This window comes from Sciurus vulgaris, assembly GCF_902686455.1.
Source record: "Sciurus vulgaris genome assembly, chromosome: 6".
Taxonomy (NCBI): Eukaryota; Metazoa; Chordata; class Mammalia; order Rodentia; family Sciuridae; genus Sciurus; species Sciurus vulgaris.
In genome coordinates this window covers 62,485,127-62,600,281 of record NC_136466.1, presented here as the reverse complement: position 1 = coordinate 62,600,281, position 115,155 = coordinate 62,485,127, and the positions used below count along the sequence as shown (strand labels likewise).

The window sequence follows — 115,155 nt, the reverse complement described above, 5'->3', positions numbered from 1 at the left end:
GCGTGCCCACCACCGGCCACTGAGCGGAGCAGTGCAGTGCCCTGTCCCCCAGCCTGAGGTGCAGTGCTGCATCTCTGGTCAGTTGGGAGTCTGAGATGAAGCACTGTAGCTCGGGAAGGGAGAAGTTGTTCTGCAGCCATCGGCCTGGAAGCGGTAAGTGAAGTACCAGGAAGAACGGGCGTTCACAGACTGCAGACCCTCAGCAGCTTGCAGAGGTGGGGAGGTCCTACCAGTATCACTATGGGCTTTATAATTCCAAGCAGGCCCTGCCTCAGTGAACCCAAATGTCCGTTTGTTGCATGAGGTGCTGGGCCACTCAGTGGAGAGTGTGTCTAGTAATCTGCCTCACATCCTCTTTCTGAGCCCACAGCAGACTGCTAATTCGCCAAGGCAGCCATTCTTGAAGTGTTTGGATACAGCTTCAGAAGCCTGCTCAGCTGAGCCATTCTTAATGATTTGGAGCTGAAACCCATTCATCATGTGTAGATCAGACAATTCCTAAAAACCTTTTCAGCCCTGGAGACCAGAAGTCCTGGGCTTTGAGTCAAGGTCTTTACTCTCTGAGCTCCTAATCTTGGCTCTGGGCTGTTGCCTAAACCATGAAGGCATCTCATAAATGTATGCACTCTCCCAGAGGCTTTGGACAAACAATGAGCAGCAGAGGAGAGCCACTGGGCTGGCACAAGTTTATTTAACCTTCCCAAAAGGCGTGGGAGATGGACAGTGTCACTGGACCACTTTACAGAGGAAAAAACTAAGGCTCCATTAAGTGACTTGCCCAAGTGCACACAGCTTGTGCTGAGCTGAGGTTGTACCCTAATCTGTCTGCCTCCAGATCCACCTTCTTACCCATCAGTGTAATTATGGAATCAGGACAGGGGAGCAGGAGAAGCCCACTTGTGTCGCCTTGGGTCACTTTAGCAAAAACAGACCAGAACACTTTCATTAATCCCATGGATTCCTTTCCCCTGCTCTCTGATCTCATTTATCTCCCAACTAGACCCACTTTATAATGAAGGAAACCCAGGGCTCAGGGGTTAAGTGATTTGCCAGAGGCCATCAGTGAGGAAATTACCAGAGACTGGGAACTCAATCTGCCCGATTGGTTTAGATTCACCCCTCTGACTGGAGCCTCAGCAATACATGAGACCCATGGACATCACAGAGGTGGAGGAAGGGGGTTAAGGCTGGGATCTGGGTTGCCAAATGGTTCTGATGGACATCATCAGTCTGGGCTTTGAGACAGGGAAGGTACTTTCCAGGGCACTTGAAGTTCCAGTCACTACTCTTCCCAGAGCAATGAGCTGCATCCTGCGAGACGTGGCACCCCACGCTGGCCGCTGCAGCTGTGGCTGAATGCAGACGTAACTCCAGCTGGTCCGTAGGGATGTGGCAGCCTTGGTACTGAAGGCTACTCTCTCCCACCTTGTCCTCACGGTCCAGTTTTCCCAGGAATCCCTTGGATGCTAAGATGGGGATTCCTGGAAATACTGTTCTTGAGGTCACGGTTTAGCAGCTGGATTCGCCTCCTTCCCACCCCAGCAGTGCCCCATGGGATGAGGGTCAAGGAGAAGGTCATGCACTGGAGGTAAGAGGGCTTGTGAACCACGTTCTTGACCTTTAAGTTGCTTTTCTTTCCACTGTGTCCATTTCGTAACATCCCTGTGAGGCTGGATGTGGGAACTTCAGCACTGTCGCACTCTGGAGAAGCTTGTCCCAAGTCACACAGCTGAGCAGTGGTTGAACCAGGACATCAGGGGGCACTAGCTCCTTCCTGTCCCTCCCCACTCTCACCCCCTTCCCTGCAGGCTTTGTGATAGGAACAAGAGTATCGTATCCATGTTACTGAGAAACTAATACATGCATGTAAATTTATTTTAAAAGTTTATTAATTGGGTAAACTACAAACCATAAGGCTTAGTTTGATTTGAAAAGCAGCCTCAGAAAAAAAGGAAATATTTTCATAAAAAAAAAAAAAAAAAAAAAAGACTCAGGACGCCCTCTAGTGGTGCTTCTACTCACTGCAGAGCCCTGTGGCCATACCATACAAAATCCCTAACCTTGCTACAAGAGGCAGGATTCATATATTGGTCTTCCATTACAGACACACACACACACACACACACACACACACACACACACACATACACACACACACAGATGCCTTCTATCCCAATCACTTCCTTTACCTTTTTGCAGTACTGGGGATTGAACTAAGGGCCTCACACATGCTAGGCGCTCTACCTACTTTACACTCTACCGCTGAGGCTACATCCTCAGCCCTTTCTTTCTAAAATTTTATTTGCAAGAGTTTTGCTAATCTGCAGAGGCTGGCCTAGAGCTTGTGCCTCATCCTCCTGAGTAGCTGGGATTACAGGCTGCACCACCATACTCAGATCCAATCAATTAAGACACTGACCCACTTAAGCCTCATCCACTGCTTTGTTCCCCACAAAGCAGCAATAATTTCCTGTTTGTTTTTCATTCCAATGCCTAGTGTCATCCTCAAAGTTCTACTAAGGTTAGTAGAGTTAGTGAGGTTCAGAGGTAAGGTGACCAGTTTAAGGTCACCCAGACAGCAAAAGGCAGAGAAAGCATGGATTTCAAGTTCAGTGGCCACTGTCACTGTCTTAGCCAAAAAGCAAAACCTAAAAAATAATTTGCCTTCCTGACTATGTATAGGGAATGCTAACAAAATAAATGCCAAAAACCCTGAAGTGGTCCAGATACAAAACTAGAACTTTCCCCAAACTCTTCCTGGTGTTTTTCATGGATTTGGTAGAGATAACTGACATGCCCCAGAATCTTCATTTTGGAGTCTGATGCCACACTCCCAGGGACGAGGTAGTTTCCACAAATGTCCCAGGCTGTGTTCCTAACAGGCCATGTTGGATATCATTAGGAAATAAGACTCATACACAGAGACCGGGGAGGCCTGACCATAGGAATATCAGATTTGTGAATAACTACAATAATGGCTTCCACTTGTTGACTATTCATAACTCGCCTGGGACTGTGCTAAACACATGAACCAGCATTGTCTAAGTTCTCTGGACAGCCCACTGAAGTCAGTTCTACTATTTACTTCATAGACAAGAACTCCAAGGCTGAGAGAGGTAGAGACTTAGCTGAGGCCACACAGCTAAGGCAGGGCAAAGCTGGCATCAAATCAAGTCTGTGTTTCTGCTTTTAACCATGACATTGTGCTCCTCCATCTCCTGGATGGTGGCTCTGTCTGCTGGGAAGGCTTCCCCTTTGCTGAAACTCAAGTGGTCTCTCCTGTGCTATGTGACTGTAATAAAATGCTGGACTCTGGGCTCATGTCCTGTTTCTTCCTGGGAACATGACGGGGAGGCAGGGAAAGAACCTCCTAACAACCCCAGATAAGGTATCCCCCCAGTTCTTCCACATATCCAAACACTTCCAGAGGTGGCACAGATAGCAATCAGGGGCCACATCCAGGCAATCAGATGTCTCAGAAAGATGCCACCACGTCTAGGAACACTCTGACATGGAGGGTTGGGGGAGGGAGAGCATCCCTTGGGGCTCAGCAAGGGCCATGGAGCACTGGTGGGCTGGTCATATGGCAGACCCTGTCCTTCACAGTCTCAAAAGTGTGACTCAGCTGGTCAAATAGGAGACACAGTCTGAATCTGAGGCCAGGTCACACCCCACACCTCATTTGGATTCTTAGTCCCCCAGCCATTAGCCAGGTTGCACAAAGAAGTTGGACTTCAGCTGTACCATAGGTGGCAGGGCCAGCAAGGACACTGTTGGCATGGGGATCCCTCCTCAGCATGGTCCTCCAAACTGCTACATTTTGAGAACAAAGATTCTTACACGATGATTCCCAGATGCCAAGGACCTACCTAAATCTGTCCTTGTACCCCAGAATAAGCTGAAGGAAAAACCAGATGTCTGTACTTCCTCCCTGGAAGCCTGGGGTTCAGAAGGGCTGGGCACTCTTAGGAACCAAGGAGCAGAAGCCCCAGGCAGCAGGTGCTCCTCCCACCATGCTCTGTTCTTTTTTTTTTTTTGTTAACCAAGGATTGAACCCAGGGGCTCTTAAACACTAAGTCACATCCCCAGCCCTTATTATTTTTAATTTTTTTTATTTTGAGACAGGGTCTTGCTGAGTTGCATAGGGCGTCACTAAGTGGCCGAGGCTGGCCTTGAACTTGTGATCCTCCTGCCCCAGTCCCTGGAGTTGCTGGGATTACAGGCACGGGCCACCATGCTCGGTTCATGCACCCAATGGTTTTCGGCTCTGACACAGGGCCTAGGGAGAGCCTGGGCCTTCTGGAGGCTTGCGGCCCTTATCCTTGCTGCAGTTTCTTCTAGAATTTATGCCACACCCTAGGGAATGTATCACCAGCTATGTTGGGGCTTCTTGACTTCTGCACACTGTGATCTGAGATCTGCAAGGGTCTCACAGTAGAAGGGTGGACAGGAATAGCAGCAAATTGCCACCTAAAGTAGCTTCCTGCTTGTCACCACTCAGCAAGCATTTTCTGGGTGCATACATGTGCCTGGAGCTGCATAGACAGTGCTTAAGACACCAAAGGATCCCCCTGTGCAGACTCTCCAGCACACACATGCAGACAGAGATCCTGTATTCCACTTGCAGAAACCAGTGCTGAGACCACTGCCCAACACAACCCGAGACGTACTAAGGGTCTCAAAACCATCCCTAAAGGCCACACCATGTGCCTCTGTCCTGTGGAGGAAAGCAATTCGTACTCCCGGTGACAAGTCTGGTGAGAAGTCCCCAGGTCCAGGCTCTTCCCAAAGGGTCTACACTGGTTTTTACTTAGCAGAAGGCCTGGACAAGCCCCTCTGGGAGGAGTGGGTGAGGGGGCAGGACAGGGCACAGGAGAGAGGCTGCCCTCTTGTGGCCTAACATGAAAAGATGGGCTGCCTAACGATAAGGACTTGCCATTCTATTTATGTCACCAGTGACCATTATCTAACACATTTGGGTAGGATTTTGCATTTCAAAATGCACTTTCCATCCTGTGACCTCATTTGATCCTTAGATGCACACTTTCATCACACGTTTACAGAAGCTCAAAGAGGTTAAATTATATTCTTTTTGGGGGCGGGGGAAGGACTAGAGATTGAACCAGGGGCACTTAATCACTAAGCCACATTCCCAGCCCTTTTCTATATTTTATTTACAGACAGGGTCCCTCTAAGTTGCTTTAGGGACTCAGGAATTTGCTGAGGCTGGCTTTGAACTTGCAATCCTCCTGCCTCAGCCTCCCAAGCAGCTAAGATTACAGGTGTGCACTACCGCACCTGGCCAGGATAACTTAGTTTAAAAGGGCTGGGCATGCGGCCCAATGGCAAAGTGTTTGCCTAGCATGCACAGTGCCCTGAGTTCCATCCTCAGTGCCACCAGAAAAGAAAAGGGGGGTGGGAAGACTCCCAGGTGGTCTACCAGATCCACTACTACCCAAACCAACTTGGGGAGAAGAGTGTCCAGTGTGGTTCCCCAGCTCCTGGGAAGTCCCCAGCCACCTCCTGGCTGGGAAGAAGACCTCCGGAGTCCTTCTCCACTAGGTCTGACTCAAGCAGCCAACAAGATCCCAAGACACAGTTGGCTTGGGAGCCCACGGTGTTTCTGGAGGCACTCACTGTCTTCTGCCTTCCCCGGTGCCCAGAAGGAACTGGAGGACCGGCTCAGTAGAGAAGTGTGTTTTACTTTTTCTTTGGTTAGCCTTTTGTTTCCTTTGCTTTTTCTTCTTCAAGGAAAAAAGGTTTCCTGGGCTCTCCAAGAGCTGCCTCTCTCAGAAGGGGACAGCAAGAAGACCCCCCTGGGATTGTTACAGGGTGGGGCTGAATGGCCCAGACAAAGAAGGTGAAATGGGATGCTACTTCTGAAAGGATGGGCTTGGAAGAAAAACTGCCAGGTCTCTAGCAGTCCCAGAGCCTGTGGGCAGCCCATGCCATCCAAGTCCTTTGCTACAAGAGGGCAATGACCTGAAGACCCAGGCCCAGCCCTGCGTTGCACGCCCAGCCTCTCTTGAAGCGGTGGGATCAGGCAAGGTCGCCTGCAGAAACCACTCCAGCAATGAGGAGGCAGGTCTGGACTTGACCTTTTTATGGAGCATCTGGTGACAGCCCTAAACTGACCTCACTCAAGACAGAGGTAGATCCATTGCACAACCTATAGGAGGCTGGGGGAATCCCGGCTCCATTCATTTAGAGGCTGTCCCCTCTGACGCCAAGAGACCTATGTGCTACTCCTATATCCTGGAACTGCTTGTGTCCTTGGCCTGCCTGGCCCAGACAATTTCTGACAGAGGGTTGTATACATCTGCTTGCATACCTCCAGTGAGCAGGATCTCCCCACCTCATGAGTCAGTCCTTATGTCCTTGGTCAGCTTTGCCTGCTAGGAGGTCCTTCCCCTATTGAAGTCCAATCCCTGGTCCCATTTCCTCTGGCTCCTTTGCTCCGAGCGGGGCGACCTGCAGCAACTAGCAGGCGATAGCCTGTCTTCTGACTCTACTCCTCCAGGCTAAGCCCCAGGGGCCTCAGTGGGCCTTGGTGAACCTGTTGAGTTTGCTCTTCTTCCAGCACAATCAGGCTCTGATTTTAAAGCCCCTTCACATCTGTGGGGTAAGACCCCTTTGAGAATCTGATAAAAGCTGTTGGGCAGTTCCATGGAAAACAACACATGTACACACAATGCTGCAGACAAATTTAGAGGCCCAAGGGCTCTCAGAATCCTTTCTTGTGTGTCTGTCACAGTTTCTAGAAAATGCTTGACCCTCAGTATTCATCTATGTACTTGACATATGTTCATAGAGGGCTTATGAGGGGCCACGCCTAGCGTTTGGAGAAGGTATGAACAAAACAGATTCCAGATCCAGAGATGTACATTCTAGAGCAGGGAGACCGACACAAAGACCCAGACACAGTAGCATGACAATTTTCATTGTGATACTTTTGATGAAGTGCAGGAACTTCACACATGGTAAGCAGGGTGGGAAGATAAGAAGAGGGGTTGGGGTCATAGCTCAGTGGTAGAGCGCTTGCCTGGCATGTGTGAGGCACTGGGTTCAATTCTCAGCACCACATATAAATAAATAAAGATTCATCGGCACCTAAAACAATATTTTTTTAAAAAGGGGAACTTTTTCAACTTGGGAGGTCAGGGAAGTTTTCTCAAGGGAGGTGACATTTGAGTAGAGATCATGGGATGGGGTCTGCCAGGGGGCCACTTGAGAAGTTTGAATTTCATCTAAAGACAGTGAGTGCTGGGCATGGTGGCACATGCCTGAAATCCCAGCGGTTTAGGAGGCTAAGGCATGTGGCTCAAGAGTTCAAAGCCAGCCTCAGAAAAAGTGAGGCCCTATGCAATTCAGGGAGACCCTGTGGCTAAATAAAAGATAAAAAGGACTGAGGATGTAACTTAGTGGTTACTTAGTGGGCTCAATCCCTGGTACAAAAAAAAAAAAAAAAAAAAGATTAAAACAATAAATAGAAAAATACAGTGAGTGACATAGTCACATACACATTTTAAAAGATTACTCCTAAACATGGCAGAGAAAGCAAAATGTATTCCTCTTTCATATTTTATTGTCTTTATGTAAAGAAACACTGTGGGGGGGGAGGGGCTTATACCCCTGTAATCCCACAAACTCACAAGCCTGAGACAGAAGGACTGCAAGTCCTGAGAGCACCCTGGGCAACTTAGTGAGCTCTTGTCTCAAAATAAAATTAGAGAGACAGACAGACAGACACTGAGGGCATAACTCAGTGGTGGAGTGCTTGCCCTGCACATACAGGCCCCAGGTTCAATCCCCAGTACTGAAAAGGGCGGAGGACGGGGGATAAAGAAACCCTGGAAAAATACAAAAGAACCTTAAAAAAAGTGGTTATCTATAAAAACAAGACTTCTTAATATATACATTTTATATCATCTGGCTTATTTTTTTCCTACTTTTTTTGGTGGGGAGGGAGTAGGGGGCATTGGGGATTGAACCCAGGAGTACTTTACCACTGAGCTACATCCCCAGTTCTTTTTATTGTTAATTTTGAGACTCCTACTTTGAGGGCTCCTGAGTTGCTGGGATTACAGGCATATGCCATCACACCTGGCACACCTGGCTCCTTCTGGCATTTTAATATATATATATATATATATCACTGGTATTCCTCTCTTGTGGCTGCCATAACAAATTATCACAAACTGAGTGACTTAAAACCACATAAGGGGGACAGAGAGTAGAATGAAACAGAGTAAGTATTACCCTATGTCTATGTATGATTACATGAATGGTGTGAATCTACATTGTTTTCAACACTAAAAACGAAAAGTTGTACACCATTTGTGTACAATGAATCAAAATGCAGTCTGTAAAAATAAAAAAGGTTTTAATTAAAAAAAAAAAAAAGAAAAGAAAAGAAAAAAACATAAATTCACCCTCACACAGTTCTGGAGGCCAGAATTCTGACATCCAGGTGTGGCCCAGTCCTTCTGTAGGCTCCTTTGGTCCCTCACCCCTTCGTCTTATGGTGGCTCTGAACATTCCTGACAGCAGGGTCAAGGGGGTCATGGTCTGCCTCCATAGCTATACTGCCTCCTCCTCCTGTCTCTGTCAAATTTCCCCAGGGTGTCTCTTCTAAGTACAGTTGTCATTGAATTAGGGACTGTCCAGATCACCCAGGACAATCTCTTCATCTCAAGGTCCTTAATAACATCTGCAAAGACCCTTTTCCCAACTAAGGTCACATTTGCAGACTTCAGGAATAGGGATATGAGCAGCTCTTTGGGGATTTCCCTATTTAATCCGTCCCATTACCTGTTCAGAAGGCCTGAGTTAACTTTAAGCTTGTGTCCTCACTGCGGGGCTGCAAATGACCTGCAGGTGGCGGGTGGGCGGGGGGAGAGGCCCAAGGGATGTGCCTCAAGTGAACTGACCCGACCAGTTTTCAGAAACCCCATGCCTTCCCCTGAGGTGATAGCTCCCCATTGATGCAAGCCAGGCTTCAGCTCCATCAGAGGTGGCTGTGATTCACCAGGGAAACCTAGGCTCCTCCCAGCCCACGCTTGTGCAACCAATTCTTTGAACCTAAATGCATGACTTCTCATCTCCTGTGTAAATTTCAGGATCCCTGTGACTAATATTTCCACATAATTCTGCCTCCAAACCTAACAAGATAATATGCATAATATAATCCCATTTGTGTGTGTGTGCATGTGTGTGTGTGACTATGTGTCTATAACAACAGCTAATCCTCAATGAGCCAGACATTATGCTAAACTTGGCACACTTTATTTCACTTCTTACAAACCCCACTTTGAAGAGGTGTTGTTGTGATTTCCATTTTCCAGAAGAAAATGAGGTTCAGAGAGGTTAAGTAACTTGCCCACATACACCCAGCTGGTAATCACTGGAGCTGAAACTTGAACGATGGTAGTCTTGGCCTTTGTGTCAGTCATCATGCCACCCCCTCCTTTAGGCCACTTGTGGATGCATATAAAAAGCTCAAACATGTTCCTGCAGAGCTGTGAATAGTGATAACTTCTGAGAGGCGTGGTGGGAAGAATTACACATTATACAGTTCTGCTTTGCCTTGTATTATCTTCAAGGGCTGGGTGTGGTGGTGCACGCCTGTAATCCTAGCAACTCAGGAGGCTGGGGTAGGAGAATCACAAGTTCAAGGCCAGCCCTGGTACCTCAGTGAGGCTCTGTTTCAAAAATAAAAAATAAAAAGATTTGGGGATGTAGCTCAGTGGTACAGTACCCCAGGTTCTATCCACAGAACCATAAATTTAAAAAAATAAATCTTCAAGGAACATACTTATCTCATTAGTAAATAGACATCTGTTCTTGAAAAGAAAAATCTGGACGAACATACTCCAAAATGTCAATAGCAGCTCCATCTGGGGAACATAAACGGGAAACTGTTCACCTTCCACACTGTACTACAGGGTTGTCTGAACTTTCTGCAGTAAGCAGGTACTGCTTTGATAAACAGAAAGAAGTAATTAAGACTTTTTTCCCCTGGTGTTTAAGATTTAACCCAGGGACGTTTTACAGCTGAGTTATGTACATCCCGGCCCCCACTTTTTTTTTTTTTTTTTTTTTTTCACTTTGAGACAGGGCCTTGCTGAGTTGCTTAGGGTCTCACTAAGCTGCTGAGGTTAGCCTGGAACTTACAATCCTCCTGCCTCAGGTTCCCTGAGTTGCCAGGATTCCAGGCAAGTGCACTGCATCCAATGCCTAATTAAGACTTCTTTCGAAAAAGAAGAGCCAAGTAAGGTGTCACAGGCCTGTAATCCCAGAGACTCAGTTGGATGAGGCAGGAAGCTCACACATTTGAAGCTGGCCCCAGCAAGTCAGAAAGATCCTGTCTCAAAATAAAAAATAAAAAGGATTGGTGGTGCAGCTCACTGATATAGCACTTGCCTAAAACATGCTACACCTTGGGTTTGAAGGAAGGGAAAGGGGGGTGACTGGGCAGTTTCTATGGCTGGGGAACCTGCCGTTTCTACAGAGCCCCACCACACGCCCTACTCCTTTCCATCTCTCCCCGGACCCCCTTCCGCATACACCCTAACCAGAAAAACCTGTACCGGGGCCAGGTGCTTCATTACGCCCTTTTCCTCCCAGCCTCTGGAGCAGGACATTGTCCATCCCATAATACCTCCTCCCCCTCTACGAGCGACTTGGTAGTTCATGGGATGTTCATGTCACTGGTGTTTAATCTTGCCAATGACGCCGTGGAGCAGATATTCTTGTCCCCATTGTACAGATGTGGAAGCGGAGGCTCAGCTTGCCTCAGCTCCTGGTCCAAGGTCACATAATGAGTCTGTGCTTGTTCCTGGGACCAAATTCTCAGGCCAAGTGTCTCCAGAATCAGTTTGGTTCAAGCTCATTTTAGGAACTTGAGGTTTGGGAACTAAAATTGACCTGTTGAATCTTGTTTAGCCGCATGAAAGAGCAGAGGTGTGTCTGTGCTCTAGGAAACCCATCCCCTGCAGCCTCCCAGGCATGCAGGCACCTGATACTTGGAGGAAACTTGTCTGCACTACACTGGCCCTGGGCTGAGCCTGAAGTGAGAACAGAGTGGAAGAGTCTTTGGGTCCAGAGAGAGGCAGACATGGGCAGACACCAGCATGTACACAGGGTGGGGGCGGGGGACAACAAGTCCAAGACCAGGGTGTGGGCTGGGCTAGAATCCAGGGTAAGACTTTGATCATATCACTTAGTATCTCTGGATCTTGGTTCCCTCATCTGGAAAATGGGCGTTAAGCTAGCCCATCTTTTAAGCAGTCTGCGGACTAAGCAAGACTCCTCCTAATGCATTTAGCACAATATTGAATAGAATACATGCCGAGCAAATGCTTCTTGTTATTATCATTATTGTAAGTAGTAGTAGTAGTAGTAGTAGTAGTAGTACCAGAGGCACTTAATCACTGAGCCACCTCCCCAGCCTTTTTTAAAAATTATTTTTATTTTGAGACAATGTATCACTAAATTGCTTAGGGCCTTGCTAAGTGATGGGGCTGACCTCAAACTTGCAATCCTCCTACCTCAGCCTCCCGACTTGCTGGGATTATAGGCACACACCACTGCACAGGGAGCTTCTTGTTATTCATGGGAGTAAATTGGTTCAATCACACCAGCTCATCTCCTTTTGGTGGACATTTACCAAGAGCCCACCACATATCGGGCCCTTGCTGAGAACTGAGGACATAAAATGGATGAAGCGCCTGTCACGTAGCTCAAGAACTTTCTGGGGAGGCAGAGGATGCTGGACATTTCTGTAGGCCCCCATGCAGAGGAACAGGGCTGGGCTGGCACTGGGGTCGCATGACATGGCAATCACAGAGGATCTTAGTGGTCATTGTCCAAGTCATTTCATTTAGAGATGGTATTGTGGTTCCTGCGCTATCACTGAGGCAGGCATGATGCAGGGAGTGGCAGGTAGGAGCTCAGGGCACTGGCCTATGGGGCCAGGGATGGGACATGTTGGCTCAAGCCAAGATTGAAGGTGGACTGGGAGACCACACAGAGAGGTGAGGGAGGGACTCAGTCCTAGAAGCAGCAGCTGGGGAAGAAGTAGTACACACTTAGGCAAGTGCGGAATGAACAGTCTGCCTGGGAGTGAGGCCGGGGGCTGGCGTGGTATCCCAGGTGACTTCTCTTTCTTTCCACTCATCTATGTTTCCCCTTTCCTATACACTAAAAAAGAGGGGCAGGCTGTTGTATAGGAGCCCTGCTTTCTCCCTGAAGATCTAGAGAGAGCCACAGGACTGATGGGCAGGTTCCAGGATCCAGTAGTGATAGAGGCTCTGAGGCACACACCACGCTGGGCCGTGGGCAGCTCCAGTCTCTGACCCTTTGTTCTCCTCTGTCTGGGGTTAATGATGCTGTGGCAGAGGCATCAGGGACACCCACAGCACCCTCCGGCGCCAGGCGTGTCTGTGTTCGTGTCATCTCCCGCCCAGGCGTGGGCCAACTCAGCACAATCTGGAAGGACGAGCCTGGGCACCCAGCAGAGGCAGACTAGACTCCAGCCCTCACTGTCTGCTCAGCTTGACCCAATTGCCCTGATGCAGGGACAGCAATTTCTCCTGACACAGCCCAGTCAGCTGGGACAGTCAGCTTGCGGTGAGCAGGAAAAAGCCAGGACCCATGCCCTAACGAAGTCACAGCAGAGCCTTGCTCATTTTCTGTCCTCTCTGTGCAACACACTAATTCTTTTCTGGGACTCAGTTTCTCCCCTGATTATGTCCCGAACCAATGTGTGCATTCATTTGCCCTTTTTCGGGCATCTATCAAGTGTCAGGCCTGCAGTGAGCATCACGGAGTCGGCGAATCTTGGTCCCCACGCTTGGGAAATGCTCCGCCTAGCCGGAAGTGGCCCGTCCCGCCTGCCCGCAGCCCTGTGTGAACTCAATCTAGAGGAAGCTGCTCTGCTGGGGCGGGTGGGCTTAGCATCACTCCGCATCTGCGAGGCAGCCAATTCCCAGAAGAGGGCAGCAGAGAGCACACTGCCAGTCTCCAGGACCGCGGCCAGCAAGAGCGAGCCCATGACCTTGGCAGTCCCGGAACCGAGGCTTGGGAATTTTCAGCCTCTCAGTCTTCAGGAAAAAATTCAACAAGTGTCTCTGTCACATCAGCATTTTGTCGGTGCTGGGCCCCCAGGCGGCCCCCTCCCAGCCCACCCCCGGCACTCCAGTCCTTGCGGACTGGCCTGTGCAATGCCCTGGTGGGAGGAGCCGTCCCTGGGCAGTGCCAGGCGGACCAAAGGCAGTCACAACCAGCTGGCAACCAGGGCAGCGCGGGAGAGACCGCAGGGCCCCTTCCCCTTGGAAGTCATCAGTCAGGGCAGTGCACCCTAACCTGAGGCATGGATTCACACACACACACACACTCGTATTCTTGCACTAGCAGTTGTACCCACACTTAACATGCTCACTTTCACGCTAACACAGCAATGCACAATTTCCACACAACTTGGTGCTTGCACTCTCATTATGTACGCGCTACTCATCTGCGTTCATGCTCTCAAAAATACACTAACACGCCCACTTTATTAACACACTCATACATGCACACAGTCACACACCCACTCATGCACACATTCACGCGCATGAGGGCTCCCCAGAGGTGAGCAGGTGGGGCCCGTGGGTGGGCGCAGTTGGCTCTGCTTCCTCCTACTGGGTTCCAGAGATAATCCCAGCTCTCAGGATCTGTGATGTTCCTCCCACCCATTTCCAAAAAGGATTTAAGATGGTTTAGAAGGTTAAATCATAAATAAAGCAGGATGATTAAAAAAAAAAAAAAAAAAAAAAAAAAAGCAGAAGAGGGTAGAGACATGAAAAATATAAGCCTGCTTTCTGCAGGACTGAGAAATGAGGCCTTCTTAGCTGGTAAGGACTCAGTGGTCTGTGATTTCAGAACCCTGGTCCCAGGCTGCCTTTTCCTGACTATTTACTGAACTGTGGCCCTTGGGCACCCCCCACCCATGCTCTGCTTGTCCCAAGGGGAGCTGCGAGAGGGCTGCTTTCCTGCTGACCTACCAGCTCTGCCTGGGGGGTCAGGGCAGCCAGACTCTGCTCTCCCTCAGCTCCCAAAGGTGGCTGGGCTGCTGGATCCTTCAACAACTACCCACACCCCATCAGCCAGGCTACTGAGCTAAAACCTGGACTCTGGCCTCTCTGATCCCTCAAAGTGAGTTCTGGGTCAACCAGCCCCTCTGTGCTGAAGCTGAAGCAGAGTTCCTCTCCTTATTGTTCTGGAGTCTAGTCTCATCTGACCTTCAGTTCCTACACTTGCCACCACCATTTCTCAATGAGAATCTCATTGGAATAAGACACCCAGTGACACATCCTGATATTCCAGAGTTGCTTGTATGAATTTGTCAGTTGGCTATTACAGCCCAACAAATTAATGCAACACTTAGTCAACTAAAGCAGCAACATTATTTCTCATGATTTTGTGGACTGGTTGAGCTCATCTGTGCAGTTCTTCTGCCCAGTGTCAGCTGGGACCACTCAGGCAAATGTCCTTAGCTGGAAGCTTGGCTGGAGCTAGAATGTCCTCGATGGCCTTCACATGTCTAGTCCCTCCACTGTGGTGACTGGAGCACCTGGGGCTGCCCATCCTCCTCTCTCACATGGTCTCCCCAGCAGGATAGCCAGATTTCTTTACCTGGCAACCCTGGGCTCTGGGAGAGCAAAAGAAGAACCTGCTAAGTCTCAACCTGGCACTGGCACAGCATTGCTTCAGCCACATTCTACGGGTCAAAGCAACTTATAAAGCAAGCCTCAATTCATGAGTTAAGGAGACACCGCACACGCGCACAGGGATGAGAGGAATCATTTGGTGACTCTTCTGCAGGCCTTCCAACATAGCGGGCATGCTCATTAGACTCAGTGTGCTTTCTGTGGGAAGCAGGCAGGCATATCAGGCACCTGGGATGACAGCACTCTTAATCACAAAATTCTTTTCTCCTCTTCCAGGCAGAATTGCATCTTGGTTAGTGTATTATTGGGAACTTTTTTATTTGCAAGTGATGAAAACCCAACTCAAACTGAGTTAAGCAAAAAAAGAGAATTATTGACTCATACAATGGAAATTCAGGGATATTCCCACTTCAGGCATGGCTGGATCCAGAGACTTAAGTGATGTCATTAAGAATGTGTCACAGTCTTCATTCTTTGCACTGCTGTCTTTTTTGTTGGCCCTGGTCCCGCATTCTCAAGCAAGTTGTCTCTACAAAATGCAAAGATGGCCACCAGCATCTCTAAATTTGCTCATCAGCTTAGTCCCCCACCCCATGCCAATGGAAAGTATTTGTTTCTCCCAAATAATTTCAGCAAAAGTCCAAAGGCTCTCTCCTAATGACCCACACTGGACCATGATCCAGTTCTGGGTTCAATCACTATGACTGGATATTATGCCCACCACCTGGGGAAGAAAGAGTTGGGTCAGCCCACCAGAACTACATACGCTAAAAGTTCAGGTGGGAAAGGGGAAGTTCCTCAGAAGAAAAGTAGGTGATGTTACCAAGTCCAGATGGCACTCAGTCAGCATGGAGAATGGAGCAGGCATCTATTTGAGCCTTCCCTGCTTTCTCTCCTCAATCTTACCTGGTTACCTGGCCCTTTCTAGTCAGATATAGGTTTAGGGTCAAAGGCAAGCATTTAGAGTGCCCTACAGTTATAATAGTTTGAGAATGCCAAACTCATGGAATAGTAGAGCTGAAAAAGTTTGAAAATATTATCTATGGACGATACCACTGATTAGCCCTCAATATCAATTCTCCCTTTCTACAAAGTTGGAACCATGGTACCCAGAATAAAGACTACATTTCCCATCCTCCTTTGCCACTAGACATAGCCATGTGACTAATTCTGGCCATTTAAATGAGAGCATTAACATTCTTAGACAGCTCCTCAGAATCTTTTGCCCTTTCTGTCTTTGTCCCTCCATCCTTCCAACTCTGTCCCTTTTTCTATCTTGCATCCTGGAATATGGATCTGATAGCTACTGTTCTGGACCATGAGGATGAGGACCATATCAAAGGCAAGGTGGATGCAAAATGCAAGGAGACTGGACCCCTGAGGATCAGACGTAGCACAGCTGCCATGCCAGCTCTGGACCACTTATCTTTACATTTTATGGAAGAAAGAAGTAAGTGTTTATGTTATGGAGCCACTAGTATTTTAGACTTCTACTTCTGCACTCGAATCTGATCCTAGGGTCTGGGGATATAACTCAGTGGTAGAGCACTTGCCTTGCTTGTGGAAGGCCCTGGGTTCAAATTCCCAGTCCCCCTCCCCCGCAACAAATCTGAAGCTAATTAATGATACATGATCTTCTGTAGCTTTCTGATATCCTTCAACTCTCCCCACCCCAAGTACACACATCTACCCCCCAAAGCTTGATTCCTCTCCAAACCATTGTATAAATTGCAGTTGTGTAGTTTACACAACTCAAGTGACAGGTGTTTACCATTCCCAAGGTTATTTCATTTTGGGGATAGATTTGTTATTAAAGCATTTCAAAATACTTCCTCATGCTCGTTCATTCAGACTGCACACAAGCCATGTTCTCTCACTCAGGAGGTCAAACAGCCTTGCAGACGGTGCTCTGGTTTTCAAGTGGGAAAAAAAAGGCCCACTGTTCACAGCTCCTTGGCAAGTGAGGCTGCAGGTTTGCCAGGTTTTAATCCTGTGATGCATGTATTATGTATCAATGCAACTCAAAGACACCTTTTGAGAAGAGTCCCTCACATTTGTGTATCAGTTCACACACTTGAAAGCATTTTCTCACACTTTTATATTTCATTTATAGGATGGACTCATAACCCTGGTGTGGTGGCACAGGCCTGTGAGTCCAGTGACTTGGGGGGCTGAGGCAGGAGGATCACAAGTTCAAGCCCAGTCTGGGTAACTTGGCAGATTAGTAGATATAGATAATATATGCATAGAACATACCTAGACAATTTGCAGCCATATTTTCCTTTTTTTCTTTTTGTTGATGGTACCGAGGATTGAACTCAGGGGCACTTGACCACTGAGCCACATCCCCAGCCCTATTTTGTATTTTATTTTAGAGACAGGGTCTCACTGAGTTGCTTAGCACCTGGCTTTTGCCAAGGCTGGCTTTGAACTCACAATCCTCCTGCCTCAGCTTCCCGAGCCACTGGGATTTCAGGAGTGTACCACCATGCCCAGCACCTTTTGCTGCCTAGTTTGTTTCTTTGTTTGTTTTAATTTTGCCATGCTGGGGATGGAACCAGGGCCTCATGCATGCTGGGCAAGTGCTCTACCACTGAGCCACAACCCTGGCTCTACTGCCATTTATTGAGTGCTTATTCTTCATAAGACCTTGAAATGAGAAGGGAACACTATAGAATTGAATCCTTGTGAGCATCTTGCAAGTGAGATGTTATGGCTGATTTATAAACCTTGCAAATGAGACTGGGGAGGAGAAGGCCCTGTCTAAGATACCCCCGGTCTAACTGGTGGAATCAATGTCTTGCCCACCACCACTGCCCAGCCAAGTCTTTGGCCCTCATTTCTTCAGACTAACTAACCTCTTAGGTTGGAATGTTCTTCCCTGCCCCTTTCTTGACGCTGGTGTCTCCTTCATATTTCGACTTAAATAGTCGGCTCCTGTGCGAGCTTTTCCCTGAACCCCATGTAGGATGGGCTCTTCCCTCTCTCGTAACTCATTCCCTCTCTCTCCTAACAAGCCTTCTCTCTTTAGCACAGTTGATGCTCAGGTGCTGTGTTTGGTGTTTGCTTGCTGCTGGCCTCCCTCTGCAGACCGGGACTCACCTGTCTTGGTTGCCACTTTATTGACAACACCAGGAGAAGAGCTGGCCACATCCACGTGCTGAGACTGGCAAGTGAGCAAACTGTGCTCACAGACCTGCCTTCCCAGGTGGCCTCTCCAAGGCTCAGATCCTACAAGCAGTGTCCAGTGGCACACACGTGTAATCCCCACTACAGGAAGACTGAGGCAGAAGGATTACAAGTTCAAGGCCAACCTGAGCAACTTAGCGCGATCCAACTCAAAATAAAATAATAAGGGCTAGGAATGTAGCTCAGTGCTTGCCTAGCATATGCAAGCGCTGGGTTCAATTGGGGGCTGGGGGGCTAAAGGGCTCCTACAACAATGTCAGCTTTGGGGAGGAGATGGAGACGCCTGCTGCCTGGCTTGAAAGGAATCCGGCCTTGCTGATTCCAGGGGAGTAAGCACATTCCTCCTGGTTGTGCAGGCATTCCCTCCTCCAGCCACCCACTGGCTTCCAGAGCCTCAGTGTCCAGGGAAGTGGCCTGCTGCCTTACAGAGAGGAGGGCCAGGGAGGGTGCATGACTCACCCAGGGTCACAGGGCACACTTCTCCACTACCTGTGTGCCTTTTGTCCCAGAACAGAGAGGAGAGAAGAACTTTTTATGTCCAAGTTGGCCTGTGCAGAGACCCGGAGAGGCCTGGGCTAGCTTGCAGCCACGAGGGGCTTCTCTGAGGACCAGTACCAGGGTCTCTTCCACCAATGAGAAGAGTGAGGAAGAAGGCACTAGGAATGGAACCCAGGCTTTGTACATACTAGGCAGGTGCTCTACCACTGAGCTACACCCCAGCCCTTTTATTTTATTTTTATTTACTTTTATTTTATTTTGAGACAGAGTTTCACTAAGTTGCTGAGGCTAGCCTTGATCTTGTGACCCTCCTGCCTCAGCCTCCAGAGTCACTGGGATTATAGGTGTACACCAGGACACCCAGCTTCCTCCTTGAACTTTCTTGCCTAGACAAACTCTTACTCGTAGAGTACATTTTTTCCCTTCTTATTATTCTCTAAACAATATAGTGTAATAACTTTCCATAGCACTGACCATGTCTTAGGTATTATAAATATTCTAGAGATGATTTCAAGTATATAGCAGATTGTTCATAGGTTAGGTACAAATACTCCGCCATTGTGCATCCAGGGATTTTGATATCCTTGGGGGTCCTGGAACCAATCACCTGTGGATGCAGAAAGGGATAACTGTGCTTTTCAAAACCATTTTGAGTTGGGCATGCTGGCACCCACCTATAATTCCAACTATTCTGGAGGCTGAACCAGGAGAATCACAAATGAGAGGCTAGTCTGGGCAACTTAGCAAGACCATCTCAAAATTTAAAAAATATTAAAAGGGCTGGGGGTATAGCTTAGTAGTACAGCACCTCTGGGTTCAATCCCCAGCACCACAAAAAGAAAAAAATCTTTGAGTGTCCCCATCATGAAGACAGTACAGGCCAGGGGTGGGCGGGCCCTGCAGCACCAGCAGCTGTCCTCAGATGCCAGCCTCAGATGCCAGGCCTGCAGTCTCAACAGCTGCTAAACCTGGTTGTTGGCAGCAACCAGGAATGATTCACAGGAAGTGGGAGCCAGGTAGGTTTGGGTGTCACCCCTGTGTAAAAATTGTCAGCGTCATGAAAAAGTGCCTGGGACCAAGACTGGGAGACCTGGCCCAACCTGCCTCTCTCCTCTGGGCCATTGTATGCTGGGAGATATAATCAAGGCTCAAAACCCTGACTGGGGCAATTTTTAACCCTGTGCCAGCTCCAGTTGATGTTACTATCTGGGGAACAGTGTTGAGAATGATACTGAGGTGTCCTCTGACAGTAGACTGGTCATTTATTCAATGCTCCAGGTCTAGGCTGTGTCTTAGGGTTCCCTTTGCCCTGAATATACCCCTGAGGTCTGAATCAGCAGCTGCTGGCTTGACTATGTCCTCTGGCTAGGCGATAGGGCTGGGCCCTTCTGTGTCACTATGCACAAGAGAACCAAGCCTCTGGGAGGAGATAAAGGTCCTTTCCAGGCAGGCAACTGTGCCTCTGGCTGCAGGTTCCAGCCCTCTCCCCTCTGCATGGCCCCAGATAAGAATTCTTTCCAGCTTGTTTTCCTCCTGGGCTGCTGTGGCACTGGTGGCTCATTCTGGCCAGGTCAGTTCAGAGCAGGCCAGGGCAGACCATCGGGCTGAGCTGCTTCCTGCAGACTGCTGGGAAGGCCAGTGGGTGAGAGAGCTGGAGAAACAGGAGGGAGGCTGGGAGGCCAAAGTCCAGTCCTCAAGCTGTTAAGCAGCCCTGGACGTCGCCCTGACAGGGAGTTTCCTTTTGCTCCGTCCTTCCTCCTCCAGCGCCACACTGTCTGGCCCATGCCCTTCGTAGGGCAGAAAGCTGGATTTGAAGCCCAACTTGCTGTGTGACTTTGGGCTATCCAGTACCTTAGTTTTCTGATTTCACTTAATTCATTCTGAATGAAGTGATGGCTGAGGGATTTGGGGAGAATAGGGTGTCCCCAAAATTCATGTCCACCAGAACCTGTAAGACTTTATTTGGAAAAAAGTCCTTGCAGATATAACTAAGTTGATTCCAGATCGGATTAGGGTGGGCTGAAAATCCAGCATATGTGATGTTCTTATAAGAAAATGAAGCCTGAGTCATTCATGGTGATGCCCACATTGTAATCGTAGTGACTCAGGAGACTGAGGCAGGAGGGTCACGAGTTTGAAGCCAGGCTGGGCAACTTAGCAAGACCCTGTCTTAAAATAAAAAATGACTGAGGATGTAGCTCAGCAATAGAGAGCCCCTGGGTTCAATCCCCAGGACGGAAGGATGGAAGGAAGGAAGAAAGGAAGGAAGGGAGGGAGGGAGGGAGGGAGAAATGTTGACACAGACAAAACACAGGCAGATGTAGTCCATCTGCAGATGGAGGTAGAGATTGGAGGCATGTGCCCCAAGGAACACCAGGAGGCACCAGAAGCTGAAAGAGTGGAGAAAGGAATGCCCTGGAGCCTTTGGAGGAAGCATGGCCCTGGTGACACCTAGGTCTCAAACTCCTGGCCTCTGGAGTTGTGAGATAGATTTCTATGGGGGATTGTGTGGTAGTGGTTGTTTTGTTCGGTGGGGAGGTACTGGGGATTGAACCCAGATGTGCTCCCCCACTGAGCTACACCTCTAGCCCTTTTTATTTGAGGATCTTAAAGTTGCTGAGGCTGGTCTCGAACTTGCAGTCCTCCTGCCTCATCCTCCTGAATCACAGTGATTCCAGGGGTTTGCCACAGTGCCTGGCTACCGCTGTGTTTTAAACCACCGCGTATGAGGTGCTCTGTCACAGCAGCCCTAGGAAACAAGTACAGGATGTTTGTAAGGTCGCCTGACACCCAGTGGCCCTCTGCAGAGGCGAGGGGCTGCTGCTCCCAGTGTGCCGTCCCCACCCTCAGACACCAGCTGTCCTGACTCACAGCCCTCAATGCCTCCTGGGCTCGGCTCTACCGCCCCACCTGGCTGATGCATGCCTGCTACGGAACCAGATGCAGGACCAGACTTGTCGGGGGCAGATGGCAGTCTCACAAAGGTAGGCTGAGAGCAGATCCGGAGGGACCAGCTTTCCCACAGTGTGAACATCAAAGGTAGACAGGACCCTCGGCCACTTCTGAATTCCTGACAGGAAACTTTATGAGGGCAGAGCTGAGTCTGCTTTGTTCCTCTGCACCTATGCAGGCCTGACATTTACTAGGACAAACTGTGTGCCGTTCCAAGCACTTAAATTTATCCCTCCCAACCACACTGAGGAGCCATTCTTACCCCTGGTTGCAGTTGAAGAAACTGAGGCATAACTCACAGGAGTAATAAATGGCAATCAGGATTCAAGACCGGGTGGTCAGGCCCTGAGCTCAGGTTTCATCTATTCACTATCAATACATGTGTTTTTGTGGTGCTGGGGATGGCCTTACATGTGTGAGGCAAGTGCCTTTCCACTGAGCTATGTCCCCTGCCCGTTTTAAAATGTTTATTTTGAGATAAGTTAACTAGGCTGGCCTCAAACTGGCCTGGAACTCTTTTTCTTTTGGAGGAGGGGGAGTGTATCCGGGTTTGAACTCAGGGGCACTCGACCACTGAGCCACATCCCCAGCCCTATTTTGTGTCTGATTTAGAGACAGGGTCTCATTGAGTTGCTTAGTGCCTGGCTTTTGCTGAGGCTGGCCTGGAACTTTCAATCCTCCTGCTTCAGCCTCCCAGGGTGCTGGGGTTACAGGCAGTGCTGCCACACCGGGCCTCACTATCAGTAAGTTGTAGTCAAAGGGCAAACCAGACAGCAGCTGTGGTAATTCACATGCTCTCTTTAGATGAATCACCACACTAAGACCAAAACCTGCAACTACTAGACCTGGCAAGTGGAGTCAGGGAGGACAGACATCCCGGGGAGGACATCACACTACCCCCAGCCACTGGCCTCAGCTTCCACAGACCAAGATGTGCACAGAGCCCAGTTCTCTCACTTAACTTCATTATCATCATCATCATCATTATCAAAGTACTGGGGACTGAACCTAGGGGTGCTCTACCACTAAGCCACATCCTCAGTCCTTTTTATTTTTTATTTTGAATCAGGGACTCACTAAGTTGCTGAAGTCTCACTCAGTTGTTGAGGCTGTCCTCAAATTTGCAATCCTCAGCCTCAGCCTCCTGAATCACTGGGATTACAGACGTGAGTCACTGTACCCAGCTCAGAACTCTGGTTCTAACTGAAGTGGTTGTCACCAGGGAGCCCACATGGACCTGACCTTGGCACTAGGCAGCTGAGATCAGAGCTGGCCTACAGGGCTGCCCTCAGTCCTCAGCCCAGGAAAAACTCCTTTGGCCAGAAATAGATTTGGTGGCTAATGGGGACCCCATCACTGTTAACGCAGCATGCATTCTTTCTTGTCCCCGACTACACCCAGGGGACTCTGGGGAGCTGTCACACTCCAGCTTCACTCCAGGAGGTATCACTGTCCCCACACTGCTTGTCTCCTGTCTCTTCTCCACTCGGACATCCTTGTCCATCTTCTAGCCTGCTGTTGCTTCCAAGTGTTCTACTTTTGGCCTTCAATGAACATTTCCCAAAAGAGGATCTGCTGGGTCCGGTTGTTTCCTCACTAGGCTGCCTCAAAGGCTTGTGAATCGACATAGGTTGGTTCCCAACTCTGTTCTGAGCGCTGAAGCCGGGGGCTAGGGTCACAGGCACCAGCCTGGCTGCTCTTGAAGAGGCTGTGGGAGCGGCCTGCCAGGGCTGGGCAAGCTGAAGGCTACACCTTCAACCGTCACCCTCTGCTTCAACTTCCTTTACAAACAGTAAAGCCCCTTCTCTGACATGGGTCCCCTCCACCCCATGAGGGGCCTTTGTCCCAAGGACAGGTTGTCAGTTGGGGCGAGGGCCACCACTCCTTACCCCGCCCGTGGCAGTCATGGCCAATGGATCATATCCCTCTCTCCCCCCAGCTGAGCACAGACGAAGGCTGATTTTCAATAGTTCTCACCAGGAAGCCACAGACAATTGATTCCAGTGACATGAAAGAACTGGATAGGATGGGATGATCTCTAAATCGCCCTGAGCTCTGGCAGATGGGAGTGAGTCAGCTTCTCACCTGAGCAATCACACTGCAGGGGAGGGGCCGGAACAGTGGTCAGTGTCCCATGAGAGAGGTTCTGGTTACTGAGGAGCCCGAGGCTACTGGCATGAGCAGTTTGGGAGGGGAGGCCTGGACCCAGGACAAGGCTGGGGGTGTGGTGCTGACTCACTGGCTCTGGGTCTGAAGTTCATCACCCAGTCTCCTCTGTCTCTGTCTTTGTCTAAGTCAAACGGGCAGCCTTCCCCCACAGAGGAGCTCCTCAGTCACCTAACAGACTGCCCAGTACTTTGAGAGATACTAAAGCATCGACCCCAAACAGGGGCCAGTGTGTCTGTCTGGGGAGGCACCCACTCATAAGGATCAAACGAGATCCTTATGCTTTGGGAAAGAGCGGCACTTCTCAGAGCTTTGATATATCCATTTGGGCTGTGAATCAACAGAGTGTACAGCGTCCTTAAATGACTTGACATTTTGACATATAAACAACAAAGGAGTAACAACAACAACAAATTCACTCTTCTGTTGAAAGAGGTGGTGAGATAACCCAAATGAGGGAAGGGGACTGTGGTTTAAAAGATCCTGAAGGGCCAGGTACGGTGGTGCATGAAGATCACACATTCAAAGCCAGCCTTGGAGCAATTTATCAAGGCCCTAAGCAACTCGAGAGACCTCATTGCAAAACAAAAAATAAAAGGGTGGGGAATGTAGCTCAGTGATAAATCACCCCTGGGTGAAATTCTCAGTACCAAAGAGCAAAAAATTTCAGATTATTTCATGTGAAATATTTTCACTTTTAATATATAGTAACAGATTTGGAATATCCATTTTCACTTGAGACATTTTATCTGTACATATATGTTTTGGGGAAGAATCCCAGGCTCTTGTGTTTTCCAAGAGCAAGGCCTGAGAGTGACAGAGTGACAGTCAGGTCACCCACACTCACACCAGGCTCTTTTTTTTTTTTTTTTTTTTTGGTACTGGGGATTGAACCCAGGGACCCCTGAGCTACATCCACAGCCATTTTTATTTTTTGTTTTAAGACAGGGTCTCAATAACTTACTTGGGGTCTTGCTAAATTGTTAAGGCTGGCTTTGAACTTGCGATCCTCCTGCCTCAGTCTCCCGAGCCACTGGGATTACCGGCATGCACCCCTATGCCCAGATACACCAGGCTCTTAACACCATCTTTAAAAATTAGTTGAATAGACCGGATGCAGTAGCACATTCCTGTAATCCCAGTGGCTCAGGAGACTGTTTGAGGTCATCCTCAGGAATTTAGCGAGGCCCTAAGCAAGCTAGCGAGATCCTATCTTAAAAAATACTACCAGATTTAAGAAATCCAAGATGGCGGACTGGAGGGAGGCTGCGTTCCTTGTTGCTCCGTAACTCCGGTTTCAAGCAGAGGATATCTGTTTCTTGGTGAGGCAGTTTTTGCTGCTTATCGATCCCCTGCTGTTTACCCCATTTGTCTTCTGTGACCACCTGCAGTCTGCCAGCATATCGACACCTTTTTTGAGTACAGATTGCTCACTGTCAGGCACCTATCATCCGCCATTTGCCTGCCTCTCGCCTGTCCATCACCTGTCTTACACCTATCCATCACCCAACGCACAAGGTTCACCTCCCGATCATCCGACAATAGTCAGCAAACTGATCGCCGACCACCAGTGGAGTGCCAGGGGCCTGCCATTGCCTGGAAGTTCACTGTTACAGTACCTGCAGGTTTGATTACACGTGGCTGCCGCCATTTTGAGACAACAGCCAGGCCCCGTAGGACTCCTGGCCAGACTGACTGAGCCCCATCTCCAGGATCCCTCAGCCCAACTGATCACTCCCTGCGTCTGGGACCCTCACATCGACTGACTGCTCCCTGTTGCCAGGACCCCCAGACCAACTAACTGCACCCAATCACCAGGACCCCAGACCGACTGCACCCAGCCTCCAGGATCCCGCAACCACACCAAACAAACCCGAACTCCAGGACCCCTGCCTAACCAACCGCACCCCGCCTCCAGGACCTCCAGTTGACCATGGCCACACCCTGAGCTGCAGCTCCCCAATTGCCAAAACATTTGGAAGCCAGAGCAGCCATCTTCAATAATCCTGGAAGCTGGAGTTCCGATCTTTAGATGGGGCAAATTCCATCCTGAGATGCCTGCTGGAGACTTGAAGCTCAATGTCAGATACCTCCCATGCATCGGCTACTGAACACTGGGAGGTTTCATTACTATATGACTGTTATACTGTAGATTTTCTTTTTTCTCCTTATTGAAAAATTTTAAGCTTTTATTTCTTTACTTTTCTTGCTCTCTTTTCCTTTTGTTTACCTGTTCCCTCAGAGTCTCTTACTCCCTTTTTGCATGCTAACATCCAATTTCTTTTGATTACACTCTCACCCTTTCTATTATCTAGAACTTCTGTATATTCTTTTCTTATCCCATTAATAGCCACATTCTACATTCCTCTGCATCCTCTTTGTCCTCCATTTGAAACTGCACACCTTATTGCAAATCTGTTTGTTTTACTGAAGATAATATTTGAACTCATTCTGTTTATTATGACAATTTTGTTATTGTCCTCATAGGGGCTATTTGGTCTAGGATTGCATAGTGTCTGAATTGGGCACTGCTAATATTGATCTCCCCTTAAAGAAAGGGTTTTGGAAACATATAGGGCCACTATAAGCCTATAGGGGGGAATCTACAATACCCCAGATCTGCACTACTAGAGGGGAAGATAAATGAACAACATGAAAAAACAAGGGAATAAAACGATCCAAACAAATCTAGATTCTATACTAATAGAATCCAATGACAGTATGTTAAGTATGTTAGAAGAAATGTCAGAAAAGGACTTCAGATTATACATGATTAAGATGATTCGTGAAGCAAAGGATGAGATAAGAGAGCAAATGCAGGCAATGAATGATAATACCAATAAACTGAAAGAGCAAGTGCAGGAAGCATAAGATCATTTCAACAAAGAGATAGAGATTCTAAAAAAAAAAAAAAAAAAACGGAAATCCTTGAAATGAAGGAAACAATAAACCAAATAAAAAACTCAATGGAAAGCATCACCAAAAGACTAGACCACTTGGAAGACAGAACCTCAGACAATGAAGACAAAATACTTAATCTTGAAAATAAAGTTGCCCAGAGAAGATGGTAAGAAATCATGAACAGAATCTCCAAGAACTATGGGACATCGTGAAAAGACCAAAATTAAGAATTATTGGGATTGAGGAAGGCACAGAGATACAAACCAAAGGAATGAACAACCTATTCAATGAAATAATATCAGAAAATTTCCCAAACCTGAAGAATGAAATGGAAAATCAAATACAAGAGGCTTACAGAACATCAAATGCACAAAAACACAACAGGTCCACACCAAGGCACATTATAATGAAAATGACTAACATTCAAAATAAAGATAGGATTTTGAAGGCCGTGAGAGAAAAGCATCAGATTACATATAGGGGGAGACCAATACGGATAGCAGCAGACTTCTCAACCCAGACTCCAAAAGCTAGAAGGGCCTGGAACAACATATTTCAAGCTCTGAAAGAACATGGTTGCCAACCAAGAATCCTATACCCAGCAAAACTAACCTTCAGATTTGAAGATGAAATAAAATCCTTCCATGATAAACAAAAGTTAAAAGAATTTACAAATAGAAAGCCTGTGCTACAGAATGTTCTCAACAAAATATTCCATGAGGAGGAAATGAAAAACAACAATGGAGGTCAGCAAAGGGAGGAACTACCCTAAAGAAAAACCACTCAAAGGAGAAACCAAGCCAACTTAAAAACCAAAAATAAGCCAAATGACTAGGAAATCAAATCATATCTCAATAATAACCCTGAACGTTAATGGCCTAAACTCATCATTCAAAAACATAGACTGGCAGAATGGATTAAAAAGAAAGACCCAACAATATGCTGCCTGCAAGAGACTCATCTCATAGAAAAAGACATCCACAGACTAAAGGTGAAAGGATGGGAAAAAACCTACCACGCACATTGACTCAGTAAAAAAGCGAGGGTTTCCATCCTTATATCAGAGAAAGTGAACTTCAAGCCAAAGTTAGTCAGAAGGGATAAAGAAGGACATTTCATACTGCTTAAGGGAACCATAAATCAGGAAGCCATAACAATAGTAAATATTTATGCCCCAAACAATGGTGCATCCCTGTACATCAAAGAAATCCTTCTCAATTTCAAGAATCACATAGACAACAACACAATAATTCTGGGTGACTTTAACGCACCGCTGTCACCACTAGATAGATCTTCCAAACAAAAACCAAACAAAGAAACCATAGAACCCAACAACACAATCAATAACCTAGACTTAATAGACATATATAGAATATTCCATCCATCAACGAGCGGATTCACTTTCTTCTCAGCGCACATGGAACCTTCTCAAAAATAGACCATATGTTATGCCACAAAGCAGCCCTTAGGAAATGCAAAAAAATAGAGATACTGCCTTGTGTTCTATCAGATCATAATGGACTGAGAGTGGAAATCAATGACAAAATAAAAAATAGAAATTACTCCAACACCTGGAGACTAAATAATATGCTATTGAATGAAACATGGATAACAAAAAACATCAGGGAGGAGATAAAAAAATTCTTAGAAGTCAATGAGAATGACAATACAACATATCAAAATCTCTGGGACACTATGAAAGTGGTTCTAAGAGGAAAATTCATTGCATGGAGCGCATTCCAGAAAAGAATGAAAAGTTGACAACTAAATGACCTAACATTACAGCTCAAAGCCCTAGAAAAAGAAGAACAGCATAACAGCAAAAGTAGTAGAAGACAGGAAATAATTAAAATCAGAGCTGAAATCAATGAAATTGAAACAAAAGAAACTATTAAAAAATTGACAAAACAAAAAGTCGGTTCTTTGAGAAAGTAAACAAAATAGACAAAATCTTAGCCACACTAACAAAGAGAAGGAGAGAGAAAACTCAAATTACTAAAATTTGTGATGAAAAAGGAAGTATCATGACAGACACCACTGAGATACAGAACATAATGAGAAGCTACTTTAAAATCTGTATTTCAACAAAATAGAAACTACTGAAGACATTGACAAATTTCAAGAGACATATGCTCCTCCCAAACTGAACCAGGAGGACATACACAATTTAAACAGATCAATATCGAGCAATGAAATAGAAGCCATTAAAAATCTACCATCCAAGAAAAGCCCAGGACCAGACGGATTCTCAGCCGAGTTCTACAAGACCTTCAAAGAGGAACACATTTCAATACTTCTCAAAGTATTCCAGGGAATAGAAAAGGAGGCTACCCTACCAAACTCATTCTATGAAGCTAATATCACCCTCATACCCAAACCAGGAAAAAGACACATGAAGGAAAGAAAATTTTAGACCAATATCCTTGATGAATATAGATGCAAAGATCCTTAACAAAATATTAGCAAACCGTATCCAAAAACATAATAAGAAAATTGTGCACCACGATCAAGTGGGGTTCATTCCTGGAATGCAAGGATGGTTTAACATCCGTAAATCAATAAACGTAATCCATCATGTCAATAAACTTAAGGATAAGAATCATATGGTTATTTCAATTGATGCAGAAAAAGCATTTGAGAAAATAACAACACCGCTTCATGCTCAAAACACTAGAAAAAATAGGGATGGTAGGAACATACCTGAACATTGTAAAGGCTATTTATGCTAAGCCCATGGCCAATATCATTCTTAATGGAGAAAAACTGAAACCATTCCCTTTAAAAACAGGAACAAGACAGGGATGTCCTCTTTCACCACTTCTATTCAACATTGTCCTCAAAACTCTAGCCAGAGCAATTAGGCAGGCTAAAGAAATTAAAGGGATATGAATAGGAAAAGTGGAACTTAGCTGTCACTATTTGCTGATGACATGATTCTATATTTAGAGGATCCAAAAACCTCCTCCAGAAAACTTCTAGACCTCATCAATGAATTCAGCAAAATAGCAGATTATAAAATCAACACACATAAATCTAAAGCATTTTTATACGCAAGCAATGAAACAGCTGAAAGGGAAATAAGGAAAACAACTTCATTTGCAATAGCCTCAAAAAAATAAAATAAAATACTTGGGAATCAATCTAACCAAAGAGGTAAAAGATCTCTACAATGAAAACTACAAAACATTGAAGAAAGAAATTGAGGAAGACCTTAGAAGATAGAAAGATCTCCCATGTTCTTGGATAGGCAGAATTAATATTGTCAAAATGGCCATACTACCAAAAGTGCTATACAGATTCAATGCAATTCCAATTAAAATCTCAATGATGTACCTTACAGAAATAGAGCAAGCAATCATGAAATTCATCTGAAAGAATAAGAAACCCAGAATAGTTAAAGCAATCTTTAGCAGGAAGAATTAAACAGGGGGTATCACAATACCAGACCTTCAACTATACAACAAAGCAATAGTAACAAAAATGGCATGGTAGTGGCACCAAAATAGACAGGCAGATCAATGGTACAGAATAGAGGACACGGACACAAACCCAAATAAATACAATTCTCTCATACTAGACAAAGGTGCCAAAAATATGCAATGGAGAAAAGATAGCCTCTTCAACAAATGTTGCTGGGAAAACTGGAAATCCATATGCAACAGAATGAAACTAAACCCCTATCTCTCACCCTGCACAAAAATCAACTCACAATGGATCAAGGACCTCGAAATCAGACCAGAGACCCTGCATCTTATAGAAGAAAAAATAGGTCCAAATCTTCAACTTGTTGGCTTAGGATCAGACTTCCTTAACAGGACTCCCATAGCACAAGAAATAAAAGCAAGAGTCAATAACTGGGACAGATTCAAACTAAAAAGCTTTCTCTCAGCAAAGGAAACTATCAGCAATGCGAAGAGAGAGCCTACAGAGTGGGCGAATATCTTTGCCACTCATACTTCAGATAGAGCACTAATTTCCAGAATATATAAAGAACTCAAAAAACTCTACACGAAGAATACAAATAACCCAATCAACAAATGGGCTAAGGATATGAACAGATGCTTCACAGAAGAAGATCTACAAGCAATCAACAAACATATGAAAAAATGTTCAACATCTTTAGTAATAAGAGAAATGCAAATCAAAACTACACTAAGATTCCATCTCACCCCAATTAGAATGGTGATTATCAAGAATACAAGCAACAATAGGTGTTGGCAAGGATGCGGGGAAAAAGGCACACTCATACATTGCTGGTGGGGCTGCAAATTAGTGCAGCCACTCTGGAAAGCAGTGTGGAGATTCCTTAGAAAACTTGGAATGGAACCACCATTTGACCCAGCTATCCCACTCCTCAGCCTATACCCAAAGGACTTAAAATCAGCATACTACAGAGATACAGCCACATCAATGTTCATAGCTGCTCAATTCACAATAGCCAGATTGTGGAACCAACCTAGATGTCCTTCAATTGATGAATGGATAAAGAAACTGTGATATATATATATATATATATATATATATATATATATATATATATATATAATGGAATATTACTCAGTCATAAAGAATAATAAAATTATGGCATTTGCAGGCAAATGGATGAAATTGGAGAATATCATGCTAAGTGAGATAAGCCAATCTCAAAAAAGCAAAGGACGAACGATCTCACTGATAAACAGATGATGACACATAATGGGGGATGGGAGGGGGGCTAGAATGGAGGAAGGAGGGACTGTATAGAGGGAAAAGAGGGGTGTGGGAGGGGTGGGGGTAAGGAAACAATAACAGAATGAAAAATAAATAAATAAAAAATAAAAAGATCTGGGGATGTAACTTGGTGACAAAGTACCCCTGGGTTTAAACCCCTGGTACCCTCCCCCTCCCCACCACCACAGAAAACAATAGTTAAATAGGAGGCACTTCTCAAGAACATGCTCAGGGGGCTGGGGTTGTTGGTCAGTGTAGAGCACTTGCCTAGCATTTGTGAGGCACTGGGTTTGATTCTCACCACTGCATACAAATAAATAAATAAAGGTTCATCAACAACTAAAAAAAAAAAAAAAAAAAAAAAAGAACATGCTCAGGGGTGAAGGATCAAGCCAAGTCATTTTTGGGGGTGTTCTGAACAGGCGAGAGCAGTGGGGTGGGGCCTACAAAAGCATAAATTCGACCTCTATCAGTGATTGGCACTTTGCTATGTGAATGGGGAATCTTGCCTCTAGCACTTACCTCCTAGAGGTTCGAGATAAAGGGTAAGGAGGCCTTAACCCCCAAACACACTCCATTCCCAATAACCAAGCAACATACACTCCTTGCCATTTCAAGTAGGAAAGAGAACCCAGAGTTTTATCACTGGACAGGAATAATCTCTTCATTTACCTGTGGAGAGACCAAGGCCCAGAGAAGCACAGGGTCCCAGTGGAAGTGGACCAGGATAAACCAAGAGCAGGGCCCAGATCTCCTGGAAGTCCAGCCCCTCCCACCACACCCCATCTGGGAAACTAGCCAGGACTCAGATTGAACCCTGACCTTTCTGGTACCCAGAGGACCTGTGCCTGACATCCATTGGGCAGCCATGAAGCTATCCAGTCTGGTGCCTGCAGGTCCCCAACGTGAGGATGCACCTTTGAGAAGACAGTGCCCTGCCCTCCTACAGATGAGCTATTGTCTCCAGCGTGTCATCAGGAGCAGGGCTGGAGTTGAGCTCGCGTGCCGCTCCTCCATCCTCAAGCCAGACCCTCAGGCCTCCTCTGAGGTGGTGGTGGGGAGGGGACAGCCCTCCCCTTTCCCTGGAGACTCCTGGCCTCATCAGCATCTGCCTCTAGCCTCCCTCGCACCCCTCCTACTGCTCCAAGCAGTTTCACCCAGGGCCATGATCTCCCTGCTCCTCACCCCGCCTCTCAGCTGCAAATGGAGGCCGGACACAAGCCTGAAGCCACCAGGACAGCCAGGATCTGTGCCTGTTAGAGATGCGAGGGCTCAGGAGCTGGTGGAGACAACTTGTTCACTCCCTGAAGAACCAACCTATCCCACAGGAAGGAGGACTCCAGTGGGGTCAAAGGTCTCCCCAGGGGGCTGGGGTGTGGCTCAGTGGTAGAAAACTTGCCTGGCATTTGCAAGACCTTGGGTTCTATCCTCAGCACTGCAAAAACAAAAAGCAAAATGAATGGGAAGCTGGGCACAGAGGCCCACGCCTCTAATCCCAGCAGATCGGGAGGCTGAGGCAGGAGGATAACAAATTCAAACCCAGCCTCAGCAACTTAATGAGGCCCTAAGCAACTCAGTGAGACCCTGTCTCTAAATAAAACACAAAAAAGGGCATGGAGATGGGGCTCAGAGTTTAAGTGCCCCTGGGCTCAATCCCCAGTACTTAAAAAAAAAAAAATGGGGAGACTGAGACCAAGAGAGGGCAAACCAAGTTCACCCAGCCAGTGAGGGCCAATGTGAGCCCAGTGCATGGGATGGAGTCTGCTCTCTGGTCACCGAGTCTCTGCCTCTCTGCCAATGCTACCCTTTCCTGCTGTTTCACTCTGTGGCCTTGGCAAGGGGCAGGGTCCTCACCTCCAGCAGAGGTCCATTCAGGACTGTGAGATGAAGTGTGTGAGAGGGAAGGTGGCACCCTTCCTGGGCCTCGCGTGCCGCTCCTCCATCCTCAAGCCAGACCCTCACCCCAATGCGGTCACCTTCCCACCCGGCTTCCCTAGCGACCCGACCTGCAGCCTGTGCCTGGCTTTGCTTAGGGACCCTTTCCCCAACCATTGACTCAGTCTTTCCTTCTTTGGGCCTTCAAGGACTGGAGGGGACAGGGAAGAGCCACCAGGCTGAACTTGGGGCTGCAAATCTCACCGCTGAACAGGAAGGAACTGGTGGGCAAAAAGCCCCTGGAGAGCTTCCTGACCCCACTTCAGCTCCATCTGCCAACTGTTTTTTTTTGGTGGGGGGATACTAGGTATTGAACTTGGGACTCTTTCACTGAGCTACATTCCCAGCACACACACCCCTTTTGGAAAAAAAAAACTTGAGCCAGATCTTGTTAAGTTACTTAGAGTCTAAGTTGCTTCAAATTTGAGATCCTCCTGCCTCAGCCTCCAAAATTGCTGGGATGATAGGCATGTGCACCCAGCCATCAACCTCCTCCCAAAAGCCAGGGGGAGTTAAGCCTCCATTTCCTTGTCTGCAGAGTGTGAATAAAAATAGTATACATTTTGTCTGCTCCGACTATTGAAGTCAAGGGTCACAACTGGGGGATTTAAATAACAAAAATGCATTGACCCATCCCCATTTCTGAAGATGGAAGTCTGAGATGAAGCCATCTCCAGGGCTGGCTCCTTCTGAGGACGGTGAGGGAGAATCTGTCTACTCTTCCCTAGCTGCTGGGGGTTTGCAGCAGTCTTTGGTGGTCCTTGGCTGGCAGACATCAGCACCCCGGCTTCATGCTGGCATGTGCACCATTGTGTCCAGATTCCCTTTTTCATGAGGACAGCAGTGGTATTGGATAGGACCCACCCTAATGACTTCAACCTAACTACATCATCTACACAGACCCTGTTCCCAAATAAAGTCACACTCACCAGCACTGGGGATTAGGACTTCGGCATCTTTGAGGGGAAGGGAGGGGCTGCAGTCCATCCCAGAATATCTCATAGAATGCTTGAGTGGTTAAATGAACAAATGAACTTGGTTTCTGACACAGCAAAGTCACTCCATGAACGTTCCTCTCCGTAGTGTTATTTCACTGCATGGTGCTGCCAGGCGCTGGGGTGAGTCACTCGGTGGCTGCCCCAGGGAAGTGCAAGTACATCTCTGGTATGTGGCCTGTGATGGCTCCCAAATTTCACAGTGAGGAGGAACTGGTGGGGTGGGGGGAGGGTAGATGAGGGTGGAGGGGCTCACTGATGACTCTGAGGTCTCATGTCATATACCAATATATATATACTTGTCCATCATCTCCATGCCTGACTAGATCTTTTTTTTTTAACTCAGAGACGGCAAGCGTCACGGAAGATGCCCTGGGTCCCACGTAATATGTGATAGAGAAACCACCATTTGCCCACCTGTGCCAAATACTGCTGCATTACTCTTTAGTGATGGCTCTCAGAAGTGACGGTTGGTAGTGGTGGTGGATAGGGTAACCAAAGTGCTCCCCAGGAACCGCTTGACTGGGCGCAGCCTGAGCCTCCTGGCAAGGCTGGGTCACGGGGTGACACTGCGATCCCGAGGCAGGAGGATCTGCATGGTGCCTCCGTGGGTCTGCGTTCCACGTGCAGACAGACTCAGTTTCCTGTCAGTGGCGCAGCAGCTTCTCAGTGGCGGGGACAGACCATCATGAGTGGGTGTGAGGCGACTCAGATGTCTCAACTGGGAGACCAAATTGAATCTCAAATTGCTTCCTGCCTCTGCACTTAAGCTACTTCCTCACTCAGCACTTTGTGAAGCTCAAGTTCAAAGTCCTGAATTAAAGATCTGATAATGATTCTGACCCAAGGAGGATACAAAGCTTTAATTATGGTGCTTGTAAAATGATCCTGATATATGTGTGCTTGTGTGCTTTGTTGTATTTTTATTTTTCCGGGTTTCAGTTGCTTCCCTGTGCCATTTATAAAAGTGCTTTGAAAGTTGCAGAAATGGAGGGCTAAGCAGGCAGCCTGGCAGAGGTAGGGAAGAGGAGAGCTATGGATCAGCCTGCTGGGCAGAGACCTGTGACTGGTTGTAGAAGGATGCCTGGTGGTCTAAGCCATAATAAAAAGAACTAGCACTTGTCCATCATCTCCATGCCTGACTACCAGACTCAGATCCGCCCCCCCTTTTGTTTTAAACTCAGGGCCTCAAACACTCACGTGTAGCACTCTGCCACTGAGCTATATTCTCAGCCCTTCATATCACTAAGTTGTCCAGGCTGGCCTTGATACTGTGATCCTCCTGCCTCAGCCTCTCAAGTAGCTGGAATTATAGGCGTGGTCCACTGCGCCTAGCTCATAGATCATTTTGTGGAATCTTCACAGCAGTGCCACAAGGTCAGTGGTATAATTACCTCCACATTTTACAGATGAAGGAAAGAATGAAGGCTTAGTGACTTTCCCAGGTCACCTGGCAAGGAAATAGCAGATGAGCAATTTTAACACAAGTCTCTTGACTATGGGCCCTGAACCCTTGCCCACGATGCTGGTCTGCCTTCTGTGGACTGTGGTGAGGTCCCCAAGACTGGAGCAGAGCAAGCGGGTATCTCTCTAGCTTCTGGGTCTCTGGTTCAGAGACCTGAGAGAGCCGGGAAATTGTGGGGCCTACTGTGTCCTCTAGAAGGCCCGATGAAAGAACTGGTCCAGATCCTATGACTCCACACTCCAGATGGGAGTAGAGAAATATTATTCAGCAATAAACAGGAGCATACAGGACAATACAGCTACACCTCACAGGCACGATTCTGGACAAGACAGCCAGACACAAAGGAGCACACAAAGCCCATGACGATCAAGTCAGGAGGTTCCTGTGGGGAACCTCTTAGGTTGACAAGAACTGGCTGGCAACTTGAACTGGGTGATGAGTTACCCAGGGGACAGATATGAAAACAACCGTCAACCTGTGTGCTTTAGTTATGTGTCCTTTGTCATATCTTATTTCTATCTCGGTTACACTAAAAAGATGTGAAGAGCCGGGTGTGGTAGCACATGTCTGTGATCAAAGGGGCTTGGGAGGCTGAGGCAGGAGGATCACAAGTTCAAAGTCAGCCTCAGCAAATTAGTGAGGCACTTAGCAACTCAGGGATCCTGTCACTAAATAAAATATAAAAAAGAGCTGGGGATGTAGCTCAATGGCCGAGCCCCTGCGTTCAATCCCCGATACCAAAAAAAAAAAAAAAAAAAAAAAAAGTGAAGAAACTGGAGAAGATTCAATGAAGAGGGAAGCTTAGGATGGAAGAGGTAGACTGAGGTTAGACTGAGGTCTGTATCAATAAGAAAGTCTGGGGGTGTGCAGTGGAGGTGGTAATCATTCTGGCTAGTTTTTTTTTTTTTTTTTTTTGTGGTACTAGGGGGTTTAAACTAGGGGCACTCTAACTCTGAGCTACATCTCCAGCTGTTTTTTCTTTAATTTTACAACAGGGTCTCACTAAGTTGCTGAGGCTGGCCTTGAACTTGCCCACCTTCTGCCTCGGCCTCCAGAGTAGCCAGGAGGGAGGCACAGCAGGGTGAGGTGAGGTGTCTGGAGGGAGTGACAGGGCTGGAGATTATGGGGCCTTGCCTTGCTTGAACTGAGGTGGGGTTTGACGAAGGACAAACATGACCTGGATCAACAGGCTGCTGGAGCTCTGGGAAGAGAGGGCAGGAGAACAGAAGTGAGAGGAGGTCTCCCAGGCCGACTCACTGCCCTGAGCCCTCCTCTCCCATTCTTCCTTCTCTGATCCTGTGAGTGGTCTGGACCTTGGCCCACCAGGGCAGGGGAGAAAAGAGGTGGCATTATGGAGGCCAACAGGAGAGGCAGAAGGGGCTGAGGAGGAGCAGTCTCTCTGGACATGGCATTGGAAAGTCTGCAGAGTGTGGCTTGTGGAATGCACTCTGCTTCCTTGTGTTTCTTCTGGGGGCTTCAAAGGGAGGCAAAAGTGGTCTAGCAAATTAGTGAGGCACTTAGCAACTCAGAGATCTTGTCATTAACTGCAGCCAGGGTGGAAGGTGAGGTGGGGACTGTCTTGGTAGGGCAGACCCCTGCCCTACTTCAGGCTCCTGCAACTGCTGACCCCACTCCTCTTCCAGAGCGGAGAGACTCCAAAGAAGGGCTCTTGGACCTGGGATGGGTCTGGAGGGTCCTGTTTTGGCAGAACAGGCTGCTCCCAGCTGCAGCAAGGTCTTTCCTCAGGGGGCTGGTGTGGGGGAATGTGTGTTTAGAGGGGGTAGCCTGGAATGCAGGGGGTCTCTGTACTTACAGACCTAGCTTTCCGGCTGCCTGTTACGTGGCATGTACCCACAAGCTCAGCTCTGGACTTCTCCCTTCTTTGAAGCCTAGGACTGGGCTGCAGGCTTCAACCTTTCCTTCTATCCTACAGCTGTATCCAGAAAGCTCACAGCATGCCTGATCTCTAATCTGGCGCCTTTTCTTCAAGAAGCTCAGTCCAGTCAGGTGCAAGAGAGCACATCTGTAATTCTAGCCACTTGGGAGGCTGAGGCAGGAAGATCACAATTTCTCAAAGCCAGTCTCAGCAATTTAGCAAGGCCCAAAGCAACTTAACAAGACCCTATTTAAAAATAAAAAATAAAAAGGGCTGAATGAGGCTTAGTGGTTAAACACCACTGGGTTCAATCCCTAGCACCAAAAAAAAAAAAAAAAAAAAAAGCGCTCAGTCTGGAGGTCTCCCGTAGTCAACTGTAGAGTTGCCTGTGGGCTTCATATTTCCCCCAGGGGTGAGGTTTGAGGCTGTTACATCCCAGGTTGGTTGATGTTTTGCTTTGTCCATGTCACCTTTTCAAGGAACCATGCCAAGCCTTACATTTGAGTACAGAACCCAGGAGTCCCTCTACCCCCTGCAGTACCTTCCCAGGCTCCCTGTCTCTGTGTCTGGCATCCACCACTCCCACAGTCTAGGTACTTCCTCCTGCTGGCCCAGCCCTGTGGGTTACTCTGTGACTTGGCAACACTCCTGAGGACATCCTTTTCAAGCTTCAACTCCACCTGATAGATATTTGCATAGTCCTTTATATTTACCTGGATTCTACATAACTCTGACTTTTTAGGTTCACACAGGCCTGGAATCCCTACTTAGGAGGCTGATGTGGGAGAATCCCAAGTTTGAGGTCAGCCTAGGAAACTTAGTCAGCCTGGGAAACTTAACAAGACCCTGTCTCAAAATAAAAAATTAAAAGGGCTGGTGATGAAATTCAGTGGTAGAGAGTCCCCTGAATCCCCAGCATGGGAAAGCACAACAAAACCAAAAACATCCAATTCTCCAAAACCATGTCTGATGGATCTCCTCTTTTAGAGCTGAGAAGTTCCATCTGCCTCAAGTCTCACAGTTCAGACATGGACAGAATGTCCTTCCTTAGACCTTAGCGCAGAGCTCTCCCACACCCGCTGACTCTCCTGCCTTTGATCAGATGTGGAGTCTCTGTCTGGATGGACCGCAGTTGTCTGAGGGTGAGCTGGGCCTCCCTACCCCCAGTGTGGGCCACTATTGTCCAGGGCCTGCTCTTTTCTTTGCTTCACTGGACTTGGCCCCATCATCCACCTCAGGGCTTGGGAGAGGCTCTTCCCAGCAGTCACCCTGGCACAGGCCTGGCTCTCCCGGGTGGCCCTGCATTTCCTGTGCTAGGCAAATAGGGCTACGTGTGGGGACGTGCAGCTAAAGTGACTCACCACAACCTGCACTGCACACCTGCCCCTCTGAAAGCTGTGGAAACCAGAGGTAGGCTTCGAGCTGGCAAAGCAGCTGGTCCACCCACTGTCCCTGCCAGCCCAGGCCTCAGCAACGTGGCCCTTGCTTTTCTCACTTGGACAAAGGACTTAGGAGATAAAGCTTCAACCCTGTAGGTCTCACGCTAGTCAGAGCTGTATTCCTTCATCAAAATCCTACTGCCCCATGCTCCCTGAGACATTGAGTTAGATTTCCCTGTGAACCAGGCTCAAATTCTGGGGAATACCTTCCACTTGAATGTGAATCATGGCCCCTCACATCAGGCATGGTGACACATGCCTATAATCCCAGGCTGAGGCAGGAGGATGGAAAGTTTGAGGTCAGTTTGAGAAACTTAGCAAGGCCCTAAGCAACTTAGTGAGACCCTGCCTCAAAACAAAAATAAAGAAAGGGCTAGGATAGGAGGAGCTCAGTGGCAAAAGTATCCCTGGGTTCAATCTCCCATGACAAAATAATAACAGTAACAATATTAGCCCCTCATTGTCAACAGCTGTGAGCTTGGCACCATTCTAAACCCAACAAACCCTTTGCCTTGAACCTTGAGGAAGCTCAAATGTCTGTTTTTCTGTTTTTGTTTTTTTGTGTGTGCTGGGAGCGAACCCAAGGCCTTGCACATGTTAGGCAAGGGATCTACAGTTGAGTTATGGCCTTAGCTCAGTGTGAAATTTGTTTTCAATTGTTTAGACATAAGAACTGGGTGTTAGGAGCCCTGTGTTGCAGCAAACGCCTGTGATCCCAGTGACTCGGAAGCTGAGGCAGAATATCAAGGTCAATGCCAGCCTCAGCAATTCAGCAAGACCCTGCGTCAAAATAAAAAAATAAAAAGGGCTGGAGATGTAGCTCAGTGGTAGAACATGCCTGGGTTCAATCCCCAGTACCAAACAACACAAACTAAAGACAGCTGCGTCTCAGGTAGAGAAGGGAGTTAACCTAAATCAGTCTCAGAGAGGGGGCTGGGGCTGGGGCTGGGGCTGGGGCTGGGGCTGGGGCTTGGTGGTTAGAGTGCCTGCTTAGGCCCCACATTGTCGTCGTGTCCCCCCCCCCCGCCAAAAGAGCCTAGTCTAGTAACTGGGTTGTTTTTTTGTTGTTGTTGTTGTTTTTGGGTGCTGGGGATCAAACCCAGGGCCTTGTGCTTACAAAGGAAGCACTCTACCAACTGAGCTATCTCCCCAGCCCCAGTAACTGGGTTTTTTGTCCCCACCAGCCTCAATGCGGCTTCCAAGAGACAGAGCTGCCTCCTAGGAGCAGAGAATACTGCTTCTGTTTCACAGCAAAGGTTAATCAAGAGAAAGTTACCAAATGTACACAGCTTTGATGTTGTGGTTTCGCCTTTTATTAGAAATGGGAACAAGCCAAGCAGAGTCCTGATGAAACCTGAGATAATTAATGTGGTCAAAAAGAGGCAAGAATCCAAGTAGATCCAGATACAAAAGCGAAGTTAATGGCCTGAGCAAACATGCTAACGCGGCATGTTAGGGGCCAGCCAGCTTCACACAATTCCCAACGGTTCAGTGGACTGGCAGAGGCTGCTGGTTTCCTGCATTGTGCAGGAGCTGACTGTAAATGGCTCAAACAGCTGACACTGAAAGCTTTCAGCAAACTGGTCTTTGAAAAGCACATCATTTTGGAGGGGAGGTGAATATAGTAGGCTAGGCCCTCCTCTGTTGGTGTTGCTTTTAGACAAACATTTGAGATCACTGGATTAATTTGTTATACAGTGTGAGTCTTTGTCTGGCAGAGAGAATTCACTATGAGAAGGGATTGTTAGGGTGGGAGACAGGAAACAATCCTGATGTTCAGCTCAAAGGAGTTTTAGGAGCCAGATCCAGAGTTTCAAACCTGGAGTGGGAAAGGAGAGGCAGAGCTGGAGGTAAACTACTACAGCACCTTACTTGGGATCTGTGGCCTGAGGGTAGCCCAGCTGAAGAGCAGTACTCTCCTAGACCTACAGTGGGCACATTGCAAACCCACTGTCCTATTCTAGAAGCTTCTCCAGGGTTGGGCACCATAACTCACACTGGCAAGTCCAGCAATGAGGGAGGCTAAGGCAGGAGAACTGCAAGTTCAGGGCCAGTTTAGGAACTAAGAGAGAGACCCTGTCTCAAAAACAAAAACAAAAACAGAAAACCAAAGGGCTGGAGATGTGGATCAGTGGTAAAGCACCTCTGGCTTCAATCTCAGTACCAAAAAAGAAAACCAAAACCACTCCTTCAAGGGAACAGTTTTAAGGAAAAGAGGTTGCCATGGCACAGCAGGAAGGAGGAGCTGATATAACTCTACATTGATTTGTGTGTGTGTGTGGGGGGGGGGTCTACTGGAGATTGAACCCTGGGCTTCTTTACCACTGAGATACAGCCCTGGCCCTTTTAATTTTTCATTTTGAGACAGGGTCTTGCTAAGTTGCTGAGTCTGGCCTTGAACTTGAGAGCCTCCTGCCTCAGCCTCCTGAGTTGCACCACCACACTTGGCTTGTACACTGATTTCAGTGATTTTTGGAACATGCTAATAAGCCAAAACACTAGAAAACCAAGGGTCCTCTGCAATAAAAAGGGTTTATTGAACCCTTGCAATGCTGGCCAGAAATAGAAAGGGCCAGGTCCTACCTAGAACAAGTTTCCACAACTACCAGCAGTAGAGCGAGGTGGTAGTTGGAAGATGTTAGCAGGACAAATCCAAGAGCACTTTTTTTTTTTTTCAAATTCAGCGAAGTCACTGGAAACTTCGCTGCCTATTCAAAGGGTAAGGTGAAGTGAGGAATCTCTGGACAGGAGGACAGGCCTTCAGAAGGAACTGTTGCTTCTGGACTGGTAGGGCCTAACAGTCCTGAAAGTTTTGATGTAAACAGGTCCCTAGTGATCTTGGTGGTGGCTCTGATGAGATTATAGTCCAAGTTTCAACATATTCTTTTTGTTAGTTTCATCAGTTGCGTTTAATTAACTTCCCTATCTTCTCCTTCATCCTCTGGCCTTTGTTATCATGTTTAAGACATCTCAGAATTTTTTCTTTTATCACAGTTACCCTGGGAAGAATCCAAAGAACAGAGAGACTGCAATAGTAAAACTCCTTTCATTTCCATATAATCTTGTGAACAATGCTCCTATTCACATGTTGATAGAAATAAAAAGTAGGAGCTGGGCAGTGGCACAAGTCTGTAATCCCAGAGACTCAGGAGGCTGAGGCAGGAGGATCACAAGTTTGAGGCCAGCATAGGAATTGTGCGAGACCCTGTCTCAAAATAAAATAAGAAGGGCTGGGGACCTAGTTCAATGGTAAAGGGCTGCTGGGTTCAATCCCCAGTGCGAGAGGGATAAAAAAGTAAAAAACACTTCGGTGACAGTGGTCCTGAGATTAGTTTTACTTGGAATTCAAGTGCATATTTTTGCTACAAAAAATATATTATGATTATTAAGACAGTAAGGAATCTGGGCACACACCTGTAATACTCTTAACTCAAGAGGCTGAGGCAGGAGGATTTGAAGTTCAATGCCCATCTGAGCAAATTAGTGACTCTGTCTCAAAATGAAAAATAAAAAGGGCTGAGGATATGGCTCAGTGGTAGAGCACCTGGGGTTCAATCCCCAAATTCCAAAAAAATAAAGGGGGGGCGGGGTAGGAAGAGAGACCTTGTGTCCAATGGATTTGGAGTTCTTTCTGGCTTGAAGTCATCTCATCCTCACCCCAAGACTGCCATATAGTGAGACCATCACTGAGGAAATGCTCACCTGTGCGCCTTCCCTCAAGCATTAGGGATACAGCTGCAGGTGAGTTTGGCCCTTTAGGAGTCTCAATCTGGCGAGGGAGAAATGTGTATCTGAACAAGTGCAGAAATGTAATTGTAGATAGAGTTAGGAAAGTACTACAGTGAGGGAAGAGGAGGGAGAACTCAGAGTTCCTGGTGGGTATGGGGAAGCTTCTTAGAGATGGTTGAATTATGTGTGGATTTTTATACTGGAGACTGAACCCAAAGGCACTTTACATTAAGTTACTTTCCCCATCCTTTTTTATTTTTTGAGACAGGGTCTCCCTAAGTTGCTGAGGTTAGCCTCACACTTGCCTAGCATCCCAAGGAACTGAGTTCAATCCCCAGCACTGGGGAAAAGAAAAAAAAAAAAAAAAGCCCTGAAGTCCTGGATCAAGTGTTTGTTAAAATTCCTTCTACCATTAGGGAGAGGACTGCAGTTCTCTTTTCAGGGAGATGAATCTGGGGGGCTTTTGCTGATTCACTGTTGCATAGTGTGGCACCAGCAGGTCCACTTTTGAATCTAAAATTAGCATGCAGATGAAACAAGATAATACTTTTTTTTTTCCCCCCATAGGTCCAAGATAGATGTGCACTGGCAACAGATCTCGAGTAAAATAATGCAGTTATAGTTAAACACAAACCCAATAAGTCAACAGCATAAAACTGCTGAAAGTCGCACCAATTGTATCTACATTAATATTCAACAACAGCTTTACTAGTCACCTTCCTGTGCTAGACTCTGAATACAATGAGCTTCTCACTCCACAATATGCCTGTCCTAGCATTTATACATACTCTCCTTTTGTCTTTGCCACCAACACAGAGATATAGCACCCCAAAGGTCAAACAGCTGTTGGTCATTTACGGGAAAGTTGCAATGCTAAACCCTCAGCAGATCAGTGTATTATTGCTTGCTGTGTTTATACATCTCCTAGCAACAGCCTGGGGGATGGGGGAGACGGTGGCTGCCTGGCTTGTCTTCCTGTGACAAGCCGTGAAAGGAAGACCAGGAACCATTATATGAGGCCCAGGCTCTGCCTTCCTGAAGATTCAGCCTGGATTTTGAGGATTCAAACAGCTAGAGACTGCTTCTCTGACACATCCAACTGTCTCTACATGAGTACAAAACAAAAACAAACAAAAAAGCAACAATAAAATCCTCCACATGTGAAGAGTCTGTAACGAAAAGCATTAAAAATAACAGAACACCCATCCATGCTGAGTATGATAGCACATGCCTGTAAATCTGCAGAGGCAGAAGAATCACAAGTTTAAGGCCAGTCTGGGCAATTTAGTGAGACTATTTCAAAAAATAAAAAAGACTGAGATGTAGTTAAGTGGTAGAGCTCCCCTGAGTTCAATCCCTAGTACCGCAAAAAAACCCCAAACCTATCTATTCTCTTCCCTACTTTTCTTTTTGTGGTACTGGGGATTTAACCCAGGGACACTTGACTATTGAGCTCCATTCCCAGCCTGTTTTTCTTTTGAGACAGGGTCTCGCTGAATTGCTGACACTGCATTCTAACGAAATCCTCCTTTCTCCACCTTACTAGAGTGCCCCTCCACCCCCAGTTCTTCCCTACATTTTAAAGTTTCTATTGCAAATGGGCCAACTACTGGCTACCGGCCTATGGAGAAGTGTTATCACTATCCAGGTGACATGATTTGTTGCTGGTGTGCCATCATCACTTTTTCCCTCTGCAACAATCTGGGTGGCTCAAGATTCAGATGATGCAGTCATAAAATGGAAGGCACACTACTTGGCTTACATTAAGGAGAAACGTTTTGCAAAGATTTAAGTTTGTCCCTTGTGATAATTAGCATTAAATATCCTAATTAAACAATACAACTTGCTCTTGTCCCTCTCCACATGGCAATGCTAACTTGCTGGATTTCTTCCTTTGTGATCACTTCCCTTTCCTGATTTATCTTTTTTTTTTTTTTGGCACCAGGGATTGAACTCAGGGGCACTCGACTACTGAGCCACATCCCCAGTCTTATTTTGTATTTTATTTAGAGACAGGGTCTCACTGAGTTGCTTAGCACCTCACTTTTCTGAGGCTGGCTTTGAACCCTCGATCCTTCTGCGCCACAAGGATTATAGGTGTGTGCCACTGTGCTCAGCTGATTCATCACTCTTTATCCTTGTATCCCCTTGAGTTACTTTCAATCCTCTTCCTTTGCAAATCAAAATTATCAGTATGAAAGAATGTACCTAGCTCTAGAGCTTCAACTATCTTCTTAATCATGACAACTCCCAAACCTATATCTCTGGCTTGGGACACTTGTCTTCTGACCCCACGCCTTGAAGTCATTTGGAATGTGGGGCTCTACAGATTTATGTGCACCAGATATGGTGGCATATACCTGTAATCCAGTAATCCCAGGATCACAAATTGGAGACAAGTCTGGGCAATTTAGCAAGACCCTGCCTCAAAATAAAAAATTTAAACAGCTGGGTGTGGTGGCACATGCCTGTAATTACAGCAGCTTGGGAGGTTGAGACAGGAGGATCCAAGAATTCAAGGCCAGTCTCAGCAATTTATCAAGGCCCTAAGCAACTCAGTGAGACCCTGTCTCTAAATAAAATACAAAAAAAAGGCTGGGGATGTGGCTCAGTGGTTATGTGCCGCTGGGTTCAATCCAAACCTCCCCCCAAAAATTAAAAAATTAAAAATTAAAGGACTGGAGATGTAGCTTAGTGGCCAAGGGCCCTGAGTTCAATTCCCAGTACAAAAAACCCAAAAAGATAAAAAGTATTTAAAATGAGAACACTAGCTAGAAAGAAAAAAAAGAGAAATGAAGGGGCTCTCTTGAAAATAGAAGGGAGACCAGTGGCATAGAGGAGCATCGGCCTCCCAAACCGCTGGGATTACAGGTCATGTGTGCCACCAGGCTCAGTAGGCCTCTTTTTCTTTTTTGGGGGTACAGGTTTGAACCTCATGAAGAGTACTCTACCTCTGGGCTAATCCCCAGACCTTTTATTTGTGACAGAGTCTTGCTGAATTGCAGAGGCTGGCCTTGAATTTGCAATCTTTCTGCCTCATCCTCCCCTGCTGCTGGGATTATAAGGCATACACCACCACACTTGCCCTTATTCCCCTTTGCCAGTCATTTACAAACTTTATTGTGTTTGAGAATCAGCTGGGCATGAGGCAGAGCATGAGAATATGCTTTTCCAACAAATTCCCAGATAATGCTGATGCTGCTAGTCTTGGAACTTTACTCAATAAAACCACTGCTCTGTGCACAGAGTAGCAGTTTAGTGGCAAAAGGGTGTCAGGGGTTTCTTTCTAGCTCTGCCACTAATCAGCTCTGTGCCACTTAACAGGATATTGTTCAAAGAAACATCGGAGATTCAAGATTCAATGGTTTTAGAGAGGCATGGTGGTGCATGCCTGTAATCCCAGCGACTCAGGAGGCTTACGATGGAGAATCTTAAATTTGAGATCCTCAGCAACTTAGTGGGAACCTGTCTCAAAAAAAAAAAAAAAAAAAAAAAAGGTTCAGTGGTCTTATTGTTTACTCTCTTCATACATTACTACTTTTTTCTCAGATCACTCTCAGCCTGTTGCCAACTCATACCTGGAGACAAGCACAGAGTAGGGTATCTCTAGACCTTGCCAACAGCAAGAATCACCCTATTAGGCTTACTGTTCTCCTGGTGACAATGCATATTTGAATGTGGCTTTGTAAAAAGCTCTGGCATTCACTCAATAGTAAATTAATGTGGGCTGGAGTTACAACTCAGTGGTACAGAGCTTGCCTAGCATGCATGAGGCACTGGGTTGGATTCTCAGTACCACATATAACTAATCAAGGTTCACTGACAACTAAAAATTATTGTTAAAAAAAGTGTAGAATAAATAAATAAAAATATGTAAAAATACATAAAATATGTAGAAGTAAAAAAATACTTTAGTAAAGTTAATGTAAGGCAATCTCCTTTGTGAAATCATATAAATACAGCATTTTCCTCTAAGGATAGAAAAGTGGCATTTTAAAAGACATTAAGTGATATAATTCCCATAGAGACAGATTATCAGCCCTAAAATCCAAAACTTTTAATATGTGATTGAACCCAATGAATCACTACCATTTTTTTTGAGGTTTTTGAGGTTGTTAGTACCATACATCAGACTTGGAGAGGATAAGAAAGAACCCCACATCTTTTATTTTTTTGGTACCAGTGATTGAACCCATCGGCACTTAACTACTCAGTCACATTCCAGTCCTTTTTTTCTTTTTGAGACGGGGTCTCACTGACTTGCTAAAGGCCCAAGATGCTGAGGCTGGTCTCGAACTTGTGGTCCTTCTGCCTCAGCCTCTTGAGTTGCTGGGATTACAGGTGTGCACCACCATGCCAGGCATCCCATCTATTTTCTACCTGAGACTGTTAACCTGTTCTGAAAACCATACCATTTTCCTAGTGCTGGGTTTACACTTGCTGTTTGCCCTTAACACTTTTGGTCACTTATGATCTATTCTCCTTCCATCTCCTCGAGTGATATAAAAACTTACAGGTCAGTGAAACTTATTGAATAGGGAACATGACTGGTTGACGTTTTCCCTCATTCTAAGTACTTCCACATTTCAACTTTTGGTAAAAATTATGTATGACTGAGAGTATCTAACAACCTCCAGTACTTAAAACTTCCATGCTCTCACTTGGCTCTTTGCTATAGGAATGGACACTCTGCTGGGGGAAATTATCCATGGGAGTGTATTTTGCTACCATTTCTCCAAGGTTAGTTTCCTTAAGATGAGTACAAAATCTCCATTGCCTAATAAAATCTTACTCATTCTCTCTGATGCAATTCAGAAAACTTCTCTGGTCTCCATCTGTTCCACTAGTGTTAAGACACATTTTGGTAACACTCCATATTGCAAACAGACCAATATGAAATGCCACCTCTGAAGCTATGCATGGGAGCATACATTTGTAATCCCAGTGACTCGGGAGGCTGAGGCAGGAAGATTGCAGGTTTGATATCAGCCCCAGCTACTTTAGTGAAGCTCTCAGCAACTTAGCGAGATCTTGTTTCAAAAATAAAAAAGGGCTGAAGATATACTTCAGTGGTAAAGCAACCCCCGGGTTCAATTCCAGTATCCCCCCCAATCATACACATAAATATACATGTATCTATGTGTGTATAATACTGTATACACACACAAATACATATACTTTAAGTGAAATGTCACCTCCAAATTCTCTGAATTCCCAGGGAAAACTGAAACTGAGACTAAATAAATCCTCTTTAATTGCTCATCTGAGTAAAATCAATCCCTATTACTGTTTGTGTGGAATTTACTTTTGTACATAAGATAAAATAAGCCAGATGTAGTAGCGCACAGCTGTAGTCCTAGTTACTTGAAAGGGTTAGGCTGGATTGCTTGAATGTAGGAAATGGAAAACTTGAGTAACATAATGCAACTCTGTCTTGAGCTGGGCACAGTGGTGCGTGTCTACAAGTTCAGAAACTTGAGAGGCTAAGCCAGGAAGACAGCAAGTTCAAGACTAGCCTGGACCACTTATTGAGATATTGTTTCAAAATAAAATAAAAATGGCTGGGAGTGAGAGAGGGTGTCTGGTTCAATACCTAGTCAGGGGAAAATGAATGAATAAAATCATACATGTAATAATAAAAAATTTAAGTAAGCAACAGCTTATGTATTCTTTACCATGTTATACGGGATATATTGGTTGGTCAATGATACTAAAATTGTCCAGAATATTTCAATTTTTCTGGTAACACACCCACAGAAGGCTAATTTGTTTTACCATCTAAATCTAGACCAAAATATTACACTTTTAACAGAGTCACATGTTAGCAGAGTCCAAGTAAGTTTTTGATAAATATTTACCTAGCAACTGTTAGTGAGCAGTTTCTAAAAATACCCATGTCCTTCCTCCCTTTCTTCCAATTCTAAATATTTAACACAGCATTTTATCACCAAGATTTGTGCCACTATTCATTGGCACACAGAACCAATGGCTGGCTGCCCGAAATTCAAGAAGTAGTTTATGACAGTTATTCAAACTATTTTCCCTCTCTGAATCAGTAATATTGCAGACTTAATATGGTAATGTTGAGAAAAGGCTATTTTTTTAACCAAGATATTCTGCTCCATAAATTACAGATTAGAAGTGTATCATACTCTAAGAGATAAGGGTGTAGTTCAGTGGTACAGCATGTGTTTATCATGCTTGAAGCCCTGGGTTTCATCCCCAGCACCAAAAGAAGACATTATACTCTACAACTTAAAACTAAGGGGAAGAAAATCTTTGTGTATGCACTTTAGGCAAAAAACACTTTATCAAATTCTGTTTCATATATCTGAATGCAAATCCTATGCATTCCATTCCTGATCACCAGATAAGGATAATGTACCTCAAATCTGTCCAATACTAACTTGGTCAATAGTTTTAAGCTGATTCAAAACAAACACATTTTGCCAGACGTGGTGCCGCACACCTGTAATCCCAGAGACTCAGAAGGCTGAGAAATACATAAAATTGCTCTGGCTGCCAATAATGGCAGTACAAGTCTGTAATTCCAGCTACTCAGGAGACTGAGGCAGAATTTTGAGTTTCAGACCAGCTTGGACAACTTAGGAAAATGCTGTCTACAAATAAAAAGGGCTCGGATACATATGCTCACTGGTAGAACGCTCAAGTTCAAACCTAGAAAAAACAAAAAACATTGTTTTGGCTTAATGGTGCCACTAGGAGGTACTTAAAATTATTGATGCTGGTCTCAAACTTGTAACCTTCCTGCCTCAGCCTTCAGTCACTGGGTTTACAGACATTTGTCAACACAATTGGCCTCAATTGTAGTCTTGGTTGGGAAACTTGAGCACCTGTGTACATCGTTATGGGTTTCACATGAATAGATCTGTGAGACTTAATGAACTCATATTTGGTTCTAAATTATATTAATGAGACTTGAAATGACTGAACAGGTCAGTGAGTAAATTAACAGAAAGCTTGACTTGTTCCTCTAATAGATCCTAGGTCTTCTGTGGATGCCAAGTGCTTAATTTAGTAGGGAAGATGAAGGGGAGACTCAGAACAGCAAACCTTTGTTGTTTGAAGACCAAAGAACCAAGTCACTACATGATCTTGCAGAATATGCACAACTACTTCCACAGTATACACATGGCATGTCATGCCTCTGCAACTCCTGAAGCCAGTCCCTCAGTGGCCCACACCCTTCTTCCTCCAATTATTCCAACCATTCATATTCCTTTCTCTACCCACTTCAATCCCCAGCACAGCAGCTTTTTGCATGAGACTATTTCCATCTCATGAATATATTGAATAATTCATGACTACACAGTAAAGTTACAATAAGCAAATTTATATTCTCTAAGCAGACATACATCAAATGCTATAAAGAAACAACTAAGTCACTTCAAATCTGCTACCTAAGCCCCTTTAAGACTGCTTTTTATTTTCTGGTGTGGGTAGAGGGCATCAACCAATTGCCCTTGACAATTTAAAGTGTCTGGATCATACAGATTAAAAAATGCTCAATATTTAATTGTTTATGTAAAGTCCAGCCATTTGCTTGTTACAATTTAACTGGGTGGTGCGTGTGTGAACAGTCACACATTTTCCTAATCCTCAAACTTTTGGACCTGAATGAAGCAGGCCCCGTGTACAACCTAAATAATCTGTGTTGGGGAGTGCACATGCTTGCATGTGCTAAACACACACTCTAATTGCTAATATCCCCAGTTCTCAATTTAGGTATTGAGGACTACACAATACATCTATGATGAAAATAACTACATTGAGTCGAATCTTAGTTGTTTTCCAGTATTTAAAAAAACAAAAAACTCTCCAATTCCATCATTTTAGATTTTGAGTTGGGCTGCCATCCTATTTGACACATACTTATATTTGATGCACAGTATAAACTATTTTAAAAAGGGAGACAAATGCAGTGGCACACACCTGTAATCTCAGTGATTTGGGAGGCCGAGACAAGAGGATAACAAGTTTGAGGCCAGTCTCAACAATTTTGTGGAAATGTTTCAAGACAAAAAAATCAGAAGAGATAGGGATGCACCTCAGTAGTAATGTACCTTTTCCCCAGAAAATACATACACAAATGGGAAAAGATAAGATCTTAGGAATTTGAGTATAACTACCTCTTCCAATTTCATACCTTGGTATCCTCATATATAAAATTGGGGAGAGGGTCTATTTTATGGAAAACATCAATATATAATAAAGAACTTAGATTAGTGCCTGGCTCAAAGTACTCAAGAAATGATTGCTAATACTACCCACCTTGGTTTAAAAGGGCAATAAAAGAACAGGATAACTTAACACTAATGAAAGCTAAAAGGACTCAGATTGAAGCCATGTCTCTACAAAGCTTACAAAGATGCTTCACCTTGGGTACCCCATACTTTTTTAAAATACTGTTCATGGAAATAAGTTTCATATGACTGCTAGGAAAATTAAAGAGATGGTATACAAGAGAACTCTGAAAACTTCAGTTGGCAAACTGATTTTGCAACTTTGTTTACATTCTTGTTCAAGAAGTTTTCTCTCTGGAGGCAGAGGCAGGATAATGGCAAGCTGATGGCCAGCCTGGACAACTGAGTGAAACTGTGTCTCAAAACATGAAAAAGGGGTAGGATACAGCTCAGGGTTAAGTACCCCCTCAATCCCTGGTACAGGAGGGAAATTTTTTTTCTGTCCATTTTATTTTTTTCAGGTGCTGGGAATCAAACCCAGGTCCTTGTACATTCTTGGCAAGTGTTCTACCACTAAGACACATTTCCAGCCCCTTTTTCTCTCCACTTTTGTAACAATATGGAATCATGGACTCTTAAATGCTATTCATTTTGATAATGTAATTAACACAAATTTGGCCACTATGAATCCTTCAAGTGGTTCCTATATCCTTTAAACATGTATCTACCAAATTTTGGGATTTCTTTTCTGGCAGTTTCAGGTTCACCTTTTATCTGTATCTCTTGTCTAAGCCCTGAAATCAGCTACTTCTCCAGGAACCAGTTTCCCTTAATACTTAGCAATCTTGGACAGCTAGTCACTCTAACAGCTTGAGCATTGCTGGATATTTTCATACTTCCCCACCCGCAGCCCCAGGCCTGAATGGAGGATTTAACCCAAGGGCACTTAACCACTGAAGTTATATCCCCAGCCCATTTTGAGACAAGATCTCACTGAGTTGCTTAGTACTCCACTGAATTGCTGAGGCTGGCAAACTTACAATCCTCCTGCTTCAGCTTCTGAAGCCACGGAGATTAGAGGCGTGTACAACAGTGCCTGGTTTGTCTGTTTACATTTCTTCATCATACTTTGCATAGAACTGTATATTGGTCATAGGGTCATCCCTGTTTATAAATGGGCAAAGAGAATAATAAAAATATTACTAAACACCAGTTTGGCTCAGAAACAATTGAACTGGCCTGGCATGGTGGCAAACCTCTGTAAACCCAGTGATTAGGGAGGCTGGTCAGCCTGGACAACTTAAGAAGGAGACCCTCTCAAAAAATAAAAAGGGCTGGGATGTAACCAAGTGGTTGAGAGCCTCTAAGTTCAATCCCTAGTACTGCAAACAACTCCCACTCTGCCAAACTAAACTGTTTTAGATTAGTTAGCAAAAGATGTATCACAGATTGAGCTACTAGGCTGCTGCTGAGCTAATGTTGTTAGGTCAGATCTTCTTAGTATACCTGTGGCTCATTCTAGTAAGGAGATACAAAAAAACTAATTTTTCCACATGCAGTACTGTGGATTGAACCCAGGGGTGCTTGAACACAGAGTTACAATGTCCCTAGCCTGCCTGTTTGGAGAGAGGGCCTTCTAAAATTTTCCAGGTTGGCCTGAAACTTGTGTCTTCCTGCCTCAGCCACTCATGAGAGGCAGGGAATACCAAGCCCAATTAAACTTGATGTTCAAGATATCAATGTTCCTGATATCTCAGCAAACTAGGGAAACTAGTTCATTGGCTTGGATTCTAAAATCTATCTGAGAATTTTATAATGGAATTAAGTTATAGTATTTACAGTATGCTCTGCTCAAAATACTTAACATTTAATTCTACTAGTATTGTAAGAACTAGTAGAAGTAGGAAAATCTCCTAAGAATTGTTGATGGGAAATTATAATTGAAACCTGAAAATATAGGCCATAAGAGCATAAGCACAACCATATGGGAGGAGATAACCAGTCTCTCCCTTCATATATATTTTTTATTTTCTTGTTATACCTTCCCAAAACAGACATTCAACAGTAGTTAGAATGGCCATCTCCCAACATTAAAAAAACAAAAACAAAAAAACAAAACAAAACAAAAAAACTACACCCCCCAATGGGTGAACAAAGTAAAGAGGAATAACCTAGAGTTCAGCTGAGTAAGCCACTGTGCAGCCTTAAGTGGTGAGGTCTTCCAATTTCAGAGTGATGTGTCTTCAACTTGTATCATCATTTAGTGGAAAAACCATAATTTAATTTTGGTGACATGAATTTCATCTCGCGACAGGATTAGTAACAGCATTCAACTGAATCACATTCTTCTTTTGTGAACTGTGAAGAAAATGAATGGCAGCTAGAAGATCAATGGGATTCCAGCTCCAGCTGCAGATGGAATGACAATATACCAGGACAAAACACCTATATTTTGATTTACAAAGCTAACAGCAGTTTTAAATCTGCAACTTAATTACAGACCAACTACACCACAACCTTTTCAAATGGCAAAAATACAAAAAAGTGTTACAAAAATATTTCAGAAAAAGTGCATAGTCTAAGTGCATAGTAAATAAAAGCACTGAAAAATATCTTGCTAGAGGGAGTTCAGCTTGGAAAATTTATTACCAAAGCTAAACAGTTTTATTTTACACAAACTATACTCAAAAATAGCTTTATGAGACTGATTTCTGGCTAAAAGTATCAAAGGGTTTATTAGTCAAGAAACAAATAACCTTAACTGACAGGGTGCTTAGAAAAGGAACAAAGAAGCTGCCTACCCCAAAACTTCAGACTTACTAAGATTTCTTCAATATTATGGAACTAACATATCCCTTAATGGCAGAATGTGGCAATCATGGAATTAATTATTGCTAAAGTATTTTCAAATAAAAAAAGGAAAAAACCCAAAAACAAACTTGACACAACCTGACCACACACGTGTTGATTTACAATTTCAAGGTTATTTCACAAAACACCTACATGTACACAATAGGCTCCCGGCAGCATTTTTTTCAGACAAATGTACTTTTAATTTATCCTGACATGCTATAAATGAATAAATTACACTAAAGAATTATCGTCGGTAAGTTTCCTTTCTCTTGGGTCAGAGAAAAACAGCGCGCAAATAAGACTGAAAGCCCACACACACAAGTAACCTATAGAAGCAGGTGGGGGCTAGATAGAGAGGTCAACAAGCACTTGAACTTCACATAGTCTGACTCTGTTCCAAGGTTTAGAGTCAAACGCTTATAGCCATTTCACAAGTATTTTAAATAAAAACATCTTGTAGTCAAACCCTTTTACGCTTTCATTCTTACTCAAAATCAGTCTAGCTGTTAGTGGCAGCAAGAGTTACAATGCCAAGTTGTGGCAGCTGCAGTACTAGGTATTGTGCCTGCAAGTCATTAAAAAAACAAAATGTGAAAGAATGCCTTTCCCTTCAGACCAAAAGGGGGGGAAAAATTAAATTAAAAAAAAAATCAAGAATTTATAACACTAAATCTTAATAGACTTGCAAAGGAGTATCATGTAACAAATGGCTTAAAGTAGTCTATCAAAAAATTGGGGAGATTTTTATTTCATAGTCAGCAAGGCATTGTGTTGTTAAAAAAAAAACCTCATTTCCTTACAGAAACAATTTTTAGTTTTTAATGAACTTGTAAACAAAAAAGCTCCCATTTCAAAATAAAAACAAAATCCCAGATCGTATAGATGTTTACAGTGATTACATTTATCTAAGCAACATACATACATGTTCAGTTGTAAGATGTTAACTAAATTTCTGTGACAAATATGCTTTTTTTTTTTTAATACCAAGAACATTATAGTTAATGCAGAGTCCTAAGGATAATCTAGTAGTCACTAAGTTTTTCTTAAGTCTTCACTTTAGATGCTGTTATTTCTAGCACAGTAAGCAGGCAGAGTCTTTCATATGCTCAAACACTGGAATCTTTGGTTGCTACCATATCAGCTGGCTTGCAGACAAGAAGCCAACCATTTAAAGAATGTTTTAAGTGAACAACTTGCAAACCCCAGGGGTGGAAAAACCCTAAGAATGCACAATTGTGAGCATTTACAACCATCACAACTGTGGCTGAAGACTGTTCATGCCGTTCTGAAATGAGATCTCAAAGCAGTATAGTTCAAAATGAAAAGTTTTAACAAAAAATTGGCATATGCACAATTTCTCCACCAATTTGAGTGTCAACCATTTAGTTAACTTTTCCACTTGAAAAAAATGCAATAGAAAACCGGACACCATGTTTCACTATCTCAGTTAATATTCACAATTACAGCGGCTACAACTCATGATACAGCATCAACAATGCTGCCCAGAGCCAGTTTATACTGAAATTAAGTTCTTTACACCAAGTAAATGGTTGTCCACAACCACTGGCTAGTGTACATATGAACTAAAATTTCTAGATTTGGGGAGAAACAAATGCTGCTCCAATCATCTGCTCTGCTTCTTCTGTTCTTCAATTCATGCTTAGAAACCTATTTAAAAAATCAAAACAGAAAAAGAACGTTAAAAATTTCAAGTTAAAATAAATTTTATATTACACCCAAAATAGGGAAATTGTATGGAATTGGGACAGTAATCACTTTATAGAGGCTCATGCTATTTTTATCTATTTGAAAATCACTAGGCTCAGCTTTTTAAAATAAATTAAAAAAAGAATCTACAATAAATTTTTCTGATTTGGATGACTAGGAAGGTATGGTGTACACCAAATTAAAGTATCTCAGCATGATTCTCAAACTAGAGAAATACTGTGCAGTTTAAATAAGCATGTTCAGTTTACTTCTTTTAGTACCAATTTTAATGCTTTCAAAAATCTGTTAAATGAAAAACAGGTTCCCTTGCCTCAACAACTAGACAGAATAGTTTTAATTATATTATGAGCATGAATTTTTGCATACATTATTTCTGATACTAATTAGAAATGAACCAAGTACAGCTTTTTTTAGTAGTGGGGGAGGGTTCTGGGGATTCAACCCTGAGTGCTCTGCAACTAAGATACATTCTCAGTCCCTTTCATATATATTTTTTGGAGACAGGGACAGGGTCTTGCTAAGTTATCCAGGCTTGTCTTAAATTTTCTATCTTTCTGCCTCATCCTCCTGAGTTGCTGGGGTTAGACACGGGCTACTGCACCTGACAGGGACTAGGTAAGCTTTAATAATAAACGTATATAAGGTGTAATTATTTGAGTTATTCCACTGCACAGACCTGAGAAGTATACGACTTCCATACAGAAACCTTACACAGATCTTTTAAAACTATTTTCACATTTTTAAAAAAATGGTTTCATGACTGGGAGGGATGCAGCTCAGTGGTAGAACATTTGCCTAGCATTCTGATGTTCTGCACTGGTTCTCAGGACCCCAAGAAAAACAAAAAAGATGATTTCATCACTGATTTGAAAAAATATAAACAAGTAATTTGGTGGTGGGGTGGGAGACGGGAGACGACTTCATTTACTTTTCATTTCCTCTCATTCTGAACACACTTCCATTTTACCCCCAAAGCAATCCTAACCCTAGGGCTTTCTTCGTAATAGCAGGTTTGAATACAAGAAGCCAGCAGGTCATAATAGCTATAGGCATTATCTATGGTTTAAGAAAAGGGTATAAACTTTCTCTTAAACAATATGAAAATCCGACATAAGCACTTTCTCCTCTCACTAACAGCCACCCCTTGAAACATAATGTCCTTTGTCAACCTGCTTCCAAGTCTTTAAGTTGGCCATTGACCATCCTCACTTTAGCATAAACTCATTTTCTTTACTTCTCAAACATTTGTTGGACCACGTTACATAAGATAAAAAAAAAAAAAAATTACTACTATTTACTTTTTATGGCAAGTATGCCTTTGTTTCTTTTTAACTACCATTTAAACATTTATACATTGTTTCTTAGTAGATATAGTAGATATTCTCGTTATCAAGTTTTTTTTTCCATCTGAGGGCAGAAACACTCATCTTCACTCATTTGATAAATACATCTGGTAATCCAGTAGGAAAAAGGTGCTTTCCTTCTTTTTCTTTTACTACTACTTTTTCTCCATAGTTTCTACAAAGAGTAGGTACTAATAGTTGTTGTTGCCCAAGTATCAAACACACAGGAAGCAACTGAAAATGAAGGATGATGAAACTGAGGAATATTATGTTTGATGCATGCTATTAAATAGAATTAGCAAGGTAAGCGTACTTAAAGGCTATGAATCAAACCTTAATTAAATCTAAAAGCATCTGAGCATATTCTGTGATAATTTTAAAAGAAGCTATACAAGAAACTATGGATTAGATAAGTAGAAATTACCCCTATTCCATCATGATTTTTTTAAGTATTGCAATTATTCTTAAATATGATTCAAAAACAGAGTATTTTTACAACTACTAAAACATGTTTTCTTTTTAATTTCATTGTTACACTGACTATTCCCCTAAATGTTTTACAAATGGAAAACCAGTCACTAACACATCTAAAAAGGAAACATAAGTTGCAATGTTAGTCAAAATACAAGAAAACATTTTTGTCTTTAATAAGAGGCAAACTATAGATAAGGTTTTTTGTTCAGAATTGCTGGGTCACCAAATGACTACAACTGCTTAGGGATTGGTTAAAGGCTGGTATAATAATCTTCCTGGTAGAATACAGCTGCTGTAACTCTTCAGATGGGTCAATGGCAGCAACTCCACCCAGGAGTAATGTTTCTCCAGTGAATTGTCCTAAGATGTTACTAAAGTAGGAAAAACCTCAATAGGAACATTCATCAGGTATCCAACATTCAAACTTCATGAACTATTAAACATTCTTTTCTTGCACACTTTAGTTCTTGGTTTTTATCTTGCAGATGGGGTAGCAGCTCTTGGCTTCCAAAAGTTCAAGAACATGTTCACTGTAACATCAGTTAAAATGAGGGATGAACCCCTTTTCCCTTTGTCCTAAAATGATCATTTCAAATGTCTCCATTTTTGAGCTCATTAGGAAACTAGCTCTAGGAGAAATTTTTGTAAGAGTAAGGATTATAAATTTGTGATGGAGTTTTTGAAATTTAGGATTCTCTCCTAGTATGAAACAAAACTTTTTTCCCAATAGGGATTGAACCCAGAGGCACTCTACCACTGAGTTACATCCCTAGCGCTTTTATTTCGAGACAGGGTCTTGCCAAGTTACTGAGACTGGTCTCAAGCTTGGGATCCTCTTTCCTCAACTTCCCAAATGGCTAGGATTACAGGTATATACTACTACAACCAACTTGAAAGTTATTTTAAATGTTAATATTCACTATATAGTGTTATTTACAGTAACTAAGTTTTCCTAAAACATGCTTGTATATGTGTATGCTATTGGGGGGAGAGGCAGTACCAGAGATTGAACTCAGAGGCACTCTATCACTCAGTTAAATCCCAGTTCTTTCTTTTGAGATGGTGTCTTGCCAAGTTTCCCACATTGACTTTGAACTTGAAATACTCATGCCTTAGCTTCGTCATAAATGGGATCATAGTTGTACACCACCATACCAGGCATGTGTGATGTTTTTGGTTGCAAAGAATTAAGCTCGGAGAATTCTGAATCAAGACTGGCAGTATGCTACACCATCCCTAAACTGTATCAACAAATGATCTGAATTCTTTTGTCTTCCCAATTATAGAATTTAATTTTTGCAACAGATTTCTGGAGTTGTTAAGCTTTAAAATACCTGTTACAAGTGAATTTTCCCCAACTGGTAGATGGTCTGTCTGCATTACACACTACTGAGTCATATACGACTACTGATGTTCTAGGTCTTCTGACAGTTGTGGTATCATACAATCTGACAAAATGAAAAGTCTGAGAGATCCAGCATGCAAACCTTGGAGATATGGGTGCCATATCACCACAAATCAGCTCCTGAACTCTCATCTTCATTTCCTACTGGGTTATTCTTTTCTCTCCCGCTTTACTATCCACAAAGAAAAAAAGCTGACAAAAATTCAAGTGAAAGTGAGAAGATGCAGTTTCCTGGTACTTCTTTGGATTGAATGTATTCAGAGCAAATCAGTCTCTCCAGATATGTCACGGTCTTCCTCTGTGATTTGGGTTACACTGCTGAATGACCAGTCCATGTTCCTGGGCAGCAATTGGTGAAGTCAGAAAAAGTTAAGCTAGATATAAACAGTAGGTAAAGCCCGGTAAACACTAGAAAGTAATTCAAAGAAAATTATGGACGTGGTAGGTTAATATGATGGGAAAATATTTTTAATCTTTGAATGGTAACAATTTTGATATCCATGTGTATTGTGACAATAAAATTGTGCTTGATACCTTTGGTAGGGATAGTGCAGATAAGTTAAGATGATGGGAACAGAGAGTAGAATTATGTGAGGATTCACCTTTGGCTTCTCTACTTCTGAAATTTCTCCCCACCAATGACATTAACAGGATTTTCAATGTCCTAACAATATTTCCCTTTCCTTTATTTACTTTTTCAAAGTCTTTAACAGTACTTTTCTGGTAATCACATACAATTGAAGAAAAGTGAATGCAATGGATCTGGAAGTGCGAATCAAATATGAATTTGTATTTTTCTCTTGAACATGAAAAAAGTTATAATCCTGTGACATTTTACCATTGAAAACCTAGTATAGATCATAATGGGCATTAGGAGAAAAGCTTTGTTACTTGATCTTTTGCTAGGTTTTAGAATGGAGTATTTGAAAAGGCCTAAATAAGTCCATCTTGGCTATTACAAGTGAATCTTCCCCAGTTAGTAGATATGCCAGAATTAAAATCTTTAAACATTCTAGTGAACTGCTATAACAACCTATTACAATTTTCCATGGAAGAAACATTAAAGATTCTCCAAAATAACCATATAAAATTTATTACTGCATACTACCATTCCCATAAGTTTTCTAATAACAGATAATCCTACAATAGAGATCTACTTGTTGAAGATTCATTTATGAAACCGAACTCACTAAAGTGAAAATGTAAGCAAGTATAATTCCACAGGGAAATGCTATAAAACTATAGACAATGTGATAGGGAAGAGATTAGGGCAATAGAATCCCCATGATTATCTCGTGCCACCCTCTGGCCAGCTATATTTCATGGGAGGGAGGTGTGTAAGATTTGCTTTGGGAACCAAGTTTTACACACAAATAATACAGATGTTTCCAAGTCAAAAGTGTAGAAAAAAATTGTTTGTAATCTGTAGAATGCATCTTTTAACAGCAATCTTTGATGTCAAAATATATTACCTAGTAATCCAACTTTATTTTTTGCAATGGCAGTCTTTCTTTATTGCACAGTCCAGCCCTGAACCCTGGGTTCACGTGATCTTCCTGCCTCATCCTCAGTAGTAGCTGGGTCTATAAGTATTTATGCCACTGTACCTGGCCTTAGAAATTGATCTTCGAAAGCAATCAATGATATGTGATTATATATTGAAAAATTTGATTTTCCAGAATTTGTTAAGTCAATGTTTATGTATTGATTTGCATTACCACTACACTTAATGATGCTGTTAATATTTCTAAGATTTTAAGTTACTTTTATGAAAAACAGCTACAATACAAAATAAGGATTAGACTTAAGTTTAATTACAATTTTTCTTTTTCAAGGAAACATACTCAGTTGATCCAACTTCTCGTCTTTAAGACCTGGATAAGGCAGGACAAAAATTCTGCTTATTTACTGAGTAAAAGGCACACAATAAACTAACAATGAAACTAGCTCAAATAAGGCAATTCTTTCTGAAGTCTGCTGAATGCCTGAAGTAATACTGTTCTAGGTCAGATGAGAATTCAATTCATTTTAGTTCTAGAAACTGTAGCTTATGATGATCCTATTACCCCAGCTAGCTTTTGGCAAAAAACGGCTTCATTTTGTGAGAAAAAGCAAATACACTATTGGTGTCACATATAACAAGTTCTTGGTTGAGACACTCTATTTGGCCTTACCTAAAGAGAAGAACCATTTGTGATGCTAGCTACCTACTTCATTATGAACCTAGTGGCCCTATAATTACTGTATGATGATTAAGACACTCAAAAGAGGCTAAAGTCCCAACTGAGATGCAAAGGCAGAGAGCACTGGGAAAGCATTAGCACTTGCAACCCTGACCTTAAATTTAATCACCTAAGAAAACCCTGGTAAATTCAATCTTTAATTTTGAATCTTTCTCAAATATAGAACATGGAAGGAAAATACCTTAACTTCATTTTTTTGGGGGGGAAGGGTAGGTACTGGGGATTGAACCCAGGATCTCACGTATGCTAGGCAAATGCTCTAACACTGAGCTACCTTCCCAGCCACTTTCAAAAAATTTTATTTTGAGAGAACAATCTTGCTAAATTGCCCAGGTTGGCCTTGAACTTGTGATCCTCCTGTCTCAGCCACCTAAGAAGCTGGGATTACAGGTGTGTACCACCATGCCCAGCTTCGACTTCACTTCTAATAGATGTGCCGCTGGGATGAGGATGACATCAGTTAATTAGAGTTCTCGAAAAGTATCCTCAGATTAGAATCTATTTTCCAAATCACAACATTGTTTAAATACAACACTGAAAATACGGATCAAAGATTAACCTATGAAGACTAATAAATTCAGACTAGAGCAGTCATTCAGAAATTTAATAATTAGAAATGAAAAAACAAAAAACAAACCTTACCTGCCCACCACTTGCAGAAAGTAGGCAGGTATCAGGAGGTAAGCCCCCAAAAGGGGAAAAAAAACATGAAAGTGGGAGTTGAACTGTGTGGCAACAGTGATAAGGAACAGAGCTGTGCCCTAACAGTTCTACTCCTTAGAAGCACTAAGATTAAGAAAGTAACTTGATGGAGCAGTTCAATGGCATTTGCCCCAGTTATCTTCAATTTGCAAGGCCTAACTGTAGGCTTCAAATCCATAGTAAACTGCTAATGTTTGCAACATTTAAAAAACTGAAGCCAAAACCAAAGGAATCATTTTGAAATTAAGAACTTCTGTAGTTAAACAGCAACCAAGAGATTTATTTTTGTGATTAGGAGAGATATGTTGAGCTTTGCAGTTACTTGAGCATTTAGGAGTAAAGGAGATGCTCTGTATCTGAGAAGATAGACACTTTGGGAGCAATGCCAGACTCACCTTTTGAAATTAAGATCACGTTCATAATTTTCCATTTTAAAGCATTAACATGCAAAAAAATAAATAAATAAAAATCTTAACACTGTTAGTCTCAAAGAAAGCAAAATATCATGGCTAACCAGATTCATTATTAAAAATCAACAAGTGTTAGGTCTAGGATTTTGGATTGATTGATAATACCATATTCCCAACACCAAATGTTTATTTTGGAAAAGAGTTAATGAATGAGTAAAAAAGATGCAGTTGTTAAAAATGACCCAAAATCCCAAGAGAAATGATATAATAATATACACACATATATGTATATACAAATACATATACATATATATGAACAAGGACATTTGGGTTTAAAGTTAGTAGTCAAATTTTCCAAGGACGTCTTTTTTTAAAAAACATACAGCCGAATTTTATGTATTTTAAAACCACCTCCTTGATCTAACACTGTTAAAAATGAATGAATTACCCAATTTTGTATTCAATTTTTTCCCTGTAACGTCACTTGGTTCTTGGCTACTAACCTTTCATGTTACTCTTGGTTTTGTCAGTTTGCTTGCCTGTGGGGGTTTGGGCCTGCTGACCCTGCCCACTGGAAGAGGCTGCCTGCTGTGCTGCTTTTTGCTTTAACATTGTCCAATCAAATGTGTAGTCATATTGATGGTTCAGGGTCCTGGAAAATATAAAACCACATGTTAACCTATAAGAGCGTCCAGTTAAATATCACTTTTCAAGAAAGTGAGGCATTTCTTTTGAACATTCTTTATTTTGTCTTAAATGTGGTGGTTTCTACAACATTTCTCTTTCTGTAGACAAACATTTGTAATGGAAGGTAGTTCCTAGAAGCAAGAGTAGGTACAGAACTGAAGTCTGTGAGGGAGATGTCTGGGAAGCCTTGGCAAGACTTTTGGGATTAAAGATCACCTCAATTCTTATTCTCTTCCAACTAAGAATTTGAGCTATAGGTACTCTAAAGGAACCTTAGAGTTTGGTACTGCTGTCACACCATCAGTCCACGGCTATGCAATATTTTAATTGCTTTTTAGTTTGGTACTAATTAGGGTTCTATACCAAAGAGAGTTTTAGGAGGCACTGACAGTCACATATCTAAAGTGAACTGCAATGAATTTAGAAAAATTAGATCCTACTTTGATTCAACTGTATCTCAAACTAAAACCATCTCAAATATATTTGTATTACAGATGGACAAATGCCAGCTTAATTCTCATAGAACTCAGCTTAAAACTTTTATTTATATTGATTAGGCCTCCCTTACTTTAGCTAATTATCAGAACAGATAAATTAAAAAGATGTAACTCATTTCCCTCACTGGAATTTATAGTCCTAAAAATACCATAAAAACTGACCTGAAAAGGATGCGGAATAGCTGCCTCAGATACATGTAATCCGGGGCTTCCTCAAAGCGCAGCCCACGACAATAGTTTAAGTACATAGCAAATTCTGCAGGAAACCCCTATAGGTTCAAGAGTTAAGACACAAATCTTATTTTTGAAGATATGACAAAGTAATTATGGCTTGGTCACCCCATAAATTTAAACAAAATTCCATCATCCTACCCACTTCATTATATTTATCTTTTTATACTAGTAGACGGAATAGATTGACAGCTTTCTTTCCTTTTTTTTTTTTAAATAAAAGTTAGTGTATACCTATTTATACAGAAAAGGAGAATCACCAAGAGTGTAATCTATAAAGCAACCACTGTGAATATCTGTGACATGTATCTAATACTTCCTAGGAATATATTGATTTTTTTTAAAGAAGCCATTATCATATTGCATACATGATATATTCTATATGAAGTTTGCAATTTCAGAGAAATAGACCTGATTCAAACAGTCTTCTATATTTCTGTTGGAAAATTGCTATTTTGTATTGCTATGATCTGTCTGCCGATTTCTCCATTCTTTGATGTGCCAACTACTGATATTTTTTCCTTTCTGACATCAATTTATGACAAGAATATTTCTTAATTTCTCTCACAGATCAATGAAACTACCTGCCCCATTTAATTTCCTCGATTTTAAAATACAGATCAGAAAGTTCTATCAAACCAGAGACATAAAACACTTACTTAAAATGATTAATGTTTAAGTCATTGCTAAAAGTAAGTTGCTGAGAATCCAAATAAAAACTTAAAAAGGACTAATAGCTACCTCATAGGATGCTTAGGTCCTAGGACTGTCAAGTAAAATGTTTGTGTTCCTGAATCATTTATTTTTAAAAATAATTCTAATAATACATATTTACCTTACATAAAACTTCAACTGGAGTAGACATCTTCTTTTCACTAATCTTTTCATATTTTTGTTTCTTTGTTGCAGCCTACGGAAGATAAGAATCAAGCATAAAGATCTGATGTTCTCAGCAACATGGAGAAGAACCTGAACAATTTAGCTTGCTAGGCAAACAAATACAAACTAGAATTCCAAGTGTGAGATTTAAGTAAAAATGGGTGGGGTTAAATTCACTTTAGATACCTCCTCACCCACTTTTATTTTCATTCTTAAAATAAAACAAAACTCCAATAATTTGAGTCTGATTTACCTTCAGTCCTTGCCACGGCAGGCTGGTTCTATTAAAATACATCAAAACATATCCTAATGATTCCATATCATCTCGGCGACTGCAAAAAAGAAATGTAATTTTATGAACAGGATTACAGAAAATATGAAAGAAAAAACAAGTGGAATACAAAGAAACATTTTCCCAAATAAAGACAGAGAACCATTTGGTATCTTATGCAAGAAGATAATTTGTGTCTAGACATAGTGGTGCACACCTGTAATCACCGTGTCTTGGGAGGCTGGGGCAGGAGGATCGCAAATTCAAAGCCAGCCTCAGCAATTTAGCAAGAGAAGACCCTGTCTCAAAATAAAAATATAAAAAGAGCTGGGGATGTGGTTAATGGTTAAGCCCCCTTGGGTTCAATCCCCAGCACCAAAAAAGGAAAAACAAAATAAAATAGTCAATGAAGGTAATAAAAAGTTTATAATGGATTACCTCCTAAACATTTTTTTTTCTCATGGAATCCAAAATTATAATACTGAAAATCTTAAAATATAATTTTCTAAAGAACAACAAAAAGGATTTAGCTAAACAATGCTCTAAAACAGGTTAATAAAACTGCAAACAAAGTCACAAGACACTTTTAAACTTTGCAGGAGCTTATAAACTTTAGGGATGCCAAGGCAGGAGAATTCCAAGGTCAATGCCACTCTCTGCAACCTAGGAAGATCCTGACTCAAAATAAAAAGGGTTGGCAATGTAGTTCAGTGGATAAGCGGTCCTGGGATTAAGCCCCAGGACTGAAACACAAAAAATACAACCAACAATTAAAAAAAAAGTTTTCAGGGATGCTGAAATTAATTAGTATTTTAAAGTCAATTAAAAATCTACATGAATGCATATATACATTATCTGTATATATACACAAACATATTCAGACACATACTTTTTTTTTTTTTTGGTGGTACTGAGGTTTGAACCCAGGGCCTTGTGCTTGTGAAGCAAGCACTCTACCAACTGAGCTATATCCCCAGCCCTCATACATTCATATTTTATTCATTCACTTATTGCAGTGCTGGGAATTGAACTCAGGGCCTTGAGCACATTAGGCAAATGCTCTGCCACTGAACTATATTCCCAGTTCAGATAAATATATCATTTAAATAAGATGGTATTATTTTAGCATATAGAAAAAGTTAAGCTATTCAGATATTTGTGGTTATTTCCTAAGTTTGAAATTCTTCTCATGAAGTTCCTCCCCTAGAAAAATATGTTATTTCTATATTTGTTTGGAGGGAAAAAAAAAATCAATTGTAATAAAAGATGATGGGAACTTGAAAAGATCAGAAATTATGAAATTATCATTTTAAAGTAGATCCTACTGATTTATTAGAGTGGAAAAGTAGAACTGGAGATAGTCCACCAAACCCCTTATTTTATTAGAACCCTCATAACATTTTCCTTGTAAAAATAACAAATGCAAAAAAAAAAAAAAAAAAGCCAATGCATTCTTCCCCCAAACTCAACTTGCATCACTAAAATATAAAATATTCAAAATCAGCTTTAAAAAGAAAGAGGTACTATATTCAGCTGCAAAATCAAACATGTCAAAATAGGGTTGGGTTATAGCTCACTAGTAGACCACTTGCCTAGCATGTGTGAGGCACTGGGTTTGATTCTTAGCACCACATTAAAAAAAAAAAAAAAATATTGTGTACATCTACAACTAAAAAAAAAATTTTGAAATGTCAAAATAGCATTTACACTTCTAACTCTTGATCATACAATATTTTCTCCCCAAGAAACAACCTTTAACAAAGAAAACAAATGACCTCACTGGGCACGTCTATAATTTCAACAACTTGGGAGGCTGAGGCAGGAAGATCAAATATTTAAGCCCAGCTTCAGCAACTTGGTAAGACACTCTCTCAAACTAAAAAATAAAAAGACTAGTAAGACAGGACAATCACAAGTTCAAAGCCAGCCTAAGCAACTCAGCAAGACTGTCTCTAAATAAAATATTAAAAAAGGGCTGGGGATCAAGTTCAGTAGTTGAGCGCCCCTGGGTTCAATTTGTAGTACCAAGAAGGCAGGTAAAGGAACGAACCTCCTATTATTGGCTTCTCTCCATGGTTAAAAGGACCAGACAGAATGATTAAAAGCATCCTTCAATCCTCAGTCAATAGGCATCCTTACATATTTGAAGAGATTAATTAAAATATTTCACAACCCTGTTAATAGCTTCTGCTGTGTATTTGATAAGCCATTACATTTTCAGACTCACCTTTGCTCGATTCCAAGATGTGCATTGATGCTAGCATATCGGGCAGTGCCAGTGAGGTTCTTATCTTCTCTGTATGGTATGTGTTGTCTTGTCCTGTTGTCTCTGTACTTTTTGGCCAAACCAAAATCAATAAGGAATAACTTTAAGAGAGAAATAAAAAGACATTAGGTTTTCAACCTTGTTTAAACTGCTTCTTATCCATTTAATAGCACATATCTACATATTCAAATTATGTCAAAATAAGGTATCATAAGCAGGACAGATATTGAACAGACTTACATTCCTAAAAGTTTTTACTACTCCTCACCAATAAGTAAAATAAATAAATAAAACACACACACACACACACACACACACACACACACACACACACACACACACAGTTAAATCTAGTAGTTTAACCTTGTTATCTGCACTTCACAGGACCCTGTCTTTATAATAGTGGATAAATGGATACATGCCCGATGGCAAAGTTGTCAAGTACACAGGTTGCCATAATGAAATCTGACATCTGTTACTATTTGTAAACATGTTTTAGAATCTAGATATAAGTTATCTGTAATTTCTTTGCCCTCAAAAGTCACTGCTCAATATGCCAATAGAATACTCATTATCTAAAATAAGACAACCTTGAAATCTGATATTGCCAGAAACCAAGATTTTTTTATTAATTAAAAAAATAAGACTTTCACAAACAAGCACACATTGTATTCTACTACTTTGCACTGACATTAAGTGACCAGGTTAAACTTCTAGAAAATTTAACAAGTCAATCTAAAAAAAGTACTTAGCAATTAAAACAAGGTAGCTTACAATTAGCAGTTTAGCTAATTAAAAACAAAATTAGCATTTTAGAAAAAAATTTTAGTTTTATCTCATCCCCCTAAACCAGGGAATATGGTGCTCATGTATAACATACCTAATTTTTCTAAATAATTCAAGTTTATTCTCCAGAATTAAAACTTTTGAAGCAAAAAAAAAAAAAAGTCCCTATTTTTAATCAAAGAGAAGTCCAAAATACATTCACATTTGCCTAACATTTAAAGCAAAACAAATAATTCTAATTTTGGCCTTTATCTTAAAACTACTTATTACACTATGCTCTAATAAAGTTAGATCTACAATCATTAACAAGAAGGGTAGGTCTATTTGTCCTTATACTACATGGTCTTGGACTTTTTTCTTTTTTTTTCTAGTTATACCTAATTCCCCCTCTGGTACTGGGGACTGAACCCAGGAACAATGTATTATTTTATTTTGAGACAGGGTCTCACTAAGTTGCTGAGGCTGGCCTCGAACTCATGATCCTCCTGATTCAGCCTCCAGAGTCACTGGGATTACACCAGTGTACACTTCTGCTCCTGGCTGGTTAGGCCTAAATTTTGTAGTTCTTTTTGTAAGGCTACTACTGGGTCCCTTCTGCCACAGCCTGTAATCTGTGACATGCTAGAAAACCTGTTTGCCTAAACTGTTAAGAGTCTGTTTCAAAAAAATACAAGTTATTGATTTGTTAACTTAGAACAAACGCCTCTCTTAAGAGAATGAGTATTTTCAGCCAGGCCCTACAAACTATTCTTGGTTATACTTTGCATGGTAAAGATGTTAACATTTGAGCTCTGTCATCATGTTAACAATGAGACACTTATTTTCATTTAGTCTACTAAAAAAGAATGAAGATTAAAATTATTAGTAAAATGTAACTGGATAATGAAAGTTATTTAAGTTATAGGATTAAACTCCCTGTCTAAGCAATCAAGTTATTTCAGGAATATGAAAAAGTTAGTGATATAAAGCTCTAAGAGAAATAAATTGCTCACACTGTAAATTTCTCTTGATTATGAAAAGCAGTTCAGTACGCAAATATTAAAATGAGTGAAATACACTTGTTAAACAAAACAAAATTATGATTAAGTTCTGCAGATTCATATTGAAAAGAAAACAGGCAAAAATTAACACAAAAGGACATTCAACTTCATGGTATTTCAAAAATACCAGTAGCAAATCTGAGGATTCCTGAATGCTGAATGAGTAATCAGTACACGTAATTTCCTCTAGGGGATATTTTCTGGGATTGCTTCCTTTAGTACTTCAAAATGGAGGAGAAAAGGGGAAGAGCTCTGACATGATTATGTCTGTTAGTTTCATTCAAATCTGCATCTGTGGTTGATAGCTCCATTTACGACTCAATAACCAGACACTTTCTCACAACCCATGATTGCTTTATAGAAACCCAGTATTCACTACAATTCTTTCCTTCCACAAAGGTAAAGAAGGAAACCATACTTAAAAACAACAACAACAACAAAAAAAAAACCCTAAAAATATATAAACACTGTCTTCTTAAGTATTTCAATCTTTAAAATAAATCAGTTTAAAATTTTCTCTTACAAATACCAAAAATAAATCAGGAAAAGAAGTGTCACTGCTATAGAAAGGTATCCTATTTTCAGCAAACAAATGAAAGGAAAGCTGCTTGAAATAAAAATGGAAGTACTTGGTAGTTCATTACCTTTGGATACTTATCAAAGTTTCTTTTAGTAGCTCCGTTTTCAAATTAAAAACTAACAAACCATAATGTAAGTGTTTAAAGACCAGTGTATGCTCTGGAGCTAGAGTATGCTAGTGTATGCTCTGGAGCTTGAAACTAGTAGTATCAAGAATACAAAGAGGTGTGAATATGTAAAGGTAAAACCAAATAAGCAATGTCGGTATCAAATAAAGGTAAGCCAATGTATGTACACAGACTTGCATATACAAAGAGAAGCAGAATTCTATGATGGGTCAAGCTGCTATTCTGTGGACTTTTACTAATTACATGTTGTCTAAGATTTGTGTATTACCTGTTTTAAAGAATGCAGCTTATCTATTCAAAGGCACATAAGAAAACATTTGATAAACTGGGACCATTTTCTTTAGAAACACTATTTCTAATTTTAAATTTTGAGTACTTGGAGCAATTTTTCTTCTAACTAGAGGGGACATTCCTTTACTTTTCCAAATAATTTGAAAGATCACTTAAACTTACAACCTAGTTAGCCTGTATGTGCAGAATATAAACAATTTAATATAACTTCATATGTAAATTAAATGATTATGCTAGGAAATGTTAAGTAAAATATATGAATGAATAAGTAAAAATAAGGCTCTAAAGCTTAAAAATTTATATTATCTTATAATGTACCAAATTACCTACCAGGTATCTATCTGCTCACTTCCCAACCAAGTCCTAATCATAATAGTTGTATTTCTTTGAATGAATAAAAATAACTGATTTTCTGCAATCTTTTAAATAGTTATTCAAATATATGTGGATTAATAAGGTACTACACAGTACTGTTTTCTTCTTTTGGTTCCTCATGCCAATAACTCCTTTTCGGTGTATACTAAATTGAAAAATAAAGATTCATCTGTTCAGAAGCATCAAAATTTAAGTGCCTGAATTTAATTTACTTTCCTTTGTCTTAAAATTCACATAGGAAACAAAAAAGCTATAAAACTTCCACAAAAGTAAATATGAAGAGATGCTTGTATTTTCTTTAAATATTCAGAAACAAATTATTGTAGTTTAAGTTGTCAAAATCTAAATCAGCAAGCTACACATTCATCTTTCATATTACTAATGGTGATCTACCACTTAGTTTGATAACTGCTTAAATTATGTTACTATCATACTGTTAAAAATATGATGTCCCCTATCTCCAGAGCATACACTGGTCTCTAAGTATCCATTTGATGGAAGCTGAGAATTTACAGCCTATGATAACTCAATTCTAAAAACACTAGATTTGAAATCTGACTTATACTTACCTGAAATTCATTGGGGAAGGAGAGAGGTGAGGCAGAATATATTTATTTTACAGTATAGAATTTCATTTTACACAAGTGAATTTTTGTGTACTGAGTTTTGCAACTCCAAATACATTTTTAAAAACTAGTCTATCTGAAGTTTACTATTAGGTAAAGAATTTTAATACTAGAACAACAAACATATCATTTCCTCATATGGGTTCTGGAGATATAAAGACAATATCCTATTTCCATTTAGGTTTTCTCTAAACTTTACAAGTTTTAAGCAAAAGCCACAAAGAAACATCTTAGTAATGTTATGTGTTTGCCAAGTATGTCTGAATAATGCCAACGGTAAGGGGTGCTAGAGCAAGATCTACATTATCCAGAATTAAAACAAATAAAAATAATCAAAATAAAACAATAAAAAAGAAAAGCACATGAATTTGGGATTGAGGTTGGAATAGGAGACAGTTTCAGACCTGGTTTAATCCTGAGAAAGATGGGTCCTGAGAAGTACTAACAGTCATGCTTCTTTTCCTCTTCCCCACTGGAGATTCTAAACACTAAACAGACAATAGAGGGTGGCAGTGCATCAAACAGTATTGCTTACATTGCAACAATGGCCGGCGCAGACAGGCAACACCGAGGCATTAGAGAAAGAACAGGGTAGCCAAATGCCATCCTTCTTCCACCAAGCACTGTAGCTTCTCAGATTTCCAAATACAAATCACATGCTCAAAAACATTTGAATTCTAGAAAATACTCAGGTTTTTATTGCCACTATATTGTGTCACTGCCTGAAACAGGGATATCAATGGTGACATTTGGCTCTTCAATTTTTTAAATAAAAAATGGGGAATTTCGATCTGCAGTCTTTGGTACCACAATCTGCCCTTCCCCAAAAAAATATTATACAGGGGAAAAAAATCTTCAGTAAGGAAGAGGTAGAAGGCATTTAGTCACCTTAAAATTTATTTTCATAAGCATGCAGGGCTGATTACTAGAAGAGATGAGTAAATTCACTAAGATTGGAGTGGTCACTCCTAAATATCAAATTCAGAACAATTTTCCAAGTAAGAAATTTAATAAAAATTGACCTCAAATGTCCCCCCTCCCCCAAATATGAAACTACTAGAACAAGCTGACCAAACAATCCAGTCTCATACAACTGGCATTTTCAAACTACAATAATACAGAAAACACTAAAACCCAACTAAACAAAATACTAATCTAAAATGCTCAACATTTATTACTTGAATTTTATGTAAGCAAAACACTTCCCTTCTACCCTAAGGTCTCTCTCAAACCATGTAGCAATAAGCATCTCCACAAAATCTTTTTAATAACTGTGAGGAGGACACAGATCCTAAAAAATCTTTCGCCACCGGGTAACTTGGACTTCGCAACATAACATAACTATATGATTAATAAGCTATTCTTAAGGAAGAAAACACAACAAAAACCAAAGTGTTATTATTATCTAGGCCATCATTTAAATTTAAGCAAAAACCATGTACTGCACTGTCAACCTGCAGGACAAGGATCATAAGGGGATAATGGGTCTTTAGGATTAAGAAAATGGGAAGAAAAGGGCTGGGAAATTGGCTAAATTAGAGGCAAACTGGCAAAATTGCCCCCAAAATTAAGATCAGTAATATCTTAACAGATAAATTACCAGGTTTCACAATAACAATTAAGAACCTGGATGCTTCAAAGACAAAAGCAACATAGTACTCTCTGAAAATGCAATTTGGAATGTTAAGTTACACGCAGGCTGAAACACCTTCATTATTTAAAGAAAGAAGTTTGATTTCCTAAAACTTGGTCAATCTCACACATTAACCAATCAACACCAATTCTAATGATAATAGCTCCAAGTTGGCATTCATACAGGCAAACAAAAGTAAACATTTATAGCCAGACCTAAAAACACCAACTTTCCTACAATTTAATAAAACAAACGGGACTCTTCCTTCCAAAAACAAAACAAAAACACGCGCAAAACAAAAAAAGTCCCCAAGTTGTCCTGAAGTTGAGAATTTCTATCAGATCATCAGATCATTAACATGCTTAGTGCATTGCCAATGCTGCCTGTCTGCCCGAGCTCAACATTGAATGGATAAAAGAAAGCAGTTCACTCAATAAAACTAATCATTGAAGAAAAAAATTTCAACAGAATTAGTTCCTAACTATAATCATGCGTCACTAGCTAAATCCAATTGCCCCAGAAGTTGAACCATTCTCAGCAATCCCAATGAGCACTATTTTTGTTGTATGAATGTTTATTTCACTTGTCTATTCTTTTCCTTTAAAAGAGGGCAGGGAGGAACTCACCCAACTTGGTGCCCAAGTAAGAAACTGTCAACTACTTTTGAAGAAGGCCCAAAAGTTATCCTTTTATATACACAAATCCAAGGACCAGAGAATTCTCAATATCAACCATGCTCAGTCAGCAAATGTTAACGCCATGGTGACAAGATGGGTCAGTGGTTCCCACACTGGCACAAGCGCATATATTACAAAAACCCACACTTTAGAGCCAAAGGTTAAAATCTGACTTTTAGCATTCAGGAGGAAAAGTATATAGAAGTTTTCACTATTCAAGTGAATGAAAAATAGATACAACTGTTCAACAGTTAAATAACATAGACGATTACAGTTCATTATGAAGCCCCTGGAATTTTATATTTCCACATAGATAACCAACCTCAGTTGGGTAAGTTGCAGAAAATATATTTCAAGTTACTAAGTTAATAGAGTTAGCTGATTATCATTCTAGCACAATATTTTAAAGCAATTACCAACAGCAATTTTTACTATGGCTTCTTAAAGATGGGAGAAGTTTATCAAAGCAATATTTTACTCTTTGTTCTCTCATGCAAAGAGCATTTGACTAACCTTATTACAGTGCCGCCCAATACCCATTAGGAAGTTATCTGGCTTAATGTCTCTGTGTATAAAATTCTTTGTGTGCACATACTCAATTCTACTGATCATCTGGAAAAAAAAAAAAAAAGATAATTTAATTAAATGATAAAGGAAACCAATAAATTATTTCTCAAGTATTTCAACATCTCAACTATTTAAAGTTCACAACAAGAGCATTAGAAAAATTAAATGGGATGAACAAAAGCTCTCCATTTATTTCTAGCTTGACAAATATCTAAGCATAAGCCTGTACTGCCCTTTGGTGTGTCCTTCCAGTATTAATGGTTAAAAACACAGTTTTAACCTGAAAGAAAGAGTTGGTGTTCAGTATGTTCAAATTATAAAAGTAATACAATATTAATTATTTCGGTTCTTACAATACATGAAATAAAAGCTTTCTACCCTCAATCTTGTGCTAAGGTAAATGTTAAAACAGTCTAGCAGGGAACTGAAGGTATGGCTCAATGGTAGAGCATGTTTGACATGCATGAGGCATTGAGTTTGATCCCCAGTGTCACAAAACAACCAGTCTGGTACTACCAAGATCTAGTTCCAAGTTATTCTTATAAACACAAACACAGAGACACACACACACTTAGGAGTGGGGGTACTGACCACTGGTAGATAAGTTACTTGTTACTGTTTCAAACTGAGTTAGAAGGATTGGGACTTTCCCATGCTCTTCCTTCTGTGCTTATAGAATTCTATGCAAAAGCAGAATATTAAACATGACATTCTAACAAGCTCTTCTTAGAAACTGTGTCAAATCAAACACTACAGCTCTATTATTATTAGCATTAGTATTAGTGCTGAGGAATGAACCCAGGGCCTCACACAAGCTAACAGTAAACACGTGTTCTACCACTGAGCTAAACTGCAAGCCCCTTAATATTCTTTTTAATGGCTATAAATACTCTATGGTATAGAGTAAATTTTCCCCAATTATTCCCCTATGCACAGTATTATTATTTCCAATTTCCCCCTATGTGCAATAATGCTATTAATATATGCTTAGATATATATCCTTACTTATCAGAGCTTTTATTTCTGTGGATTATAACTCAACCCAGGAAGTTCCTGGTTTAAAGGGTATACAGACACATTTTCTTTTTGGTGGTACTGGGGACTGAACCTAGCTCTACCACTAAGCTATATCCCTAGCCCTTTTATCTTGAAACAAATCTCACCAAGTTGCCCAGGCTAATCTGAACTTGTGATCTATATGCTTTTAATTTTTTAGCTAACATCCAACCACCTTTCACAATAGGCTATAAAATTCATACTTCCACCAGCAGTCATCAGTATATTCTTTCTAGATCTGGCAGGTAAAAAGTATTACCTCACTTGTTATATCCCTACCACTATATCATTTTTATGAACTTCCAAACCATACTCTTTTTTTTGGCGGTGCTGGAGATTGAACCCATGGCCCTGTGCTTGCAAGGCAAGCACTCTACCAACTGAGCTATACCCCCCAAACTATACTCTTGATGCCTATTCTTCTTTTGGCTTAACCTTTTCTTGTTAATTTTTAAGAGCTCTCTGCAAACAACGGACAACCTTTTATCTATCATGTAAATAGATTTAAAATTTTAAAAATTTGTCTTTTGACTGTTTATGGCATCTTGTGTACAACGGAAGTTTTAAATTTTCCAATTATCAAATACACTGTCTTTTGTATAAGATACTTAATTATATGATATTTTAAAATGTATTCCCTGTCCAGGGACTACCAACATTATCTTTCTACTTGTGTGTTCTTACTCTTCTCATTAGTATGTTTCAGGTTTCTATTTTTTATTTGTCCCCATTTTCCCCAGAGCTTGAATATACAAATTTTTAAATCATACTCCTTTACCTTGACAAGTGTCTTCTGAAGCCAAACCAGTGTCCCTGGCTTAAACTACTTATCCCCTCTAGAAGCATATGTATACAATGTACAAAAACTATCGTTGAGTGCAGCAGCTTTATAGGAAGAATAACAATATATTTACATCACTTAATTTGTATATTTGCTTTAGTTAAGTAATACCTATCATTAACCTGGGACTATTAAATCACCTGGAAAAGGTCAACTAAAGGATAATGTCTCAAAACTACAGGCTACTTCAAGAGTTACCTATCACACATAGAGCAAGACTACCATTAACCTCCTTAAACAAAAGCTTTCTTGCAATGCACTCGTCACCAGAATTATATTCTTTATCATATTGCCAGCATACTCAAAACAGACTTCTATTACAGAACCTAGGCGTGGGCCACCATGCCTAGTTGGCATAAATTTTTTAAGATAAACAGTGACAAATGGGATCATGATACCATGGCTTATGAAATGCTTAAATTATAGTGAATACTTTCCTCACTCTCCACTTTCATCCAAATTTCACATACCTGGTCAGCTAACATAAGTACAGTTTTCATTGTGAACCTTCTTGAACAGAAATTGAAGAGGTCTTCAAGGCTGGGTCCCAGAAGATCCATGACTAGCACATTGTAGTCTTTTTCCTGACCATACCACCTATCAAAAGGAGAAAAGGAGAAGAGAGGGTTACTGTGACAGCCCAATAACCACTTAATATCATAAAACTTTAAGAATTCTTAAACTCTAAGATTAAGACAGTTTTTTTGTTTGTTCGTTTCTGCAGTGCTGGGGATTGAACCCAGGGCCTTGTGCTTGCAAGGCAAGCACTCTGCCAACTGAGCTGTATCTCCAGCCCTTCAAGGTAACCTCTCTATTCAGAACATGATCCCACTGATTAAATACATTGTCTAATATAAAATAGGAGTAATAAAGACTTTTTTGTCAAGTGGCTCCAATGTCCCATAGAGATAGGACAAGCATGAAGGTATTAACTTCTTTTACCAGGGCAGCTGAACTCTTTATACCCATCTGCTGTCACTGATTCCTGTGACTTTGGTCAAGTTGCTTAATCTTACTGGATTTACTTCCTACATAAGAAATGAAGACTAAATCAGTCATTCTAAAAATTTTCAGAAAATAAAGACCTCTTTTCTAATAACAAACTCCTGTCTCATTTCCCACCAAACCGAGCTTATTACCTGTACTTTCTTTTAAGGACGACCACTGCTATTTTCATTTATTCAACGACTGGGAATCGCCACAATAAGTGACTTCAAATTTTGACACTTATGAACATTAATTTTTATTTCAAACTTAACTAGATAATAAATTCTTCTGGAAAAGAAAATTGGTCAATGTTTAAGATGTGTAAGGAAAAAGAGCAAGTGATCTTAAAAGCTAAAACTGGACTAGTTTGTTAACTCCAATAAAACAGATACATGAGTTACCACATCTGAAACATGTATAATTTTAAAATATCCATTAAAAGGGTAGAAATAAAGCCCTGTGCAAGCCGGGAGCAGTGCCACACAGTACACCCCTATAATCCCAGCAGCTGGGGAGATTGAGGCACTAAGCAACTCAGTGAGATCCTATCTCTAAATAAAATACAAAATAGGGCTGAAGATGTGGCTCAGTGGTTGAGTGCCCCTAAATTCAATTCCTGGTAACCCCTTCCCACCAAAAGGCAGAAAGAGAAAAGCTTTTGTTTTCTCCTTTCTTTTTCTTTCTCATGGTATCAGGGATTAAACCCAGGGGTGCTTAAACACTGAATGGCATCCCCAGCCCTTTTCTTTTGAGACAGGATCTCACACTTGTGATCCATCTGCCTCAGCCTCCTTAGCCACTAGGATTACAGGTGTGCTGCCATACCTGGCTCTTCCTATGACTTTTGCTTCAGGCATAACTACATCCCAAGCATGAGATAAATGGATTAACTGACAAATGCACAAAAAGTCCATTTTATTTCTTCTCTGTAGAAAAAGATAAAGGGAAAGGGAAACAGGTCTGCTTAAACCTGTAGAGGTCTTGTCCACATGTCTAAAAAAAGAAACACCAGTGCCAAGTGAAAGTAGCAGCATTGGACTGTCCTTTTTTCACTTTCTCCACATGGGAATTCAACTCCCTTCACTTTCACTCAAACATTTACTTGTAAAAAGGTCAAAGAACATTCTTTTTTTTTGGGGGGGGGGCGGGGCAGGGGATACAACACATGACATTAAAAATGTCATGAATGAAAAATGGAAGTTGTATTTTCCTTCCCTTTTCTTTTATTTAACTGCAAGAGCAAACCTATGCTAGAGTTGCCAGGAACCTGCTATTTTAAATGTCTAACACTATTGAGAGTTACTGTAGTTTTTAAATATAAATCTAATTTACCTAGGGTTGGTTTTGGGGGGAAGATAGATAGTACCAGGGATTGAACCAGGGCCTTGTGCACGTTAGGCAAGCACTGTACCACTGAACTACACTTCCACCCCTATTTATATTTTATGTTGAGACAGGGTCTCACTAAATTGCCCAGGCTGGCCCTGAACTTGTGATCCTCTTGCCTCATCTCCCTATAGCCAGGATTACAAGCATGCCCCACCACACCTGATTTTACCTAGGTTTTTAAGAAAAGAACAAAGGAAGCAAGGAGAAGGCATAAAAAATCTAATACGTCAAAGGAAAAGCACAAACCAACTCTCATCTTTACCCAGGCAAATGTGCATTGATGGCCCAGACATAAAACTAACAGGCAATTTTACAACCATTCACCTAAGCCCAAATATAAACAGAAACATAACAGGCAAAATTTTATACTTCATATTTTTATCCAGTTGACATAATCTCATAAAGTCCCTTAATAATAGAAATAATGTCCAAAGTAAACCTCCAAGAGAATATTCCCATAATAATTAGAAACTGGGGAGAATCAGATAATCTAGAAAAATACTTTCAAAAAAGTGTTAAAAAGAAAATAGCTATTTTTTTTTTTTTTTTTTTTTTTTTCCTATTTAGGTACTTTTTTCCTTACTAAAGTCTATGGACTTTAAAAAGGTAAGCAGGGGTGGGGGGTAGCACATGTCTGTAATTCCAGCTATTCTGGAGCCTGAGGAAGGAGGATCTCAAGTTTGAGGCCAGACTGGGCAATTTAGGGAGACCCTATCTCAAAAAGAAAGAGAAACAGAGGAAAACAGTAAGAAAGCTCCGAAATAACTAGATCTTTCTGATCTACAAAGACTGGTGCTTTAAACTCCTTAAAAGTATGAGACAGGTGTTTCTATCTTTTCTATTTCCTCTTGATTTCAAGGAACATATAGCTTATTTCTCTAAAGCTAACACTGCATACCCTCCATCTGTGCTTTCCATCTGGACTAACCCATCATGAACATTATTGCACACAGATTAGGAATCAGGGATGATCTGCTTATTCAAATCCTACTCATTCTTAATTTCTACCATCACCTCATGTTTTCCACTCCTATTTTGAGAGTTTTTCACTGTTTCAATTCAACTTCCTAAACCCCAGATACCAAAGAAATTTTATGTAGCCTATCTCACACTGGTCTCCCATTTCACAGAATTTCCCTCAACCATTGCCTACTACTTGTATCCAAATCCTAACCCTTGGGCAATACAATATTCACATACTGTTACTTCAGTGTTTGGCAGACAGCTTATTATTCTGATTTGGTTTTTAATAGTCTTTATTGAACCTGAGTAATGAACAAGCACTAACCCGACAGTGAGGTCATTTAAATTTGTGGACACTCTGAACTATATCAACACAAAAACCTCCTTCCTAGGCTTTTTTTTTTTTTTTTTTTTTGTGGTGCTGGGGATTGAACCCAGGGCCTTGTGCTTGTAAGGCAAGCATTCTACCAACTGAGCTACATCACCAGCCCTCTACGCTTCATTTTTTAGGTGTCTACAAGCTAATAACACAGCCTTACATTTAGGTATTGTTTAGGTTACATACATGATAAGCTTGCTATAAGTATGCCGTGGTAAAGTGATATACATATTGTGATATTCAGGATATCTATGAGATTAAAAAAATTGTTTGATGAGACAGACATCACTACCCTATGTACATGTATGATTATATGAATGGTGTGAATCTACATCGTGTTCAACCATAGAAACAAAAAGTTGTACCCCATTTGTGTACAATGAATTAAAATGCAGTCTGTAAAATAAAAATACAAAAAATTTAAAAAAAATTGTTGGATTTGGTTCTTATTCTTCCTAATAATTTGTTAATAAACAAAAAGCTAAAAAAATGAAACAAGATGTTCAGGGTTCTCATTTTCTATTTGTTTTAAACCAACACCTTTAGAATTCTGTGTTACCTGAAATAGAGCAAAGGCTGAGTTCACAATTTATATATCATTACTTAGAGTACATAAAAAAGGCACATTAAGGTCCTAATAATTTGCTAAGAGAAGGCAAGGACCACCTTTCTGTTTTCATCTCCTTTCCTTTAACCCCATATCCAAACTACAATCTAAATTAGAAATACATGAAAAGCACAAATTTAAGATAATACTGGACTATGGACCCCATAATGGGGGCAAACAGTTTGAGGCTATATTGCAGACTCATTTTGTGTGTGTGTGTGTGTGTGTGTGGTGGTGGATGGTAAAGTGAATAGTATACAGGGCTTCCTGCATGTTAGGCAAGTACTCCACCACTGAGCTGCATCCCTGGCCCTGTTTATAAACTCTTAAAGGCAAGGTTAAAGAGATTTATATTCTGTAAGTAACTAGGAGAGCTATTCGGAGAGTTCGTAGCTGGGACACAATATTATAGGGGTCGGAGATGTTAATGATTAGGCAGCAAGGTCCTGAATTCAATCCCTAACACCACATATACACACAAAAGAAGTGTTGTATGGTAGCTGAAGATGTCAAGTTAGGGGTTTTTGTTTCTCTGAGAAATCTCCTTATGAAAACGGAAATATCAAATGACTGAAATCAAAGCACTTAAGTATTGCTATGAGAACTAGGAATTCCAAGAACAATAAATTGGTAGAATTCTTATACACCTCAAAGTACTCATAGTTATTGGTTCCATCTCTATAACTAGGACACAAGTAGCACCAAAAAAAAGTAATTATTTGTTTAATAGAGGTCCTCCCTTCAGACTATCAGCTGGATAAGGGCAGCCATTCTGTTTGTAATTCTGTAGTCCTATCATCTACTGCTCCCCCACCCTTCTCTTTTTGGTACTGGGGATTGAACCTGGGGGCCCTTAACCACTGAGCCACATCCTCATTTTTTAAAATGCTTTTTTAGTTGTCAATGGATCTTTTATTTTCATTTATTTGTATGTGGTACTGAGTATCAAACCCAGGGTCTCACACATGCCAGGTAAGCGCTCTACCACTGAGCCATAACTCCAGCCCCTCATCTACTGCTTTTTACACATGAAATGGTCAGTAACATTTGTTGAAAGAATAAAAAGCTATGGAATGCTGTAACAGGCTAGGGAGTACCTGAGTTGGCAGAGGAAGAAAACAATACAAGGAAAACAAAAATATTCCCTGAACTCAAGGTATAATATAATAGCATCAGGAAGCATCTACTCATCTTTGATTAACAGGTCAAATAATCATAAAAGTTTAAAAGTGATAGTTTTAACCAAATATAGCACATCAGCTCTTCTGGGAGACCCTGGATCCAACCCCCAGTATTACTGAGGGGTGTGGGAAATTTTTAACAAAGTTAGAAAGAAAAATAAGTTTTTCCCCAAGCTATTTCTCTTTCTCATCTTCAAGTTATAAATGTCAGAGGCTTCATAAACTAAATAAAAAGTATAAACACTGAGTTAGTGCTATAATACAGTTTTAATAGCATCTAAGAGGTATTCTCAAGACAAACTCTGAAACTAAGACTCTTGCCAATTCCTTATCACCCAACCTTTGTTATTTTTTATAGGGTAGATCAAATTCTTTCTTTAGAATGCTACTGGTAACAGTTTCAGTTACACAGCTCTTTCTTTGAAATCCTTTTAGTGTCCATATACAAGAATATTCATGAACAGCTATTTTTTTGGTAGTCCTGGGCGTCAAATTCATGACCTATTTATTACAAGGTAGGGAAGTGCTCTACTGCTTAGCTACATTCCCAGCCCTGTGTATGGCATTATTAATAGTGTAATTTTGCTATTCATAATACAGATAGTCTCAAAAATCATAATCGTTCTTCCCATTCCCCCCCAGTACTGAGGATTAGACCCAGGGGCATTCTACCACTGAGTCTCATCCATAGTCCTTTTTATTTTGAGACAGGGCCTCACTAAATTGTTGAGGCTTTCCTTGCACTTAAAATTCTCCTGCCTCAGCCTTTAGAGTTGCTGTGGGTTACTATGCCTGGCACCTCTGGCTTCTTACTGTAATCATACCATGTTGATATCTTTTCCCTTTTTTGTGTTACTGGGATGGAAACCAGGAAGTACTCTGCAACTAACTGAAGTACGTTCCTAGCCCTTTTTATTTTTATTTTGAAACAGGGTCTTGCTAAATTGCTAAGGTTGGCTTGGAACTTGTGGTCCTCCTGCCTCATTCTTTCAAGCAGCTGGGATTACATCTGTGTCTAGTTTTCTTTCTTTTTCTTTTTTGGCAGGGGGGTGGGGTATGTGTTTATTTTGGTGCTAATGATTAACAATTCATTCTTTAGCAATGAAGAATGGCATGCTGGACTCATCTTCCTAAATCACCTGGTTTCCAAACCCCTTCTAGTCTCAATTTAAACCCTTGAGCCTAAGCTGGACCTGGTGGTACAGCTAGCTCTGCAATCCCAGCTACTCCAGAGGCCAAGGCAGAAATACTGCAAACTTGAAGTCAGCCAGGCCACTCAGCAAGACCTTGTCTCAAAACAATAAAAAGGGCTGGGGATATAGCTCAATGGTAGAATGCTTGTCAGGCATGCATGAGGCCCTGGTCAGATCCTCAGAACCACTAAAAAAACAAACTAATGAAAAGCCTGAAAAGTCACAAATCTTTCTGGTACTACATTCACTTGATTACTTCTGGAAGGTGCAGGCACTGACTAACTTGAATATTCCGCAACTGTCAATACTTACCAAGCCCATCTTATTTGGTATTCATCATGAAAAGAGCCTATAATGCAAGGCAGGCTCAACTACATTATAAAGGAGAACGAGAACCAGACTAAATATGGGTTACTTCTTTCTGGTTTTCTATTATGTCTTCATAAACAAGGATACTGTATAACTCTCATTACCCTTAAACTTCCTTGCCTCTATTTGCTTCATTAATTTGTGGCCTTCATTACACTTTGAATATAGATACCAAGAATTTTATTATCTAAACCTGAATCCTCCTGCCATAGAAAATTAAGCATCAAGTCATTTCCTTCTCTTTCAATTTCACATTTAAAGTACAATTCAGATTTTAAAAGATCAGTAACAATCTTTATTCATCATCCTTTGGATTTGATTTTAACACAATTTCTGTGAAAACAAAACAAAACTCAATTTAGAATTTTCACAAACATCTTTACGATGGTTTGGGAACCAAAACATTTTCACTAGAAAAAAAACACTCAAGGCTACTTAGCTACTGCAGGGGGCTGGATAACCAAATTGAATAAAGAAAGAACACAAACACTAAAACCAACTAGAACCATAAACACAAGATTATACCAATTTATATATTTATGATCCATACTGACAACTGATTTATATAAGGCAACTGCAAAAACCACCATAGTTTTAGATATGGGTGTGCCTATCAAAGTAAAAATAATGATAATATGATGATCAAGATGATTAGATATTAATTCAATTTTTGTCAACGAACCTGTTCAACCATTTTGTGTGTGTGTATGTTGCTGAGGACTGACTCCAGGGCTTTGTGTCTGCTGGACAAGCACTCTACCAGTCATCTATATCCCTCCCCCACCCCCCGCTTTTTTTTTCTATATTGGCAAAGGAGTGTTGCTTTGTTGCTCAGCCTGGTCTCCAACTCCTGGGCTCAAAGGATGCTTTAATATTAAGAGTAGCAGAACTAAAGGTAGGTACCCTACCATGTGCCCAACTTCAGTCCCCACACTCGGTTCCCCATACTGGGAACTAAACCCAGAGGAGCTATACTACTGCTACACCACCAGTCGTTTTTTATATTTTCATTTTAAGGCAAGGTCTCACTAAGGTTGCCAAGGTTGGCCTTGAACTTGCAATATTCTTGCCTTAGCCTCTCAAGTAGTTGGATTACAGACTAGTGCCACTCTGCCAGAATAGCTTCAATCTTAAAATTGGCTCATTTCCCCATACCACTGATCTCACACCCTGGGAAAAGTACTAAAAAGCATGCAAGTAATATAAAATCGAACAACTCTAGGAAATGAAAATATAAATATTGGAGCCAGGTGTGGTCTAAACCCAGCAAGGGCTGGGGATGTAACTCAGGGGCGGAACACTTGTCTAACAAGTGTGAGAACCTGGATTCAAGTCCCAGTACTGCCAAAACAAAACCAAAAAAAAAAAAAGACTCTCTACTTTTTTTTTTTTTTTAACTTGAATTTCCACTAAGGGATTGAGTTTTCACTTGTATGCTAATCTTTTGTGTGTGTGTATTTGTGTGTGTGGTGGTAGGGGGGGTGCTGGGGCTTGAACCCAGGGCCTTTGTGCATTCAAGGCAAGCACTCTACCAACTGAGGTATATCCCCAGCCCTTGTATGCTAATTGTGCTCAGATCTAACCCTCAGTCCTAACCCCCTGGCCAGGCTCTTGTTGGTTTTCTGTTAATTAACTACATAAGAGTTAAACTTGGGATATCATGTTACCTTAAATTCAATATGTCCAAAGTCAAAATCATCTATCCTACTTCCAAAATATCAAAACTGGGCCTCCTTCCTGATGCCCTAAATCAAACCACAAATTCTCAAGGCTTAAATGATATATTCCCACCCCTCAAAACAGAAAACATGATGCACACAAAAATGTTCGAGCATGCAAAGCCCTGAATGTCCAGCACGAAAGTAATAAAAAATTAAAACATTTGAACATTTCCCCCATACTAAATTGTTTAGTAAACCCTTTTTAAAAAGAGATAAGTATTTGCCGATAAGTATCTGCAAAATACATAGGACAAAATTAAATCCTCTATCTTCATTTTCTGGAGAAAATGAGCACAAAGAGAAAATGGTGAATTATTCTAAAGTTTGATATAACTTTTGTCTAAAAAAAAAAAAGCATAGAAGGGTCAGGTAAGACGGTGCACACCTATATTCCCAGTGATTTGGGAGGCTGAGGCAAGAGGATAGTTAAATCAGAATCAGCCTCAGTAATGTAGTGACTTAAGCAACTCAGTGATACCTGTCTAAAAATGTAAAAAGGGCTGGGGATATGATTTAGTGGTTAAGCACCCCTAGGTTCAATTCCTGGCACCAAAAATAAATAAATAAACAGGTATAAAAGATACAAGGTCTGGCTGGGAATGTTACCTAAAGTGTACCAAAAGGGAAAATGGAAGAAGCAACAATCCCTATTTCCAAAGAGACACTATAATCTGGAAAAAAACCAAATACCACCCAAAGCTATGCATACATGAATAGTATATCATAAACCCAATGGGCATGGTGGGACTGTAATCCCAGTGGCATGGGAGACAGAGAATTCCAAGTTCAAGGTAGCCTTAGCACCTCAGCAACTCATCAAGACCCTAAGCAATTTAGCAAGATCTTGTCTCAAAATAAAGGGCAGGGGATGTAGCTCAGTGGTAAAGTGCCTCTGGGTTAAATCTCCTAAAACCCCCTCCCCCAACATCAACCAACTCCGTAAGTCCTGTGGAGGCCTGAATAATACAGAATTATGCAGTACTCATAAAAGTAAGTCCTTCAGTGACCAAACAACTTAAAAGTGGTACAGTAAACCAGTAGCTGAGTTTAAGAATGGTAAATTAGGCCTGGGGATGTAGGCTCAATTTTAGAGTGGCCCTGGGTTCAATTCCCAATACAAAAAAAAAAAAAAAAAAAAATCCGAACATCTTTCCTGATTTTCTGCAGATGCTCAAAATGTAAGCCTCTCAAAAATTTTGTCTCTTGACTGAAATGTATCCAGTATTTTCAATTCTGTCAGCACACAGTAGTTAGGCAGGCATGCACGCACACACCCACACAAATGGAAAGAAAGTACTTGTTATTCCTTACATGGTACTGTACAAGACGGTACTGTACAAGACGTTATAAAGTATGCTAAGTCCATCAAGACAGTCTTAATCATCAGTTTTCATTAAACATTTCTGCAATAGGGATACAAAATATTAATACTGTGAAGGTTCAGAAATGGGAATACTAGGATTTTAATAAGTGGACCACAGTAAGACTAACTTCTATCAAATGTGAATGGCCAAACATAAAACAACCCATTAGCAGGGAAAAGTATACTGAAGAAATAGAAAAAGGAAAGAATGGTATTTATGTACCAGTATGAACTCCAGTTTAATTAGATGCTCTTCATTATTTCAGTTGTTATCAAGGACAACATATTAGACACTTCTTTATAACTGAGACTTAGAAAATTTGGTAACTTAAAACCTACAAAAATCTCAAGTTATTATTTTCCAAAGTAGCTTTAAATTAGATCTCATACTTGCTGTTCCATAAAAGTCAATGAGAACAGAATTGTTTGGCAGTGTAGGAAAATAAGGACTGAGAGCAGCTTCCAGACTTGCTGAATACAGACTAAGCACACTCTTAACTCCAAAATCCCGAATCCCAAACTTCCTGAATGCCAACCTGATGCAACCAGTTTCAGATTTCAGAGCATTTACCATTTCCAAATTAGGGATATTCAACTACAAAAGTCTATGCAAATATTCTGGGGAAAAAAAAAAAAATTCAACAACAAAAAACAACACTGTTAGTCCCAAGCATTTCAGATAAGAGATACTCAACCTAAACAGACCGAGTCAACTTCAGAAGGTTCCTTTGCAAACTTTCCACAGTATACTTAAGAATGACACAAATGCAACATGGATGGTTTATACAACATATGCTTCAGCCACTGTTAACATCTTACTAAGAAAAAATCCTTAGGTATGAAAGTTGCTGTAGAAGCAACTTCCTAGTATTGCTGACCTAGAATCAAAAGAAATTTCAAAGAGCCAACGCTACTAACAGATGCTAATAGGTTATTGTAAGCCACAAACATCCACAATAATAAGCATTCACTGTGAAGTGACAGGACACTATATTTTAATGAATTAGTATAATCTTTATACCAGTATTCATAGCTAAATGAACTAGTACAGCCACATTTCCACTTGTGAACTGGTGGCTGGGCCTAGTAGGTTCAGTTAAATACTTAAGAAACAGAAGTACCAGGGTTGGAGAACATTCCTACAAGAAATCAAAAACTGAAATGTAAATGTATCCGGTACTTCTAAAATTCAATAAATGTAGCTGGATGTGGTGGCATAACACTTGTAATCCCAGCAGCTTGAGAAGCTGAGGCAGGAGGATCACAAGTTCAAAGCCAGGCTCAGCAACTCAGTTAGGCACTAAGAATCTCAGCAAGATCCTGTCTAAAAATAAAAAATAAAAAGGGCTGGGGATGTGACTCCGTGGTTAAGTGTCCATGGGTCCAATACCTGGTACCCCCTCCCCACAAAAAAGAGACGTAGTTCCAGGTAAAGACAGGGTTGATGACAGCGGGCAGAGGCAGTAATTATTAATACACAAGATAATGGTATAATACAGTGGTTCCTGAACTCTGCTGCACATCAAAATCACTTGGGAAGTTTAAAAAAATCATGATACCTAGGCCATACCCCAAGACAAATAAAAACATCAGGATAGGTATCATGAGTATTTTCTTTTTCTTTTTGGTAGTACTAGGGATTGAACACAGCCTCCTACATTCTAGGCAAATGCTCTACCAATGAACTACATCCCCAACCCCATAAATTTGGGGATGTGCTTTTGGGAAGAACATTCGGGAAGCACTGGTATTGTTCAAAGAAGGAGCAATAGATATTCAAATAATACATTAGCTATATGACTTTATACAAATTAACTACTGACACACTGTATATGAAATTCCAATTTACAGGACTGTTGTAATTATTGAGACCATATACAGCGCCCAAACGTTTGACTTTTTTCCCTCTTCAGAGGTAGAAGGAAAAAAAATAGTCATATTGGTTTCAAACAATTACTCCCTTATTCAAATAGTACTTACCAATGTTATGATTAAATCAGAGGCAATCCAATCTCAAAGAACAAATTACTGCAGAGAATGGAAGCAGCATCTTCCAGGCATACTGATTCTTTCAATTTACATAATGCATTTAAAAACTCTGAAGACCTATATAGTCTTAGAAAATCCCTTTTCTAAAATTAAAGTCAACTTTAAAAACTATGGAATTCATTCTAGGTTCAGATCTACATTACATGATGGAACCCTTTCAATATAAAGCTTGTTCCATTTCCCTTTAGTATTATCAACAAACATTCACTGCGGCAGCCACCAAAAACACCTGATTATTCTGTTAGGTAAATACAAAAGGAAATGCACAATGATAAACAAATCCAGAATGTGTAACTGTAATCTAAAAACCCACCTTTTCTTAAAAATAAACAATGTCACTACAGAATATAGCTTACCAAGGATTTTGTGTGTGTGTGTGTGTGTGTGTGTGTGTGTGTGTGTGCATGTGCGCGCGTGCGCAAAGAAAAATTATTCTTTATCTCAAGAGGGGTGTGGGTTACACCACTGTATGCATTTGTCAAAACTGATCCAAACACACATTAAGATGTGTACATTTTGCTGTACATAAATTTAACCGTTGGGGGCTGGACTGTGGCTCAGTGGTAGTGCACTTGCCTAGTATGCATGAGGTCCAGGTTTGATCCTCAGTTACCACATTAAAAATAAGGTATTATGTTCACCAACAACTAAAAAATATATTTAAAAAAATTTAACTGTTTTTAAGACATGCATCAATTTGTGTATGTAAATATTGTTAATCCAATATATTAAGAGCCATCTGAAAAAATAGCCAATAAAAAAAGTCTTGCTTTGTTACTGGAAACAAAAATAGTTAACCAAAAAGAACATCAGCAGGGTAGTGGCACACTCTTGTAATCCCAGTGACTATGGAGGCTGAGGCGGATTGTCAAATTCAAGAACAGCTTCAGCAACTTAATGAGACTCAAATAAAAAGTAAAAAAGGGGTGGGGATGTAGCTCAGTGGTAGAGCATCCCTGGGTTTCACTGCCAGTACCACAAATAAATAAATAAAACTAAAATTAAGAATAAAAAGGGGTATCATTTTAACTAGATATTCATTCACTGAAAGCTATCAAGGTATTCACATAACCTCAGAAAAACTTCTGTTAAATTCAAGGGCTGATTTTAAAGATTCATCTTATAACATTTGCTTCAGATTTTAAAGATTCATCTTATAACATTTGCTTCAAATTCTAACCGTCTGTTAATTTTGGTGGGGTGGGGGATGCTGGAGATTGAACCTAGGGCCTCTCACATGCTAAGCATATGTTCTACCACTGCGCTACAGTTCCAGCCCAGGTTGCTTAATTTATGGAAGAGCTTTTCGATTTTTCTAAATGAAGCAAAATATCATAATGAAACACATAAGTGGTTCTTCCAGCATCAAATGAAAAGGTGTAGAGTATGTGAGCAGGCTTGATGTGACCTTGACAAAGGTGATAATGGCTCTCAGAAGAACTAGAAGTTAGTAGATTCTAGTACTCTTTTGAGACTCAGTCTAATCTGTACAATGAGAAACTGGGCTACATACATCTCTCAGGTTTTATTCAACCTAAAAATGCTACCTAGCATAACATTATTCCACAGACTAGTAACTGCAATAGAACATGTCCCTAGTATGTTATGATTTCCGTTACACTAATAATTACATCACTCATTCATCTCACAATCTGTAACAAATATCAGTAAAGACTTACCCAAGGCAGTTGTCATTTTTGTTCTCTAACAGCATTACAATCTTATTCATGGGATATATGCTCAGTGCTGAAAAGATTAAAATTTAAGCTGATTTTATTTTATTTTTGGTACTAGAGATTGAACTAGGGGTACTTAACCACTGAGTCATATTCTCAAGTTCTTCTTCTTCTTTTTTTTTTAATCCTGAAACAGTCTTGCTAAGTTGCTTAGGGCCTTGCTCTCAGCAGCTTGTGATCTGCCTGCCTCAGTCTTCCAGCCACCAGGTTTATAGGTGTGTGACACCACACATGGCTAAAATTTAAGCTGATTTTTAACACTAAAGAAAATAATTATTACTTCTTAATTATCTTCTAGAACGTCTGACATTTGAACAGAGAGTGCAAAAAATTATGGGTAAAAAGCACAATGGCCAGGTGTGGCAGTGCATACTTGTAATTTCAGCTACTGTGAGGCCAGCTTCAGCAACACAGAGAGATGCCCATCTCAAAAGAAAAAAAAAAAAAAAAAAAAAGGACTGGGGATGTTGCTGAATGGTAGAGAAGTATCCTTGGATTCAATCCCCAGTACCAAACAAAACAAAAAACATACAAGACAAGGGCAAGTCTCCTACGTCCCCACCCATCTTCTTTGTATATGGTTTCCCTATAAAAGTATATTCCACTATTTTACTACTTTATTAAGTCTATGGTTTACTTGAAGCAGACAACATATTTAAGTCTTCTGTGGTACTCACTCCTAAAATTTAAAGGTAAAATTTAAAGTTAGGTGTGGTAGCACACACCTATAATCCCAGACTTGGGAGGCTGAGGCAAAAGGATCCAAAGTTGGAAGCCAACCTGGCAACTTGGCAGACACTGTGGTCAACAGAAAATGAAACAGCTCGGCATGGTGACGCACACCTATAATCCCTGCATCTTGAGAGGCTGAGGCAGGAGAATTTCAAGTCCAAAGCTAGCCTCAGCAACTCAGCAAGATCCTGCCTTAAAATAAAATATAAAAAAAGGCTGGGGATGCAACTCAGTATGTTAAGCCCCTCTGGGTTCAATCCCCAGAAAACAAATAAAATAAAATGGCTGGGAATGTAGAGCACCCCTGGGTTCAATCCCCAGTACCACGGGTTGGGACAGTTAAGAGTATCTAGATACAACATCAAACTGATGAAATGCTTTTTACCTACTATCTTATGAAAACAAGTCTTAAGAAATTCCAGAACTGAAAGGTCTAAGAGAACTAAGCAGGAAACTTTTATTTAGGTAGGGATCCCCTATTCAAACAAAACCCTACCCAAAAGCTCAGTATGCAAAGCCAGTGGAAATTATTTTTTTCCAGTGGGAGGGTAGAAGCCCCCAAATCTGTTGATTGGAGGTGTTAGAAGAAAGTTACAAAAAACAAAAATCTTTTCTGTTCAGCACTTTGCTTTCCCACCCTGACAAAGGTAGAAGATTACTAAATTAGTGAAATCTTTTTTTATAATGACCAAATGACCCCAGATCACCAGTCAACACCATCAAAAACCAACTGCCTAATAAGTACTCTTTTCTGCTTAATTGTTTTTTTAAAGAACATGTTAATTCAGTTCTGTGTGGCACAAAGGAGGACTGTAACAGAAACTCAGTAATTTTAAGTGACCCAGATGTCAATTCACTAGGTGCCAAAGATTTAGTTTAAAACGCCAGGAGACTGGATGCCATAATTCAACTTAACAATAGGTTCCTCGAATTATGCAGGAAGAACCTTATTAGGTAGACCTAGGTAATTTTAGCATTTGTTTTAGGATATCCCAAAGTATCTTAAGCAAATGAATTGTCCATAGACATGTACTGTGTCCATAACATGTACTGTGTGTGACAGTTTGTGTATGAAAGACAGGAGTAAGAGATGTGTGAAAAAAGTGTAAATGTGGCAAAAAAAAAAAAAAAAAAAAATCAAAATTTTTACACTCAGCATTTACAAGTCTAAAACAATGGTTAACAGATTGCCTTATTTAATCTAGGAAAAATTAAAAGCCAGCTTAATTTAATATTTAAGTATACACAGATACAGAAATAGTGGGAAACCAACTAAACTAGGAGGATGGGAAGATGCTGCTACCTAAAGAAAGAACATTAATATAAATCTTTCTTATCCTTTATGCATCAGTGGAAAAATTGTTCTTTCAGACTTTAACACCAATGAACCAGAGCTGGGTATGGTGGCACACATGTGGAATATCAGCTACATAGGAGGCTGATGCATGAGGTTCCCAAGTTTGAGGCCAGCCTCACCAACTCAGCAAGACCCTGACTCAAAATAAAGTAAAAAACAAAAGGCTAGGGATGTAGCTCAGAGGTAGAATGCTCCTGGGTTCCATCCTCAATACCACATAGATAGACAGATAAATAAACAAAATCAATGAACCACTTTTGTTTGTATGTACCTGTCCCTACCATTCCTGAAACAAAGGTATGCTTTCCCTGCTCTTATCCAATTATACATTCTACCTTAGAGACTACTCCCAAAGTCACACTATTCTTGGTTATCCTCCCCAACCAGTTCACCAACCTTTTTTCCTTAGTGCCAGGCCCTGAAATCCCATCTCCTCTCCCAGGAAGCCTTAATTTGAAAGCCAGATTCATCTATTTGGCCCCACCCACAGGCAGCTTGTAACTATAATCCACAACTCTGCACTCACCATCTTACAATAGGCACCCATTAGCTTGCTCATAAGTTAATTTCATTTGTTAATGTGTTTATTCAATGTATTACTCATTGCCCTTATTTGCTTGTACCTGCTTTATCCTTAAATAAAAGATACCATATAAAATAGCATGCTCTTAACTTGGATTTAGGAAAGAAAAGTCCAGATGTTTAATGCTTTTTGGAAATTATTTCAAATACATTAAATTCAACTTGACTTGTGAAATTTTAAAATCTCCCACTCCACGAATCTCAAAAGCATTATACTGAGTGAAAGGTACCAGATACAAATGACCTCATAGTGTACAATTCATTTGCTAAGAAATTCTAGGAAAAAACAAGTGATGGAAAGCAAACCAGTGGGGGTTAAAGACCTTATTTTTCCACACAGGATTTTTAAGTGATGAGACTCGTTGAAAATCTTAAATTCAGAACACCTCAAATTTCACACTGACCTTTGCTGCATAAGATAAATTTGGAATTTTCTTCCAAAGAATTCATCACTAATAACCAACAGTACATTTCATCAGTTTTCCATTAAAAATGCCATATGTGCACTGGAATTTTCTTTAAAGTATAATGCTAGCTCGGTTGTTTCCAAATCAGAATTAGTGTATGTAATCCAACGTTTAAGACTTAAAAAACAGAAACTAGAATGGAAAAGGATACAGAAAACTCTCCATTTAATTTTCAACCATTCAGCATCTTTTTGCAAATGTTACTTTTGAGTTTTAGTGGAATACAGTGAATCTTAAACCACATTTTAGTCTCTATTCCATAAAGGGTTGTTTAATCTCAAATCAAAAAAATTTACTCTAAAACCCCTAGAAGTTGACTATTTGAAAAGAACACAATGTATTTTTTTTTTAAACTGGCCATCTTTTATCCTGATTATTATTTCTACTTGCATTCAACAATATCCCATCTTCCAAAAGGCCACAATTTCCGTAATGTTAAGTTTTATTGACAAAATAATTCAACAGGTTAAAATTACTTATCAAATTGTGGCTAAGTGAAGCTTTCTTTTAACACAACTGACTTGAGTCAATTTCAACACAGTTGGTGCTGCTCACACTGCCATTACCCATAAAAATTTTAGTAAACTGAAATGTGCCAAACATTATCATTCACAAAAGGCTAATAAACATCTCTGAGAAGGACTTTTACACAGTATAACTTAATGTCATGTCGCATTTGCGCAGGGATACATACTCTCTGCTAACTCCTTCCTTGAACCCTACCGCCTCCTGAAGCTTTATTCTTGGCTTTACAATGGGTTAATCCATTCAGGGCTGCTAACGGGGGATTCAAGAAGCATAACTTCTGAACTCCAAGTGAAAAAAGGGCAGGAATATGGGGTTGAGTCACGTCGTTCCGCCATTTTCTAAGCGGAGGAGGAAGACATGTTGGAACAAAAACACAACAAAAGAGCAGCCATTTCCCAAGCCAGCTCTAGTATCAACCCGAACTGGCCTAGCCCGATCATTTGGGCACCTTCAAATCCACTTCACTGGACAAACCTAAGAACATCAGAGGTGCTGCAGGAAAGAAAGCAGCAGTCAACCTCTCCACGTAGGGATGACCTGCACACGTAACTGCAAAGGAAAGCCTCGGGAAGGGAAAAAATGACGGACGCTAAATGGAGATGAGTGAAACAAACTGAAATTTTCAACTCAACTGGCGAACTAAAATTTACTCGGTGACTCGGGTGACTTACGGTCGTCGGGCAATCACCGACTGCAGGGCACTCAATACCAAGACCTGGCTTCGGCTGGTCCCTTTTGCTGCCTCTCCCCACTGCCCCACTCCGTTCTTCCCTCGGCGGATCGCCTGAGTGCTTACGGGTTCTTACCGTATGTGGGGGATGCCAACCCCACCTTGAAGAATCTTATAGAGTTTGCTCTCGTACAGCAACTGGGGATGCCTGGCCTTCTGAGATTCTAGCTTCACTGCCACTTCCTGCAGGGGAAAGAAGGGATGATGGCATCAACATCCCTATGGATTCAATGTCACTTGGGAGAGGAAAGGAGACATTAGCAAAGCTCCAAGTCACTACTACTAGGACGAAGTGAAAGGCCGGGGAAGAGAAAGCTCCCTTTGTAATTACAAAACGAGGCAACCAGCCTCAAAGGCCTCTTCAGGGGGCAGTGACGAAATCCGCACGTCCTCTAAAGTGCAGGAAAACGATTCATCCAGAAAACAGGCAACCTCTGAACGTAATGAGAGATTTTGAAGGAACCAGGCAATCGGAAACTGTACTCATTGGAACAAGAACCCCAGTAGAATTAAATATAGGAAACACAAAAGAAAAACGGGGCTCTCAGGATTCTACCCTTCTCACCTTAAACACGATTTAAAACACAAAGTTTGACCAAGGGACATTTGTAACAAGCTGGGAAACTTCACAGTCTAGCCAACCTCTCTATCTGGCTCTTTTCCTTTTAGGGAAAAAAGCGGGGGAGGTTCCTAAACCAGGAAATCTGGTTCCCTCTGGATTCCCCGGTGCGTGCGTGCGGTGGGAAGAGGCCCGAGCAGCTTGGGGGTTGGGGGGCGCAGCGTTGGATGAACCCCACCCCGGGTGATTACCTCGCCGTTGGTGATGTTAATCGCCAGATAAATGTCCCCGAAGGAGCCAGACCCGATCTTCCGTACCAGTTTATATTTCCCTCCTACAATGAATTCGGCCTTGGAGCCGCTGCTGCTCGCCATCCTGAGAGACGAAGATGGAGGCTGGGGCCAAGCCCCGACACCTCTGAGGGGAGGACGGAGGCCTCGGGGGCTCGTCCACCGGGCAAGGCTCCGGAGGAGGGCGGCAGGAATGGAAAACGGAGGCCTTTCCCGGCGTAGAGGGCCCAGAATCGGCCAAGGGAAACCCGATCACCGCTGCTCAGTCAGGTTTCTTTTAGCCAGGCCGCAATTCGTGAGTGGTTCTCGCGGTTACTTAGGCTAGGCCACTTGTTTCTGGGAGGCCGCCGCTGCCTAGCTTTCACGGCGACTTCGCGGGCTGGAAAAGGGGCGCGGTGAGTTAGGACGGCGATACCGCTGCCACCACTGCCGCCGGCTCCGGCCCGGGGGGACCCCTGTCACTCCGCCGACGCCGCCATCTTGTTACTCCAGCTCCAGCCAACACAAAATGCCCCCAGTCCCCGGGAGCCGCTTCTTCACGGCGCAGAGCACTCTGGGAAAGGGATCTCGGGCTCTAGCCCCGAAGGGTCGGCAGTGAGAGGAGGGCGGAACCGGATCCGTGAGAGTCGCGGCCCACGCACCAAGCGTCATCGCGTCACCACCCAGCTGCGCGCGCGCACTGCAACGTATGCCGTCTGCGCAAGCGTGGCGTGGCCTGTCCTCACCCCCGCTCCGGGCTTTCTTCCACTTCCGGTCGTCGACAGTACTATTGCTACCTGTTAGTCACCTCGGACCCGCCCGCTCTCTTTAAGGCTGCGGGGCCCTAGGCCTAGAGAGCAAGTCAGGGAGGGGTCACCTTCATTTTTTTTTTTTTTTTTTTTGTGGCGGAGGGAAGCCTCAGGCTTCTTAGGGAGCTGGGTATTGACCTTTGCTGTTTGTTTAAGGCGGTTTTTAGCCTTTGATCTTTCTTGGGCCACTCCTCAGGACTGGCCTTTTCCAGCCTGTTTTCTTTTTGGAAAGAGGTTGTCGCCTCTGGTGGAGAGGAAGAGAAAAGCAGACCTGGGTACCTGATGACGAGTAATTAGAATTCTGCCCTCTACGGAGTATTGGAGGCCCTTCTTTTACAGATGGAGAAAAAAAGGAAGCAGAAATTGCTTTGCTGCCCTCTGTCCTTGCATTGTTGCCCTACATTTGATCTTCAAGGAAAAATCCTAGTAGCTACTTTTTAAAGAGTATTAGTGACAGAATCAACAGAGAAAGTAGACAATGCGTACTGTACATAGGAACAGTTGTTATTCGCCCCCCACCCCCAAAACGAAGAATCATTTCTCGGTAGTGTTGAAAACTATAGTATTGCGGTGATGCAGTCGGCAAGCTGAAGGAGGAGGATCACAAGTTCCAGGCCAATCTTGGCAATTTAAGGAGACCTTGTCCCGAACCGGGCGTGGTGGCGCATGCCTGTAATCCTAGCGACTAGGGAGGCCAAGCAGGGAGGATCGCAAGCTCAAGACCAGCCTCAGCAATTCAGTGAGGCTCTAAGCAATTTAGCGAGACCCTATTTCAATTTTTTTAAAAAATGGTTGGGGGTGCGACTCAGTAGGTAAGCACCCATTAGTTCAATCCCATGTACCAAAAAAAAAAAAATCCAAAATAAAAAGGAATGGCAGTGTAGCTCAGAGGTAGACCACCCTGTGTTCAATTGTCAGTACCTTTAAAATAAATAAATTTTAAAAAGAGCCAGGTTTAAGTATCTTGAGGTTTCCTGGGATAACCACTGTTTGCTGATTTTCTATCGTAGTCATACAAAGTTTAATAAAGTCCTCACTTTGAGGAATAAGGGAATGGGATATATACATTTAAAGGGATTTTTGGTGTAATTGCTAGAGAGTAACTAACAATGAGTAGTAAATGCACGCAAGGTCACAAGTGTTCTTTAAATTACTTTAGGGTCTTCTTTTTTTTTTTTTTTTTTTTTTTTTAGGGTCTTCTTTAAACAACTTCCAAAGTAGCTGAGAAAGCAACGGGTGTAGTTAATTTGTAGAAAATAAATAGAAGCAAGAGAGCTGGTTGAAACTCATGTCAAGATAAAAAGATTAATGGGACTCTTGACAGGGTCCATTGATGTTGATGTGAAACTAGAAATTATAAGTGTCTCCATTTGTCAGGGAAGGAAGATGCCCTTAGTAGCACAGGCATAGGAAGGTAACTTCTGACCAAATACTGATCCCAGTGCCCACAATAACATGGAATTGAGTTGTAGATGAAGCCCCCCCTAAATAAGATGGCCATCATGACATTTCTGGAGAAGACCAACTAAGGTCAAAAACTCTGTGTGAAGGAGGAGTTGAACACCTGATTGGCAGAGTACACAAGATGGTCCCCAGCTCTCCTGGTTAACATCAAACAGTAATAAAATTGGAGACAGCTTTGTCTACTTCATTGTTTTCTGCTTGGAGACAGCCCATTCTCTTCAAAGTGCTTTCTGCTTAAGCCATACTTTGCTTTTACTTTACTTTCACCTTTAATAAAGTTCTCGTATGACTTGGTGTCTGGCTTTAAATTTTTTTTTCATTGGAACAAAAGAACTGAGATTTGGAGTTTCAGTTTCCTGCTTTCCTGTGACATGCTGACGCATGTTCAAATGGTATGGTAGAATGGGGGAGCATGGAATGGACTAAGTGATCCCCAAAGGTCTGAGTATGGACAGGTATAAGTCTAACAGCATTTTCCATAAAGATATTGGAGAAATAAGAGCAATATAATACATTTTTCATTTATCTAATTTTACCTAATTTTCATTTATCTAATTTAGCCTAGATTTTATCTTTCTACATGTCATTAAAATGGCTTTTTATAAAATGGTACTGATGGTAGATAGTTGCTTTCTTGTTTTAAAAATAACTATTTGATAATAAAACGTTATTTATATGCGTGGCCTCCTTTTGGGCAGGGGGAACTGTTGTAAGCCCATGAAATCCCACTTCTGGGACCCACTAGTCTAAATGACTTAGGCTTCTAATTCTGAGATTCTATAATTTTTTTATATGCATTTGCTGTGTATCTTCATTTGTTTCCTACCAGCTAGAGTCACTATTCCAGCACTGGTAATGTACTAAATGTACTAAAATGCTATATGAATGTCCACAGTCTTTTCAAATGTGATTTCAGTAGGATACATCTTAAAACTTTAAATTTTTAAAATTAAGGAGGGCAAACTGTGTGTGCTTTTATGTAGATAATGATGTTTTTATGTGTTGGCTATGACTCAACCTTAAAATTGTGTGTGATTTGCAGTAACTTTCATCCTAAATAATTGAAGAATTGCCTGTTTTTAGTCCTGCTGTCTTAAAGTCACAAATCATTCCATATTTCTTGAATCAGCAGCAGCTTTGCTACAGTGGAAGTCCTCTTTTAAATGTACCAAAATGCAATTGCTGGCTAGAATAGATGAATTCACTAAAAATAAAAGTACTGAATGAAAACTTTTGGCTTTGAGAGAAATTTAGAGATCATCTAGTTCAGTAATCATCACATGTCAAATGCAGTTTACAGTGTTTTCACACATATCACTTGTGCCCTTCCAAAACAACCTGAATTGCCTAAGATCATACGGATTTTGGTGGCAAAGACAGGACTAGACCCCCCACCCCAACTACCTAACCAAAAGAAAGAGAAAAATTTTAGAAAGGGAAGAACACAACTGGGACAATCGCATCTTAGTGATTACTTCTGTGTTCATAGAGAGGTCTAAATGAATAGAAAAAAAACTTTTTTTTTAAGCCTCTAGTATTTATTCAAGGAAAGGTCACTAGTAACCAGCATGTGTCTTAAGTAAAATGATAAGGACAAGCACAAGAAGTTTTAGCTGTATGCTAAAAACACAAGGGTGACCTGCCCCTCTCTAGAGTTTTGGAGTACGAATAAGTAGAAAAATGCAGTGACTTAAAATATGGCATACACTGTCCCTGTTGTTTAACTGTTCCATAGCCTTGTGCATAATAAGTATCAGATAAATGAGTTAATGGAGTGACTGAAAACATGAGGACAAGCCTGTAATCTAAGTGGCTCCTAAGACTGAGACAGGAGGGTTGCCAAGCCTCAGCACGTTAGGCCCTAATCAACTTGGTGAGACCCTGTCGCAAAACAGAGAGCGAAAAGAACTGAGGATCTGACTCAATGGTTAAGTGCCCCTGGGTTTAACCTCCAGTACCAAAAGAAAAGAGAAGAGAAGAGAGAGGAGAGAAGAGAAGAGAAAAGAAAAGGAAAAGAAAACATGAAGACATAAGAAATGTTTTTTTCCAGTTTTTGACAGTGAGAGCAATTCCTATAGCCCCTATTCTCCCCCTTTGCATTGTTCATGGAGTTTTCTTAGATTGCAACATCTGTGATAGCAACTTCAAACACATTTTAGATATCTGCAAACATTTCTTAGTTTTTAGGGAGTTATTAACCATACACTTATTTCATTCTTTGAACTTATATATTCTTTTGTCTCATATGGCTTCTAGACTCTAAAGGTGAGCTCCATGTGTTTACTACCCAACAATATTTTAAAAACCATGCATGCATATAAAATGCTTATTGTTGTTTTTCCTCACAGGCATGGCAAATATTCATTTGAAAAATTTTAGAAAACTTAGATAAATCAGGAAAAGAAAACAAAAATCTCTTAAGAGATAAGTGCCAAATGTTAATAATTCCTCATATAAATGTCCAGTCGTTTCTGTGTGCATGTGATTGGGAAGATCAGATTCTCCCTCTGAAGGTTTGTTATGTGAGTCTTATGAATACAACTGGCAATAGAAAGATTCACAGGAGAAAAGCCATAACAGAAAATGTTTATTATAGTTTTATGTGACACAAAATCCCCAGCTTTTATGCTTAGGTCTGATGAAGTAGGGGTGATCATGTTAGAAATGTGACTGGACAAAAAAGATATAAGCTAATAGGAATAGACTGAGTAGGAAAACCCAACAAGGCCTGTAAAGAATTTTTTTGGCCCCTCAGTTCCAGCAGGGTAGTACTCATTCTGGAAAGGGGGGGTTCTTATTACTTGGTATCAAAAAAGTAGGTCCAAGAATGTCATTATGGTCTCCTCCTAGACAGAAAGGTTGGAGGAGGTGGGGGAGGTTAAAGTAATAATTCTAGTTTTTATGCTGGTTGTGGAGCAAAGGGATTCTGTTTTTTATGGCTGGTTTTGGGGAAAAGGGATTCTGCTTTCTATGATTTGTTTTAGAGGCGAACAAGGGGCAAGAGACAAAAGCGTAGATCAGAAACTTTGTTTTCTGAGGCTATATTTTAGGCCTCCACTATCAGGTGTTGTTCTCTGAGTCCTAGCAGGTATATGTATCAGTATATATGTGTGTATGAATATATTTAAATTTATTTGTTAAAATTAACAGAAAGTGGTCATAGTGTACATTCTGCTTTAAGACCTATGTTTTTTCACTTGATGATTTGTTGAGACATGTTTCCATTTAACTAAAATAATCTTCTAATATATCATTTTCAATGTCTGTTATTAAATATGTCTTGTGTTGATGGAACAAAATTTGACAGTTTTCAGTTGACTATTTCTGTTGTTTTAGACTTTTGCTGGTATGCATAAACCATGCTTTGATAAATATTACTCTGTTTTTTTCTCACGTCCAAAACTAATTGATTAACATATAATTTTGTTTTTGTTTTTGTGAGACTGGGGATTGAACCCAGGGTGCTTTACCACTGAGCCACACACCCATCCCTTTTTATTTTTATTTCAAGATAGGATATATTGGTCAGCTCTTCCACCCTGTGACCAAAATACCTGACAAGAACAAGTTAGAGGAAGAAAAGTTTATTTTGGGCTCATGGTTTTAGGGGTCAGTCACGGTTGGCTACCTCCATTGTCTGGGCCTGAGGTGAGGCAGATCATCATGGTGGAAGGGCTTGGCAGAGGATAGCTGCTCCATTCTTGGCAGTCAGTAAGTACAGACAGAGCTCATTGGTGTGCACAGGGAGCCAGAGACCTACTTCCTCTAGCCATCCCCAACCTGCCTACAGTTACCACCAAGTACATTCAAATTCATTAATCCATCAAATGGATTAATCCACTGATGAGGTTACAGCTCTCATAATTTAATCATTTCACCCTTGAACATTGCCTGTTGCATGTGCTTTTCAAGGTAAAGCTCATATCCAAACCATAATATAGGATTTCCCTAAATTGCTTAGGTTGGCCTCAAATTTGTAATCCTACTGCCCTAGCCTTCCAAGGCACTGGAATTACAAGTGTTCACCACCATGCCCAGCTCTAAGACATATTTCTAGAAATGTTACTAGTCTTAAAACTCCTGGTATCAGTTGGATGGGGTGGTACATGCCTATAATCCCAGCAGCTCAAGAGGCTCAGGTAGGAGGATTGCAAGTTTGAGACAAGCCTCTGCAATTTAACAAGACCCTAGGCAATGTAGTGAGACCCTGTCTCAAAATAAAAAAAAAAGACTGAGGACGTAGCTTAGCGGTTAAGTGCCTCTGGTTTCCAAAATAAGTTAATTAATTAATTAATTTTAAAAAACACTGGTATCATAAAAACCAGCTTCTGATTTTTTTTGGTACAGTTTATGGTAATTAGATCCATATTCATGAGATACTGATCTTCTCACTTAACTTTACAAATTTAAATTCTAATGTTTTTATTCTATCCCCAAAGAGTTTTCTTTTCTGCCAGCATATTGTTATAAACCTAATAAAATTAATTTTGCAATTCCCTTATCCCACCTCCGTTTTACAGTCTCAAGAATTTTGCAAGTTTGTGTGTTACAAGGTTATACCAATGCTATGGAAATGTTCCTTTTATAACAAGCTAACAAGACATTTCTTGTCCATTAATGAAGCATCTGAATTATACATATATTTTGATTCCATTGAAGGAAGTGGGAAATGAGTTTCCTGTTAAAGAATGGTGATCAAGGGGCCCCAATCAAAAATACAGTTAATTAAGAATGAAAAAAGAATAATTTCATGTAATCCTACACATTTTGTGTGAGCTCAAGTCTTCCTACAGAAATAAATATATAAGGTCTTGGGGTTACAGAAGAATTCCATTTGTCATTGTTCCAAAATGAGATTAATACAGACTTTACAGCAGAAACCTTTATTATTATTATTATTATTATTATTATTAATTTTTGGTATTGGAGGTTGAATCCAGAGGCACTTTACCATCAAGCTACATCCCCAGTCCTTTTTATTTTTTATCTTGAGACAGAGTCTCATTAAATTGGTGAGTCTGGCCTGGAATTTACGACCTTCTTGCCTCAGTCTCCTGAGTGGCTGGGATTTTAGGTGTGCACCACCAGGCCCAGCTACAGAAACCTTTTAAATGCTTGAGTTAGGCTTTTCAGTGAACCCTGTTAAATGAGAAAATGTGCTTTTTGATCTATATGATGAGTCAAACATTGCCCTCTACTTTTAGAGTATGTAGAAGACAGTGAAGTTTTCCTAACTCCAAGCAAAATGCCTATAGTAATAATTCTAAAGTAGTGAAAATTATTGTTTAAAATTAGTTTGATGTGGGAGAAGAAAAACCAAATAATCTCTTTAGTTGTGTACTTAAGGGATAGGCTAAATTTTTGTAAGAAATGTGTCCTGACCTAAGTAGTTAGCATGCATAGAGACTGGGGTTGGGTTCCCAGCAAGACCAAAATAGGAAGGAAGGAAGGAAGGAAGGAAGGAAGGAAGGAAGGAAGGAAGGAAGGAGGGAGGGAGGGAGGGAGGGAGGGAGGGAGGGAGGGAGGAAGGAAGGAAGGAAGGAAGGAAGGAAGGAAAGAAATCTAAGGCTTAAATGGTGTTATCTTTGAAAAGAGAAGTCAGAGTCTAAGGTTCTTCCTAGTTTTAAAAATCCTGTTTTACTGAAGATGACTCCTATGGAAGGAAGAAACTAACATGTTCTTTCCCTTTTATAATTTTTTAAAAATTGAGATAAAATGTTAAATTATGATGGGCAGATACTCACTTGTGTTTCCTCAGTACTAAACTGTCGGGAAAATCAGAACTTTTAACATAGAAATAGATGGATACCTAGGAGAGACTTCTGAATTAGAAAAGATTGGAAATTATCTTCCTTTTCAAAATATTTAAGAAGGGCAATAATTATACCTTAGTTTTCAGTATAGCTTTTCCAGGAAGTCAGAGAAGGACATCACTTAAATGACTTCTATAAGTCCCTTTTTGTTTAAAAAAATTCTTGCTTCGATTTTCATAGAGAGAAACCAGGAAGTAACTTATACCCTTCAAACAGTAAAGAAATGAGATTTGACAGTGAAAGATTCACTGCCAGAAGCAGTAGCACACACCTGTAAACCAGGACTGAGGAGGCTAAGGGATGAGGAACACAAGTTGAGGCCTCCTGGCAACTTAGATCCTGTCCCAAAGTAAAATAAAAAGGACAGGGGATGTAGCTCAGCAATTGCCTAGTATGTACAAATACCTGAAATGATTAACTTATAAGGAGAAAAAGTCAGTTGGGTGTGGTGGTACATGCCTATAATCTTATCTATTCAAGAGGCTGAGGTGGGAGGACTTTGAGGTCAATCTGAGCAATTTAGTAAAACCCTGTCTCAAAATAAAAGGGGCTGGGGATGAAGCTTAGTAGTACAGCATCCCTGGATCCCATCCCCAATATTGAAACAAAGTGAAAAATCCAACAGTATGTTTCATAGCCTCTTGGAATACTATTTCCACAAGCCTCTCCCCTTCCCTTCAGAATTATTCTGAAATAATGACTGAAAGGAACATTCTGTAAGATAATATATAAAATGCTGGATATATGTCTTGACAAGAAGGAAGCGCACATCATTGATGTTCCATATACTCATTGGAAAAACTTACTGAGGCCAGTCCTGTACCCCACTCCTGTTATCGGGATACACAAGTGAATTGTAGCAGTTCATCTATTACCCCACTCCTTTTATTCTGGTCAGACTGACTTGACAATATTTAGATAATCAAATAATATTTAAAAATTTCTATCTTAATCATATGAACCATTAATTCCTGGAAATGTGCTCTCACATGCATGACATTTTGGATTATTTGTGTTAGTTATTTTTATTTGGAAGACTATTATTAATGTTTTGGAATTTCTGCATTTTCTATGTCCCTTTCTTTTCTTTCTTTTCTCAGTCCCTGTTCTCTTCCTCTGCATTGTTCATCAGCAAGGGCATGAAACTGTGCTCCCTGTGACTCATTATTGCTCACTGTAGTAATCTACTCTTCTTTGTGAGAACTAAATTTGGAAGACGCTTGAGTTACCATTCCTAAGGGGAGCTGGTCCTGAGAACACATCCTGTTAACTCTCAACTCTCCATACTAATACCAGAAAGCACTGATATGTATCACAGAAAATGGAGTAAGTGCATCACTTGGTCTCAGTTAAACCTAGTACCACTACAGAAAGACTTTCCGCAGTGAACAGGACCAGGATGATAACTGGACAGAAAAAGAACTTGAATTGTAGATCCCTAATCCAGAATAAATGGAAAGTGAGATTGTATTGATATAGCCCTTTAGAGTTCATAAAGTATCTTGTGGTGCACTAAATCATGCTTTTCCTGACCAGTTCTAAGAACCAGGTAGAGCAATTAATGTGTGAGGAAGCTGAAGCTCTGGAAAGGTGATTTCCCCAAGAACACCAGTTTTTGAGAACTTTCTGCATTCCACACTACTGTTCTATGATGTATGTCTGTTCACCTTCACAGGGAGCATGCCCTGTCCAGTTCTCTCTGCCTGTTCTAAATCAGGATCTGAAAAGTTATCAGTGAATACCTCTGTAGGCCTACATTTGACTTAAGTCATTCCCTTTCCAATTTATTCAATCAACCCATCTGCAGCTCAGATGACTGACTCTCAGTGTTTGTGTTCTGCAGCTTGGTGTTTCATCAGGGTCTGGGTTCCTAAGTACTTTTAAGGGCTAATGCCCATTCTCCTCAATGTCAAAGTCTCAAACCCAGAAGCCTCTGGCTCTCTGTCTGGTTCCTGATCCTGGATACCTAGTTTTCTTTATTTATCTCCATCTGTCTCCCCACCAGTCAACCTCCCTAGACAAGTCTGCTTACTCCTGCTTTAGGAGTATTAATTTCTCCCGTCTCTCCTCCTGCCAACCGACCTATTTAAATCTTAGCTACTACCAGACTTTCCAGACCCTCTTTACTTCTTGTCAGATTCTGAACCTGATCTTAACTCCTAAAATTATTTCTTTTATCTTTGGTTCTCTATGCAGGCAGATGATAGACTTTAAACCCTTTCTACTTATCTCTTAGCCTCTCTAACCTATATGGAACTCAGATTATGATATTTTCTTATGTTTGGAATTTCAAAGTTCTGTGATCCTTCTTAGCCTATATTTTACTGTCTCACACTACATCTTTGATTGCCATTGCTCCTACCCTAGTTGAAATAGGATATGTTACAGCTCTTTAAGCCATAAACCTCATAGAAATATAACTCGCTGATGTTATTATTAGGCAATTCAAGTCAAAGGTGACTTTCTCTAACCTTCTTGGTGGAAGGAGACAGGCTGTCAGCTGAAATAGAAAATTCACAATTATTGTCCAAAGCCCAAAATAAGAAATGCTTAACAAATATGACACTACTACAATGGACTTTTTTTGTGTAAACAATTATTTTCAACAAGGTCAACATAGGCTTTTAAATGTATCTCAGGAACCATCAAGATTTCTAGGCTATTTTAAGGCTTCAGAAACTTTCTTCTAATCAACATGAAGATACTGAGTTATCACTGCCATCTATCCTGATTGATATTCCCATGCTAAATTAGCATAAATATTTTCTATAGTTAATGTATATAACACTTTATACAACATTGTTCTTACCTATATTATCTAATATCATACACAAAAAAAGATTTCATGGGGAAATTTCATTGTTTTAAATTTTTAGATAGGATAGATGAGGCTCAGAGATCTTCCTTAATTTGTCCAAGTATACTAAATGAGTTATGGTGCATGTTGTACTTGAACTCAGATTTTATTTTATTTTATTTTATTTCTTTTGTGGTACTGGGGATTGAACCCAGGGATACCCAACCCTGAGATGCATTTCTAGCCCTCTTAATTTTTTTTTTTTTAAATTTTGAGACAGGATATTACCAAGTTGCTGAGGCTTGCCTCGAACTTGTGATCCTTTGCTTTAACCACCCTAGGTACTAGGATTATAGGAGTGTGCCACCAGGCCTGGCCAAATCAAGATTTTTTTTACTTCAAAGACCCTGCTTTTTCATTTCCCCAATCTGCATCTCAGGACTGATAAACATCTTTGGAAAGAAACTGCTCACTTATTTTAAGATTCTGAGAAGATACAAAAACAAATATCCACTTAATAGATTCTAGAACATGCCACAAAAGAATCTCTTCCAGAAATAGACGTCATGGTTTTCAATGATTATACAATGCTGCCATCTTGTGGATATGATCATTCATTACTACTTTAGCCAGGCCTGTGTGTCAGCATGTAGCCAGAATTACCTAGTTGAATCTGAAGAGTCAAATGTTAAATGTCCAAGCAGGTTAAAATAACCCTTGAGGAGCTAGTACATGTCAGAAGATGGAGAAAACTCATGGGGCTTTCCGAAAAAGGTAAATGAAAAGGACCAAATCAGGGTACACTCAAATAATATGTGCAGACAGGAGAAGGGGCCTCTTGTGTACTTCTAAAGCACCCTGTTCTTCCTCCTAGTGCCGCTCCACCACATTGTGTATAATCACTCAACTGGTTTCTCTCTCCCAGTAAACAATGAACTACGAAAGCACAGATCAAGTCCTGTTTATAGTAACATCGGTGTTGTATTCTCAGCCTTAGTGCAATATTTGATAAGTATCCAGTACATATTTTGTGACTTAATGAATAATGGACATAGACAGCAGAGGACAAATTCAGAGTCATGGCAGAGCCAGTTTTTCGAATGTCCAGATCAGTATTCCATCCCCTATGCTTACATATGTTTGTAAGTGGCCAATGTATGTTGGCTACTAAGAAAAACTGAAATACACCTAACCTGCTAGGTGACCAAGAAGGGTGGTCATTAGGTGTATCTCTGAGGCTATGAGCACTGGGCTCATTTATTAAGTTCAATTTTGGATCAGTCACTCCTCCTGTCCTTAAGAAGTTTACAGTCTAGATCTAGACTATACTACTGATCAAATAGGGCCTCTTCTGGGGGTCATTGCTTGGCAAAGACATCTTATTCCAAGATCTGGTCTTAGTATTACAGGGTAAAAATCTCCTTCATTTATGGTTTCAGAATTAGTGCAAACTCACTGAATCTTCACAAAACTATGTGGCAGGTATCATTATTACCCCATTTTGCATCATTCTAAAGTTTACAGATATTTTTCCTCATAGATTATTTTAGTTTTTGTCAATTGATTCTGTAAAATAGGTAAAGATTTTTATATTCACTCTAAATAACTAAAGAAACTAAATTACCAGGTGATGTGGCACATACCTGTAATCCCAGCAACTCAGGAGATCTAGGCAGGAGGATCACATGTTCAGGGACAGCCTCAGCAATTTAGCGAGACTATCTCAATATAGAAAAATAAAAGACCAGAGATGTAGTTCAGTGGTAAAGCACCCCTGGAATCAATCCTCAGTGCCAAAATAAAAAATAAACTAAGTCTACGGCTACTTAGCTTGTTCAAAGTCACAAAGATAAGTACATGGGCTAGTTAATAAATTTTCAAGTTCACTGTCTTGCCTTATGTGACAGACCAGTTTATTCACTCATAGATTCTTGCAGGTTTATCAGTCCAACAGAACTCTCATCTCATTCATGAATGTATATATATACATACAAATCTTCTAATTATAAATATGTATATTCATATTCTTTTATTCTTAAATATTTCAGTGTATTTTTAATAACAAGGGCATTGTCTTTATAACTATAGCAGCTTATCAAAATCAGAAAATTTAATGACAATACAATACTATCATCTAATCCACGGTCCATATTCAGATTTCACCAATCATTCCAATAAGGACTTACTTTTTTTTTTTTTTTTGCAGTTCAGGATCCAGTTTAGTGTTAAGCATGACATTATTTCTTGTCATCTCAGATTTCTTCAACCTGGAATCTTCAGGCTGTCTTTGTTTCTTCACCTTGACATTTTTTAAGACTGCAGGCCAGATACTCTGTAAAATATCCTTATTTTGTTTATTTATGTTTCCACATGATTAGATTCAGGTTCTACATTTGGGGTAGGAATACCTTTGAAGTAACATTGTATCATCTCCTTTGCATCATATTAGGGTTCACATGATGTCAGGGTATCTCCATACTTGGAGATACTAACTTTTAACTGCTGGTGATATTAGATTTTATGTCCACAAGGTTATTCCACTGCAAAGCTACCATTTTGTCTTTGCAATTAATCAGTAATGTGTAAGTAAATATTTTGAAACTATGTAAAGATCCTGTTCCACATCAAACTTTCACTGTAGCATCCATTCGGGTTTTTCTTTTTCTTTTTTCTTTTCTTTTTTCTTTTTTTTTTGGTACTGAAGATTGAACCAGGGGTGCCGAACCACTGAGTCACATCCCCAGCCCTTTTAATAAATATTTTATTTAGTGACAGGGTCTTGTTGAGTTGTTTAGGGCCTCGCTGAGATGCTGAGGCTGCCTTTGAACTCAAGATCCTCCAGCCTTAGTCTCCTGAGTTGCTGGTACTACAGGTGTGCACCACCATAATTGGCTCCCTTTAACACATCACCTTGATTCTTTCACACTTCATCTCTGGTTTAAGAGATCCTTCTGGGATCATCAGTCGCTTCTTTAAGGTGCTCTGAAAAGGCACAAATGTAGAGTCTTTTCTTCTACTGGACATTGTAGTTTTGGGGTGAGTTGGATTTCTGTCACTGCTACTGAAAGAGTACTGATTAATAAAAGGAGTATGGTAAAAACAAAGCAACTTTCATTGAACTGGGCTAAAGGATCATGATGGTAATATTTTAAAGCCAATTTCTAGAACTGAGGCACTTACCTAGTGATGGAGCAAAATAGACCTGAAGCTTCCGGCATTTCTACAAATTCAGAACAAGAGTGTTCCAGAGCTCAGGCTTGTCTGTATGGGGAGGTTATGGTCTTGCTTGTGGGAGGAGGGAGCCAGAAAACTTGACTGGGAGGAGAAAACAGCTCTGCCTGTGAAGGAGAGTCTTTGAAGAGTAAGGAACAGAGATAGAAGCTGTTGGAAGAAAGGAAGAGAAAGAATTAGAAGAGGTATGAGGCAGAGATTTTCAACACAAATTGTAAAACTGGTACAGAGAGAGTTGTTAAGGCAGCAAAGCCAGGGAAACTGCCTGGATCCTGGCTGGCCAGATTCGGTCACCTGCTTGCATAAAAAATAAGCAAAGGATGTAAAAAGAAAAAATAAATTTAATGCAGTTGACCCAAACTGTGGATAAACAGCTGGTTTGTCTCTGTTGGTCCTATATAAGTGGTTACAATATAGAAGTAAAAGCCAGGAGATAAATAAATAATACATAAATTTATATGTCATATTAAAAGTTACATATATTTATAAAATGTATAAATTTATAAACATTTACATATGAATATATATATGAACATGTATTTACATACATAAATACCAATAAGTATTATATAATATTATATATTATATAAATATTATATAAATAACTATATGAAAAATATTACATAAATATATTTATATACATTAATATATAAAAATTTATATAAATAAGTTAATAGTTAATATATATAATTTGCTAAGTTGTGCTAGTCAGAAATATGTCACAGTTTCAGCTTTTTGAATCACCGCCCTGGGCCAGAGGGTAACTTTTCAGTTTTCCATTCTCGGCAGGAGAAAAGTCCAAATGTAGAAAAGCAATTTTCAGGAAGTTGCTTTTAATTTTAAAGGAACTCTTTCACTCCTACTGTGATGTTAAGTATACATCTGACACAACTTACATTTTATCTCAATTTTCCCTTTGCTTAATTTTGTAATTGCAAATGACTCCAATGAGAAAGAAAAAGAAAGGCATGGGAGGAAAGTATTATTGCTATAAAGAAGTCCTCTGATTAGTTGAATTGTGTGCGTGTGTGTGTGTGCATGTGTGCATGAGCAAATGAGCATGCTGAGTCTTAACCCAGGACACAAGTGCTCTGACACTGAGCTACATCCCACAGTCAATTAGCTAAAATTTTAAAAGGTTGAGTAACAAGTATAATAACCACCTGTTCAGGTGTTGAGAATATAGCTCAGTTACTGTACTATGCACTTTATACAGATTATCCTCTCATTCTTTCAACTTTGGCCTACAAAATTATTAAACATGACATTTGTCATTTTCCTGCTTGCCCTATCTCCAAATTGCCTTTGTACATTTGAGGCAGTTGAGGAATAGGCTATCCCGAATCTCATTCATGAAAACTAAAAGGCCCTCATATCGGTTTTCCCTGGCTGCTGACTGCTTCTGACCCAAGCATGGCTAATCAGCCAATTCATTCTGGATTGTGGTACTGGAGAGAAGAGTGAAGAGAAGCGGGCAATGCAGAGAATTCCTCCAGTCAATTTTAGCAAACTTCTGTAGTGGCAGTATTACTACAACGCTCGGCCTGAGGCCTGACTGAGGATCCAATCAGGTCCAGACACTTCCTGAAACCCAAACTGAAAAGGCAATGGTGAAAAGCATGAAAAGAACTTTAATCAGTGTGGGCTACACTGGGAAGACAAGGGACCCATGTCCTTGGCACTGTCTTGGGGGCTTTATAGAAAGGGGAGTAAGGGGAGTGGTTGGGGATTTGCATAGCTGGAGGGTTTTTGCAGCTGCCAAAGCAGGTGATCTTGATCATGTGTGGTCTGGTTCATCATCACGTCAGGCTGGGTCATACTGGACCTTGTCTGGGATAAGAAGTTGCTGTTTCCTGGGGGTAGCTTCAACTCATCTTCCTGGAATCCAAGGTGACTTGGGACAAAGCAGGTAGATGCAAAATGGAGGCAGAGACGCAAAGTCTTTAATCTTGCTTTAGCTACCCATCTGACATTTGCAAGCAAAAGGGAAGAGCCTGTGTCCTTGTTTATAGGTAACAGAAGTGAATTGTGGGAGCACAAGGTTAAGGGAATAATTCTATAAACTGGGCCCACTGTGCTGACCCCTGTAAGGGATCCCATGAAAACCAGGCCAGACAACAGGAAATCACATAAGGGAGTTTATTAAGCAAACAAAGTGTCTCCCTGCAGGGTAAGAGAGAAAATGAGAGGAAAAGAAAGGGAAAGAGAAAGGGAGCGCGCTAGAGAGAGTGGAAAAGCGAGGAGGAGAAAGAAAGTGAGTCAGGGGGAGAGGAAAACAAGAGAAAAAAAGATGGCGGGGTAGCTACCCTGAGGCAGTTGAATTCTCCCGGGCTAACAGGGGACCAATGATGGAGAAGGATACTTGCAAGCTGACTGATGAACCAATAGCTAGCAGGATGTTCACAGACTGACAGTAGTTGGGAGGCAGGGAAATGGCTGTAACAGAAAGGGCGGGGAGAGCAGCTTTGTACATTACAACCCCCACAAGCTTTTTTTTTTTTAAAGCAATTTACCTGCAGCTCTACCTGCCTTAAGTCAATCAGATATGTTACATTCCTCAGCAAACAACTTGTCTGCAGTAGAAAAGCAGGCCCAAAGTGTGGATAATGCAAGTTACCTTTAAGTGGGAACGTTTGTGACCCTTACACAGACCAGATCCCAGAACTCAGGGAGGTAAGGATCATTTCCCCTACCTGTAAAATATGTAAAAACATGTGCCAATGAGAACCCATCAGCATAGGCTAAAGTGAACTAGAGTTGTCATGTGCAGTGGGGACTTGAAAGTCTGATGTCGTCCTGCTGTCAGTCAAAAGTCAAGAGACGGAAACTTCTGGGACCTACAATAAAACTGGAGGGCAGGGCTGGGATTGTGGCTCAGTGGTAGAGCACTTGCCTAGCATGCATCAGGCACTGGGTTCTATCCTAAACACCATATAAAAATAAATAAAATAAAGGTATTGTGTCCATCTATAACTAAAAAATAAACAAAAATAACAACAACAACAAAAACAAACCCGAGGGCAGGAGGAACATGCCATCCTTCTCCTGAGAGGACCCATTCTCTCCCTTGAGAGAGTTCCCTTTTCCCTTTTCCTATCCCTTCTAATAAACTCATGCCTGCTCCTCTGAGCAACATGTTTGAAATCTTTCTAGCATGATTGCAAGCATCTGGGAGAAAGGACTGCCATGCTAGCCCCTGCCCCTTAATACCTATTACAGGGGCGTTTAGTATCTGGTGGTAGTGATGGCAGATGGGTCAGTTATGACATCCCATACACAGGGCCAGAGCTTGAGTGGCAGGGCCAGTGGCACCCTTCTTATAGTGTGGTATCTTCTATGGATCTGGCCACCTGATTCTCCTTGGGTATAGTCTTAGTCTGATTCCCCAGCTGTGCTATTGATTCTTTGAGCTTCCCAAAACTCTTTCAATAAATTGCATTTCTGCATCAGTTAACCATCAGAATCAGTTTTTGTTGCTTACAATTAAAGACTCCTGCCAATACATAGTTTTTAGATGATGATTAACCCAAAAGAATCTGACCTCCCTGCTTTTAGTAAAGATTGCTGAATAAAGTGATGGTCAAGTTTGCAAGTGGTTTGAGAGTGCTATCTGGGCTCTCTTTAAGTCCTGTGCACCTTAGGAAAAAGAGACACCCAGGAAAAGACTGTATGTAGTCCCTTGACTCTCAAATGTCTGCTGCCCCACCCCAAGCCTCCTCCTTTTCTGCCTTCACAACTTCTTAATTCACATTCACTCATCCACCAACTCAGGAAACACTTATTTAGCACCTACTCTGTACATGGCATTATGCCAGGCACTGAGAGGACTCAAAAGTTCAACGAACCATAACCTTGATGGTATACTTTTGTTTATTTATTTGCGGTACTAGGGTTTGAACTCAGGGGTGCTCTACCACCAAGTTACATCCCGAGTCTTTTTAAATTTTTTTATTTTGAGACAGGGTCTTGCTAAGTTGCCTAGGTTGACTTTGAACTTGCAATCCTCCCACCTCAGCCTTCTTAATTGCTGGGATTATAGGCATATGCCACCCCACTTATCTCTAACAATATACTTCTGAATTTTGAGCCAGACAAATACATTTTCTTTCTTGTTTTTTCTTTCTTTCTTTCTTTCTTTTTTTTTTCCCTAATACATTGTGGTGAAGAGGGATACTTTTTATCTTTGGGCTAGTGCCACTAGGGGCAAGGTGATGTTCATTTCTTTGTAAATGTTCTAGAAGTTAATCCCAAAAGGCAACTGGGTTCCTTTTTTTTAGAGAAGAACTTTTCTAAGAGTACTTCAAACAAAAACAAACAACAACAAAAAAAAAACCAAAGCAAAACAAAAACAAAAACAAAAACAAAAAAACAACCAAAGTATATAAGACAAACAAATAGCTCTCCCAGAGGATTAAGAAAATAATGTCTCTCTTTTGAAGTTGACAGGCAGATTGCTGCTCATCAAAATATTTGTGACTAGGATGAGAGATGGAGGAACTCCATCACTCAAAATATCCCAGAGTCCTAAAATAAAATCGAAGAAACATCAGTTTCAAATGAAATTGTATCTAGCTTATTTCTTCTTAAATTACCAAATATGTACTTGGGACAGCAATTGCCCAGGGAGTGTTGACACTGTATTTGAAAACACAAATTGTATGAAGTAAAGCAGGTAAAGTGGATGATTCCACAGACCCAGGAAAAACTGGGCAGACACACACATGCATTACGGGAGCATGAAGGGAAAAGCCGAGCATTCACAAGACCTTCATTTCCAAATGATCAAGGAGCCTGATCTAGGAATCAGACTGCATTTGGGGTCAGTTCTTCACTTCACAGGTGACTTTGGACAAATCACTTAACCACTCTAGGACTCAATTTTTCTGTTAACAGTTTAGAATAAATAGCAAAGAGTTGGAAGGACTCTTAGAGATCACCTGAACCCATCTCTGAAGCATCACCAATTAAAACTTTCTGCTTGAGTGATTCCTTTTAGTAGCTGGATTTAGTAGCACATTCTTCCAGGCAAGTGATGTCATTTTAGAAAAGTTCTTCCTCCCCCATACTGAATTGCAATGTTCCCACTATAGCTTTCCTCATCCTGGTGACCTCTGCACTCAAGCAAAGTTAGTCCAATCAATAGCTCTACTCCTTAAAAAGACTCTCAACTTCTCTTACATTTTTCTTCTACAGCCAAACCACCTCTCCTTTTCAATTGCTCTCATCTGTCACATTCAAGACAGGACCATATCCTGGTCTTTCATATTTTTATGGATGTAGTATAGTGGTTAAGCACCCTGAAGCCCTGAATTTGAATACTGGTCTTGTTATTCAGAAGTTGTGTGACCATGAGTAAGTTAGTTTTCTCTAGCACCAGTGTGTGTCAGTTTCTGGCTCTCTCTCTCTCTCTCTCTCTCAATCTGTGTGTGTGTGTGTGTGTGTGTGTGTGTGTGTGTAGCAGGGACTGAACCCAGGGATGCTTAACCACTGAGCCACACCCCCAGCCTTTTTTATATTTTATTTCAAGGCAGGGTCTTGATAAATTGCTTTGGGCCTGACTACATTGCTGAGGCTGGCTTTGGACTTTTAATTCTCCTGCCTCAGCCTCCTCAAGTCGCTGGGATTACAGGAGACCACCACACCTGGAGTCAAGTCTCTCTCTTCTCTCTCTATAATGAGAATAAGTGCTGTGCACACCCTTGCAATCCCAGTGGTTAGGGAAGCTGAGGCAGGAACATCAAAAGTTCCAGGCCAGCTGGGCTCTTTGGCGCAGACTTGTAATCCCAGTGGCTTGGGAGGCTGAGGCAGGAGGATTGAGAATTCAAAGCCAGCCTCAGCAACAGTGAGGCACTAAGCAACTCAGTGAGACCCTGTCTCAAAATACATACAAGGGCTGGGAATGTGGCTCAGTAGTTGAGTGCCCCAGTGTTCAATCCCTGGTACTCCTCAAAATAAAAAATGTTAAAAAAAAAAAAAAAAAAAAAAAAAAAAAAAAAAAAAAAAAAGTTCCAGGCCAACAAGATGCTGTCTCAAAATAAAAAACTAAAAGGCTGGGGGTATGTCTTAGTGGTAGAGTGCCTCTGGGTTCAATCCCCAGTACCCCAACCCCCAACGAATAATTTTTAAAAAGGGCTGTGAATGTAGCTCAGTGGTAAAGCATCTCTGGGTTCAAACCCCAATACTAAAATATAAAAATGAAATGAAAATAATGATACCCATTTCTAAGAGAAGTTATGAATGAGGCAATACAAGTAAAATGTTTAGTATAGTACCTGGCTCTTTGTAATCAATATTACTACTACCACCACTACCAGTAGTAACAATAAACAATAAGCTTTAATGATGATGATAAGAATTAAAGAAGTGGAAAGATGAGAAAAATTAATCTAGTCCATTCCTGACCTCACAAATGAGATTAGGTTGGCTGATAGGAAACTTTCCATACACTTCGCATCATTTACCGTCTTCAATGGTGTGTTCAAAGTGTAGGAGACCAACAGGATGGGGACCTTGTCTGTTACG

General features: G+C 41.1%; 1 protein-coding gene across 3 annotated transcripts; it reads right to left on the bottom strand.

Annotated features, from left to right (window-relative positions):
* Positions 1 to 54,523: 54,523 nt before the first annotated feature.
* On the bottom strand, positions 54,524 to 95,142 carry CSNK1A1 (casein kinase 1 alpha 1). Of its 3 annotated transcripts, none has more exons than XM_079145021.1 (11): positions 94,502 to 95,142; positions 93,768 to 93,874; positions 75,829 to 75,955; positions 73,408 to 73,506; positions 70,989 to 71,072; positions 66,721 to 66,860; positions 64,476 to 64,554; positions 64,179 to 64,253; positions 63,275 to 63,381; positions 62,468 to 62,580; positions 54,524 to 55,291 (listed from the first exon to the last, which is right to left on the bottom strand). In XM_079145021.1, the coding sequence occupies exons 1-11, from the start codon at positions 94,622 to 94,624 to the stop codon at positions 55,284 to 55,286; spliced, it is 1,062 nt and encodes a 353-aa protein (XP_079001147.1). In that variant the 5' UTR covers positions 94,625 to 95,142; the 3' UTR covers positions 54,524 to 55,283. The 3 variants fall into 3 exon arrangements, with proteins under 3 accessions (XP_079001147.1, XP_079001146.1, XP_079001148.1); XM_079145020.1 differs by having other exon boundaries at positions 62,432 to 62,580; positions 94,502 to 95,141; XM_079145022.1 differs by lacking the exon at positions 70,989 to 71,072 and having other exon boundaries at positions 62,432 to 62,580; positions 94,502 to 95,136.
* Positions 95,143 to 115,155: the final 20,013 nt, after the last annotated feature.

Coding starts and splice junctions, on each gene's coding strand:
- CSNK1A1 (XM_079145020.1), bottom strand. CDS start 94,624: ATGGCGAGCAGCAGCGGCTCCAAGGCCGAATTCATTGTAGGAGGGAAA. Junction 71,073..73,407: donor TTGGGCGGCACTGTAATAAG/GTTAGTCAAATG, acceptor TTGTCTGTTTAG/TGTTTAGAATCTCCAGTGGG. Junction 66,861..70,988: donor CTTTCTCAGGATTAAACCAG/GTCTGAAACTGT, acceptor TCTCTCTTAAAG/TTATTCCTTATTGATTTTGG.